General features: G+C 46.0%; 3 protein-coding genes and 1 long non-coding RNA gene across 6 annotated transcripts; 3 read left to right on the forward strand and 1 right to left on the reverse strand.

Annotated features, from left to right (window-relative positions):
* The first annotated feature begins 5,728 nt into the window (after positions 1-5,728).
* RDH14 (retinol dehydrogenase 14) lies at positions 5,729-9,492 on the forward strand. Its single transcript, XM_044287595.1, has 2 exons — positions 5,729-6,149; positions 7,301-9,492. Exons 1-2 carry the CDS (start codon positions 5,793-5,795, stop codon positions 7,916-7,918), a joined length of 975 nt encoding a protein of 324 aa, XP_044143530.1. The 5' UTR covers positions 5,729-5,792; the 3' UTR covers positions 7,919-9,492.
* Positions 9,493-16,679: 7,187 nt separating this feature from the next.
* GABPA (GA binding protein transcription factor subunit alpha) lies at positions 16,680-47,290 on the forward strand. 2 transcript variants are annotated; one of them, XM_044284335.1, is made up of 10 exons: positions 16,680-16,835; positions 20,671-20,772; positions 22,419-22,563; positions 24,227-24,311; positions 26,246-26,488; positions 27,583-27,777; positions 40,519-40,575; positions 42,198-42,341; positions 44,069-44,261; positions 45,305-47,290. In XM_044284335.1, the coding sequence occupies exons 2-10, from the start codon at positions 20,696-20,698 to the stop codon at positions 45,528-45,530; spliced, it is 1,365 nt and encodes a 454-aa protein (XP_044140270.1). In that variant the 5' UTR covers positions 16,680-16,835; positions 20,671-20,695; the 3' UTR covers positions 45,531-47,290. The 2 variants fall into 2 exon arrangements, with proteins under 2 accessions (XP_044140270.1, XP_044140271.1); XM_044284336.1 differs by having other exon boundaries at positions 16,682-16,829.
* A 4,041-nt stretch (positions 47,291-51,331) lies between these two features.
* LOC122933318 lies at positions 51,332-58,570 on the reverse strand. Its single transcript, XR_006388417.1, has 3 exons — positions 58,531-58,570; positions 58,032-58,127; positions 51,332-51,640 (listed from the first exon to the last, which is right to left on the reverse strand). It is a non-coding gene; the product is annotated as an uncharacterized LOC122933318 (long non-coding RNA).
* A 10,855-nt stretch (positions 58,571-69,425) lies between these two features.
* Positions 69,426-74,219, forward strand: LOC122932919. 2 transcript variants are annotated; one of them, XM_044287598.1, is made up of 3 exons: positions 69,426-70,107; positions 72,539-72,658; positions 73,561-74,219. In XM_044287598.1, exons 1-3 carry the CDS (start codon positions 69,447-69,449, stop codon positions 74,154-74,156), a joined length of 1,377 nt encoding a protein of 458 aa, XP_044143533.1. In that variant the 5' UTR covers positions 69,426-69,446; the 3' UTR covers positions 74,157-74,219. The 2 variants fall into 2 exon arrangements, with proteins under 2 accessions (XP_044143533.1, XP_044143532.1); XM_044287597.1 differs by lacking the exon at positions 69,426-70,107 and having other exon boundaries at positions 70,280-72,658.
* Positions 74,220-144,179: the final 69,960 nt, after the last annotated feature.

Raw genomic sequence — 144,179 nt, forward strand, 5'->3', positions numbered from 1 at the left:
TCAGAATTTCACTTTTTTGTCAGATTCTCCATTTTAATCAATTTTGTTCCACTAACAACGCAAGGCTTAACAGCCAAACAAAACTCAATATTTACGGCTCTGATTCTGTAGTTTACAGTAACACCCCATATGTGGTCGTAAACCGCTGTATGGGCCCACGGCAGGACACAGAAGGAAAGGAACGCCATATGGTTTTTGGAGGGCAGATTTCACTGTGATAATTTTAAGTTGCCATGTCACATTTGAAGACCCTCTGATGCACCCCTAAAAAATCATCCCATTTTGGAAAATAAGGGATAAGGTGGCAGTTTTGTTGGTACTATTTTAGGGTACATATGATTTTTGGTTGCTCTATGTTACACTTTTTGTAAGGCAAGGTAACAAGAAATAGTTGTTTTGGCACCGTTTTTATTTTTTGTTATTTACAACATTCATCTGACAGGTTAGATCATGTGCTATTTTTATAGAGCAGGTTGTTACGGACGTGAAAATACCAAAATATGACTAAACATGTTTGTTTGTTTCAGTTTTATATAATAAAGAATTTTTGAAAAAAAATATTTTTTAGTGTCTCCATATTCTGAAAGCCATAGTTTTTTTTTTTTTTGGGAGACTGTCTTATGTAGGGGCTCATTTTTTCGGAATGTGATGACAGTTTGAGTGGTACTATTTTAGGGTGCATATGACTTTTTGATTGCTTGGTATTACACTTTTTGTGATGTAAGGTAAGGTGACAAAAAATAGCTTTTTTGACACACTTTATTTTTTTTTTTTTACTGTGTTCACCTGAGGGGTTACGTCATGTGATATTTTCAAAGAAAAGGTTGTTACGGAAGTAGCGATACCTAATATGTCTACTTTTTTTTATTTTATTTAAGTTTTACACAATGATATAATTTTTTAAACAAAACAAAATTATGTTTTAGTGTCTCCATAGTCTGAGAGCCATAGTTTTTTTTTTTTTTTGGGCGATTATCTTAGGTAGGGTATAATTTTTGTGGGATGAGATGACGGTTTTATTGGCACTATTTTGGGGTGCGTATGACTTTTTGATCGCTTGCTATTACATTTTTTATGATGTAAGGTGACAAAAAATTGCTTTTTTGACACTGTTGTTTTTTTTATGGTGTTCACCTGAGGGGTTAGGTCATGTGGTATTTTTATAGAGCCGGTCGATATGGACGTGGCGATACCTAATACAGGTCCTTCTAAAAAAAATTGCATATTGTGATAAAGTTCATTATTTTCTGTAATGTACTGATAAACATTAGACTTTCATATATTTTAGATTCATTACACACAACTGAAGTAGTTCAAGCCTTTTATTGTTTTAATATTGATGATTTTGGCATACAGCTCATGAAAACCCAAAATTCCTATCTAAAAAAATTGGCATATCATGAAAAGGTTCTCTAAACGAGCTATTAACCTAATCATCTGAATCAACTAATTAACTCTAAACACCTGCAAAAGATTCCTGAGGCTTTTAAAAACTCCCAGCCTGGTTCATTACTCAAAACCGCAATCATGGGTAAGACTGCCGACCTGACTGCTGTCCAGAAGGTCATCATTGACACCCTCAAGCAAGAGGGTAAGACACAGAAAGAAATTTCTGAACGAATAGGCTGTTCCCAGAGTGCTGTATCAAGGCACCTCAGCGGGAAGTCTGTGGGAAGGAAAAAGTGTGGCAGAAAACGCTGCACAACGAGAAGAGGTGACCGGACCCTGAGAACGATTGTGGAGAAGGACCGATTCCAGACCTTGGGGGACCTGCAGAAGCAGTAGACTGAGTCTGGAGTAGAAACATCCAGAGCCACCGTGTACAGGCGTGTGCAGGAAATGGGCTACAGGTGCCGCATTCCCCAGAAACAGCGGCAGAAGCGCCTGACCTGGGCTACAGAGAAGCAGCACTGGACTGTTGCATGTCATTCGGAAATCAAGGTGCCAGAGTCTGGAGGAAGACTGGGGAGAGGGAAATGCCAAAATGCCTGAAGTCCAGTGTCAAGTACCCACAGTCAGTGATGGTCTGGGGTGCCATGTCAGCTGCTGGTGTTGGTCCACTGTGTTTTATCAAGGGCAGGGTCAATGCAGCCGCTATCAGGAGATTTTGGAGCACTTCATGCTTCCATCTAATGAAAAGCTTTATGGAGATGAAGATTTCATTTTTCAGCACGACCTGGCACCTGCTCACAGTGCCAAAACCACTGGTAAATGGTTTACTGACCATGGTATTACTGTGCTCAATTGGCCTGCCAACTCTCCTGACCTGAACCCCATAGAGAATCTGTGGGATATTGGGAAGAGAAAGTTGAGAGACGCAAGACCCAACTCTCTGGATGAGCTTAAGGCCGCTATCGAAGCATCCTGGGCCTCCATAACACCTCAGCAGTGCCACAGGCTGATTGCCTCCATGCCACGCCGCTATCGAAGCATCCTGGGCCTCCATAACACCTCAGCAGTGCCACAGGCTGATTGCCTCCATGCCACGCCGCATTGAAGCAGTCATTTCTGCAAAAGGATTCCCGACCAAGTATTGAGTGCAGAACTGAACATAATTATTTGAAGGTTGACTTTTTTGTATTAAAAACACTTTTCTTTTATTGGTCGGATGAAATATGCAAATTTTTTGAGATAGGAATTTTGGGTTTTCATGAGCTGTATGCCAAAATCATCAATATTAAAACAATGAAAGGCTTGAACTACTTCAGTTGTGTGTAATGAATCTAAAATATATGAAAGTCTAATGTTTATCAGTACATTACAGAAAATAATGAACTTTATCACAATATGCTAATTTTTTTAGAAGGACCTGTAATATCTACTTTTCTTTTTTTCCCTATTTAAAAAAAATAATATGTACTTTCTTTTGGGAAAAGGGCTTTTTTTTATTTTTTTTACTTGAAACTTTACATTTTTTTGTAAAAAACTTTTTAACTTCTTTTTCCCTTTATTTTTTGTCCCACTATGGGACTTCAACATTTCAGGATCTGATCCCTGTTTCAATAAAGCACAATATATTTGTATTGTGCTATACTGAACTATCGGTGTTTTAGGCCTCTTTCACACGAACGTGTGCGCCCCATTGCCGTATTGCAGATTGCATTTGCGGATCCGCAATACGCGGGTCCGCAAATCCGGAGATGCGGAATGTTGCGGAACGGAACCCTACAGAAGGACTATGGAGTGCTTCCGTGGGGTTTCGTCCCGTACTTCCGTTCAGCAAAAAGATAGAACATGTCCTATCTTTTTGCGGAACGGCCGATTCGCAGACCTATTAAAGTGAATTGGTCCGCGATCCGCTGCAGCTGCCCCACGGATGGTGTTTGTGCATTGTGGCCCACAGCACGACCACATGGTGCACATGTTCGTGTGCAGGAGGCCTTAGGGTCCATTCACACATCCGTGTGTGTTTTGTGGATCCACGGAGCAGCAAAACACGGACACCGGTAATGTGCGTTCCGCTTTTTGCGGAGCGCACATCGATGGCACTTAATAGAAAATTTTCTATTTTTTTCGGGATCGGAATTGCAGACCCGGAAGTGTGGCCCCATAGAAATTAATTGGTCCGCAAAATGCGGAACAGAATTGTGGACGTGTGAATGGAGCCTTAGGCCTAATTCACACGACCGTATGGCTTTTATTGTTTTTTGCGGTCCGTTTTTAAGTTCCGTTGTGTTTCCGTTTCCTTTCCGTTTTTCCGTATGGCATATACAGTATACAGTAATTACATAGAAAAAATTGGGCTGGGCATAACATTTTCAATAGATGATTCAGAAAAAACGGAACGGAAACGGAAGACATATGGATGCATTTCCGTTTTTTTTCCGTTGACTTGAATGGAGCCACGATCCGTGATTTACGGCCAAATATAGGACAAGCTCTATCTTTCAACGGAACGGAAAAATGGAAATACGGAAACGGAATGCATACGGAACACATTCCGTTTTTTTTTGCGGAACCATTAAAATGAATGGTTCCGTATACGGCCCGTATACGGAACGCAAAAAAACGGCCCGTACACCCGCAAAAAAAACGTTTGTGTGAACTAGGCCTCACACTGTAAGACGCTGACAGTTGCCTAGGAGACCCAGCCCTGGGGCTGGATCTCCGTCCCCGTCACCGCAGCACGGGGACCCAATGGGGTTATACAAGCTGCCGCCAACCCCCTGTATGCCGCGGGCACGCTGACAGGGGGTTAATCTGCTGTCATCTGTGTTTTCACTGATGCTGGCAGATACAGCAGGGGCCCGGGTTCTGATTGCGGCAGCGCATTAACCCTAGGACGAGAATGCTTGTCCTAGTGCCTGAAGTACCGGCCAGTTAGGACGACCATTCTCGTCCAAGCTCCTTAACGTGTTAATGTCCTCAGCACTTTTCTGAAATGCCTAGAAAAGGGGGTGTGGCTTAGCTAAAGGGGCGGGGCACACTATGCCTTTAGTTGGCACAGACTTCAGTATCTGGCGCACAGCAGGTTAGAGGTGCATGTGCCTCTTAATAAATTAGGCGCATCTCACACCAATGCAGGGAGATCAAGACTGGCTTATAGGTACACTAGTTTATATAAATGTCCCTCGCTGTGCGCAAAAATGGCAGGGAAAATACCACAGAAAACATGATTTTTTAGCACAGCGTCATTGGTTGCTATGACGCCGTGCACTTCCTGCTGTCGCCGCCACTTCTGCAAGCTCTTGGGCAGCAGGGGGCGCTTCATGCCGACCAGGAGCTACGCCATTTTATGGGCCGCCCCCAACATACAGTACAATTCTGCACAAAATCCCTACCCTCCAACCTACATGTAACTAACATCACTCCTCTCCCTCCAACATACAGTCCCATGTAAATAACATCACTCCTCTCCCTCCAACATACAGTCCCATGTAAATAACATCACTCCTCTCCCTCCAACATACAGTCCCATGTAAATAACATCACTCCTCTCCCTCCAACATACATGTAACTAACATCACTCCTCTCCCTCCAACATACAGTCCCATGTAAATAACATCACTCCTCTCTCTCCAACATACAGTCCCATGTAAATAACATCACTCCTCTCCCTCCAACATACAGTCCCATGTAAATAACATCACTCCTCTCCCTCCAACATACAGTCCCATGTAAATAACATCACTCCTCTCCCTCCAACATACAGTCCCATGTAAATAGCATCACTCCTCTCCCTCCCAACCTACATGTAACTAACATCACTCCTCTCCCTCCAACATACAGTCCCATGTAAATAACATCACTCCTCTCCCTCCAACATACATGTAACTAACATCACTCCTCTCCCTCCAACATACAGTCCCATGTAAATAACATCACTCCTCTCCCTCCAACATACAGTCCCATGTAAATAACATCACTCCTCTCCCTCCAACCTACAGTCCCATGTAAATAACATCCCTCCTCTCCCTCCAACCTACAGTCCCATGTAAATAACATCCCTCCTCTCCCTCCAACCTACAGTCCCATGTAAATAACATCCCTCCTCTCCCTCCAACCTACAGTCCCATGTAAATAACATCCCTCCTCTCCCTCCAACCTACAGTCCCATGTAAATAACATCACTCCTCCCAGTGAAATGACCCGCTCCCTCCACACAGCCCTGGCTGCTACATCCAGATTGTGACGGATGTTTCTCATGTCACCGGTGGCCCCGCCCATTAGATCACGAGTCTCCGCCTCTTCATACCTACCAGGAGGTCCTCCATTTTAGTCAGGGCCACGCCCCCAGTTCCCCTCTGCAGTGCAGGTGACTTTCGCTCCGCCAGGACCTGCCCACAACCAGTATGGCGACCGGCTCCTCGGCGCTGATGGTAGCGGCGGCCGTGGCGTTGGGCGGGGGGCTTATCTTAGTGGCTCGCCGGCTGATGACCGGCGGCAGTGTCCAGGCCGCGGCCTCCGCTCTCATGCGGGGCAAGACGGTAATTATCACCGGGGCTAACTGCGGCATAGGCCGGGCGACCGCGGCGGAGCTGCTCCGGCTGCAGGCCCGGGTCATCCTGGCGTGCCGGGACCCGGAGCGGGCGGAGGAGGCGGCCCGGGAGCTGCGGGAGGAGACCGGGGACAGCGGGGAGGTGGTGGTGAAGCAGCTGGACCTGAGCTCCCTGAAGTCCGTGCGGCGCTTCTGCCAGGAGGTAGTGAGGGTGAGTCTTCTGTAGTGTGAACAGCGCCCTGCGTGTGCGTGCGGTATATCTGCGCGTGTGTGTGTGCGGTATATCTGCGCGTGTGTGTGCGGTATATCTGCGCGTGTGTGTGCGGTATATCTGCGCGTGTGTGTGCTGTATATCTGCGCGTGTGTGTGCTGTATATCTGCGCGTGTGTGTGCTGTATATCTGCGCGTGTGTGTGCGGTATATCTGCGCGTGTGTGTGCGGTATATCTGCGCGTGTGTGTGCGGTATATCTGCGCGTGTGTGTGCGGTATATCTGCGCGTGTGTGTGCGGTATATCTGCGCGTGTGTGTGCGGTATATCTGCGCGTGTGTGTGCGGTATATCTGCGCGTGTGTGTGCGGTATATCTGCGCGTGTGTGTGCGGTATATCTGCGCGTGTGTGTGCGGTATATCTGCGCGTGTGTGTGCGGTATATCTGCGCGTGTGTGTGCGATATATCTGCGCGCGCGTGTGTGTGTGCGGTATATCTGCGTGCGGTATATCTGCGCGCGTGTGTGTGCGCGGTATATCTGCGCGCGGTATATCTGCGCGCGGTATATCTGCGCACGCGTGTGTGCGCGGTATATCTGCGCGCGGTATATCTGCGCACGCGTGTGTGCGCGCGGTATATCTGCGCACGCGCGCGTGTGCGCGGTATAGCTGCACGTGTCCAGTGCCCTGCGTGCGTGTGCGGTATGTGTGCGCGCGCGTCATGTCTTCACCGGACATGTATATTGTACTGTACGTACTAAGGGTCCATTCGCACGTCCATGTTTTGCGGACCACACAGTGCCGGCACTATAACAGAAATGCCTTTTTCTTGTCCGTGTCTGTGGACAGGAATAGGACATGTTCTATTTTTTGCGGATGCGGACAGCGCACTGTGTGCTGTCCGCATTTTTTTCCTGCCCCGTTGAAAATGAATGGGTCCGGGCTGTTCCACAACGTTGCAGAACTGATCCGGATCCGTTTTGCGGCCGTGTGAATGGACCCTCAATCTACTGCTGTGAATCCCCCAGTACATACAGGTTAGACGGAGGCTGGACCCTCAGCCAGGTTCTAGAAGAAGCGGCCACCAAACCGTAGGATTCTCTAATTCTAGAACCACTGGTTTAATCTTTCTCTTTTTGCCATTTGCTCTCCAGGAAGAACCTAAACTTGACGTCCTCATCAACAACGCGGGGGTCTTCCAGTGCCCCTACACGAAGACTGAAGATGGCTTTGAGATGCAGTTTGGGGTCAACCACTTGGGCCACTTCCTGCTCACCCATCTGCTGCTCGGCCTCCTGAAGAGTTCTGCTCCCAGCAGGGTTGTGGTCGTCTCCTCCAAACTTTACAAATACGGGGAGATCAATTTCGACGACTTAAACAGTGAGAAGAGCTACAGCCGAGGTTCCGCCTACAGCCGCAGCAAGCTGGCCAACATCCTGTTCACCAGAGAGCTGGCCAGGCGCCTGGACGGTACCGGGGTGACCGTCAACGCGCTGCACCCCGGCATAGTCCGAACCAATCTAGGAAGACACATTAATATTCCTGTCCTGGTAAAACCTCTCTTCAACGTGGTCTCTTGGGCTTTCTTTAAATCCCCAGTTGAAGGAGCTCAGACGTCCATCTACTTGGCCTCCTCTCCAGAAGTGGAAGGGGTGTCCGGCAAATACTTTGGGGACTGCAAAGAGGAAGACCTTTTACCTAAAGCTATGGATGACTTGGTTGCCAGGAAACTCTGGGACATAAGTGAAGTTATGGTGGGACTTATTAAATGAAGTTCAACTTCAGCCATCAGTTCACCGGAAATAGATGGAAATGCTGATTGTCTCCTTATCACAAACTCACTTGGTCGCCGTGTCCTCCTCCGCTCACCGGACGACAATTCTGGTCAGAAGTTACCAGGTTGTATCCGTCTCTCCGCAAGCTGGGTGTCTAAATGATGGACGCCTTGGAGGAACCTGCCGGATACTCAGTGCCGCATTTCCTTCCGGTGATACATGACCGATCCTTCACTGCATCGTGATTTCCATTATCAACAGAACCTACGGCACTTTCCCTATAGATTCAGTGTTTGTGCCAGAAAGCGCTCTCCGACAGGTAGACACTCGCCCGATGTGTCCTCCATTGGGCTTTTATACAACATCTGAAGTCGATTCACATTGTTCTAATACTGTACAGAGCAGGAGCGCCGTACAGTATTAGAATGTATTGGCTCCGATGAGCCGAAGTTAATATTTTGCAAGACTTTGGGTAATAACTTCATAAATTGATTTCTATTGTAAAAGCCCATTTCCCGAACTCTGGTTCGGTTCCAAGATACCACCCGGTACCGCTTTATGCAAATTTGCTCATCCCTAATTGTTAAAATGGATCGTATGTAACACGGGCGTAGACTTAGACCGGCGCTGGATGCGCCGCAGTTATGTAGAGGTCGCTGCCTGTACATAACTTTGGCAGATCCACCTACAGAGCAGGGATTATAAAGACCAGCATCTTAATAAATGACCCCCCACACGGCAGGAGATTGCCCTGGTGTATACGCCAAACGTACAGAGAGCACAGTGTGAACAGGACATCACCCACAGGGATTGCCATTCAGTTGCTGGAGTCCTACGAGACGGGGCATGTCCCCAATTCTGAAGTGGCTTCGGAGCTGTAAAGGGTATGGGCGCACGGCGACCAGGCAAGCCGCAACGGTGTTGTATATAAGGGCGTAGTGAACCTAGAGGGGGAACGGATTCATATATTACGTAAAGCTAGAGGGGCAACTACCTCACTGGCAGATCAGCCTCCTGCTATCTGTGATGGGTCTGTTTTTTACCTGTCCGTGTGTCATCCGTGCTTCGCTGACACTGCAGCTGAAAAATTTATTTTTAAAGCATGTCTTCCTAATGATCCATGAAACATGGATGGCATCTGTGTTACATACGGAACCATAGACTATAATGGGTGCAATGGATGTGACCACGGACAAACACAAACCTGCGGAACGCGCTAAAACACGGATGTGTGGGTACGTTTGCTGTCCATGTAGAACACGTACAGCAAACGTCCGTGGAACACGGACTTGTGAACGAGGCTTTGACGCAATTAAAACCATATAATTGGATCTGTAAAGGGAATTAAGAACATGTTACACGTCAGAAAGAGCTGCATGTTAGACGCTAGAAAGAGCGGTATTCGCGAGCGCGTTCTAATGTCCGGCTGGCTTTCTGTCATCGCTGATATTACTTAAGGTAAGGCCGAGTTCACACGAACGTGTGTGACCCGTGCTGCAGCCCGCAAATTGCAGGCCGCAATGCACGATCGCCGGCCGTGGGTCAGCCGCATCGGATCGCGGACCCATTCACTTTAATGGGTCCGCGATCCGCCCGTTCCGCAAAAAGATAGGACATCTTCTATCTTTTTGCGGAACAGAAGTACGGGACGCAACCCCACGGAGGCACTCCGCAGTGCTTCCAAGGGGTCCCGTTCCGTGCGGCCGTTCCGCAATTCCGGATTTGCGGACCCATTGAAGTGAATGGGTCCGCATCCGTGATGTGGAATGCACACGGAACTGTGGCCGTGTATTTGCGGGCCGCAATACAGCCACGGATCACACACACGTTCGTGTGAACTAGCCCTAAGACGTGTCCTCAGGTTATATGTCCAGGACTACTTCTTTATTCTCTTTATGGACCCAAATAGAAGGTTTTAAAAGTGTGTCAATAAAGGCTATGTTTTAGTAGCGTATTAGGCCACCTGCAGGAAAACCGCAGTGTACTACAGTACCAGCAAAGTGCGCGTATACAGCTGTGAAGGGGTTAAAGGGGTTGTCTCACTTCGGCAACTGGCATTTATCATGTAGAGAAAGTTAAGACAAGGCACTTACTAATGTATTGTGTATGTCCATATTGCTTCCTTTGCTGGCTGGATTCGTTTCTCCATCACATTATACACTGCTTGTTTCCATGGTTACGACCACCTTGCAATTCATCAATGGTGGTCGTGCTTGCACACTATGTGAAAAAGTGGTGGCTGGGACCATGCAGGGAGCGCACATGGGCCGGTGCTTTTTCCTATAGTGTACCAGCACGGCCACCACTGCTGGATTGCAGGATGGTCATAACCATGGAAACGAGCAGTGAATAATGTGATGGAAAAATGAACCCAGCCAGCAAAGGAGACAATATGGAGAATCACAATACATTAGTAGGTGCCTTGTGTTAACTTTCTCTACATGATTAATGCCATTTTCTGACATGAGACAACCGCTTTAGGCTACATGCACACGAACCTTGTTTGTTTTTTGTTTTTTTTGCGGATAGGATGCGGACCCATTCATTTCAATGGGTCCGCAAACAAATGTGAACAGCACACCGTGTGCTATCCGCATCAGTAGGTCCGTTCCGTAGCCCCGCAAAAATAATAGAACATGTCCTATTGTCCGTTTTAGCCATTGTTACAATGGATCCGCAAAAAAAAAAAATTGGGATCTGTTTTTGTTTTTTTGCGGACCGCAGCACACATACCGTCGTGTACATGTAGTCTTAAAGGGAACCCGCCAGCACCACCTTCAAGTAGCCGGCAGTGAGTTTTGAATTATGATTTTCTTACTGCATTCTGATGAGGTAAAAGTATGAAAAACGATCTTTTATCATCCGTCCGCGCTATTTTCCAGTCTTGCTTGAAGTCACGAAGGCAGCGGCCTCTTTGCTTCAAGTCAAGGTAACCGCGCACTCTTCGCTGTGACTGACAGCGCTTATGCCCGACAGCCGGCTGTCAGTCACCGGGAAGGGGGCGCGGTTACCTTGACTTCAAGCCTGACTGGAAAATAGCGCGGACGGAGGATAAAAGGTCGTTTTTCATACTTCTGCCTCAGAATGCAGTAAGAAAATCATCATTCGACACTCACTGCCGGCTACTTGAAGGTACTGCCGGCGGATTGGGGTGGGTTTTGCCGCTGACAGGTTCCCTTAAGCTTCATGGACGCGACTGTAAGGCCCCTTTCACACAAGTGAGTTTTCCGCGCGGGTACAATGCGTGACCTGAACACATCGCACCCGCCCTGAATCCTGACCCATTTATTTCAATGGGTCTGTGTACAGGAGCGTTGTTTTTCACGTATCAGTTCTGCGTTGCGTGAAAATCGCAGCATGTTCTATATTCTGTGTTTTTCACGCAGCCCTGGCCCCATAGAAGTGAATGGGGCTTCAGTGAAAAACCGCATCGTATCCGGAAGAAAGTGCGGATGCAATGTGTTTTTCACTGATGGCTGTAAGAGATGTTTGTTAACCTACAGTTTTTTTTTTTATCACGGGTGTGAAAAACGCATTTTACCTGCGGGAAAAACTGAACGCAATCACAGACAAAACTGACTGAACTTGCTTGCAAAATGGTGCGAGTTTCACTGAACGTATCCGGACCTAATCCGTCACACTTGTGTGAAAGAGGCCCAAGTGTTTTCCAGCCTGCAGATCCCAGACAAGTGCGTGCTGCGTTATGACGTGGACCCATTGACTTCGATGGGCTGTGGTCCGCACGTTGCAGTGAAGTATAGGACGTATCCCATCTCTTGCGGTGCAGTCACACTGATGGGGAAGGCATGAGGCCGATCAGCTGCTGAGACCCCGCTACCTCTACGTGGTGGTTGTGCGGTTCTGGTTACCGCCCGGCCATTAACAATGCACATTGACTAAACCAGCGGTTCCTAGCAAGCTAACAGAATGAGGCAGCGGCTTGACGTGTGGCGGTACCGTAATGGTGACCATATCGGGGTGTCTTCACACACTACGGAATTTTCTGCAAATAAAAAAATAAAAAAATCTGTAGTTGCGGATTTTTCCAAAGTTGCAGGTTGGTCCGCGACAAAATAGGATGGGTATTTATTTGTGAATCATTTTGCACATTTCCGTGCGCATTACACGTCCATTCTGGTAAAACTACAACTCCCAGGATGCACACTTGCTTGGCTTTTTTCAGAACTCCATAGAAATGAATAGAGCATGCTGGGAGTTGTAGTTTCACCATAGCTGGAGTGCCGGAGGTTAGCCATCACCGCTATTGGGTAACAGGGGATGTCTGTGCTGCGGACACCCTTAGGTCTTACATGTGCCCATTACTGTGTTGCATCTTCCACCGTTTCCCCCCCAAAAAGCACCCCCCCCCCCCCCTATATATTAAGGTGATTGGTGCATGAGTTTGTAGTTGCAGGCAGATGTGCACTGGACTCTACATGATGATTGTATGTGTATAGACATGTAGCGTGTTACATGATAGGACGTGTGCTGTGCTTCCTGAGGCCTGCCGTGTATTAGACTAGTAGGAAAGTGACAAGGGGTCAGTCAGTGACCGCCATCTTCTTCCAGCACTTTAGAACTTTTATTAAACGGATCATGAAACCATCAGCATTGACTCTGAGTCCAGTTTGTTGTTTGCTGGGAGTGGGGAAGGGTTTGGTTGGCCATCAGTGCGGCTGAGGGTCGGTACTGAAGCCAGTGTGTGGCCTCCAGACACATGACAGTATTTTTCACGCGTGTGCCGCCTGCATTATTTTAGCTGATGGCGCACTGATCCGGTTCTCTGAGGCCATGCACCCATCCGTGCAGAGCACACATTGTGCAGACACGGTCCCGGGCGCGAGGTCGGAGGCGCACAGGACTACTTCCCCACTGGAGACTCCCTGCCGGACTCGTTCTGCAGCCCTGCACCGAAATGAGGAACGAACATGAGGTAAATGGCCAAATGTCTGGCTTTAGAAGTCGTATGAAAAAAATAAGTCAGCATGGGCCCAGCGACTACACCGCCAGCTGCGACCGGAGCAGACAGGACAGCCATCACTCCACATGCTTCACGGGGTGTCCTTCCTGGGACCACTTTTGGTAGGTACTGACCACTGCATACCAGGGACCTGCAGCCTCGGAGACGCTTCGCCATCAGTCACTCGTGCCTTACGTTGCCCATTTGCTTCCAGACCTGACTAATCTATCGCACCCCCTGCCAGGAGCCATCGTCACCAGACTTATCGCCGTTATTCCCTTCTCAGGTCAATGGCTTTTTACTAGGCTCACATGTTGCGGGTGAAGCCGCGCTGCTGTGTGCATTGCCACAAGCAGTTTGATAACGGTCATGTGGTAAAGTGCCGCTAAGCTGCAATTAAAAGGGCTGTGCCACGTTTTTAGGTTATAACCTATTCACAGGACAAGGGATAACTAGCTGATCCCTGGGGGCCCTACCACTGGGACCCTTACTGATTATGAGAGCGGGGGTCCCATTCTGATGGAGCAGCAGGTTGGGAGTGCTGGAGATGGGCAAGCGCCGTACTCCCGCAGAAAATTAATAGATTGGTATCCTTGTGATCAGTGAGGGTCCAATCGGGCGGACCCCCAGCCATCAGCTAGTGAGTCCGATGAGGGCTTACAGTGCTGGCTGCCAGAGCGCTGAGATCAGCAGGATCGTCCCTATACTCTGTGGCCCTCAGTGAGGACACTACAGGCGACAGGTTTGCTGATTTACTGCCCCGGGGTGTGATCTCCGCCAAAGGGGCTCATGCACGTGGCTGTTGCCCGGCCGTGCATGTATTGCATCCCGCAAACAGCGGCTCCACAGTACACAGGCGCCGGCCGTGTGAATCACGGATGTGGACTCGTTCACTGCAATCCAGAAGGTCCGGGGCAGAATGGGAGCGCTATGGAGGGCTTCCGTGGGGGTTCTCTCCGTGCCGCCGCACCGCAAAAAAAATAAAAATTTAACATGTTCTATTTTTTACGCGGTGCGGACAAATCGCAGAACCATTCACGTTGAACGGGTCTGGATCTGTCTGCAGAATCTGCACGGAACGGCGGTGTGCACGAGTCCTTAAAGGGGATTTTCCAATTATAATGCCGGTGTAACGTTATACTTCCCTACTTCGTGAGATTCCCCTACCCTCGTCACTTCCGGTCGCATCGGACATGACGTGAGGAGGTGGTAAGGGAAATTTCACAGCAGAGTGCTCCTGTGTCGGCAGGGCTGGTGCAAGGATTTTTGCCACCCTAGGCAAGAGGTAATTTTGCCGCCCCTTGACTCCGCCCATTGACCCCGCCCTCTTTTTCGGCCACCTATCGCCACCACATACAGTGCCATTATGTAATTTGCCCCCACTAAGTAATACTGCCCCCACATACAGTGCCCTCCATTATGTAATTTGCCCCCACATACAGTAATATTGCCCCCACATACAGTGCCCTCCATTATGTAATTTGCCCCCCCAGTGCCCCCACATACAGTAATATTGCCCCCACATACAGTAATTTTGCCCCCACATACAGTAATACTGCAACTGCCCCCACATACAGTAATACTGTCCCCACATACAGTAATATTGCCCCCACATACAGTAATACTGCAACTGCCCCCACATACAGTAATACTGCCCCCACATACAGTAATACTGCCCCCACATACAGTAATACTGTCCCCCACATACAGTAATACTGTCCCCCACATACAGTAATACTGTCCCCCACACACAGTAATACTGTCCCCCACACACAGTAATACTGTCCCCCACACACAGTAATACTGCCCCACATACAGTAATACTGCCCCCACATACAGTAATACTGTCCCCCACATACAGTAATACTGTCCCCCACATACAGTAATACTGTCCCCCACACACAGTAATACTGTCCCCCACACACAGTAATACTGTCCCCCCACACACAGTAATACTGTCCCCCACACACAGTAATACTGTCCCCACACACAGTAATACTGCCCCCACATACAGTAATACTGCCCCCACATACAGTAATACTGTCCCCCAGTGCCCCCACATACAGTAATATTGCCCCCACATTGCCCCCAATACTGAACTGCCCCCACAGACAGTGCACAGAGTCAGACTCCATTATGTAATTTGAAATTGCCGCCAAAAAAAAAAAACACCCCCACCCCCGTACATACTTGTGTCGCTCGATGTATGCCGGCGGCGGCAAAGGAACAGCCGAACAGGAGGAGGAGTCAAGAAGCCGGGCGGCGCAGGTCATTATTGCAGAGCAGGCGCAGCAGTCAGATGATGTCAGACATGGATCACAGGTAGGGGGCGTGGCGCGGGCGGCGGCTAGTAGGAAATTAGATGGATCTCACAAGTAGGGGGCGTGGCATGGCGGCGGCTAATAGAACTCGGGATTCGGACTCCAGAGCGCCGGCGCCCCCAGGCAGAGTGCGCTCTACGCGGTGGCCTACTCTGCTTATGGGTGGCGCCGGCCCTGTGTGTCGGGAGCCTCGCCGGTGGTTAGGGTAGGGAAAAATGATGGGCAAGTGTGCAGGCGCGGTGATCGGATGGACACCGGCCGGAAGCCTCACCAGTGGTTAGGGAAGGGAAAAATTACATACGGCCAGTGCTTTTTCCTTACCCTAACCGCTGATGAGGCTCCCAGCACATGCGCAGTGTCGGCCGGTGTCCAGCTGAGAACATCCATCCGATCACCGCGCCTGCGCACTGGCCCATAATTTTTCCCTTCCCTAACCGCCGGCGAGGCTCCCGGCGCATGAGCACTCTGCTGTGAAATTTCCTTAACCCGTCGTTGTGTGCTCCACACCTCCTCACGTCATGTCCGGTGCGACAGGAAGTGACGAGGGTAGGGAAATCTCACGAAGTAGGGAAGTATAACGTTACCCCGGCCTGCTGACGCGGAAGACTCGCACTTACCTGCCCCCTGGCTCTGCTCTCAGCGGTCTTTACATCCGGCTATGGACGTGGTCACATGCTCCGCTCCAGCCAATTACTGGCTTTAGCAGTGAGGTGGCCACAACCAAGCAGCTCGTCTGAAGCCAGTCATTGGCTGGAGCTGTGCATGTGACCACGTCCATAGCCAGAGTCTTCGGGGCTCTTACTTAAGAATCATTATAGCCGGAATACTCCTTTAAAGGGGTTGTCTGAAATAATTAAGACTCTTGGACCTGCTCCAACAGATCCCGTCCGTGCGGCGTATGTTTTGCAGACCTGTTGACTTTGATGAGCCAGTGGTCCGCATTTTGCAGATAGGTAGAGGACCTGTTCTATCTGGATGCAGAAAACGCTGAAATCACCCTTGTGCTTTCCACGGAAACCATAGATCAGGCATCCTCAAACTGCGGCCCTCCAGCTGTTGCAAAACTACAACTCCCAGCATGCCCAAACAGCTATCAGCCTACAGCAGGGCATTGTGGGAGTTGGAGTTTTACAACAGCTGGAGGGCCGCAGTTTGAGGATGCCTGCCACAGACCGTGTCCGCAAAATGTGGAAGTCCACGGGCCGGCATTGTGGGGGCAGGGCTGAGACAGGCGTGCGTCTGTAAAGATATCTATAGCACTGCGCTCTCACAGCTGGGATTACGGCGCAGTGTTGCAGCTCTGCTCTCTCATGACACACACAACCTCCTCCTGTTGAACCCGGCCCCTGCAGCGCATCAGCCACGCCCACTGCCCCGCCCCGTCCATGGAGGCGGATATTCTCGGGCCACGCCCCTCGTGGCCTTCCCGCTACTGCTCGCCCCTCCCAGCTGTGGAGGTCGAGCGGAAGTGCGTCATTCGATTTCCGGTAACGCATAGCCAGTCTCTCCTTTTCCGCCCGGGCTGTGTTTTGTTTCCGTTGGCCGCGCTGCGTGTTGACGCCACGGTTCATTTCCGTGACTGGGGGTGGGAGAACCGGGAAAAAAAGGGCGCAAAATAAAAGAGAAGGTGCGGGTAAGTAGAGGACGGCGGCGCGCGGCCTGCTATTAACCCTGTCAGTGCCTGTTGGCTTCCTACGATACTAATTGTGTAGTGTGTCTGCTGTGTGGGACTACGAGTCTCAGCAGTCCCTGGTGCAAGACCCCCTGAGCCCTAGGGCGCCATTCTTTCTGCACAGACATGGCGCATCACTATGGTAACCGACACATGTTTCCATCTGAGGGCCACAGTGGCAGGGCCCCGGGATTGTGTGTATGTTGCATGCCTTCAGTCTGCCGAAGAAACCTGTTACAGTGAATTCACACATGGCAGAAAAGCTCAGCCATACAATGCAGCAGAGGGCCCCCTGTGTTATCCTATGGGGTAAAGCGTCCGTACCTGCGCCGTGTTCTGCTGCGTTCTAATGGGCGAGTAACAATCCTCGCCTCTGTTTTCTAGCGTTTGACGTCGCCCTAAAAGCCCCCGTTATAAACCATCGTCCCCGATCAGAGCCGCAGTGAATCCAGAAAAGTCATGAATGATGCGTTTGAGTCGTGAGTGTTTCCAGATGTTTTTTGAGATGTTATCTGACCGATGGGGGTCTGACACCCAGGACCCCTGCTGATCTTCTGCCGGATCTCAATACCGAAATTAACAGCGCAAGTGTGAAAGTAGCCTTAGGCGCAGTTCAGCCGCATATAAGTGAATGGGGCCCAGCACGATGCCAAGTACAGCTGCTTGGAGAAGGCAGGAAACAGGAGAAACGGGGGTCTTCTCAAAACAGCTGATCGGCGGGGGTCCCGGGTGTCGGACCTCCACCAATCAGATACTGATGACCTATTCTGAGGATCTCAGAAAACCCTTCTAATGCTGGTGACCCGTCCTGAGGATAGATGATCAGCGGGGGTCGGATGCCCGTCACCCCTGACAATCGACTGCTTGAAGGGGTTGTAGCTCATCGGTGAGCGCCACGGCGTCCTTCAGCTTACTAAGTACAGCACGGTCCACTGGACAGCGGCCATGGTTTGTATTGCAGCTCTGCCACATTCTCTTGAATGTCACTGAGCTGCACATAGGCCTGGACAGGTTGTCGGTGATGCCCCACCAAGCAGATGGGTTAGGTCAGCAGTAATAAAGGGGTTGTCCACTTTCTTTATATTCATGACCTATCCTCAGGATAGTTCATCAATATCAGACTGGCGGGGGCATACACCCGGCATCCCTACCGATCGGCTGTTTGAAGAGAAAGCAGCACATGTGCGGGCGCCACCGCAGTTCTACATGGCACAGGTAAGAGCTCTCCGAGTACATCACTGCTCCTGCTTGCATTTGCTCCACTAAAGCCAGGCTCAGCACACTGGAGGTTACCCCATGGGGCTGAAAGTGTCGGTACCAGAATATTGACTCTGCAACAGAACAGAAGGCAAATTATGTTTCCGTCATTACCTTACCTTATTCAGATGAAAGTTCATTTAAATAATAATAAAAAAAAAAAAGCAGTGGCGCTATCTTGGCAGTTTGTACACCATTGTGGGTGAAGCCGGCACAGGAAGAACAGCGAGCCATCAGGAAACGGATAGAAGAAAGGAAAGACTCCTGAGGAAATCGTTCTCGGGCTGTGCAGAGCACATGCTGACTGTTGAAGGGCATGTCCACCATCGCTGTGTTTTTTTTACTGTATTAGTGGTTCTAATTTTTTTTTTTTTTACAAAAACAAAACTGCTTCTGTGCAGTTCATGCATCTCCATGGAAATCATATATAGTCCGCCATCTTATCCCTTTTATATTTCCAGATGTATCTTAAAGGGGTTGTGCAGTTTGTTTAAACTGATGATCTATCCTCTGGATAGATCATCAGCATCTGATCGGCGGGGGTCCGACACCTGGGACCCCCGCTGATTAGCTGTTTGAGAAGGCAGCGGCGCTCCAGCAGTGCCGCGGCCTTCTCACTGTTTACCGCAGGCCCAGTGACGTCACGACTAGTATCACTGGGCGTGGCTAAGCTCCTTTCAAGTGAACAGAGCTCAGTCCCGCCCAGGCTAGTGATACTAATCGTGACGTCACTGGGCCAGCGGTAAACAGTGAGAAGGCCACAGCACTGCTGGAGCACCGCTGCCTTCTCAAACAGTATGGGACAGATGGAAAGCCTGCATGATCAGACTACAGTTTGCAGTGTGTTTCCATGGAAACATATAGGCCTGCATAGGAGGTGAAGGAACAAAACAAATGGCCATTTTTTTAAAGATTTACCGCAGTTGCTTCAGTTTAAATTTTTTATGCATTAGGGCAGTAAAAATGTTTGGCTAGTTTAGCTTTTAACCCCTTAAAGACGAGCGCCACACAGGTACCGAGTAAGCTTGCCCCTCTAGAAACTGAGGGGACACCATGGCCGCTGGGTGCCTACTGTTTTGCTCAGCTAGACACCCGGAGGCATTGTCTGTGATCAGCAGTTATGCCAATAACAGACCTTTTAACTCCATACGATGCCATGGTCAATTGCGACCATGGAGAGGGCTCTCCCACTCGCTCAGATCAGGGGAGCCATTCACTTGCTGAGTCTGGGGCTGTTCAGGGAAAAACTGCCGGGTTTGCACAGAAGTTGAATCAGTTTTGTCTGCCATTGTATTCAGTGTTTTTAGTTTTTTCTGTTTTGCACAAGTACTGAAGAAAAACATTCAACATCTCCCAGCAACCATCAGTGTAAGGCTACTTTCACACGGGCGTTTTGGTTTCCGTTTGTGAGATCCGTTCAGGGCTCTCACAAGCGGTCCCAAACGGGTCAGTTTTGCCCTAATGCATTTTGGATGGAAAAGGATCCGCTCAGAATGCATCAGTTTGCCTCCGTTCCGTTCTGGAGGGGGAAACCTGCAGCATTTTGCAGTCCGCTTGACGAAACTGAGCCAAACGTTTTCTCTGGCACAATAGAAAACTGATCTGTCTTGGCTATGTTACATATAATACAAATGGATCCATTCATGACGGATGAATGCGGTTGTATTATTGTAACGGATCAGTTTTTGTAGATCCATGATGGATCCAGCCCAAAACGCGAGTGTGAAAGTAGCCTAAAACGCATTGCATCTGGATGCCTTCCGTTTTTCGCACAACCCCATTCACCTCTATAGGGACAGGGCTGTGTGAAAAACCTGACATTATAGAACATGCTGCGATTTTTCCTGAACGCAGAGATCAGTGATGAATAACACTCATGTGCACAGACCGATTGAAATGACTGCGTCAGGATCCAGTCTGTTTGCAAAATGGAATGTATCCGGACGGAAAAGTCGTTTGTGTGAAATAAGTCTAACACCAGTCATAGTCTCGGCTCGTGGCTGCTATAGTAATTGCTGAAAAACGTGCGATCACTGCGGCTGCACACTCTTCTATCTTGGTAATTTCACTTACAAGTTAATTAAGCTCATTGTTAGGCTGTGTTCACATTTCCTTATCCGTTTGACATCCGTGTTTCTTCTGTGAAGGATCAGTGTTTGGGCAGTGTGTCCGATTTTTGCCCTCTGTGTGTCATCCATATTCCACAGACACTGCTCAGCTGGAAATGGATTTCAAAAGGATTTCCTATCAGTGGTCAGTGAAAAACTGACCAAACATGGATGCAACACGGCGGCCATACACTATAATGGGCATCACGAACCAGAGCAGTGCATGTCTCCGTGTCTTTTTTCACGGTCAGTAAAAAATACTGATGTGTGAACAGAGACCTTAAAAGTAATGGGTACATGTGCTGTCCGCGGAAAATGCAGATAGCACATGTCTGTGAAAAACAAAAATGTGAACGAGGCCTTATTTTGTTTGGTTTATGTGTGGAGTAAAGGAGTTGGAATAATCTTTCTAATTTTCTCTGACCCCATAGGTTTGCATCTGAAAAAAATTCAGCCATGACAAAGAGGGATGCTGAGGAACTGATAGAGATAGAAATCGACGGAACAGAAAAAGCAGAATGTACAGAAGAAAGGTGTGTGCGGTGTGAATAGGAGTCTTAATATTGCTTTTTGTAGGCTACTGTCACATCAGCGTTTTGGCTTTCTGGTTTTGAGATCCGGCAGAGGATCCAAAACGGTTCAGTTTTGTCCCCATCACTGTCGATGGTGACGGACTGATACACACTGATCAGTTCTATCTGCGAAACGGAACAAACCGAATCCGTAATCAAAATCACTGTAAGTTATTAGTGCCAGATCTCAAAACCTGAACAAAGAACGCAGAAGTGAAAGTAGCCTCAGCCTGAGATTTGATCTTGCGCAGTAAAGTTGCTGCAGGCTGATAAGACTGCCCCCTGGTGATTACTGTAGGCGGCTCACACATTTTATTCTTTAGCTGGATTTACACGGGCAGATTGAGTGGCCGATTGTCGGGAAGGAAGCGTTCCTTCCCAACAGTCAGCTGCTCGTTCAATGGAGAAGACACATTTACCTGCAGCGATCTCCTTCCGTGTATGAGGACGAGGGATCGCTATTGCAATCCCTCCTACAGAAGCGCGATCTGCTGCCCAGAAGCCATGATCGGTGGTACCTGCATGAACGACAGGCTCACCCGATGAATGAGTGTTTCGGTGGCACATTTACATGGCCAGACTGTTTGCAGGAAGAGTCATTCCAGATAATCTGTCCGATTTGTGGCCCGTGCACCTTTTGTCTGTTGCAGTGCTATTCCATATTCAAGAGAGAGGTCCCTAAGGCTGGTGCTTCTTGGAGGCATGAGAGGGTGCACATATCCTAGTGAACTCACAGCTGCTTTATTTCTGCCTGTGGTGGACAAAATGCAAGCAGATGGAGATTCTGCAGTAGTTACAGGGTCGCCTGCGTCTTCCCAACTCTTCTAGGGAACAATGGAAGTTTTGTTGCAGGCACAATTTTAACCATGATTCATTCAAGACTTTGTTGCTGTGAAGTCTAAGCTAAGGGTTCATGGTCTCCAGAGACACGTGTTTCCGAATTTTCCTGCACGTCACCACTTTGCTTACTGTAAGGGTACGCCCCCACGACTGAGTCACAACCACGTGTCTGTATAGGCCACGGTGGCCTATAAATTAAACTTACTAGGACTGCACTGACCTTGCGGTATGGTGGGTGCCACAACTAAACAGTTTGGTCCTTATTAGATTAACGGGAATGTACTGCGGCTTTTGTGGCCATGCGACATGACCCTGCCACATAGTCATACCCTAAAGCGTTAACACACCAGTCCACACAAAATCTATTTTTCGCCTTTTTTTTTTTCTGTTGCGGTTCTTGGTTTGGATTTTCAGTTTATTTTAATGATGCCATTGAAGTCTATTGGGGGGGGGGGGGGGGGAACGCTATACATAAGGTGCTGAATTGCATAAACTGGCATGCAGCAGGTTTTAAAATCCATACAGCGGGTCAATTGTCAGTGTTTTATATGAGATTTGGCAAATCTCTCTCACTGCTGGTACTGTATTATGCTGCGGTGTTTCTACATGTTATTTGCAGCGTGCTGTTACCATTTAGTGATTCGCACGTTCAGTTTGGTAGCCATTTCCTAGATACTTGGGGGTAGGAAATTTGGGACAATAAGCACAGTCAACTCCTCCTGGTACTAACTGTTTTTACATGTTTTTCCTGTGTGTTTACATTTCAGCATCATAGAGCAGACCTATACCACGGCAGAGTTTGTCAGCCAGTCTATTGACATAAATGAGCCAATTGGAAATCTTAAGAAGCTGCTAGAGCCCCGACTTCAGTGCTCACTGGACGCCCATGAAATCTGTTTACAAGACATCCAGGTACGAGGCTGTGTGCGCGCGCGCGTAATGCAGTGCATTGGAAAGACTTCAGGCTCTTTCACATTTTCCACATTTTCTGGTTGCGACCTTGTGCTAAAATAATCAAAATAAATCAAGTTTTCCCCATCAATCTGGGGGGGCGCGCGCCTTGGTAAAAGAGGCAACTAAGAACCCAGTTGTCATTCTGGCTGAGTCCCAGAGATCCTGTGTGCAGATGACACTGCAGCACTCCACCAATCTGGGCTTTAATGAAGAGTAGCCAGAAAGAAGCCTCTCAGTAAAAGACAAATGAAAGTTTGCAAAAAAGCACCTAAAGGACTCTCAGACTGTGCGAACAAAGATTCTCTGGTCTGATGAAACCAAGATTGAGCTTTTTGGCCTCAGTTCTAATCTATTGCTCATCACCTACCGAATACTGTCCCTACAGTGAAGCATGGTGGAGGAAGCATCATACTGTGGGGGTGTTTTTTTAGTGCCTGGGACAAGGAGACTGGTCAGGGCTGAGGGAAAGGTGAATGGAGCACGGTGCAGAGATATTCTTAATGAAAACCCTGACCCAGAGCACTTTGGACCTCAGACTGGGCCGAAGGTTCACCTTCCAACAAGACAATGATCCTAAGCACACAGCCATGACAACACAGGATTGGCTTAGGGACGATGTCCTTGTGAATGACCTTGAGTTTCCCAGCTATAGCCTGAACATATCTGGAGAAGCCTGAAAATTGCTGTCCACTGACGGCCCTGATCCAACCTGCCAGAGGTTGAGTGGATCTGCAGAGAAGAATGACCGAAAATCCCAAATCCAGGTGTGTATCATACCAAGAAGACTGGAGGCTGTAATCGCTGCCAAAGGAGCTTCAACTAAGTGCAGAATGATAGGGGAAAACTTGAATTTTATCTCCGCACAAGGCCGCAACATAACAGAATGTGAAAGTGTCGAAGACGTTTCCAGATGCATTAAGGGAAGTAAATTGTAACCAGTTCTAACACCTAAATACATCACTCAATAGCATTCAGTTTTCTGCATTTGCTTTAGGCTGGTGTAACACACAATTTGTAGTTTTTGTTGCATTTTTTTAGGTGTTTTGCTGTTTTTGGTGCATTTTTTTAAATATATATAATTTTTTTTACTGGAGTTTCTTGCAGTTTTAGCCGGCAACACAACTCCTGGTAATGGCAAAGCTCTCCTGACATGGCTGTTTTTGTTAAGCACTTGCACGTCCCATAAAATAGAAATGTCGAAGCCCCTATATTTAGAGCTCTGCATTGTCATTCCGCAGTTGTTACTCCTGGAAATGCTTGAATAGATTGATTATTGGTGTTACCGCCCCCTTATTGTTCTTTACTCAGTCTCACAATATTAAAATGTATTTTGATGGCGACACTTTTATGCACTAAACCTTTCCTTAGGGCTTCTAGGCTCTTATTTACTGACATATCTACTGTGTACTGCGGCTATATTTGTAGGTGAAGGTTGCAGCTCTCTGGAGGAGGTAGGAGTCACCGGTGGTGTCCACATTTGTTGCAGCTGTTGAGAATGGGTCATAGTAGTAGCCAGCCCTGTGCAGGGTCTCTTTTAGTCGTCACTTGCATTATGATGATCCTTCTTTTCTCTGTCGTTGAAATAGTTTTACAACAGTAATTTTGTTTTAAATCTCTTTAGCTTGATCCAGAAAGAAGTTTATTCGACCAAGGAGTTAAAACCGATGGATCAGTACAATTGAGCGTACAAGTTATTTCTCAGCAAGGTGAGCAGCATGCACTGCATGGGCATATATCCGTTTTTTTTCTTTTATATGAATGGGCTTTGCCAACTGGAAGCCCCTTCTCTAAATGAGTATTGAGTCCAGCAGCTGAAACCATAAAGTTCCACACATTTCTTTAGCATGTGCTGCAGAAGTGTGACTTCATATGAATAGGCGGCCTTATAACCCATGACGTGGCACTTAACATTATACATCCACACTGAAGCGGGGATTTTCCTAAGTATCAAGCCAAATAATTCAATCAATACTACACATAATCAAGTTATAAGTTACCAGAGAATGCAGATGATATGCAGAGTCTAAGGGAAGTCATCTCGGAAGTATGTTCTGATCATTGGGATTTTTCTCCTGGGGTCTCTCCTTTCTCTCTGTTTCTCTTCTGTTGCTCCCTGTTGTTGTCCTTTTCCCCTTCATGTGTGTGTGGTTTATGATCATAAATTTATCAGTTAGACACACCTTCCTAACTTGGAGTTTTCCAATTAGTCGGTTAGGCGTGTACATATGATAATGACTGTGATGTCACTGTATCACCCATAATGCATTTCAGCTGTTGGTGCAATGTTACCTATTCATACCTAGGTGGCACTATTGCATAAACTACTAGCATAATCACTATTAAGTATTAAGGGTTAACTGTCCATGTCTGATTTCTCTTACATTCTATACACATAATATATGGAATCCTAAATCGGAGCTAAGGGATTATTTTTGGCACATAAACCAGGCACAGACTTTGTGGTACCATTTAGACCTTTCCCATACTCTCAAATTTTGTACCGATAAGCATATAATGGACCTTGTACTCTCACAGACATGTGTGTCTCCTCTGTTACTCCAACTGTTGATTGATTGTTAGTTAAAATAACACTATCTTACTAACAAAGTTTACACTTAAAATTCTTATGCTTTAGGAGTGTAGGCGTTCCTAGTGAGAAATATAAAATATAATAGATGCATTGACGTCCTTCATTATATCCAACAATATAGTACAATACATACGTCCTATTGATTATCTTATACTGAAACGTAATGTTCATTATACATATACATCACAGATTTTCTGCTTCATCCATAGACATTAAACCGTAGGGATAATTAGCACCAGATGCGTCTAGAAAATATCCTTATCCCAGTCGTAAATCTATAAGGAGACAAGAATGACTCTTCTCAGACTGGTACATCTACAGAGAAGAAATTATATGAATTGTCCTTTCCATTAACCTCTTTCGGCCTATTTTAAAATACATACACAATGGTGAATATAACACAATATTCACAATATTTCACATCCACAATTTATCAAGTCCACTATAATTAGGATATTTTGATATAAATTTTATACACCTATGAAAAGGCACATGAGGAGCAGCATTGATCGTGCGCACGGGAGGTGCACGTCGGGCCTCCTGCGGTGCTATTGTCCAGCACTCTTATGAGTGCGGTGCTCATAACCCCTGGAAACAAGCAGTGTATAATGTGATGGGAAAATTAATCAGGTCCGCAAAGAAGCCAATACGGACAGTCGCAATACATTAGTAAGTGCCTGGCATTAGCTTTCTCTATATTATAAATGCTCTTTACTGAAGAGAGACAACCCCTTTAATATCTTACTGTGTTTCTGTTATTTTATATTAATGTGGCCAAGTGGACACAAACATTAACAGTGGAGTCCATTTCTACATACTTTTTTTTTTAAACTCCTATATATTTATATATTGCAGTTTTTTTTGTTACTTATAGAACGCCAGCACCTTCTGCAGCTTTCAGACATTCTTTCCTGCATACCATACCTGTTCCAGTTCTTACATACTTTTAGTTATTCATCGGTATTCATGGCAGAGTTCTTCTTACCTTGCCCTAGAAGCAAATAATGTATGTACTTTATGTTGTGCTTTGTCTTGTCGTTATGTACATAGGTCTTGAGCCAAAGTTGAACATCCTTGAGATAGTAAAACCTGTAGAGACTGTCGAGGTGGTGATTGACCCAGACGCCCATCATGGGGCAGTGGAAGCCCAGCTGGTGGAGGAGGCCCAGGTGATAACGCTAGACGACACAAAGCATGTCACCATCTCTGATGAAACCTCGGAACAAGTGACACGGTGGGCCGCAGCACTAGAGGGTTACAGGAAAGAGCAGGAGCGCCTGGTCATCCCATATGGTGAGTAAAGTCAGATGTGATGTCTGCGCGCGTTATGTTTCGTCTGCTGAGTGTACACTTTCTCATGCTTTTCATACACAGATAAAACCCGACTGCTCATATTAAAGGGTTTCTACCACCAGAAATACTGTTATGTAGCTGACTGACATGAGCGATGCGCTAATGTCAGCACTACATAACAGTATGTTTCTAACAGTAGTTCCTGCAGCCGTTTTTTTTAAAAACATACTTTTATAGATATGCTAATGAGACTCTAGGTGCTATGTGGGTGTCATTAGCACCTAGAGGGCTCCGTTCACTAACCATTTCAGCCGCCCATCGCGTCCCTCCAGCCCGCCCCACTCCTGTTGATTGATGTGAAACTTCTCAGTATCGAGTACCAATGCCGCGCTCCTGGTGCCGGCTTCCTCATTGTAACGTAGTTGACGCAGGCGCAGTGAGGAAGTCTGCGCTGGGAGAATACTGTAGCGCACGGCGCAGGCGCTGGAATTGGTACTCGATACTGAGAAGTTTCACGTCAATCAACAGGAGCGGGGCGCGCTGGAGGGCCCCGATGGGCGGCTGAAATGGTTAGTGAACGGAGCCCTCTAGGTGCTAATGACACCCACATAGCACCTAGAGGCTCATTAGCATATCTATAAAAGTAAGTTTTTAACAAAAATGGCTGCAGGAACTACTGTTAGAAACATACTGTTATGTAGTGCTGACATTAGCGCATCGCTCATGTCAGTCAGCTACAGAACAGTTTTCTGGTGGTAGAAACCCTTTAAACCGGTTATATACATCCATGACACACGGCGCTTTATAAAAATGCATATGAATAACCTTTTTATAAATGATTCCTCAAATGTGATATTTTTCACGTTCATGCTGATTGCAGTAGTAGTGATACGCCGAACATTTCCTAGAATTGCTTATTTTGTCAAATCTGCCCCGGATTTCAGACACAGACCGTAAACCATTTCCTGATGATCGTGGTGTACAATTTATTTGCCCTGTTGGCAATATTCACATACAGGGCAGGATGCAAAATGATAAATGGTTCATGACAAAGGCCGATAGTTTTCTGTTGTTAAATACCTCTTCGTTTCCAGATCCACTTCAGTGGTCCACTGATCAAGTGTTACACTGGGTGTTATGGGTGATGAAGGAGTTTGGTATGACAGATATCAATGTGAATGCCCTCAGTGTCCCCGGAAGAGAGCTTTGCCAGATCAGTCAAGAAGATTTCTTTCAGAGAGTCCCCAGAGGAGAGATTCTATGGAGTCACCTAGAGCTGCTCAGGAAATGTAAGAAAAAAGTCTTATTACGTGCATCAAAAATGATTTTTGTCTCCATGTGTTAGGTAATGGTCTTCTATGTGTCGGCTAATTCCATGCTCTGGACCACACATAGAAACCCTTCTGGCCCCACTGCATGTAAATAGTTGTCGCATTTTCTTTTTCCATGTACACCTTCGGGGCCAATTCATTTTTTATGATTGCATTTTACTCATTTGGGGCTTAAAACATTTTTTCATTTGGTCTTTACTAAAAATATTGAGCCGTTCTGTCACAAAGCGTTAACTTTTTGTCTAGCTGTGTGTCTGGTACTTTCACTTCCACTTTGTGACTTAACTCTAAATTACTTAAAGGTCATAAACACTTATTTTAGCCACTTTCTTATCAGCAAGATAAGAACTAAGCTAAAATGAGTGTTTATAAGGTGAGAGATCAGAGGTGTATGGGCTCTGATGAGCCGAAGTTAGGCTGAGTTCACACGAGCGTGACAGATTTGGTCCGGATGCGTTCAGGGTGCGTTCAGTTAAACTCGCACCATTTTGCAAGCAAGTTCAGTCAGTTTTGGCTGCAATTGCGTTTAGTTGTTCAGTTTTTTCCGCGCGGATGCAATGCGTTTTGATGCATTTTTCACGCGCGTGATAAAAAACTGAATGTTTACAAACAACATCTCCTAGCAACCATCAGTGAAAAACGCATTGCATCCGCACTTGCTTGCAGATGCAATGCGTTATTAACGCAGCCCCATTCACTTCTATGGAGCCAGGGCTGCGTTAAAAACGCAGAATATAGAACATGCTGCGATTTTAAAGCATTGCAGAAGTGATGCATGAAAAAAAATGCTCATGTGCACAGACCCATTGAAATGAATGGGTCAGGATTCAGTGCAGGTGCAATGCGTTCACCTACTGCATTGCACCCGCGCGGAAATCTCGCCCGTGTGAACTCAGCCTTAGTCGTGAAGTTGCACGTGACATCATTGAATAACTTCGGTAATTGATTTTTAAAGTGGAAAACCACTTCGAGGGTCCATTCACACGTCCGTATAAATGGTCCGGTGTCGGAAAAGATGCGGACAGCACACTATGTGCTGTCCGGATCTGCAATTCCACTCCCAAAAAACGGAGTGCAAAGGAAAAAAAATGGGGTCAGTCAGCACATCCCAGTGCGCAGGTGCACGTTGCTATGGCTGGAAACACGACATAAAACAAAACCTACAATGCAACAGCACTCTGCAAACCAAATAAAGTACAAAATTGAATTGTATTGCTAATGCTATGCTTATAAATTAGAGATTCTTGGCAAATACATTTTGTACAAAATTATTTGAGCCCGTCTGCCACACGTCAAGGCGATCTCTGTAAGACGGGAACCTAACTCTCTAAGTTTAACCTGTTATGTGCCATGACAGCGACCATGAAGTTCAGGGGGTGTAGGTTCCGCATGCATGCTGGGCTCCCTTTGGTTTTTATCATTTTTGGTGCCAAAATGGCCTCCTTTTAAACCTAGGGACTACAAGTACAAACATGCATGCAGAGCAAACTAAGCTTTATACTCATGCTAATTAAAATCAGCCTATGAGGCAAACAGGCTTATCAGGAGTGCACAACCAAATAGGAGAGTCAGCCACACCTCCCGCACAAACTGCAAAGAAAAAAAAAAGGGGGTCAGTCAGCACATCCCAATGCGCAGGTGCAAGTTGCTATGGCTGGAAACACAACCTAAAAACATACAATGCAACAGCACTCTGCAAACCAAATAAAGTACAAAAAAAACTGCGGACAAAAAAAGGCATTTTCTATTATAGTGCCGGCGATGTGTGGTCCGCGAAATTCGGAACGGATCTTTGAATGGACCCTAAAACTTGAAAACGAACTCTGTTTCGGTTTTAACTAGTAGTTCAGAACTGAAGCAGAGTTCGGTTTCAAGTGGTTTTCCACTTTAATAATCAACTACCGAAGTTATTAAACTTACTTCGCCTCATTGGAGCCCATACATTCTAATACTGTACGAAGACATATCTTCGTACAGCATTATTCGGAAGATTTGAACGAAGCAATTTCGGATAAAGCACCCGAAGCTCTCTTCGTTCAACACTAATAAGGAGCCATCAGCTGAGCTGCCCGACGGCGCAGAGAGAAAATTCAGATTCTGCTAGTAGAGCATCTTGGCTCTGTAAAGAGAAAAGGACTCCATATTTTTAAAAATTTATTTTTAGCTCATAATTGCTACAATCAAAAATTTTTAAAAAATGACCCCAAAGGTGTACATAGCCTTTAATTACCAGGCGGGGGCCTGAGTCCCGGACACAGATGTAAAATTTGATTGTGTACATGAGCTCTAAATGAAATGTAAGGTTTGTTCAATTATAGGCATTTTGAAAATTAAGCTATGGCAGCATTCATCTGATCACCGCCAGTGTTCTGCCAGAACTCTATACCGGAAGTGACGTGGCCGCACAGGAATCGGCTAGAGGAGGGTGTGCGCTGCGCAAGCGCACATACACCGGCTCAGCAAAGAATTATTGCAGCACCGCGATAGAAGTACTTCGTACAACGCGTGTGCGCACTTAGGGGTATAGAGATTTTGCAGCACAAAATGTTTCATCAGATCTCCCTACCCCTGAGTGCGCATGCGCGCACAAATCATCAGTTGCAGTTCATCCTTACTGCAGAGCTGAGTGCTGGATACCGAGGTCACCACATAGTAGAGCTGAACTGCAACTGATGATTTGTGGGCGCCTGCGCACTCGGGTAGGGCGATCTGATGAAACATTTTGCGCTGCAAAATCTCTCTCTATACCCCTATGTGCGCACGCGCGGTGTACGAAGTACTTCTATTGCGGAGCTGCAATAATTCTTTGCTAAGCCGGTGGATGTGTGCTTGCGCAGCGCTGCACACACCCTCCTCCAGCTGATTCCGGTGCGGCCGCGTCACTTCCGGTATAGAGATCCGGCAGAACACCGGTCCAGCTTCTCCCAGTGATCCGCTGTTCTCAGCAAGTAAATCTGCAGCGGCTGACTAAGTTAAGTCATGCAAGCTGTTGTCACAAAACTGCTCTCAGGTCTCACTCATAAAGAGCTGGGGGACTTTCCTCTGTGACATCTATGGGAGCCGTCACCTCCCCTAACAGATCTGTTTTAGTAACTACTTGCATTCCCCATGTAGTAGTTAAGCATGTATTCTCGTGAGACTGATGTGCCATCCCTTTACAATTCCTGCTAGAAGTTAGGAATGAATTACTAACAGTTTACTGTGTAGGTCTAGATGGTGTTAGCAGTTGGGGGGCAGTGTCCCTGCATCGTCTTACACTATGCATTGCTGCCAGTGTCAGACTGCAGGGATACAGCCCCAACTGGTAACACCTAGCTGGACCTTCACAGTAAGCTGTTAGAAATGTAATTCATAACTTCTCAAAGGAATAATAAAGGTACATAAGTCATGGAAATAGATGTTCCAGGATTGTTATTACATAGAGAATGCAAGTTACTAAAAGACATGTCAGGAGAGAAGACAGGTCTTCTAAGTCTCTGCATAAAACAAAGTTCTGGAATTAGAGATATTTGATTGTATGGCTGTTATCTGCACGTGTGTGGTTGACAGCGTAACATGCAGTGATCCGTTCACCTTGAATTTGATATTCCACAAGCTTGATTCCAGCGTAAAACTGTAAAATCTACAGTCAAAAAGATGGGATAACCGAAATGACGCCAACATATTGAAGCTCTCGATATTCTATCTGCTTATGCGACTACAGTGGCGCTTGAAAGTTTGTGAACCCTTCAGAATTCTCTATATTACTGCATAAATTCAACCTAAAACCACATTAGATTTTTACAAGTCATGAAGGGTAGATAAAGATAACCAAATCAAGTAGGGCTGCAGCAAGCGATTATTTTAGCAATCGAGTATTCTACCGATTATTTTTACAATTAATCGACTACTCTAATAAGAAAAACCTTCTTAAAATAACGTATTGCTTTATAAAAACAATATTTTTATTTGCCCCACGCCTCCACATCGGCACTTCCTGGAGGGTATCCGCCTCTTCCCAGACAGGAAAACAACGAAGATCAAGGTATAAAAGCCCCCTCCCCTTTACCTTCACCAGTTGTTTTCCTGTCCCTCAAAAGGCAGGTGGAGATCGACGGTGCGCAGGGCCTTTGGTAAGTTGTCCGGAGGGCTAGCGCCCTGATCCCACTGTTGGAACGCAGTGCTTGAGTGACGTCATCACACCTACCCGGAAGTCTTCAGGCGGCATATTTAAAGTGAATATCGGCGTCCTATCGGGCAACATCGTGCTGAGAAGGCAGAAACAACACGACAATGTCTGCCCCTGGGGAAACTGAGTCTGTGAAAAAGACCACTGATGCCCCCAGGCCCTCCAGCCCGGTAAACCCCCTCCCTGAGGACATTTAAAAAAAAACATCCACTGCCACGAAAAAATCTTTTTGCCCAAAGTGTAGAAATAGTAGTAGCCGAGGAATCTGTCTATTGTGGACAATCTGAGATCCTTAATTAAGGAAGAGATTGGGGCAGCTATCGACACGAGACTAGCGGCAGTCTCTCCTAAGCCATCCACCTCCAGAACGGTTCCTTCTGTGACTGAAGAACAGGGATCCGATCTGGATGAACAAGAGGCTTCTTCAGATACACTAGAATCCGTATCTGAGGGCTCTTCAGGTCGCCCTTTGTGTTCCATTGAGGAGATTGAAAGCTTACTTAAGAACATCAGGGCGACAATAAATTTGGAAGAATCGAAAGAACCTTTGACCGTCCAGGATCAGATGTTCCTAGGACTAGGGGAAAAAAAGAAACGAGTCTTCCCTGTTCACTCCAATATAATTTTTTTTATCTTTAACAAATAGAAGGTTTCAAAAAAGAGACAGGCTGCATCTAGAATGTTCAAAAGGAAGTATCCCTTTGCTGAGGAGGATTTCAGCTCTTGGGATAAATCCCCAAGAGTAGATGGATGCGCCAGTTGCTAAAATTTCTAAAAAGTCCGCATTACTCTTTGAAGACTTGGGAATCCTTAAAGGGAACCTGTCACCGGGATTTTTTGTATAGAGCTGAGGACATGGGTTGCTAGATGGCCGCTAGCACATCCACAATACCCAGTCCCCATAGCTCTGTGCGCTTTTACTGTGTAAAAAAAAAAAAAAAAACACGATTTGCTACATATGCAAATTACCCTGAGATAAGTCCTGTCCCTGACTCATCTCACGTACAGGACTCCTCTCAGGATAATTTGCATATGTATCAAATCTTTTTTTTTTTTTTACACAATAAAAGCACACAGAGCTATGGGGACTGGGTATTGCGGATGTGCTAGCGGCCATCTAGCAACCCATGTGCTCAGCTCTATACACAAAATCCCTGTGACAGGTTCCCTTTAAGGATCCTATGGATAAAAAGTGTGAATCCCTGCTTTAAGAAGTCTTGGGAATCTTCTATGGCTACATTACGTCCAGGCATCTCAGCTACTTATACAGCGAGAACTCTGTCATTATGGCTGACGCAATTAGAAGAGCATATTCAGTCGGACACTCTAGCCTCCATCCTGGTCCTGAAACAAGCTTCCAACTTCCTGGCTGATGCTTCAGCAGATGTCGTGAAATTATCTGCAAAGACCGCAGCTTTATCAAATGCCTCTCGTAGGGAAATTTGTTCAAGATCATGGAATGGAGATGCGGCATCAAAAAATAGACTTTGTGCCATCCCTTGTGAAGGGGATCGTTTATTTGGGAAGACCCTGGATGATATCCTAGAGAAGGCCTCCGATAAGAAAAAGGGCTTCCCTTCCGAATCGAGATTCTTCCATCAAAGACGTAATTTTCGCTCCCAGAGACGTCCTGGATTTGATCAGAAAAAGAAGAATCGGGAATCCTCATGGCTATCGTCGAAAGGCAAGAATAGGGGATTCCTCTAATCCAATAAGTCCTCTCGTGCAAATACTACACAATGACGCCAGAAGTTCATTCGGGGGAAGATTTAAAAAATTCAATCAGGCCTGGTTACAAATTCATGCATCACCTTGGGTGCTGTCTGTAATAGCATCAGGATAGAGGCTGGAGCTCTCAAATGTTCCCCCCAGAGAGGTACCTGTAAAATTTAAGGTTAAGAGGAGAAACGAGAAGCTCTAGAGGCGCAAATTGCACTTCTACTTCCGAAAGAGGCAATAGTCCAAGTTCCTCCAGAGGAAGAAAAAAGGGGCTGACATGGAAAAGGATCTAGGGATTATAATAAACAGCAAACTAAGCTGCAAAAAACCAGTGTCAGGCAGCTGCTGCCAAGGCCAATAAGATAATGGATTGCATCAAAAGGGGCATAGATGCCCGTGATAAGAACATAGTCCTACCACTTTACAAATCGCTAGTCAGACCACACCTGGAGTACTGTGTACAGTTCTGGGCTCCTGTGAACAAGGCAGACATAGCAGAGCTGGAGAGGGTCCAGAAGAGGGCAACTAAAGTAATAACTGGAATAGGGCAACTACAGTACCCTGAAAGATTATCAAAATTAGGGTTATTCACTTTAGAAAAAAGACTGAGGGGAGATCTAATTACTATGTATAAATATACAGTACAGAGATCTCTCCCATCATCTATTTCTCCCCAGGACTGTGACGAGGGGACATCCTCTGCGTCTGGAGTAAAGAAGGTTTGTACACAAACATAGAGGATTCTTTATGGTAAGAGCAGTGAGACTATGGAACTCTCTGCCTGAGGAGGTGGTGAGGGTGAGTACAATAAAGGAATTCAAGAGGGGCCCCCATATGTATTTTTGGAGTGTAATAATATTACAGGCTATGGCTACTAGTGGGGTCGTTGATCCAGGGAGTTATTCTGATTGGAGTCAGGAAGGAATTTTTTATTCCTCTAAAGTGGGGAAAATTGGCTTCTACCTCAGTTTTTTTTTTTTGCCTTCCTCTGGATCAACTTGCAGGAAGACAGGCCGAACTGGATGGACAAATGTCTTTTTTTCGGCCTTATGTACTATGTTTCTATGTTATTCTTCAGTCTTTTTGGTAAAGAAACAAGACGAGTCATTCAGACTGGTAATAAATGTGTAAGATACAAAAAGTTTAAGATAAAAACAGTCAGGTCCACAATCAACCTAATATCTAAAGACTGGGTAATGGCAACAATAGATCTCTCCGATGCTTATTACCACGTTCCAATCCATCGACATTACCAGAAATTTTTTAGAATGGCAGTCTGGATTCGGGGGAGAATCGATCATTTCCAGTTCCAGGTGCTTTCCTTTTTGGCCTATCCTCTGCCCCAAGGGCATTTGCAAAAGTTATGGCAGAAATATCGAGCTTCTTCCACCTATCAGAGTCTTGATTCCATACCTGGATGACTTGTTGATCGCAGCCCCTATGACAGAATCTCTCTTCTCTCGCACATACAGACTGTAGTCCAGACATTGTCAAATTTAGGATGGATCATCAATATGAAAGTCAGACCTGGTTCTGGAATCGGAATATATTCTTAGGTGTACTTCTAGAGTCTCATCTAATGTCCTCTTTTCTTCCGGATAGAAAGTCATGACAGATGCAAGCAGCCAAGGCTGGGCAGCTCACCTGAACGGCAGGACAGGTCAGGGTCTATGGCAGAAAAGCCCTATCCGGCCATCTTTTTCAACATGCGAGGGCTTCAGGCAGTCTGGCAAGCGCTAACATTTTTCGCTCCATCCCTGGTCCAGAGTCATGTATAGATACTTTCCGACAACTCGACCACGGTTGCTTACGTGAACAAACCGGGGGAAAAGAAATAGTCTCCTCTCGGAGGTGGCAGAAAAGATAATTGTTTGGCCCGAAGCAAACCTAAAATCTTTGACGGCGGTCCATATAAAGGAAAAAAAAATCATCCTGCGGACTTCCTGAGCAGTGAAAAGCTGAGACAGGGAGAATGGAGCTTGAACCAGACAGTATTCGACCAGATTTCGGCAAGATGGGGGGATGCCGTTAATCGACTTTGTTTGCTTCAAGAAAAAACAAGAAAGTCAGCAAACCTCTACAAGTGGATGCTTTAGCGCACAGGTGGCCAAAGGGTCTCCTGTACGCCTTCCCACCCTTCTTTAATTTCAAAAGTCCTGACAAAAACGATAGAAGAGAAGTCCAAGATAATACTAATAGCCCCATACTGGCCGATAAGGGCATGGTTTCTGGTACTCAAGTCTCTGGCAGGGGAGAATTATTGGATCCTTGCCCTTCTTCCGGACCTTCTACTCTAGGGTCCGGTTCCCCATCCCAGCATCCCTCATCTCCATCTGACAGCCTGGAGATTGAGCATAACATCTTGAAACAGAAGGGACTCTCCGAAAAGGTAATAGATACTTTAATGCACAGCAGAAAACCAGTTACTTCAAAAATATATCTAAAGTCCTGGAAAAGCCTTCCTGGCTTTTTCTAAGACTTCCTGGGACCCGTTCAGACCCCTAGACCTGGGACTAGTTCTAGATTTTTCTCTGATCAGGACTAGACCGAGGTTTTAGAATAAGCACCTTAAAGGTACAAGTGTCAGCATAAAGTGCTTTTATGGGAGAGAAACTGGCTGAAACAGACCTAGTTAGAAGGTTTTTTTTAAGGGCGCTAGTAGATTACACCCAAATTTCAGATCCTCCGTCCCTCCATGGGATTTAAATCTAGTTCTTTCCTTCCTCTCGGATTCTTCCTTTGAACCCATTCGAGATTTATCTGAGGCTTTTGACCTTTAAAACGGTCTTTCTACTAGCAATTACGACAGCTAGAAGGGTTGGGGAGATTCAGCCCTTCTCTATTCAGCCACCCTGCCTTACAATACTGGAAGATAGGATTGTTTTAAGACATTCTCCTGAATTTCTTCCTAAAGTGGTATCTAAATTTCATTGCCGTTAAGAAATTTCTTTCCTTTCATACTGTCATCAGGCTACCTCTGAAGGGGAAAAGAGATTCAGTAACCTTGCATTAACTGGGGTAGAGCAGCTAGCAAGGCTTCTATAACACGTTGGATTAAGTCCTGTATATCTCTGTTACAATCAGAAAGAGATTACTTGGGCAGAGCGGTCGTGCAACCACGGGCAAGGGGTGGTTAGGCCCATTGGTCGCCCGACCTCAAAGCCAATAGGTAGCTTGCCTTGACGGTTGCTCTACATTTGTTCATCATACCCATTGACACTGTAACACCCTGATACTTTTGTGACTATGTATCGTATATCTTAAGTGTTTATACGTTTTCCTTATTTCTGCAATTGTAACGGATTAAATTATAAAATCAATAAAAAGAAAATAGAAAAGAAAGAGATTACTTCCCCGTCTGGACTGAAAGCCCATTCTACGCGAGCTATGGCTGCCTCTTGGGCAGAGGGGGCCTCTGCCTCTCTTGAAGATATTTGCAGAGCAGCGATTTTGGTCGAACCCTTCTACTTTTTATAAACATTATAAACTGGATGTGCTATCCAATAGAGATCTTTCTTTTGGCAGGAAAGTTTTATTTGCCGTGGTCCCCCCCTTGAGTGGATTTCTTTGTTATTCCTCCAGGAAGTGCCATTGTGGAGGCGTGGGGAAAATATAAAAATTACTCTTACCGGTAATTGGATTTTCCCTTTAGCCTCCACAACGGCACGGGGAATTCCCACCCATTTTTTGGTTTGAGTTGATCTTTGGTCGGCAGTTGACCCCTTTTTCATTTGTATTATGTTACTTAACCTTATTAACTGATGCATCTACTTTGGAGTCCTAGATTATTAACTGGTGAAGGTAAAGGGTAGGGGGCTTTTATACGTTGATCTTCGTTGTTTTCCTGTCCCGGAAGAGGCGGGTACCCTCCAGGAAGTGTTGTTGTGGAGGCTAAGGGAAAATCCAATTACCGATGAGAGTAATTTTCATCTTTCTTACAGTGGTATAGCAAATAATTGCACACACATAAGACTTCTTTCACAGCTGCAATATACATTCCGTCAGAAGAACAGCCAGCCAGAATGTACCATATCGGGTATAGCTGGATACTGCCGGCTGCTGCAGCGACAGACTGTAATGGGGTCCAGCCTTGTTACAGCATTCAAGCTGGGTTTTGGCTGGACAAAAAAAAAATAAAAGCTTTGGGCGATACCCAGCATGTAAGCCGGAACATGGCCAGATGGCCTTGGACCACATTATAGTCAATGAGAGCATATAGCTGGTTGTATCCAGCTATACCCAATACGGTATACTCCAGCAGGCTGTTCTTCCATGCCATCCATTGCCATGCCCCCCTCCCCCAGTGCCTCCATGCCATCAGCCCTTCTATGCCATCCATGTCCTGTCCCCCAGTGCCATCAGACCCTTTAAATCACATGCATTGTGTCCCCCCCCACCATGCTTCCATGCCATCCATTGCCATGTCCCCATCCCCCAGTGCTTCCATGCCATCCACCACTCTACCAGTGCCTCTGTGCCATCCTCCATGTCCCCCACCAGCGCCATCAGTCCTTCTATGCCATCCATGTCATGTCCCCCAGTGCCATCACCCTCTTCAAATCTTTATACTTACTTTTCCTGGTAGTGCGGTGACATGGAGTCCGCAGGAAACGAACCGCGTCTTCTTCCCAGCATGCGTTGGGAGGGACCTAATGTCACACAGTGTCAGCCAGCGTGCTGACTGTGTGCACGCAAGGCCCTGGCCAGTGCAGCGCGGTGCCAAGTCGAGAGGCTTCACTTCACTCACGCTCCGTGGTCATGTGATTTAAACGGATTTTTTTTTTGCCTCAATTACATTGATGAATCGTTTCAGCCCTAAAAACAAGCAAACAAGTAAAAAATATTAGACCTGGTCATTTATTTGATTTTAATATCACATGTCTGAGTTGCAAAAGTATGTGAATCTATAGAATTAGCAGATAATTTGAAGGTGAAATTAGGTGTTTTCTATCAATGAGATGACAATCGGGTGTGAGTGGGCGATCTGTTTCATTTAAAGAACAGGATCTATCAAAGTCTGATCTTCAGACACTGGAATTCCATCATGACACAAACAAAGGAGATTTCTGAGGAACTCGGAAGAAGAGTTGTTGATGCTCATCAGGATGGAAAGGGTTACTAAACCATCTCTAAAGAGTTTGGGCTACACCAATCCACAGTCTTTGTACAAATGGAGGAAGTTCAAGACCATTATTACCCACCCAGGAGTGGTCGACCAACAAAGATCAAGTCAAGAACAAGGCCTGTAACAGTCTGCAAAGTCACAAAGGAACACGAGGTAACAACTAAGCAACTAAATACCTTTCTCGCTTTAGCTAATGTTCATGCATCCACTATCAGTAAGACACTGAACAACAGTGATGTGCGTGGGAGGATTGCAAGGAGAAAGCCGCTGCCCGTCTCTGCAGTTTGCTAAAGATCACCTGGACAATCCAGAAGGCTATCAGAACAATGTTTTGTAGATGGATGAAACTAAAATAGAACTTTTTGGTTTAAATGAGACGTTCTGTTTGGAGAAAGGGAAACCCCTCCAATCCAGCATAAAAACATAATTTTATCTGTGAAACGCAGTGGTTTGGGCTTGTGTTGCTGCATCATGGATGGAACAATGAATTCTAAATTATACTAGCAAATTGTAAAGGAAAATATCAGGACGTCGGTCTGTGAGCTGAATCTCAAGAGAACGCGAGTCATGCAGCAAGACAAGGATCCTGAGCACACAAGTCGTCCTACCAAAGAATGGTTATATAATAAAGTAACATTTTTGGAATGGCCACGTCAAAGTCCTGACCTTAATCCTATAGAAATGTTGCATAAGGACCTGAAGCAAGCAGTTCATGGATGGAAACCCACCAGCATAACAGAGCTGAAGCAGTTTTTTATGGAGGAATGAGCTAAAATTCCTCCAAACCGATGTGCAGGACTAATCAACAATTGCCACAGACATTTAGTTGGTTATTGCAGCACAAGGAGTTCACACCGGATACTGTAGGCAAAGGTTCACATACTTTTACCACTTGCAGACGTGTTATTGAATTATTTTCCTCAATAAATAAATGATTAAGTCTAATTTTTGATTAATTTGATTTGGTTATTTTTATCTAGTTTTAGGTAAAATTTATGCAGAAATATAGAAAATATCTCCTGCATGTCATATGATACTTGTCAGTTTACATTAAAGGAGTTTTCCGATCCACACAGCAATTTTAGTTATAGCCCTCACAGTGCTTGGGTTAAAGAAAACAAAGCCACTTGCCTATTCACTGGCACTCTGTCACTTCCAAGGGCCCTGTCCCCACTGCTTTTGGTCCCCTGTGGACCAGAGGTGTGATGTCCCATCTGTCATCATTTGCGTGTCTGCAGTCATTCACTAGCCATATTGGTCACATGCCACTTGAGGATATGTCACTGAGGCCAGTGAATGGCACGGGGACTAGAAGCAGCAGGGATGAGCCCATTGTTGCTGAAACAAAGTACCCTTGAATGTGAGGGTTTTTTTTTTTTTTTTTTTTTTTTTTTTTTTGCCTGACCTCTATGGTGGCCATAACTAACATGGCTGTGGGGGTCAGACAACCCATTTAATTCTGCATGAAGGGAATTTTACATATGTCGTCTTATTCCTTATAATTAGAGTTTATGATGAATATGCAAGTAGTTGTCACTAGAAATTCGGCCCTTCTAAATGACTTACTGGGGGAAGTCGTGCTGGTCTTACTGCCATACCTTCTGACGTTACTTTCCCTGTGTTATCTGACTGGTGTCCTTCATAAGATTGCTGCTGATGACTTGCCTTTTTGTTTCTTTCCCTCCAGATGTACTGGCCAGCCAAGAACAAGGAGGAGAAATTGCAACAGTAACCATAGATCAACGTAAGTGGTATACGAGGCTGGGTGCAAGGGTTAAAAAAAACTCTGTGCTGTGTGTGCAAAAGACTCAGTGGCCTCAGTGCTGTGTGTGCAGGCACAGCACGTGACCGCTGCCACTGACTGGCCGGCAGTGTTGATTGATATGCATGTAGATGGCACATTACACCTCTGGTGTGACGGGGACTGGAAGCGGAGGAGAAGGTAACTGTTCACTGGTGACAGCTGAGTTATTTTTTTTTTTAAGTTTTTTTTTAACCCTTGCACATGTACTGCAGTTATGAAAATGGGTTCCTGATCTCAGAGAACCTCTAAGTCCACACCAACTCGAGCGAGTTCAATGGGAGGAGCTCGCAGCTGTGTGTTAGTGTAAGGTCCCTTTCTGAACTCCCGTCCTCTGGCAGGATCGCACAGCATTATACTGATTTATAATGCTGCATGACGCTGAGAGTTCTGAAATGTATTGTATTACACTGACGGCATTATGTCAGTTCCTTAACATTGACCTCTCTCCTGTGTGTCTGGCCTGAAGACATATATTGATAAAGCCTCATGCACACGACCATATGTATTTTGTGGTTTGCAAAAAACGATCCGCAAAAAATACAGATGTCGTCCATGTGCATTCTGTATTTAACAGAACAGTACTATCCTTGTCTGTAATGCAGACAATAATAGGACATACGGATTGCACACGGAGTAACTTCAGTTTTTTTTTTTCCTTACCCATTTAATTGAATGGTTCTGTTTCTTTTACGGATCGTATACAGAACGGACACGGAAAGAAAATACGTTTGTGTGCATGAGGCCTGAGCTGCCAATTCAAAGTTGACAGCCATTATGGGTGTTCTCAGTGTTGTCGCTTTGTGTAGTAAGTCTTTTTTTTATTAATGCACTGAAAACCTGTGAAAAAAATACAAATTCTAGTTAAAAAAACACAAGAATGGGATTTTTAGAATCCATTGCGTGTAGCCAACTTTTCTGCTGCAGATATTGAGAACGGCAGCCCGCCTATTCTGTCACATTAACACTTTGTGAGCAAACTCTGCATGTGGCAAACAGCAGCAGAATCCCCAGTGGACATCTTCCAAGACATCGGAACACATCCTTACATACCGAAAGGAAGAATTGGGGCTGGATTGATATTTTTAATGCACATTTTATTCCCAATCATTTTTTATTAGTGTAGTATTTCTAACACATTTCTGGTCACTTTCAAGCATTGCAGATTCTGCACCACAATATTGTCTGACACTATTCACAGCCAGCAAAGTATTAGGGATTTTCAGCGTGCACCATCTGACACATTTCTGACACGAGCTAATTTTGCCATTGATCTGATCTTTCCGCTTTGGACAATCCCTACTGTTTAGGAGGCTTTCTTCACAATCGACTGATCACAAAGTACCAGGAGCGATCAGACCTGGCAGAAAGTGTTTGCTTTGAGCCTGTTTAAACCAGAGGATTATCTTTGTAATGCAGGACAGGAAGGTCCTCCAGAACTAGAGGCTCTGTGTGACTGCTCTCTCATCTGGACAATCCCTTTAAAGTCTTCATACTTGATATTCCATTTAAAATCTCCTTTTTCCATGTGATATCCCAAGAAATTGTCCTTTGTTTCCTTGCAGCCGTTCAGATCATCCCAGGAACATTGGGAAATACAGCTCCGACAACAACCATAAAAGTTATCAACACTCAAACCAAAGTAGCAAAAGTACAGCGGGCGCCTCGTATATCCGGGGAAGACAGAAGTTCTCCCGGGAACAGAACAGGTAAGTGTCCCCTCATTAGCGGGCACTGCGTGGATCATTCGCAGTTATGCAGGAAACAGCCAGGACTTGTTCGCACTTTTGCTGACAGATACATATTTAGGGTCTCAGAAGTAAAACCTTTGTTTTTGTCTTCATCAGATCACTCTGAATTGTGCACTCACCAGAATGCACGAGAGCCTGAGCCTAACTCCCCCGTAACACTTCACCTCTGGCAGTAGTTTATTTTCCACATTAACAAAAGATTGAGCATGTTGACATCCAGCATTCCCAATCCCACTTTCCATGAGATCTACCTATGGGGAACAGTCAGTGTGCCCTGCGTATATATTAATCAGCTGATCCTGGCTTATGGCTAGCTTAAAAGGGTTGGACTCTTTCTGCCTAAATATCAGTAATACCATACACTAGTATGTAATGGCATAAGCAGCTGCTAAATGGTCTCCAGCTTTCCTAAGCCCTCATGGAGCTGCCCCCTCCTGGTGCCAATGGGTATCGGCGTAAACGGGCAATGGTGTGCATAGCCTTACTAACATGAGGCTGCTGCCTTCTCCTGCATATGCACTGCATGTAGTCAGGGCAGGCGCAGATAAAGGCCGGGTGTCCTGTATCTGCATCGGTGCTGGCTGCTTTCAGAGGATGTGCAGTATAAAACAGAAGTGCTATCCTGGAAAGACTATGGATGTTGGTGCTACTCATGGACACTGGGCGGGGGGTAGCACCAACATCATGTCGAGAGAAGCCCGGACACCATATTGCAGTTTAAGTGGTCAAACCCTTAAAAACTTTGCTTAACTATTTAAGACGAATGTTCGTTCTTTTGATAACTATTAGGGTCATTTATCAAACTGGTGTAAAGTAAAACTGGCTTAGTTGCCCATAACAGCCAATCGGATTCCACCAGAGTGTCTTTGGAAAATGAAAGGTGGAAGCTGATTTGTTGCTATGGGCAACTGAGCCAGTTCTACTTTACCCCAGTTTGATAAATCTCCCCGCTTTACAAATGCGCACTCAGCAGTATGTTTGTGTACTCGATGGGGTGGACGATGGGCTACGCTCAGACAAGTCTGGTGGCAACTTGCCTCCCGTGAAAATAAAGGTTCCGGCCTGTTGAAATCCAGCATGGCCGAAACCTCTTTCCCCCTGAACCTGCCATCTGGTTACAGCCAGGACACTGCCGTACACATTAAGTGATTAGCAGATGCAGCTGACATCCATCCAGTATGTATGGGCGACTTTGGCTGCTGACATGAAAATGCTCATATCCAATGGCTTTCATTACGTGAAGATGTGCAGTAGCATCCCAATGCTGTGGTCTAAGTGGGAATGGATTTCCTAGCTGGACTGAGCTGTAAGGTGGCTTCACAAAGGTGGTTATTTTATATATGGGGGAGCCGATGCCGTTTGTCAAAGCCAGAAATGGACCCGGTAGGAAAAAGAAGTACAAGACCTTCTTTGATGTTTCCCCATTCTTTTTAATTCCATTCTCGCTTTGGCAAAAAATAAAAATAAAAATAAATATTGGCACAAAAACTTCAAAATTTTTCCAAATAAGCGGCATGTGGAACCAGCCTCAGGTCATTCACAGTCGTGTCCAGGTATATCTGTGTATCTTTGGTCGTGTTCAGGGGATCTTGCTTGTATATGACTCTTCCTTCTGTAGACGCTTGCAGCCTTGCACTGATGCGGTGTAAATGTACGATGTATAATTCTGCCCCTTCCTCTTGCAGGCAATAATGGACAGATCCAGTTGTGGCAGTTCCTCTTAGAGCTGCTCACAGATAAAGATTCCAGGGACTGTATCTCTTGGGTGGGAGATGAAGGAGAATTTAAATTAAACCAGCCAGAGCTTGTAGCCCAGAAATGGGGGCAACGTAAAAATAAACCCACCATGAACTACGAGAAACTCAGCCGTGCACTTCGGTAAGAGAGAGACTAACAATCTTTTTGCTTTTCTATATTTTAATTTTGTGTTGTTTTAAATAAATTGCAGCTTGCTCTGGGTGGGGCATTTTGCCTTAGACTTCTCTATAGGAAAAAAAAAAAACCTGAGTAAAAAAAAAATAAAAAAATAAAAAAAAAGACCACCCCAAAATACTCCACCATTATGTCATTTTTCGTTTACAAGCCAAAAAAGCCAAGACTGAGACATGGTGTGGCAGGGAGCAAATTTAATGTCAGTAATACGTGAGATGTAATAAAAAAAAATTGCAACCATTAACATAATTTTAATTGTTTAACTTTTTATATTTACCATTTACGTGACATTTAGTTATAGTATGGCGCCTCCCGGTGTCCAGAGTGTATAGCAATGTGCACGTCCACCTAATGAGCTGAATGCTGGTGGTTACACGTGCTCAGTCATTGCCACACAGCCAGATGTCTGCAGAGCAGCCACTGCAATTAGCTTACTGTCCTGCTTGTTAGGCAAGAGCCGAGCTTCTGCAGCAGCATGGCTGAGAACAGGCAACGTGAGAAAGGGATTACATTGTCAGCTACCAGAGGGGGAAGAAGACTGATTTTGTCCAGAGGAAGCGAAAAATTATGAAAAACACTGCAAATGCTCCAGATGATTTTAAAACGGCTAATAGACTTCTGCTGTGAAAGTGATGCATGGGAATAACCCATTTAATATATGTTCTGTTCATAATGGTAAAGTTTAGAGGGGCTGTGCAAAGTGTGAAAGTGGAGATAAGTAACTGGTGGTGGTGGTCTGGCTGATGGTATCCCGACACATCCCCAGAACAGGGATCCCATGTTCTTATGCTGCACTCTATCTCCGGCAGTCCCATAGAGAATGTAGGCCTGCCACTGCCTCAGGATGGGAAGATGGGATCCCCGTTATCCGGACCGGTGCGGGTCCCAGTGGCCGGACCCCCTCCCAACTACTTGGCGCAAGCCCTTTGAAACACTGTAGTTGTAGATTAACAAGTCGACTCCCCCCCCCCCCCCCCTTCTGCCGACAGATATTACTACGACGGGGACATGATCTGTAAAGTTCAAGGCAAAAGGTTTGTCTACAAGTTTGTTTGCGACCTGAAGACATTAATTGGATATAGCGCAGCGGAGCTGAGCCGCCTCGTGTCTGAATGTGAGCAGAAGAAGATGGCCAAGCTGCAGTTACATGGTATCGGACAGCCAGTCACAGCGGTAACCCTGGCCACAGCATCACTGCAGTCAGATAAAGACTAGGCGCTGGGGAATAGAGACTACACACACATGGCCGCCTACCACCATGCAAGTTCCTCGCCTCCCAGAGCCCCAGGCGCTTTTATTTTCAGAGACTGTACAGTGTTTGGCATGGTTTTCTACAGAGGACTTTAATAAATTTGGAACTTGTTATTTTTTGTATTACAAGTTTCTTTGCAGCAGCCTTCGTGGAAGGGCGCATGATATATTTTATATATTTTGGATATGAAATGATAATTTACACTTTTTAGTAAGATTCCAGTTCTGTCCCTCGTGGAGGATATATTATTCATCCATCATTTCATTTAGAACCTAAAACTGGTCCTTTTTGTTGTTTCCATTTTTTTTATATATATATAAATTAATCTGCCGATCTTCATTGTGCTGAGGATCTCAAGTTGCATTTTGTTTCTGCTTTAATAACACTATACAGTACAGTTTTCTTGATGGTAAAGCTTTTATGTAGAAAATATATGAATCCATCCTCTGCTCCGTGTCGTCCGCAGGAGGCTTCTAGTTCTAGTCTGGAACGTGACCTCAGTAAACCAATCCGCCGCAGGTATCTGTCAGAATGTGAGGTCCGGCTCTTAGAAAGTAAATGAACTTTAAAGATATTGTCATTTAAAAGACATAAAATGGGTGTCATGTAGCGGACTTAGTAGAGGTCCACTGTATAAGGGCTCATTCACACGGCCGTCTGCCTTCGTGCCCGTGTTGTGGACTGCAGAACAGGGCACCGGCCGTGTGAATTCTGCATCGCGGATACGGACCCACGGGTCCGCCATCGGCAAGATACAGCAAAAAAACATGTCCTATCTTTTGTGGAGCGGAGATGCGGATCGGAAGCGCACGGAAACACTGACGCCCTTCCGTGGGCTTTCTGGTCCATGCCTCCGCACTGCAAAAAATAAGACTTGTCCTATCTTTGGCTATATCTTGCGGATCACTGACTTATTCCAGTCAGTTAGTCCGCAGCACGGAGTTCACACATCCGCTGCCCCGTGTTTTGCGGACCGCTATTTGCAGTATACAACACAGGCACAGCACCCATGCGTTCATCTGAATGAGCCCTAAGGGGTTGTCCAACTTTTTACAGTTTAAATTTCAATCCCAGCCTGCTGTTCTTGTTGAAAAAAAACCTACCTGCTTCCAACTCCCTTCCCTTCTGGTCCCTGTCTGTAAACTTCCGGATGGATGGGGTCATGGGTGCCGCTGCAGCCAATGACTAGCCTTAAATGGGTCGATCCATCTCGCACTTTGGTAGCATTTCTAGGATATGTTACTCCTCTGGGACCCACATCTATATCTACAACAGGCACCTAAAGTGAACGAGGGTGCACCACGCAAGTGCAGCCACCCTCCGTTCACTTCCCATAGAGGTGAATGTGGAGCATGCGTGGGCTTTGGGGACCCGTTCTAGAAATAGATGCAGGTCCCATCGAAGTCCAAAGTGGTCAACCACTTTGCTTGGTGACACGTGAAGCCAGTCATCAGGCACATGACCCCATCCATCTTGAAGTTTACAGACTGGGACTGGAAGGCCAGGGACCTGGAGGGAGCAGCTGAGTATTATTTTTTTTCATAGGTATGGCAGGCTGGGGTTGAAATTAAACAAAAAACAAGATGGACAACCCCTTTAGAGACTTTGTGCTGGGTTCCCCCACAGTTTACAGATCGATGGCAAAGCAATATCCTGCTATTAGCTTGGCATTAGGGGATCCTCCTAGAAAACAGATGCATACACCTTGCCACCGCTGCTCTATTGTCACTGTAAGGGCTCATTTCAGACAACCGTGTGAAGCCCGTGCTGTGGACCGAAAATTGCGGTACGCAGCGCACGGGCGCTGACCATGGCCCAGCCGCATCGGGATCGTGGATCCATTGACTTGTATGGGTCCGCGATCCGTCCGTTCTGCAAAAAGATAGAGCATGTTCTCTCTTATGCGGTACGGAGGCACGGAACCCCAGGAAGCACTCCATAGTGTTCCGTTCCGTGCTTCCATTCCACATCTCCGGATTTGCGGACCCATTGAAGTGAATGGGTCCGCATCCGTGATGCGGAATGCACACGGAACGGTGCTCATGTATTGCGGATCCACAATGCGGCAACGGGCAGCACACGTTCTTGTGAACAAGCCCTAACAATGAGAAGCGGAGGCTCAGAAATCCATAAGATCTGATTGTAATGCATATGATTACAGCACTTGTATCATTCCCTGTTTTTCATACCTCTGTAACATGACTGTATATTCAGAGCCAAATACAGGATCATATGACATTTGAAGGAGAAAAGGTTTTCCCAAAGTTTTTTCTTTAAAGGGGTAACGGGGGTTGAGAAGGCTTTTTCTTATATACGGGGTGGTGTGAAGATCAACACATAAGTTGCAACCATGATTTAAAGGGAATGTGTCCTCAGAAAATCACCTATTGTTTAAAGTTTTTTATGTTGAACATATTCTATAGAAATATTTTATTTTTCACATCACAATATTTTAAATAAAAACCTAAAATCCTGCATTTTTAGCACTGGGCCTTATAATATGCCAAGACGTCCAGTTTGAGGGATACGGTTTACAGCAGCCGCTTGGGCTATAAAAGTCAAAGACTGGAAAGAACTCATTGGCTTCGATGGGGGAGTTTCTAGACATACTGTGTGACATTGCCTATTGTATATGGTGGATCATGTGTTATCTTTATATAGGTGTTATCTACCATTGCAATCATGTCTGTGATGATAGTGAGAAGACTGCTGAGACAGGATCTCCACAGTACAGGAATTCTCAACATGCTATGAGGCTGACTGGTCAGTGTGAAAACTGCACATTTTAGAAATGAATATAAATGTGTATATATAATGCCATGGAAAATGTTTAGAGAAAAAAAAATGTGGTGATTTCCTGATGACACGTTTCCTTTCAGGCGCCTGCACACCTTGCAGATTGCACGTGGAAAAACTGAGTAAGGGCGTGTTCGAATTGGCGTTATGGAATTCCATTAAAGGCTTCCATCCTAAGGGCTCATTCACACGAACATGTGAAGCCTGTGCTGTGGACCGCAAATTGCACATGGGAATCGCAGACCCATTCACTTGAATGGGTCCACGATACTTCCGTTCCGCAAAAAGATAGAGCAACTTCTATCTTTTTGCGGTGCGGAAGCACGGGACAGAACCCCAGAAAGTATTTCGTAGTGCTTCTGTAGTGTTCCGCATCCGTGATGTATGGTTCTGCATCCGTGATGCAGAATGGCCACGGAACGGTGCCCGTGTATTGCGGATCCGCAAAACGTGAACGGGCATCACACGTTCGTGTGAGCGAACCCTAAAAATAAACCTATAAGAGGCATTCTGTTTTACTGCGTCCTAATACATGTTTATGGGGACAAATAACGGTTCGGTTTGGCTCTGTTATATACATGACGGAAAAAAATAGTCCTGTCGACCTATAACGGAATTCCATAACGCAAATGTGAACCCATCCTAATACAGTATCTGCCAAGTAAATAAGCTTAAATCTCATGTATACTTTACCTTATTTCTTTATAGTGCAGAAATTGACCTGCTGTGCGGATTTTGAAACCATCAGTGTTAATTGTTTGTGATTTTATTTTTTGTGTGCAGATTTCAACCTTTTCAATGTAAAGGGGTTTTTGATGCAGAAAGCACAGGTAATTTTAGTGGAAAAAAACGCACATAAAAAAATGTAGCCTAATGGTGGCTTGACACGCTCTGAGAAGCGTCCCCACACAGCAGCGTTGTTTCTGGGCAGTTTAGACAGGACGATCTGCTGCTCAGAAACAAAAATTTGCTCATCTGTACAAACAACTGTGTCACCCGGGTGATCGGCTGCCCCTTCAGACAAGGAGATTGTCGGGAATGAGTGTTCGTAGGAACATTCTTCCTCGATAATCTGCCTGACAGTCGGGCCGTGTAGACTCGCCATTAGAGCAGTCGTCTCATTGGAGACAGCCTCTTTCAGAAGGCAAACCCCGGATCGCCCCGAGTCCTGTTCCCTTCACATTTAGGCTTCTTGCACATGAACATATTTTCTTTTTGTGCCCGTTCCGTTTTTTTTTTTTTTTTTTTTTGTGGACCGTATGCGGAACCATTCACTTCAACAGGTCCGCAAAGAAAACGGAAGTTATTCTGTGTGCATTCCATTTCCGTATTTCCCTTCCGCAAAAAAATAGAACATGTCCTATTTTAGTCTGCATTACAGACAAGGCTAGTACTGTTCTATCAAGGGCCAGCTGTTTTGTTCCGCAAAATACGAAATGCACGCGCATGTTATCTGTATTTTTTGCGGACCGCTAAATACATACGGTCGTGTGCATGAGCCCTTAGCCAGGGAAAGCTGCAGCCATTCCACCTGCATCAGACCCCGGAGGAGATGTGTAATTAATAATACATATTAGCCTAGTTCTGTCTGTGTAATACAAGTACGGTTTGAATTGGAAGGAGAGCTGCTCTCCACTCTCTCCGTAGAGGAGGACTCCAGTCTCTGCTATTATAATAGTCGGTCTTAGGCCTCTTTCACGTGAATGATACGGAGTGTGTCGGGCTGCGTTCAGTGAAACTATCACCATTTCACAAGCAAGTTCAGTCAGCTTTGTCCTCAATTGTGATCAGTTTGTTTTTTCCACGCGGGTGCAATCCGTTTCGATACATTTTGCACATGCGAGAAAAAAAAAAGTCTGTGAAAAACGCACTGCTTCCGGATTGCAATGGGTTTTTCACTGAAGCCCCATTCACTTCTAAGGGACCAGGGCTGTGTGAAAAACGCTGAATATAGAACATGCTGCGATTTTCACTCAACGCAGAACTGATGCATGAAAAAAAAATGCTCATGTGCACAGACCTATTGAAAGGAATGGGTCAGGGTTCAGTGCGGGTGCTATGCGTTCACTTCACGCCTTGCATCCGTGCGGGAAAACTCGCTCATTTGAAAGGGAGCCTTAAATCATCGTTGTATCATCATGGACAATAGGGGCAGATAGCTAGGATATGACCCCATTGCCTTATAGGTGTGGGTTGCACCTATATTGAGAACGGAGCCCCGCAAGGTGGTGGCTGGAGGACTCCGGGCCGGCCACGACCAAGCCGGCTCCCCATAGAAGTGACTGGGAGCGTACCTCGCGTGCGCAGCCCCAGCTCCCATTCATTTCTATGGGGCCAAAGGAAATGGACAAGCCAGCACTTGGCTATTTTCGCAGTGGGCCCTCCTTCACTTGCAGGGCTCCGTTCTCGATATAGGTACAGGTCCCAGCGGTGGGACCCGCACCTATAAGACAATGGGGGCATATCCTAGCAATATGCCCCCATTGTCCATGATGAGACAACCCCTTTAAACTCTCTATACCCTTAGTAGGCGTCTCTTCTCCCACTCCTTGAAGTGTATTCTCATCAGGGTTGCCACATGACAGCACAGTATGGCGGGGGGATTATATTAATCTAATTGTAATGTAGCTGTGGTATAACTACAGCTCCCAGCATGTCCTGACATACTCATTGGATTTATTTCCTCATCCCTGCAGTTTTGTACTAAGCATAGAAGTCGATCCAAAAAGAAGGGAAAGGTGTAAAGGAAAGAGGATGCTTCTCTTTTGGCCTCATGCACACAGCCGTTGTTTGGGTCAGCATCTGAGCCGCCGTTTTGGCGGCTCTGATGCGGACCCATTCACTTCAGTGGGGCTACAAAAATGTGTGCTGTCCGCATCCGTTGCTCCGTAAAAACAATAGAACATGTTCTATTCTTGTCCATTTTGCGAACAAGAATAGGCATTTCTACAATGGGCTGCCCATTCCGTAAATTGCAGAAGGCACACGGGCAGCTTCCATTTTTTTTGCAGTCCGCAAACTGCGGATAAGCAAAAAACGGAACGGTCGTCTGCATGAGGCCTTTAGGTCTGCTCCAGTGTTTGGGTCAGAAGACCTGCTTGTGTGATTCCTGTCTTAGAGAAGCAGGCTGTCAGTGGTGTCTCCTGTCTTCTTTGGAGATCAGATGTTCTGTAGCTTTTCAGGCATCGTCCGTCGTCTGTTCTTTTATATTAAAGGATTTTCTTTATTTCATGACCTTTTATTCCTTGTACTTGCCTCAGATTTTCTCTTCCCTTCACTGGAAAACAAGAAACTGATGTACGAGTCTGATTTACAGAATCCTCATATTACATTGTCAAGTGTTCGGACCATGGAAAAGCCAAACCAGGGTCTTCAAGAGACCCTCCGCGGTGGCCTTATTATTTGTGACGATTTGCCACTTCTTCATGAATGCTGTACATTCAGACACTGGGGGTCATTTATCAAACTGGTGTAGAGTGGAACTGGCTTAGTTGCCCATAGCAACCAATCAGATTCCACCTTTCATTTTCCAAAGGAGCTATGAAAGGTGGAATCTGATTGGTTGCTATGGGCAAGTAAGCCAGTTCTACTCTACACCAGTTTGATAAATCTTCCCCTATGAGTCAAAAAGTACGTGTCTCCTGCCGCCTCCACTGGGATGCGCGGTATGTCTGTGGACCCAGACCAATGAAATAAGAGGGCATATTCCAGTTTCCAGATAAATGCAGTCTTTATTTCATCCAGTAAAAACTATCCAAACAGCAGAGGACACAGTACAAAACCTACGCGTTTTGGGCATAGAGCGCGCCCTTGCTGATGGTTGGATTGTTTTATCTGCCTGCAGGAATATACCCTCTTTCATACAGGACACTATACACTGGGAGAGGCAAACTTGTCAAAAGTGAGAGAGAGGTGGAGCACTCAAAAAATAAGGACCTGGAAAACGAGCTGGAATCATATATTATTACATAGATTTTGCTGTAAATTTGCATGTGTTTGCGGATTGTGTCGCACCTTTAGCGTTGCGCCGAAAATCAACACCATAGTTCGATTTCCGCAGCGTGTAGATGAGATTTTGAAAGTCTCATCTACTGACGCTGTGGATTTTCTTTATGAAAAACTGTGTGTACTACACACCATGTGCATATTTCACATTGTTTTCATTAGATCTGTATCCTCTGGAAACATTAGGTAATGTTTTCCATTCCTTAACCTTTACACGCACCACGATGTACAGTTGTGTCATGGTGCGCTGGAAGGAGCATGAGACTGCTCCATATGTGGCAGGGCTGGACTGTGCAATGCAACCGGCACCTGGCCCCCGGGGTCAATTGACCCCCTCATCTGAGGCTGCACTTCCGGGTGGCTACTACAGGAATACATTCCTATAGAGCAGTGTTTCCCAACCAGTGTGCCACCAGCTGTTGCAAAACTACAACTCCCAGCATGCCCGGACAGCATTTGTCTGTGCGGGCATGCTGGGAGTTGTAGTTTTGCAACAGCTGGAGGCACACTGGTTGGGAAACACTGCTATAGAGCCCTGCCTCTGGCCATAGGAAAATAGCGAATCTCGCTATGGGAGAAGAGATAGAACAGGGATTGGCAACCTTAATCACGCCAGCTGCTTTGAAACTACAACTCTCAGGATGCACACTTTCTTTGCTGTTCTTATAACTCCCATAGAAGTGACAGGAGGATTATAGGAGTTGTAGTTTCAGAACAGCTGAAGTGCCGGATGGTTTTGATCTGTCTGATAGAGGATTGCATGCTAAAAAAATTCTAATCACCTTTTCTTCCTTAGGTTACATATAAAAATAATAAATAAAAAAATATCATAATGGGTATTGCTACATCCCAAAATGCACACACTATTAAAATATTAAAATATTTTTCATGCATAGTGAACACTAGTGGGGAAAAAAAAACAAAAACTTGCAATTTGTAATTTTTTGGTCACCATATCCCCAAAAATACAATGAATAAAGGCTCATGCACACGAACATATTTTCTTTATGCTTTTTTTTTTTTTTTTTGCGGACCGTATGCGGAACCATTAACTTCAATATGGCTGTAGAAAATGCAGAAGTTACTCCATGTGCATTCCATTTCCGTTTTTCCACATGGCCATTCTGGAAAAAAGTAGCGCATTTCCTATTATTGTCCACAAATCACGGTCCGAGGCCCCATTCAAGTCAATGGGTTCGCAAAAAATATGGAACATCTGTTTTTTATCCGTATTTTCCAGATCCATACTGTAGAAATGCTATGCCCAGCCCATATTGCTCATGTGTTTGGTGATTAATAAGTTACTGTATGCGATCCACAAAAAAAAGGATCAGATACGGAAACCATACGGATATGTTTTGTGCAATAACGGAAATGTTAATTTTTAACGTAAATTTGTTTTCCCTTAGTCCTAACCGCAGCACAAGTGGGGATTCTTCCCCTGTGAAGCTGGTCAGGACAGGCAGAATTTTTGTTGAAAGAAAATTACTGCCAAGTATCAATAATAAACTAATTAAACCCACCCTTATATAGGATTCCCTGCCCCGGCAGGAGGTGCTTTTTTTTATTTTTTTATTTTTAGCAAGTAGAACTAATAACTGAGACGGGGTGGGAAATTTGTGTGCTGCTGTTAGGACTAAGGGAAAACAAATTTACGTTAAAAAAATGTTTCCCTGTCGTCCTAACCAGCAGCACAAGTGGGGACTTGGCAAGGAGTATTACACACAAATTGGGAGGGACCACCTTACTCTTATTTTTTTTATATATAAGAGACAGCGGCACTTAGAATAGACTGTCCAAAGGCCACTCCTTCAGACAGTCTAGAATCTAGACGATAATGTCTAATAAAGGTGCTCTGGGAGCTCCAGGAAGCGACAGCACAGATCTGGTCTAGCGGAATCAGCTTCTTCTCGGCATAGGAAGTGGAGACTGCCTGAGATAGGAAAGCTACCCGGATAGCCTCTTTTACCCACCTGCTCAAGGAAGGTTTAGAGCAGGCATGCTCAACCTGGGGCCCTCCAGCTGTTGCAAAACTACAACTCCCAGCATGCCCAAACAGCCTACAGCAGGGCATTGTGGGAGTTGTAGTTTTACAACAGCTGGAGGGCCTCAGGTTAAGCATGCCTGGTTTAGAGGCTTTCAGACCTTTGTTTTTACCGGCGTAAGACGAGGAGATTTTTGGACCTTCTGAAGCCGACAGTTCTGTCCAAATAAATTCTTAGGACTCTAGGGATGTCCAAGGTATGTAACATTTCTTCTTCTGGAGATGATGGAGAAGGACAGAGAACTGGTAAAGATATTGTCTGATTGGTAATCCTGAAAGACGGGACTTTTGGTACAAAGGTCGGAAGGAATCTTAGCAGGACCTTGTCCTGAAGAAACAATATGTATAGCTCAGAGGCCCCCAGGGCCTGGAGTTCTCCAATGCTTTTCGCAGAGGTAATGGCCAACAAAAAGGCGACCTTTAGGGACAAAAACCTAAGGTCAACACTTTTCAAAGGTTCAAATGGGGAAGAACATAACCCCTTTAGAACAATAGATAAATCCCAGTCTGGGATTATTCTCAGGATGTTAGGTTTAAGCCTCTCAGCTCCTTTAAGGAACCTCCCGATTAGGGGGTCTTGAGAAAAAGAGATCTGCCAAGACAGGCTGATAAAGCAGAAATATGGACTGAGTGTACATGGGCTTAGACCCTTGTCCAGACCATCTTGAATAAACTGCAAAATAGCTGAAAGAGGAGGATCTGAGGCGACTACCTCTTTATCAGCACACCATTGAAGGAAGACCTTGTTTATCCTGGAATACTTCTTATTTGTAGACTCCGCTCTGGAGTGTGAAATTGTTCTCAAGACCTCCGCTGAAAACCCTCTAGCTTCTAGTAGGGACCTGTCAATCTCCAGGCTGTTAGACTGAGTCTCCTCAGATCTCGGCAGGGACCTGTGTCCTGATACACTAGGTCCTGCGTTAGGGGAAGTCTCCAATATACACCGTGACTCCTCTGCATGAGCTGGGTGAACCAAGACCTCTTTGGTCAGAATGGAATGATGGCAATCACTGGGGTCTCATCTATCGCTACAGGATTGTCCTCTTTGTAAGGGGAGCAGAACCTGTTCTCCTTGGCGTTTAGTCGAGTTGCCATCAAATCGATCTCTGGAGTCCCCCAGCGCTGGCTTCTCCTGGTGAAGATGTCCTTGTTCAGCGACCACTCGCCTAGAACTGGAAGGCCTCGACTCAGGCGATCTGCTACTATGTTGAGATCTCCCCTGATATGAACCGCTGTTAGGTGGGATAGGTTGGTCTCTGCCCAGGAAAGAATTAAACGCACTTCCCTGAGAAGTAGTTGGGATCTTGTGCCTCCCTGTCTGTTGATGTAGGCGACCACAGTCGTATTGTCGGTACGAAAGCTCACCGCCCTGTTGCGGATAAGAGGAGCAAAGTGATTGAGAGCTAGACAGACTGCTCTCAACTCTCTCATATTGGATGAGAGAAGTTTCTCTTGAGGACTCCAAGTACCTTGTACTGGATTCTCCTCCAGGCTCCCCCACCTAGAAGGGAGGCGTCCGTTGTCAACGTGATCCAACAAGGTTGGATCAAGGACCTCCCATCTGATAGGTGGTGGAGGAACCTGAGTGAGGAACGGACTTCGGTGGACAGGGAGTGCGTCTTGCTCAAACCCCTGGGATTGCGATTCCAAACCGCTAACACTTCCTCTTGGAGGGGATGTAGATGCCACAAGGCCCAAGGAACTGCCTCTGCAGATGCTGACATGTGGCCTAACATCTTCATAAGAGTTCTGATGGAAACTCGCCTGGGTACCAGAAGGAACTCCGCTGCTCTTATTACACGATCTTTCCTTTCCGGAGAAAGAGAGTCATGTGATTGATCACAAACCCCAGAAATTTCCTTATGGTGGAAGGAAGAATTTCTGACTTGTCACAATTTATAAGCCAGCCTAGGTGTTGCAGAGTTTGAAGGGCCAGCTGAAGATGAGATTGCAAGATGACTAAAGTGGCGGCTTTTAAAAGCCAGTCGTCTAAGTATGGGGCGATCTCTAGACCCTGAAGCCTGAGCTGGGCGACAACCGGAGCCACAACCTTGGTGAAGGTGTGGGAGGCAGAAGAGATCCCAAAAGGCAGCACAGCAAACTGGTAGTGCTTCACCACACCTTTTATGGATACAGCAACTCTCAGATACTTCTTGTGTGTTGGATGGATGGGAACATGAAGGTACGCGTCCTTCAGATCTATGGTGACCATAAGGTCTCCGGGATTCAGAATATTGATCACCGAGTGTATGGTCTCCATCCGGAAGAGCTTTTGCTTGATAAAGCGATTTAGATAGCGTAGGTCGATAATCATCCGCCACTCGCCCGACGGCTTTGGGACAACGGGGAATAGACCCCTTGACCCTGTTCGCGAGGAAGGGGGGGGACCTCCTCTAGAGCATTCTTTTGGATGTACTGGAGAACAGAGTTTTCTAAGACTAGCTGCTTGTCGTGGGCAAGGGGTTTTGGTCAGGATAAATTTCTCCTGAGGCAGGGAAATAAACTCGATTTTGTAATCGGATGTCACTACATCCAAAACCCAGGGATCCGGAATCCTTACTCCTGCCACACTGAGCTAGGCAGACTGGATTAAATAGCCAGAGGGCGGAGATAACCTCCTACCCGGAAGTGAGGTCAGAATGCAAGGCCTCACTCAGCTGGGGCGGCCTTTTAGAAACGTATTACTACGTAAAAGTAAAAAATAATACATCTAGACGGCCCCCGTCTCCTGTCCTCAGACACACAGGAGGTGAAGAAAAAACTCTAGCGGCAAAAAACGCTGTGCGCCCGACCGGAAGTCGTCAGAAGACGCACTTTCGGGACTCCACTAGAGCCCTGGCCGCCTGAAGTATTAGAACTCCGGAGCGGTCGGCAGAGGAACCAAATGCCCCTATCTCCTGTCCTAAGACATCGAGGACAGGAGTGAACCTACCTAGAAGCTCTGGAGGTTCCCCATAGAAGTAACAGCGGCCACAATCGCCGCACGTCCACCCGGAAGTCGTAAGATGACATACTTCCGGGACGCAGCAGGAGCGCCGGCCACGGAGAAAAAAAAGAAAATCCCAGATGCTGAATGGCACCACACGAACAGGGGCCTGGACCCAAGGGGCAGCCCAAGGGCATCTCAGCAGGTGTTTAAAAGGCAGTAACTTACCAAATTTAAGAGACTCCAGCTTGGGAGTCTCGCCTGTCCTAAGCTCACAGGACAGAAAAAAAGCGACTCCTGCCGGGGCGGGGGATCCTATATAGGGGTGGGTTTAATTAGTTAATTATTGATACTTGGCAGTAATTTTCTTTCAACAAAAATTCCGCCTGTTCTGACCGGCTTCACAGGGGAGGAATCCCCACTTGTGCTGCTGGTTAGGACGACAGGGAAAGGAAGAGGACTTGAATCAGAGGGAAAAAATAATAATCTCAGATACGGACAACGGATCAGTGAAAAACGGACAGCAAAACAACAACGTGTGCATGAGCCCTAAAAATGAGCAAAAAGTCATATGTTCTGACCATCATAAAATGGCGATGCAAAGACAATTTTTTTTAAAGGTTTTTATTTTTGTAAAAGTAGTAAAACCAAATAAAACCTATACAAATTTGGTATTACTGTAATCATACTGACCTGCATAATAAGGATGTCATGTTTCAGAGCAAAGTGAATATCAAAACCCCAAAAACCTTGGCAGAATATTTTTTTTTCCCGATTTTTAAATACAAGCTATGAAAAAAATAAAATAAATAAACAGTTAGGGGTAGTAAAGGAAAACAAGAAAATTACAAATAGGCCATGTCCCGAAATGCAGTGGCCAGGTGTTGACTATAGGAATAAATGTCGCCAAAAAATTGAACCATAATCTTCACAAAGTGAAAATCGATAAGCTTTATTGATAACACACAACAAATACATACATGATGGTAAAAGGCAGCACAAAGGTGGAACACAAAGATGAGGAACAGGACCCAAGGGGGGGGCCGAGAGGTCAGCACACCAACAAGCAGGGAAAAGAATACAAGATGGTAAACACCAAGAGACCTCAGAACAATAAGCCCCAAACAATGCTGCAATTTAGGCAAGTATGAGGATAAAAAGACTTGGTGATTGAACAGAATAATGAGCATACCCTGAATGGTGTGTCACTCTCAGTAAACTGGCTTCTTCCGGGGATATGGAACAATGGACAAACCCTCCCCTATTATAGTGCTCACACAGGGGTGTAGAGAGATAATTAAAAACCTAAATAACACCTCCACCAATGGATATAGAGCTTCAAGTATTGTGGACCAATCAGCAGTATCACATGCACAGGGTGGAGGCGGGGCCAGAATGATGCGGCGGTCACGTGACCAAACACATGACCGCAGCATCAGAGAGGCATCACAATCGCCGCCCCTGCTAAGGAGGAATAGCCAGTCTGCAGTCTATAAGGGCATGCCGAGGGAGGAGTCAGTGTGATACAGATGTCATGTGACGAACCACATGACCACGGCATCACAACCCGAAAAGGCCATACCTCACTACAAGCCATGTAAGAACACCAAGGGCGGAACAAGTATGATGCGGCGGTCATGTGACAGGGCACATGACCGCAGCACCAGATGCACATAACGGCCACCGCCTCCACCCGGCACAGGCGACCTATCAGCAGCACACCAGGGGGCGGTGTGTGGTTTGGGTCCTCATCTTTGTGTTCCACCCTTGTGCTGCCTTTTACCATAATGTATGTATTTGTTATGTGTTAGCAATAAAGCTTATCGATTTTCACTTTGTGAAGATTATGGTTCAATTTTTTGGCGACATTCATGGCTCCTTTTGGGTCTGTATTTTTTCGTTATTTATCTCTGTCCGGTAATATTGGGTGGCTACAGGAATAAATAAAGCGCAGTACAAACTGCACTACTGTTTTTATGGGGTACATGGTGTTTTTTTTATTTATTCAAATTGCTGTTCTCTTTGTTTTTTTTGTGGCGCAGACATTGTTATTATGCCCCTGCTTTAAAATTGCCTGTGACGGCTACAAGCAGGGGTACATACCGTACTATCCCGGTTAATAATGCATCGCTGGAAAAAAGATACCTGAGTGACATTAGAGGTGGTAAATACATTTCTGTTTAAAAATGCAAGTAATAAAAATATTTGTAAAAAAAAAGCCACCAAAAACATGCAACATTTAAAAAAAAAGTTTAAATTTTTTCAGGCATTTTAGAAAAAGTATGTGTAAATAAAGCCTTAAAGGGAATGTGTCATCAACCCTTCATTTAACCCCTTCCCGACCGCCTAATGTAAATTTACATCCGCAGTTGGGTATTTAAACATGGCGCCCATGGCTAATGTAGCGATCGACGATAATAGCGATTGCACACATTTAACCCCTCAGATGCCATAGTCAATTCTAATGCTACTGCATTGGAGTCTATGAGAGAAGCAATCTAATGGTTGCTTGCTCAAGTTCTCTAGCTAAGGGAACTATTAAAAAGAAAAATAACAGGCGGTGTGGTCTGGCTGCCTAGGCCGATGGGTGCATAGAGCCTGAGCTCCCTTGTTAGCAACGCATAAAGCGACAACACAACGCTCAGTGTGACTCTAAACTGCCCAGAACTCGAGGGGACCCTCTCAGGACATGACCAGGCGCAGGAAAAGGACGGTCAAGCAGCCGAAACATACGAAGTTCTACTTCTCCAGAGACGCGGGAGACGTCCAAGAGGAGGAGAGGCGGTCTTTCTACTTGAGTGCGCGACAACGCCGGACCTCCCGCATAGCTCCCCAACTCTGGCTCTGCGGCGCTCGCTTTCTCTCTGACCCGGCGCTTCTTGCCCAGCCGGAGCCGGGAGATCATCCTTTACCAGCCATCAAGACCGGGCGGACTCTGGGTCCGGAAGGAGCGCACTGATCAGTGAGTCGCAGCTCCCCCTCCTGCTCTACACCGCCGGAGCTTTCTACTGTTTCTCCCTCCTCCCCACGGGATCCCTTGCAACTTAGTGCCCGCCAAGCAGCTGGGGCTTCACCCTCATACAGGGTCGCACAGAGCTCCCCTGCAGCCCCAGTAGAAGACGGGGAGACAATGCTACTAGCGCTACCAGTGTCTAATACAGCCCTCACTGATACCGCCATGCGCGACATGCTGATCCTTCAGCGGCGATCCATGCTGCTGGACATAAAGTCCATTGTTGCACCTCTGTGCTCTGACATAGACGAGCTGGAGGCCAGAACAGATCATTTGGAAAATAAAGTTGGGGACTTCGCTTCCTCGCACAATACCCTCATTGATGCCCACACAGAGCTAGACGCAGAGGTGGAAGTTATTAAGGCCAAAATAGCCGACCTTGAAGATAGGAGCCGGCGCAACAATAGTAAGCTAAGATGGATTCCGGAATCGGTGTCTCCCAAAGACATTCCTGACTATGTGCGTTCTCTTCTCAAAGCAGCTCTGCCAGACTGTTCCGACCGAGACTTGGAAATTGACCGGGTGCATCGTGTGCCTCGTCCGCGGCATGTGCTTGCCAGAGTCCACTTCTTCAGGGTCAAGGACCAGCTACTGACCTCTGCTAGGAAAAATGGGGGTCTCCCTGCCCCTTTCCATAAGTTTCTCTTATTTGCTGATTCATCTGCAGCTACACTGCGTCTGCGGAGAGCTCTCTCACCTATCACCTCAGCCCTTCGAAGTGCCAATGTGCCTTACCACTGGGGATTTCCAGTCCGCCTGCTGATACACCACAAAGGAGACTTTTACGTGATCAAGACCCTAGAGGAGGGACACGCACTCCTGCAAATATGGGACATCTCCGTTTCCTCTACGGATGAAGCTCAACAGCACGCTCCAGCCAAAGTCCGCAAAGACTGGACAAGAGTACACTGACTCATGTTACACGGCGAGTATATCTCGCTTGCAGGTGCTTTACGTCATACGGGTTCTGTCTCCCTAACCTGCTCTATCCCTAGGTTGCAGACGGGACATTTGCCCTACTCCCTGTATTGAGCCTTTCTTAGGCCTATTATGTTCTACCTCCTGTGTTCTTGGGGGTTAAGTTCTCTAGGTGCTCATACAATGCCTGTTTTTTCTCGTGCTGCCTATGTCCTTGTGATGCAGACGTCCTCGCTGGGAGACGTTCCGTGTCTGGTTTCTCTCTTATTATCTGCTAGTAATATAATGCTGTTTATTTTAATCTATCATGGTAATTACATTTGCTAGCATAAATGCCAATGGCTTAAACAGTCCAATGTGCAGAGCGCACCTGTGGAAAGAATCGAAGGTATTACAGTGTGATGTTCTAGGGGTGCAGGAGACGCACTTGCTTCAGCGTGATGCTTTCAGGCTGAGGAATATACAGTTTCCGCATATTTTTTTTCAATCACATTTTCAGTCCAAATCTAGGGGGGGTCATGTTAGCTATTAAAAATACGGTAGCATTCTCCCACGTAGCTGATTATATAGACTCCCATGGCCAAATACACTTCTTTCGCAAGTTAATGAAACTGGTCCATAAGAGAAGACAGGGAAAACTAGTGATCTGTGGTGATTTTAATCTGACATCAGATCCATCTGTGGACACTTCCCCATTGCGGGCCGCCCCTTCCCTCGCTACTACTTTCTGGAAGGAGGAGCCTTATGACGTTTGGCGTATCCACCATGCGTCTGCTAGAGATTATACATTTCATTATGGGGTTTACAATGCGTACTCCAGAATTGACATGTTCCTTGTGGATAGAGCACTTCTCCCTTAGGCTCAAGACTCCTCCCTAGAAACGATCAAATGGTCCGACCATGCAGCTATTACCTTGGCGGTCTCTGAATCTATTAATTCTCCTCAAGTATATTTGTGGAGGAGTAGCCCCTTTTTGCTATCCAAGTGTTAGTCCCCTTGAAACAACTTTTCATTCACTACTGTGGCCAGAAAGAGTCCCTTTGGGTTTTAAAATTCGCCTGCCTATTGAAGTCTATGGCGGTTCGCCCGATTCGCCTGTTCGCGACATCTCTAATCTGGATGTGATGCTGCTGCAGTTGACTCTTAAGTCATCTTATGTAGGAAAATGATAGAATAGTTATTAACGGTGTTGTTATTTACGACTGGACATTTATGGCATGTTGATGGGATATGCCATAAATGTCCGATAGGTGTAGGTCCCATCTCTGGGACCCGCTCCTATCTCATAAAGGGGTTTTAACCTTGAATGGAGAATACGCAGCGCATGCGTGGCATCTCCTCCTTTGCTATAGAAATTTACATAGGAGCAAATGGAGAAATCTGTGCATCGTGCACTCCATTAACAGCGGGTTCTCGTTCTGAAGAGGTGGAACCCACACCTATTAGATATTCCATAAATGTCCAGATAGAATAACCCTATAAAAGTATTATACAGTTTTCAATCCAGCCCCTGGATCTTAATATTTTTGTAATTGCATGTAATTAAACATTTTGCATAGCCACTGAGTTATTAAATACAATCTATCTGTATAGCGCCACCTGCTGTTTGTTCTTTTTCTTATTTCTTTGTCCGGCTCAGTTTCATCCTTCAACTGCCTCCTGAGCTGTAATAGGGAGAGAGCTACAGCAGGAAGGACACATTCCTGAGGTGCAGCAGGAAGGACACTCCCCTGAGCTACAGCAGGAAGGACACTCCCCTGAGCTGGAGCAGGAAGGACACTCCCCTGAGCTGCAGCAGGAAGGACACTCCCCTGAGCTGCAGCAAGAAGGACACTCCCCTGAGCTGCAGCAAGAAGGACACTCCCCTGAGCTGCAGCAGGAAGGACACGTGCAGGACACTGAGACTACGTGCAGTGTAAGTAGCGCTCTTATAAAGCGCCATCTACTCTTCGAACAGCTGATCAGCGGGGGCCCCAGGTGTCAGACCCCTACCGATCAGATGACCTATCATGAGGATAAAAGTGGTTGTTTTAGAAAACCCATTTTCAAATCCTGTATTCTAGTTGATGGAGTTCTTAATGAGGGGTCAGTTATTTAGGATCTTCATCCATTCACTGGGGCAGAGGGCAGCTACAGTGACTTTCCTGCCGAAGGACCTGCACACTCTAAATTACAATGAGCTCCTTTGGGGCAGATATTCTATATATCTTGTGACCTGTATTCTAGGCTAAAATTGGTTTTATTCAAAATTCTGAACCGTTCGTCTCCTGCAGCCTGCACGTATTCCAATACAAAGCAGGCTGCAGAAACTCGTTAACTGTGAAATCAGTCAAGCATGCTGATTGACCACAGATCCTGAGATCTCTTGAAGACTAATCTAAGCTAAATTAGGATCAAACCAAAGTTGATCACTAGGATATGCAGAAAGAATGGTGGGGGGGTCAAGTGCTAGGAACTTTCAAGCTGCATAAATTTAGAAGAAGCCCCTTTGTTCTTAGCAATAGTTGGGGTGTAGAAGTTGCACCCCTAGTGATCATCACTTGTAATGTTCCAACAGCTGATTATTGGGAGTCGGACCCCCACCAATCTGATATCAATGACCTATCCTGAGGATAGGTCATATATATTACGCCATTGCACAACCCCTTTAAAGGGGTTATCCCATGAATAATGTAAAAAGTTAAATCAGACATCATATAGCACATGACAACCTCTTTCTAACAAAGCTAGAACCAGCCCTGTACCTCACATGTATCCAGAGATCTGCCCATTCATTACTCTGCTAGATTTATATCAAGCTGACAGCTCAGGGGAGGGTCTTTTCTGATTCAGCTCAGGGGCGTGTCTTTTCTGCTGGAGCTCTCTTCCTATCACAGCTCAGGGGCGTGTCTTTTCTGCTGGAGCTTTCTTCCTATCACAGCTCAGAGGGCGTGACTTTTCTGCTGGAGCTCTCTCCCTATTACAGCTCAGAGGGCGTGTCTCAGCTCTCCCTATCACAGCTCAGGAGGCAGTTGCAAGATGAAACTGAGCATGTGCGGCCATCTCAGTGAGCAGGACAAAGAAATAAGAAAAGAAAAACACAGCAGGTGGCGCTATACAGATACATTTTATTGAATAAAAGTGGCTATGCTAAATTTTTAATTACCTGCAATTACAAAGTATTCAGGACCAGAGGCTGGTTTGAAAACTAGAATATTTTCCGTGGGACAACTCTTTAATCATCAGACGTGCTCACAAAGTATTACACTGGGAATATTGTGCTGCACTGACTCATCTCCACTCCATAATTCTTCACTTCGTTATAGATCACCTTGCTGGCAGGGATGTGTCCCTCATGTCACTGCTGCCGTCCCCCAGGTGAAATATTCAGATAATTACTTGAATCGCCAAAGTCCTATTTTTCAGCGGTATGAAGGTGTTCGGCCATCAGTCATGTGTATGACGGCTCCGCGTCCCTAATTATAGATAAATGTCCCGATAGATCGTCTGACGCTCTAATAAATGGCTGTATAATTAGGAACATGCAGTAGGTGGCATCGCTCTTGGCGTCGCCACATAATTGGCAAGATGTGATGAAGTCACCGCAGTGAGCACAATGCAGGGTGATTCACATCTTGTGTTTGAAAGACCAGTGAATAATTTTAGGCAGATCTCTGCGGCGCTGGCTGCGGAGTTACCCTCTGCATCCTGCGCAATTTACTGACAGAGAATGTGTCAGGAGAAAATGAGCCGCGGTTTAAAAGTTTTTATGTTTAACAAACAGGCCCAGATCTACCAAAGCATAAGCGCCAAAAAGTGGCACAAAATGTCAGATTTTTTTTCTGACATGCTCGACAAGGTGCGGGGGGGTAGCAAAAAAGGGGAGGAGCTTCATGTTAAAAGTTGGTGGGGCCTAAGATAGCAATCTTGCGCCACAATTCCGGTGTAAAATTTTGTCTCAGTTAGGCCTCTTGCACACAAACTTATTTTCTTTCCGTGTCCGTTCTGTATACAGAACCATTCATTTCAATGGGTCCGCAAAAAAAACTGAAGGTACGCCGTGTCCATTCCGTTTCTGACTCTGACAATGTCCTATTCTTGTTCTTGTTTCATGGAAAAGGATAGGACTGTTCTGTAGAGGGCAGGACGTTCCCGGTATCCGTGTTTTGTGGATTTGTTTATTTTCTACATTTACTGTTCCTTCAAGAAAAAGTGAGAATATCTGCACCGTGCTGCAGAACATGTTGGCTCTACGTAAATTGCAGCTGATAAGGAAGTGATTAGGCGGGTTAGTATCCCCTTTAGGGCTCGTTCACACGACCGTGTGAAGCCCGTGCTGTGGAATGCAATTGCTTGGCACCGACCGTGGCCCAGCCGCATGGGGACCGTGGACCCATTCACTTGAATAGGTCCGCGATCCCTCCGTTCTGCAAAAAGATAGAGCATGTTCTATCTTTTTGCGGTGCGGAGGAACGGAACCCCAGAAAGCCCTCCGTAGTGCTTCCGTAGTGTTCCGTTCCGTGCTTCCGTTCTGCATCTCCGGATCTGCGGACCCATTGAAATGAATGGGTCCGCATCCGTGACGTGGAATGCAAACGGAACGGTGCCCGTGTATTGCGGATCCGCAATACGGCAACGGGCAGCACATGTGTGAACGAGCCCTTGGTTTTCAGAATCCATCCTTTTTTTTTAAAGACGGCAGTTCCCCTTCTGTCCACACGGTGTCTCTCTTGTAGCCTATAGCAAAGACTGAAAAAAAAAATGTATGAAAATGGGCAAATAAGATATGCAGTGATGTGTTCTGTCAGAGTAAAGCCCAGCGTCTGAGTAAGAGAAAATGGTATTAGAATTCAGGCGTGCACCCACCATTCAGTACGGGAGGAGAATGCAGAGGGCATTGGGTTTCTCTCTGTGCAGTCTGCGAGGCAGCGGTGTTCTTATGGCCATCACTGTGCTCTGGGGTACGGTGCATTTACAGGGGTTGTCTAGTGTGGACTCCCCCCTTCCATCCAATCAACTGGGGCGTTACACAATAGCTGATATGCTCATTTCTTACATGCCGCCTCATAGACACGCAATACCACCGCCCCTGCTCTACATAACATGGCCTCCTGCCTTGGAGCTGGCCGATGGAGTCACCCAGCTTTCCAGTCTCTCAGCGCTCTGCCCTATAACGAAAGGGGTTGTCTGGCAAATAAAACTTCTTTATATATTTTTTTTTAAAGGCCCAGTACGGCATAAAAATATAAGAAGTAAAGATCACCAAGACCCCCCTTACCATCCCACCCCCGGGGTCTCTACTTCCTGTTCCCTTTCCACTTACTCAGCCAATCACTGGGAGTCTGTCTGGTGATGCCTATTCCCCCCGATTGCTGTAGACCAGGCATGCTCAACCTGCGGCCCTACAACACCCACCATGCCCCGCTGTAGACTGATAGCTGTAGGCTGTTCGGGCATGCTGGGAGTTGTAGTTTTGCAATAGCTGGAGGGCCGCAGGGTGAGCATGCTTGCTGTAGACTATAAGGAACTCTGAGAGGTTTATTTGAAATTTAGATTGTGAGCCTCAGGGAACAGGAACAGAGGTAAGAGATGACAATATCTGTATGCAACCAGCGTCGGGCAGAAGTCCTTTGGGCCCATCAGAGGAAATGATTCTGAGGGCCCACCCTCTGTATATATAGGACCTTAAGGGCCCTGTTTGATTAGGGGTCCCTTATTGTCAGAGCTTGGGCCCACCAGAGGGTCCTCTGGTACTCTGGTGGGCCAGTCCGACCCTCTATGCAATGTCCCCGCTGTGCTTTTTATGTAATCTATTTTCATTTACTTTTGATGCACAAGGAGTTAATAGGCCTTAAAGGGGTTCTCCAGGCTTTTAATATTGATACCTATCATCAGGATGGGTCATCAATATCAAATCGGCGGGGGTCCGGCACCCCTGCTGATCATCTGCATGAAGGGAAGACGCGCGTGCACGTGCCATCTCCCTTCTCGCTGCTGCTGCTATGTCTATGGTAAAGCGAGCAGGAAGTGAGACGGCACATGCACACTGCGTGCGCCTACCCCTCATACAGCTCATCGGCGGGGGTGTCAGGTTGTCTGACCCCCACCGATCTGATATTGATGACCTATCCTGATGATAGGTATCAATAGTAAAAGCCTGGAGAACCCCTTTAATTACTATCATAAGGTAGGACTGTGTATAGGGAGGAGTTAGATCAGGGAGACAGCGCCTGGACAGTGATTGGAGCAGATGCAGCTGAGCACAGCCAAAAGTGAAAGGCCAGTCCAGATAAAACGCTGGGGCAGAGCGTTGCCCGTGCATTGGCGACTACAACTACCATAGTGAGCTGGTTTTACCGTTTTTATTTCTATGCAGCTGAACACAGCCCTGCAAGAAGAATACGACATCCCGCTGGGGCCATTGTGGAAAGCATGACTCTGACTACGACCATCTGTACAAAAAGTGTGGTACTTAGTCTGATGTTGGGGTCCGCCCTGTGGTTGCCTCCTGTGAAGTGTTACTCCCCTATTTCTGGATCCTTGTATCTATGTCTTCTAGAAAAGTGCAGTGCGAGGAAAATAGATTTTGAAGAGACATCCTGACCCATTAATTGCCTTTGCAGCCGTGTAACCTGTGAGATCTAGAGAAAGTGCAGAACATCTGCCAGTCCATGCGTGCCGAGAACCGTAACGGATGGGCCTAGACGTGAATCTCCAGTAAAGAACAGTTCTACTGCCTCATCGTTTCGGTGGCCAGCCCCACCCTCACTGCTTAGTCACTGTCTGGCCCTGTCAATCAAAGCAGCGAGGGAGGGGCTGGCTACAGAAATAGGCGGGGCTTGGGTGTAACCAGGGGTGGACACAGACAGCAGAGGGCCTCTGTGCAAAGAATGTGCCTGGGCCCCTTCCCCCCCCCCAAGCCAAATTCGCAACCTAACCTATTCCGTTCTAACATTACTTATAGCAATACAAAACATACAGGGTAAGGCTACTTTCACACCCGCGGCACTGCGCTCCGGCCACCTGATCCGGCTGAAAATACAAGGAATCGCCCGGACACAAACCGCAGCATGCGGTCCCGCTGATTCTCTGCATTTTCACCAGATTGTGCCTGGATCTCTGCTGTACCCCATTATAGTCAATGGGGCCGGTGGGCATTCTGTCTGCATCCAGCAGTGCCGGATCCAGTGAATTCCAACAGGCTGTTCTCTGCTAGAACAGCCTGCCAGAATCACTAACGCAGATGTGAAAGTAGCCTAATACAGGTCCACATACCTCTTCTATCCATCCAGTGATGTCTCCTTTGATGTAGATGTTCTCTGTCCTCATCTCCTTTCAGACCGGACCGCCATGATGATTTTTCAGCCATCTCTTCTCTCTGCAGAGTTTGAAAGACAGAAATCTGTTTTCCTACTTTTCCATCATCCTCCCACCTTCTGAACACCCTATCCTGCCCCCCCAATACTGTGCCCACTGTGCTCCCTATACAGATTACACACCGATAGTTCCCCTTTAATAATTATTGGCACACAGTGTCCTAAAAAATAACCAGTGTCCCTGACACTAATGGTGTAAACATAATGTGCCCAAAAACTAATTGTGCTAAGCTTATCTACCAGACAGCACATAGTAATAATAGTGCCCCTACAGTAATAATGTCCCCACTGTGTCCCAGAAGTAATAATGCTCCCATAGTGCTCATACTAGTATTCATGTTCCTCATACTCCCTCAACTGTAATAAAGCCCACCATAATGCCCCCGGTAGTTATAATTATCTTTATAATGTGTTACAGTAAAAATAAAAGTGCCGTTGTGTGGCAGTATTAAAAATACCTCCTCTTAGTGCCCCCTGTAGAGCCAATGTCCCCATAGTACCCTCATAATGTGTGCCCAAAAAACCTTTTAGTGCCCCCAGTTGAGACAAGGTCCCCATAGTGCCCTATAATTTGCGCCAGTATAAAATACTCCTATATCGTGCCCCAATAGAGTAAGGCCGAACAAGAAGCGCAGCGTTAAGGGGAGGCCGGCCATGAAGAGCGTTTGGCTGAGAGGGGACAGGTGAGTGAGGGGTTAAAGTGCAGGGAGGCTAGAAAGGGCGCGGGTAGTCAGGGGAACAGGGGGAGGGGCTGCCGGCCAGAGTGAGGAGGAGGCGGGGGGCAGAGGCATTCGGCCAGGGAAAGCAAACGGAGCGGCAGCATGTCGGAGCGGCCGTTATCAGTAGAGGAGATGTTGGAGTGGCTGCGCAGGGAGGCGGAGGTGCGGGGGCCTGGCTGGTTGCAGGAGCAGGTGGGTGCGTGCGTCATTGCCCCTGCTTCTGCAGCTACCCCCACTGTGAGGGCTGTCCGGCCGCGGCGGGGTGTCCCACCGGCGCGCCTTAGTCCTGACTGCACCCCCAGGGTCCGGCGCCGAGTGGGGAGCCCCTCCAGGGACCCTCCGCGGCGGAGAGGGTCTGCTCAGCCTTCAGCAGGGCGCTCTCGTCGCGGGAGGAATCCCGGTACACGGCGGGGCCCGGAGCGGAGTGGGACGCCCCTTCCCCCACTCTCACCTGCTAGTCCTGAGGATGCGGGACCAGGAACGGTGGACCGGCCCAGTCCAGGTCCCAGCGGGCGGTCTACTCAGCGGGGTGAGGAGATCCATGTGCGGCGGGTTGCGCAGTCGGAGCAGGAAGAGCTGTGCAGGCCCAGTGCAGGAGCGGGAGCGGCGGCAGAGGACCGGAGGCCAGTCAGCATCATCCAGCGGGCAGTTCGAGACGTCCGGGAGGAGTCGCCTTCTACGTCCAGGAGGAGTGCCGAAGTAGAGGATGTGCGGCGGGAGTCAGGATCTGCGGCAGCGAGAATCACAGCGCCCGTGGTGCCTGGTGAGACTAATTGGGGTCCCTTATTAGCGCAGGGTTTCCCGGTGGGTAGTGTTGGGGGGGGGGTGGCCATGGGCGATTTAGGTAAGGGTTTGGGGCAGTTGCTGGGGGGTTTGGCGGGGTGGTTGGCTAGTTTGGGGTCTGCGGGCGGGTCGCCATTGCCGGCGTGGGGGGTGGTGCCGGGACCGGTGGCGGGGTCGAGTGGGGGAGTGGTGTCGGTGGAGACGCAAGTTGGGGGTGAGGAAGAGGGCCAGAGGTTAGATGATAGAGCGCGTGGGGAGGTGTATGTGTGCTTTGAGGGCCCGTTGGGGGCCCATTTGAAGCAGGAGGTAAAGGAAAAGATCTGGAAAGGGGAATATGTGGAGATTTTTTCCCTTGCTTCCTTTGGAACGGTTTAATTTGGATAGGGGGAAGAAAGATGAGGGAAAGAAAGAGGATGAGGAGAAGCGGCGGCATAGGTTAATTCCCCGCACATTTGCTAATTGGCTGCAAGCGTTTGCCATATTAGCAAGTGTCATTGGGGAGAAGGCTCCGGAATGTTGTTCGGCGTTGTTCTGTTACCAGGATGCGATAGGGGAGGCGTATCGGGTGTACGGCGGTGTGGGGTGGCTCCGTTATGACGAGCAGTTTCGGCAACGGAAGGCGGTTAGGTCAGATATACGGTGGGACCACAAAGACATTGGGTTGTGGTTGAAGGTGACGGCTCCGCCTAGGGCTGGGCAGTCCTTTCGGTCAGAGCCTGGGGGATCATCCCCGGGGGCATTGGCGGCAGCATCTGCGAAAGGGTTATGTTTCCTCTTTAATGAGGGGAACTGCAGATTTGGAGCTAAGTGCAAATTCAAGCATGAATGCTCAGGGTGTGGAGGGGCACATGGGGTTAGCCGTTGCTTTAGGGGCGGAAGGCAGAAGGGGGGGGATGGTGTTGGAAAGGGGTCGGACGCCGGTGCGGGTGGAAAGGATGCAGGAATTTCTAGATAGGTACCCGGACCGGGCGGCGGCCAGGCTATTGGGGGAGGGTTTTAGGTGGGGTTTTCGCATCCCGGCAGAGGTAACGGCGGGGCCTGTGGTTCATAAGAATCTTAGGTCCGCGCTTGAGCATGCGGATGTGGTGACCGAGAAGTTGAATAGGGAGGTTGCGTTGGGGCGGATGGCGGGCCCGTTTAAGGTGCCGCCGCTTCCGAGCCTGAGGGTGTCTCCTTTGGGGGTGGTGCCCAAGAAGGAGCCGAATAAGTTTCGGCTCATTCATCATTTGTCTTTTCCGAAGGGTGCGTCGGTCAATGATGGTATAGATCCTGAATTGTGTTCGGTGGTGTATACGTCATTTGATGCGGCTGTTGGATGGGTGAGACGGTGTGGGCAGGGGGCGCTGTTGGCGAAAGTTGATGTTGAAGCGGCGTTTCGGTTGCTTCCGGTGCATGTGGAGAGCATGGGTTTGTTGGGATGTTATTGGGGGGGGGAGTATTTTGTGGATAGATGTTTGCCTATGGGGTGCTCTCTCTCGTGTGCGTATTTTGAGGCGTTCAGTTCATTTTTGGAGTGGGTGGTGGTGGAGGTTTCGGGTTGTGCGTCGGTTATCCACTATCTAGATGACTTTTTGTGTTTGGGCCCGGCGAATTCTCGGGTATGTTCTTTGTTGTTACACACGGTTCAGTCGGTTTTTGCACGTTTTGGGGTGCCGCTAGCGGTGGAGAAGACGGTGGGCCCTGTTACCGAGTTGTGTTTTCTGGGGATTGTTATAGACACGGTCAGGATGGAGTGTCGGCTTCCGGCGGACAAGTTGCTGGATTTGAGGCGTGAGATCAGTCAGGCCATAGGGAGGGAGAAGATTAGGTTGCGGGAGCTGCAGTCATTGTTGGGGAAGCTTAATTTTGCGTGTCAAATTATGCCGATGGGGAGGATTTTTTGTAGACGGCTGGCTGCCGCTACAGCCGGGGTGTCAGCGCCGTATCACTTTATTAGGTTGCGGAAAGAGTTGAAGGGCGATTTAAGGGTGTGGGCAGAGTTTTTGGAACGTTATAATGGTAGAACGTTGATTATGGGGGAGGTTTGCGATTGTGCAGATTTTGAGTTGTATACGGATGCGTCTGGGGGGGTGGGTTTTGGTGCTTACTGTCAGGGGCAGTGGTGTGCGGGCGGATGGCCGGAGTCGTGGGTGGAGCGCGGTTGGGTGTCAAATATTGCGCTGTTGGAGTTGTTTCCTATTGTGATGGCGGTTGTATTGTGGGGGGATAGGTTTGCGAATAGGAAGGTGCGCTTTAATTGTGACAATTTGGGGGTTGTTCAGGCTATTAACAGCCTGTCAGCGTCCTCCCCTCCGGTGGTTAGGCTGTTACAGTTTTTGGTGTTGCAGTGTTTGTCAATTAATGTTTGGGTGGTGGCGAGGCATGTGGCGGGTGTGACTAATTCTGTGGCGGACTCTCTTTCTCGTTTACAGTGGGACCGGTTCCGGCTTCTTGTTCCAGAAGCGGAGTTGGAGGGTCTGGAGTGTCCGTCGTGGCTGTGGGGGATCTTGGAGGAGAGGTGATGGGGTTGCTTAGGGATTCGCTGAGCCCTGGTACGTGGAAGGAGTATGGGAAGGCGTGGGACATCTGGGAGAGGTGGATTGGTGACTGGGGTTCGGGTGGGGAAGATGGGGGGGTCAAGCTGGTGATGTTGTTAGGGCATTTGAAAGGGGAGGGGTGGTCGGTGTCAAGGGTCAGTCGTTTAGTTGCGGGTATAGCTTTTGGTTTTCGGCTGCGGGGGTTGGAGGATTTAACTAAATGTTTCTTAGTGCGGCAGGTTTTGAAAGGCTGGCGCAGGGGGGCGGGGAGGGTGACAGATAGTAGGAGACCGGTTTCGTTTGATTTGTTGGTTCGGATGGGGGAGAAGTTGCGTATGGTGTGTAGCTTGGGAGGGGAGTTGGAGTTGTTTAAGGCGGCATTTGCGTTGGCATTTTTTGGGGCGTTCAGGTTGGGTGAGTTGGTGAGCGGCAGTGTTTGTCGTGCGGGGGGGTTGCTTGGTGAGGACGTGGAGCTTAGGGAGGATAGGGTCGTTGTGCGGATTCGCAGGTCTAAGACGGATCAGGAGGGCAGGGGTCGACAGGTTACGTTGTTTTCTGTTACGGGTTGTGGTATGTGCCCGGTTCAGTGTGTAGGGAGGTACTGGTCAGGCAGGGTGGCGGAGGGGTTGCCGTTTTTTCGTCATGCGGATGGTTCGTTTCTGTCGAGATTTCAGTTCTTAGCGGTGTTTAGGAAATGTTTGCGGAGTTTGGGGGTGAATGATAAGGATTATTCTGGGCATTCGTTCCGGATTGGGGCCGCGACTGAGGCGGCGAGATTAGGGGTCAGTGACGAAGTTATTATGAGGATTGGGCGTTGGGAGTCGGCGCGATTCAGGTCTTATGTTAGGCTGGGTCTTTTGTAATTGTGGATATGTAGTTGGGGGGGCTGAGTTAATTTTGTTTTTGTTTGATTGCAGGTTTTCCGGTGGCCTTGGTCTGGATTTTAGGACATTCCTATGTGTTCTGGGGGGCGATTAGAGCCGATGTTAGGCCGAATGGCCGCCAGCTGGGGCTGAGCTCGGCGGTGGCTACGGTCAGGTGGTTAGGGGTTAGAGGAATGTTGTGGGGTGGGGTTTTGCGGGAGGTGCAGCGTTTTTCACGGTTGGACAGGCCTCCGGATGTGTTGGTGCTTCATGTGGGGGGCAACGATTTAGGGAGGCGGCCGTTTAGGGAGTTGGTGCGAGATGTGAAGTTCGACCTGCTGAGGATTTGGGCGTTATTTCCGGGTGTTGTTACGGTGTGGTCTGACATAGTGCCGCGTAAGTCGTGGAGGGAGGCCAGGTCGGTCGAGAGCATTAATAAAGCCCGGATCAAGGTGAATAGGGCGGTGGGCAGGTTTATGGCGCGGAATGGGGCTGTGGCGGTACGTCATGAGGAGTTGGGAAAAGGAGTCGGTGCATTTTGGAGGGCGGATGGAGTGCATTTGAATGCGGTAGGGACTGATCTGTGGTCTTTGGGGATCCAAAATGGAGTGGAGATAGCGTTACGTATGTGGAGGGACGCGCAGGCTTGAGGAGGTCAAGCTGCGCGTTCTTGGAGGCGGGGGAGGTCCTGGAAGTAAAAAATATGGTGGTATCTGAGGATGGGAGGGCCCCGCGGTAGGGGCTGGACTCTCATGGAGGAGCCGGTACTAACGACCTAGGCGTCCATCAGTTGCTGCCTCCGAGCTGGGTTCAACGGCTGGGGGCAAGATGGAGTCGTAGGTTTGTTACGGTGTTGATGAGGTCATTGGGGCTTCTAGGACCTCCCTCGTCATTGGTTAATTTATTAAGTTATGTTATGTATTTAATTAATAAACGGCTGCTGTGGCCGATTAAATCCAAGCAGTTGTGTCGTGTGGTTATTTATATGGGGGCTGGGAGGGAGTTACGTATTATGTGGGGATGAGGGACTGACCATATAGCCAATACACTCTTCAAGTAAGGCCGGACAAGAAGCGCAGCGTTAAGGGGAGGCCGGCCATGAAGAGCGTTTGGCTGAGAGGGGACAGGTGAGTGAGGGGTTAAGGTGCAGGGAGGCTAGAAAGGGCGCGGGTAGTCAGGGGAACAGGGGGAGGGGCTGCCGGCCAGAGTGAGGAGGAGGCGGGGGGCAGAGGCATTCGGCCAGGGAAAGCAAACGCCCACCCTCCCGTCCCTATGTAGGGCAGTAAAAAAAAAAAAAAAAAAAGAGAAAGGGGGTATGGAATGGGGTGTTGAGGAATGGGGGGGGGAAGTGTTGGTGATGGTTGGGGGGGTTGGAACTGGCGACCGTGGTAGGATAGGGTGATTGGGCTGGAGTGTTTGTCATTGCAGTCGTGGAGGCGGGGGAGGTCCTGGAAGTAAAAAATATGGTGGTATCTGAGGATGGGAGGGCCCCGCGGTAGGGGCTGGACTCTCATGGAGGAGCCGGTACTAACGACCTAGGCGTCCATCAGTTGCTGCCTCCGAGCTGGGTTCAACGGCTGGGGGCAAGATGGAGTCGTAGGTTTGTTACGGTGTTGATGAGGTCATTGGGGCTTCTAGGACCTCCCTCGTCATTGGTTAATTTATTAAGTTATGTTATGTATTTAATTAATAAACGGCTGCTGTGGCCGATTAAATCCAAGCAGTTGTGTCGTGTGGTTATTTATATGGGGGCTGGGAGGGAGTTACGTATTATGTGGGGATGAGGGACTGACCATATAGCCAATACACTCTTCATGCGGCTTCCCTTATCCCCATGGTGCCTGACAATGTATAAAATGCCCACATAATGTGTGCCAGTATAATTCCCCTATATAATGACCCCAATAGTACTCCTCTCCTCCCTTCTCCATAGTGCCCCCCATGTGTGCCAGTATATAAGATAGGGTCCCCAGTAGATGCCCCCATAGTGCTCCCCCTTCTCCATAGTGCCCCCCATGTGTGCTAGTATATAAGATAGGGCCCTCAAAGTGCTCCTCCCCTCCATTGTGCCCCCCATGTATGCCAGTCTATAAGATAGGGCCCCAGAAGATGCCCCCATAGTGCTTCTTTCCCCCCTTCTCCATAGTGCCCCCCACGTATGCCAGTATATAAGATAGGGTCCCCATAGTGCTCCTCCCTCTTCATAGTCCCCCCCCATGTGTTCCAGTATATAAGATAGGGCCCCCATATTGCCCCCCCCCTCCATAGTGCCCCCCATGTGTGCAAGTATACAAAATAGGGCCCCCATAGTGCTCCTCCCCCGCCATGTCTGCCAGTAAATAAAACTGTTATTTTGCATATTACAGTATATAAAATAGGCAGCGCCCCCCCCCCCCCCATGTCACTTGCTCAGATAGGCCCCCATATCTGTTGCTCAGGACCCCCCTATCAGATGCCCATTCACACCCCCATATCAGTTGCTCAGACCCACCCCCCCCCCATATGCCAGTTGCCCAGGACCCCCCCCCCCCATATCAGTTACTCAGGAGGACCCCCCCAATATCAGTTGTTTATTTATTCAGTCCACCATATGTCAGTTGCTCATCCCCCCAATATCAGTTATTTATTTATTAAGCCCCCCCATATGTCAGTAGCTCAGCCCCCCCATGTGTCAGTTGCTCAGCCCCCCATATGCTCATTCAGGCCCCCCTCCCCCCCTTGCTCAGTCAGGAGTTGGACCCCCAGAATCAGGCCCCCCATGATGTGACAGACCCCAGGGCCCCCATGATATCAGACCTCAGATCAGACTAAAATAAATAATTAAAACTTAGCTCTCCTGCTCTCCCTGTCCTGTCTCCAACAGCCCGCGCTGCACACGTGACCTGACTGTGTACAGCGTCGGGTCATAGTGCGCGCTGTACGCAGTCAGGCTGGAGGAGACCAGCGCCGCAGGGGTAAGTAAGCAAGCGCCGATCTCTTGCATACTAGTGAGCGCTTCTGGATGCTCTTACTAGTATGATACTAGTGAGCGCTTCCAGAAGCGCTCACTAGTATGAATGGGGCCCCTCACACGCCGGGCCCCTGTGCAGCTGAACCGGCTGCATCGGCGATATGTCCGCCCCTGGGTGTAACAAGAGCAACGGCAACACCCTCATTGTCCCAAAGCCCTAGTTTGCATATTAAGAAAAAGTATCATAACTTGGGAACGGAGCCTCCGACCAACGAAAGAAAAACTGCGTTTTGATCAGGTGGACCACAGCTATGTGTCTATGTAGGGAGGTCGCTGGTGACAGACTTCCTTTAAGGGCTCATGCACACGAACATATTTTCTTTCCGCGTATGTTCCGTTTTTTTTTGTAAACCGTATGCGGAACCATTCATTTAAATGGGTCTGCAAAAAAAAACGGAAGTTACTCTGTGTGCATTTCGTTTCCGTAAGTCCGTATTTCCGGTTCCGCTAAAAAATAGAACATGTCCTATTATTGTCCGCATTACGGACAAGGATAGGACTGTTCTATTAGGGCCCAGCTGTTCCGTTCCGCAAAATACGGAATGCACACGGACGTCATCTGTATTTTTTGAGGATCTGTTTTTTGCGGACCTGCAAAATACATACCGTCATGTGCATGAGGCCTAGGAGGCTCCGCGGAGGGTAGACACGTATGATGAAATATGATTGGAGTAAAGTTATATTGTAAAGACTACAATCTAGTACATTCCTAATATCACAGGATATCAGTTCCAAAAAGAGATGTCGCTAAACATTTTAACTCTTTCCTGCCACAATCATAAGTGTGTGATTTTTATCCCATTACGTTGCGGGTCTCTCTTCCCAGAGATCTGTTCGGTTACATCTTTTGGATTCTTTATGAACGACTCAGCGGTGAAAGAGATTAGGAAACGACTTATTCTGCTTTATTGCCAGCACCTATATATTTCACTGTACGGCATGGCCGGGTTACCACGGCAACGCCTGCGCTTCCAAGCGTTCTGTATGGCAATTATTTTCCTTTATTACATTTACATTCCTCTCGTGACAGCTTAGGGTCAATTCACACATCTGCAATTTAGTTACCCATTTTGCGGAGCGGAATTGCGGACCTATTCATTTCTATGGGGCCCGCAATTCCGTTCCCGATTTATTTATTTTTTTAACATGTCCTATTCTTGTCCGCAATTGCGGACAAGATTAGGCTGTTTCTATTAAGTGCTAGCAATGTGCGGTCCGCAAAATGCGGAACGCACATCGCCGATGTCCGTGTTTTGCGGATCCGTGGATCCGCAAGACACACACAGACGTTTGAATGGACCCTTAAAGTTGAATTCAGGCAATATGATGGGTGACCTTGTGTCCCGAGGAACGTTTAGACTGCGGCTACCTGAGTAAACGGAGGGCAGAGCATAATGAAAAGATTTGTACACCTGCATCAATAGATTTCAATGGACTGATGGGTAGTAAACCCGGTCAGTATTTGGTCAGTATTTTGCATCAGTATTTGGCCAAAGGGCTCATGCACACGAACGTATTATTTTTTTTGTGTCAGTTCCGTTTTTTTTTTTTGTGGCCCGTATGCGGAACCATTCACTTCAATGGGTCTGCAAAAAAACGGAAATGCTCTATGCATTACATTTGCGTATATCCACTTTGCCGTCCTGCAAAAAAGATAGAACATGTCCTATTCTTGTCAGTTTTATGGACAAGGACAGGCATTGTTACAATGGATCCGCAAAAAAAACTGATGCAATACAGCTGTCTCATGGACGCTATCCGTATATTTTGCGTATCCGAGTTTTGCGGACCGCAAAATACATACGGTCGTGTGCATGAGCCCGGAAACCAGAAGTGAAACCTACAGAGAAAAGGTATAATAGAAATGTTTGTGCCTCTTCTGTATTTTGGAGCCACTCCTGGTTTGGGCTTTTAAATACTGATGCAAAATACTGACCAAATACTGACTGTGTCAAGGAGGCCTTTGTAAGGCCCCTTTCACATGAGCGAGTTTTCCGCGCGGGTCCGATGCGTGACGTGAACGCATAGCACCTGCACTTAATCCTGACCCATTCATTTCAATGGGTCTGTGTACATGAGACACAGAGTGTTTTTTTTTTTTTCCACGCATCAGTTCTGCGTTGCGTGAAAAACGCAGCATGTTCTATGTTCTGCATTTTTCACACAGCCCTGGCTCCATAGAAGTGAATGGGGCTTCAGTGAAAAATGCATCGCATCCGCAAGCAGGTGCGGATTCAATGCGTTTTTCACTGATGGTTGCTGAGAGATGTTTGTAAACGCATCAAAACACATTTCACCCGCACGGAAAAAACTGAACAACTGAACGCAATCGCAGACAAAACTGAAAACGAAAAACCCCTCTAACCCCTTCCCTCCCAGCATCGTACATGTAAGGCGCAAAGCCGGGTCTTTAAAAATGACGCCCACTTGCTAGTGCATCGGGTGCCATAGCCACCAGGTGCCTACTGTTTTAAACAGCAGACACCCGGGACTAATGTATGTGATCGGCGATAACATCAATCGCACACATTTAACCCCAAAGCATCTGGAAGAGCAAAAACCTGGACACACATGCTCCTGGGAATGCACCAGCTCCCCCTAGCGGGGATCAGCGGAGCTTGATGGTCAGTGCGGCAGCCTCCTGAATGATCCAAGGCTGCTACACATAGGGTCCTGTGGAGAGCTGGCCTGTGGCAGGGCTCCATAGGAACAAGGCCCATACCCGGGCAAGTGCCGAGACCCACAGCTCCTACTGCACAGCTAATTATAATTGTGAAGCACTAGAAGCAGGGCAGTGGCGTTGGGGGGAGGGGGGGTCGGTCCGACCCAGGTACCCGCTCTCAGTGAGTGCCAGAAAACAAAAGCAATGAGCATTTTCATCAATACAGATGGAAGCGCTCATTGCTTGAGTGCTGGAAGCTGGGTCCTGTCACTCATCGCTCAGCTCCCCGCGCTCCTCCCCTTCTTCAGGCCGCGGCGCACAGAATGTTGAAGCAGGAAGACTTCTCCCCGCTCCACCATTCAGCCTGCAGGCACAGATCGCGCTACCTTCCTGTGTGGGTGGAGCCTGTAGCTCAGAAATCTGCATAAGCTCCGCCCACACAGTGCTGCAGAGCGATCTGTTGCTGCAGGGAAGAGAGGACTGTGAGCTTCAGGAACGGGACAAGGTGAGTAGTTACTGTGTTTTTTTTTTGTTTTTTTTAATACAGAGGACTCTATTTCTATGGAGGGGGCACAGAGGACTCTATTTCTATGGAGGGGGCACAGAGGACTCTATTTCTATGGAGGGGGCACAGAGGACTTTATTACTATGGAGGGGCAGGGCCGGCGTTAGGGGGGCAAACTGGGCAATTGCCCAGGGCCCTGATTGTCTAAGGGGCCCCCTGCTTCAGTGCTGCTGTTCAGCTGGCCGTCTGAGGAAGCAAACGGGTGGACAGCTGCATGTTACAATGCAGTGTACGGTCTCCTCCCTCACATATAAAAGAAATCATTACCACAGTGCTGACAGGACCTGCGATAATGTCAGATGCAGAAGGCGGAGCTCAGCAGAGAAAAGGGGATGAAGGACCAGCAATGACCTCACCATCATGTGACCAGAACAGGAGGCGGAGCTCAGCAGTGCAATAAAGTAATGAAGAAGTCCAGCCATGTATGTGAAGAAGTATGGATTCAATGTAAGTGCAAGGGAAATGCTGGGAGTTGTAGTCCTCTCCTCTTATACCTCCTGTTATGTAATATCAGAGTACATTACAAGAGGAGGTATGAGGAGAGGACTACAACTCCCAGCATGTGAAGCTTGTTATGTAATATCAGAGTACATTACAAGAGGAGGTTTCAGAGGAGAGGACTACAACTCTAAGCATGTCCAGGCCATTATTATATAATATCAGGGTACATTACAAAACCCTGGATATGCTGGGAGTTGTATACCTCCTCTTATAATGTACTCTGATATTACATAATAACGGTTTGGACATGCTGGGAGTTGTAGTCTTCTCTTATACCTCCTCTTTTATACTCTGATATTACATAATAATAGCTTAGACATGCTGGGAGTTATAGTCCTCTCCTGTTATACCTCCTGCAGTAATGTGCTCTGAATTAGGGCCGGGACGATGGATAGGGGAGGGTAGTCGTCCACCTAGGTCTCCACTTCGCCCTATAAAGGGGGGCGCACTCATGGCCGTCCAACTTCACAAGCCTCAGGTCGCTAGGCCTTAAAGGGGTATTCTCATCTTAATGATCACTGTTAAATCTGTTAATGATTTGACAGTGATCATTTTTCTAAATACATTTTATTACCCAATTCCCACCCTTTTTTAGAAAATAAGTCTTACCTTATGTTGTCTTTGGTCTCCCCTGGTTACGGCCACCTCTTCCGTTGAATCCCGCCGGGCCGCGCTTGCGCAGAAGACTGAAGATTCTCTCTCGGCCGGGCCGCGCAATGTCCTGAACGCGCACGCCGCCGCATGTGCGCCATTATGACTTCTTCCTGGCCAGTATAGTACAGAGCCGCGAACGCGCATGCCGGCTCTGTACTATACAGGCCAGGAATAAGTCACCATGGCGCATGCGCGGCGGCGTGCGCGTTCAGGACATTGCGCGGCCCAGCCGGGAGAAAATCTTCAGTCTTCTGCTCAAGCGCAGCCCGGCCGGGAGAAGAATCCAGGAAGTGAACGTCGCGCTCAAGGAAGGTAAGTATGAAAAGGGAAGATGAGAATACCCCTTTAAGCCTGTGAGGCATTAGAACGGAGCAAGAAGCCGCAATGACATCACTGCAACCTCCTGCTCTGGGTCTCGCATGATGGCGTCATCACATGAGACCCGGAGCAGGAGTGGTGATGTCATTGGGACCGCATGCATCAGGACGCAGCAACACAAGCTACAGATAAAACTGAGGTCTGCATCGCAGACAGTGGCGGGGGACGAGGCAGTTTTTTTTTAATACTAATAAGCTAGATTTATCATTAGCTCAAGACTTTTATTGGCTCTGCGCTATGCTCGCCAGTTTTCTGAAAGTGACTGTGTTTTCTTATGTAAATGAATCTCTAGACAGATTTACTATAGTGACAATTTAAAAAGTTGCAAAAAATTGCGCAATTTTACTCCAGTGAGGACCATGCTTATCTTATGCAACTTTTTAATAGAACATGCGACTTTTTCGTAAAGCCGCTTACTGAAGGATAAACTGCTACCGTCAAACCACATTTATCACAGTATTAAAGAACCATTAATAAATCTGAGGGTACTTTCATATTAGTGGCAGGGGAATCCGGCAGGCTGTTTTGGCGAGTGAACAGCCTGTTGGATCCGTCCTGCCGCTAGTTCACGTGTGCCCCTGGACTGCCGCTAGTTCACGTGTGCCCCTGGACTGCCGCTAGTTCACGTGTGCCCCTGGACTGCCGCCCCGTCCCCATTGACTATAATGGGGGGTGGGCCGGAGTTCCGTTGGCAGCATGGCGAGAGGCAGCCGGACTAAAACTACGACATGCAGTACTTTTAGTCCGGCCGCCTCTCGCCTGCCTGCTGGACTCCCCTGCCGCTAGTGTAAAACTAGCCTGACTTAGCCAAAAGTGACTTTGGACATATGTAAAAGTGGAGTAAGATGTAAGTGTAATGATAAATCTGGCCCTAAGTGTCCACACTGCTGGGGGCACCAGGGATGGGGAAAGGAGATCATTATACAGTATATGCTTGGCACTACTGGGGAGGAATGGAGGAGCATTATATACATACTAGCACTACGGTGGAACATTATAGATATATATATTGACACTATGGGGGGAAGCATTATATATTGGAACTAGTGGGGGCACTTCAGGGGTACATTAGAGCCACTGGGAGCATTATGGTTATATTATTACTACTAGAGTACTGTAGGGGCGTTATTATTATTTGACACAATATGGAGGGCATTGCTACTAATGGGGGCTATCTTGGGGAGTATTATCACCTTTACTAATGAGTGCAGTCTGGGTGTATAGTATAGTTACTATAGTATAGTGTTTGTGGACATGAGGGGGAGCACAATAGGCACAGTACTGGGGGTAGCTTCAAGAGGTTCTCTGTTTTTTTTTAATATTGATGACCTATCAAATAACCCCCTTTCCCTAAAATAAAAATAAAAAATAAACATCATGGGCATCAACGCGTACAAAAATGCAGTACTATTAAAATATTTAAATATTTATCCTATATGGCAAACAGCGAAACAAGTCAAAAAAGTCAAACTGCCAGATTTGCCATTTTTGGTTGCTTCATTGCCCAAAAAACTTGAATAAAAAGATGATCAAAAAGTCAAACACACCCCAAAATGGTATCAATGAAAAGTACAGATAGCCCCACAAAAAGTGAGCACTCACACAGCTCCGTACACATAACTACCAAAAAGTTATAGGGGTCAGAATATGGCGACAAAAAGAAAAAAATTATTCAAGGTTTTTATTTTTTTCAGTACTATAATCTGTAATCGTACCGACCTGGAGAATAAAGGGAACAGGTCAGTTTTACTGCATAGGGAACGCCGTAAAAACAAAACCAGTGAAACTGTGGCGGAATTGCATTTTTTTACAGTTCCACCCCAATTGGAATTTTTTTCCAGCTCCCCACTGCATCATATGCCCACTTAGTGGCAATGCTTCATGAGAAAATAATACGCAAAGAGGTATCTCCTAGAGAAAGAGAACCGACTCACTACTGCCACCTTCTGGAAGTGGCTCTATGACATTTCTGACTTTTTAACTAGCCTTGGAACATAACAAGAAAAAATATCCTTCGGCAGACAGCTGTTTTGGGGCATTTGACCCTCAATAAATATGGACTATTTTTCCTTGTCATGTTCCAAGGCTTGTTACGGACATTCACTCATTCACCCTAGACCACCAGGTATCCTGACATAAACCTCTTCCCTACATAATCTAGTACATGACAACCTCTTTCCATGGATCCAGAGATCTCCCCATTCTTTGCTCGAATTGTTCTTCTAGATGTATTACAAGCTGGCAGCTCAGGGGGCATGTCCTCTCAGTGGGCGTGCCCACTCTGCTGCAGATAGTGGCATTTAACCCTTTCTACCCCAGAGGTTTTTTCTTTTTGCGTTTTAGTTTTTCACTCCCTGCCTTCCCAGAGCCATAACTTTTTTTATTTTCTGTTCACATACCCTTATAAGGGCTTGTTTTTTTGCGGGACAAGTTATACAGTTTTTTTGCGGGACAAGTAATACTTTCCAACGCCACCATTTATTATTGCATATGATGTAGTGGGAAGCGGGAAAAAAAATTGAGCAAAATTGCAACAAAAAAAAGCAATTTTGCCATACTTTTACGTTTTTTTTACATTTATGGCGTTCGATGTGCGATAAAACTGACCAGTAACTTTCATTCTACAGGTCTATACGAATCCGGCGATACCTTATATGTATAGTTTTTCTTGCGTTTTGATAGTGATCAAATAATAAAAAAGTTGGAAAAAATCGTTTTTATTTTTTCATTGCCATATTTTGACCCTTATAACTTTTTGGTAATTATGTGTATGAAGCTGTATGGGGGCTCATTTTTCATTGATACCATTCTGGGGTGTGTATGACTTTTTCATCACTGTTTATTAAAATTTTTTGTAGAAATTGAAGCGACCAAAAACGGCGAATCGTCCTTTTTGTCGTTTTCTTTCCGTTTCGCTGTTTGCTGTATGGGGAAGATTTTTTAATATTTTTATACTATGGAAGTTTTTCACACATGGCAATGTGTATTTTTTTATTTTTATAGTTCTTTTATTTTTATTTTGGGGAAAGGGGGTGATTTGAATACCTCACATACCGCCGCTAAAATCAATGGAGATTAGAAGGCCGTCAAACTTTGAAAACTTTACAGCTGCTCCGTTATTATCTGGTCTTTAAAGTCGTGTTGCATTTTATAGCGTTTTCTGCCTTTTCTTCTTATCGATTTCTTCGCCCCCCTGTTGTGCCAGACAGCGGACTGAAAAGACAGTGAGTCAGCAAGCCACAGACTTACTATACAATTACTGTGAGAGCTTTGATGACTTCTGGGACTTAAAGAGCTAATGAGGAATTTCTCATTTTTGGGGGGAAAAAATGAAACACAACACTTACACGGTGACCTCCTTTTCATCTTTTCGGCTGCGGATCTGTCAATTCTCAGGCTCCTCTTCTATCATCGACTTCTCAGACTACCTGGTGCATCCTGAGCATTCGGTGGTCCAAGACACTTCCTGCTGCCCACGGATTGGCCATGTGAGCAATGCTGGCCAATCCAAGAGCAGAGCTGGCCAAGCAGAAAGTGCTAGGACAACAGGGGCAGCTCCTGGGAGCTGTTAGGTAAGTACTGCTCAGTTCTTTATTTTAGACTATTCCTCAGTGTTGTCCAGTTTCTTGCTAAAACCAGGCAACCCCTTTAATGGTAGGAGTACTCTCTTCAGGATCTACATATCTTGGCCAATGGTTACAAAGAGTGTCCCTCTCCTTGGAGGACTTGTCCTGTCCTTCACTAAACAGACAACTCATTGGTATGAATGGGCTCTGTGTAATGCTTCATTTCCCCTGGCTGCAGGTAAGATTGAATACTTACTGCTAGGTTTTCCTGTAGATTACAGAGTTGTCTAAGATTTTGATATTAATGCCCTATCCTCGGGATAGGTCATCATTACCACATTGTGGGGGCCTGACGCCCAGCACCCCTGTTTGAAGAGACCATGGCTTACCGTTGAGCACCACAGCCTCTTCCTAGGCTTATGATGTCCCATTTATCGGGCACGTGGGCTTGGCGCAGCTCAGTCTCCTTGGAGTGAATGGGGCCGAGCTGCAATACCAAGCACAGCCACTATACAACGTATGGCGAGGAGGCTGTGACTCTTACAGGAGCTCCGTTGCCTCCTGGAACAGCTGATTGATGGGGATGTCAAGAGTTGGACCTCCGCTGATTTGATATTGATGACCTGTGCTGAGGATAGGTCATCAATATTAAACACTCGGACAACCCGTCTAAGCCCTGCCATGTTCTACCATTAGCACTTTCTACTGACCATTTTATGAGACAGTCGCACTATAATCAGGGTTGTTGACCATCTCCATAAATAATCTTCGTATAATATTCACAGTCTGATGATTATACAGAGATGAGCGGCACTACGTAGGCACCACTTATCTCTTCCTGCAGGCAGTCTGGTACAGGCCACTTTTGTAGGAAGTTCAGCAGTGAAGAGTATATTATATATGATTGTGCCCCAGCACCTGCAGAACGTAATAATGCAGCTGCTGCAGATCTTCTTTATGGAAAGGATGAGGGTGTTTCATATAATTCAGTTAATGCATATATGCATCATATACATGACAATCTCATTCTAACAAAGCTAGAGCCAGAAATGTACCTGACATTGATCCAGGCTGTTCCAACCTGCTGGGGCTCTCTCCCTATCACAGCTCAGGGGGTGTGTCCATGCTCTCCCTATCACAGCTCAGGAGGCAGTTGAAGGATGGAACTGAGCAAGGTGTACAGAGCAATAATAAAAAGAATAAACAGCAGGTGGCGCTATACAGATGCATTTTATTCAATAACTCAGTAGCTATGCTAAATTTTTAATTACATTCAATTACAAAAGTGTTCTGATCCAGGCTCTGGTTTGAAAACTGCTGAATATATTTTGTGGGACAACCCCTTTAAGGGGGACAATATACCATATATTAATACTACTCCATGATATCACTTGTGACAAGTGTGATGGCACGTCTAGATATAAGAAGGTGAGATAAAGCCTGTAATAAATTCCTAATAAAAGGGAGATTAATTATAATGTGACAGAGTGACTGAACGTGTTCCAAGAAGTAGAAAAAATTCTAAATCTATAAATGGATGTTCGCATTTAAGGCTAAAACTGGAGCTGGAGAAGTACAAGTGTGATTCACCATTCAGTGGTATTCGCAGCAGTCTCCAGAAATAACTATTTGGATGACCATATTGTCCCACTGATCACTATGGCTGCTGCCAGACAACACATTCTCTGTAAAAAGCGAAACAATAATGATGATAATAATGATGATGATGATAACAATAATAAAGCAATCCTGTGTCACTCTCTAACTGGTGGCAGCGTTGTGCACTCTGACAATATAGATGTCATGATGTCACACACTGGCTGAGTGTAAGGGAGTGTCAGGCCGTACATAAGGTACCTGAGTTTTCCAAAAAGTTTGCATAATGGCTGTGCTTTTTTGTACAATCATAACTGTGAAGGAACAGGTCTTTTTGGGGCTTCCCTAATGTCTTTTTCAGCCTAATTCTTCCCCTCTAGAGCTGCATAACTAAATGCATTTCTCTCACAAGCAGTGGACTTCTCCCTTCTGTGGATTATGCCAGCACTGTACTGCTATGATGTCCTTTCCCTTACTTCCAGAAAGGCAGCACGCTCCAGCGATGTTCTTTTATCAGGCTCAGGATCTCATTTAGCTCTGACCCCCCGCCCATTTCCTGTGAACCGTCTTCTGAGTCTCTATTACCAGGGACAGATCTTGCCTGACAGCTGGCAGTGGACTGCAAACAAAGTGGAAGTGAGATCCCTAGTGGCCATGACTTTCCAGCTATTTTTTCAGGCGGATGCAGGCAGATTTTTTGGAATGAATTGATTTATATATTTGCTAGTTACACCATTCTATATTAAATGAAATTTTGTGAAAGTACAGTGAGGGAGGAAGGAAACAAGCAGACAAAGATGTTACAGGAACAATGGCTGTTACTAATCACAAGCAGGGCAACAAGCTTGATGGTTAGAGTTCTCACATGAGGCAACTGGCTTGATGGTTACAGTATACTCAGAAGATTATGAATAAAAGAGTCTCTCAATGTGCCCACATGCTAGGAAGGTCTCTTTAGCTGGCTACAGACTACCACTCTCTGTCTCTGCAGATATTACACCCAACCTCTGCTCTACAACTCTAGGTCTGGGAGTCTCCCTCTAGCTGATAGCATTGTAGATGGCTTGGAGGTTTGACAGGCCACAGCAACTCTCTATTCGTGGGGGACTGACGCACATTGTGCACAAGATAGAGGATCTGAAATTTAAACATTGTCACATGCGCAGTAAAACACTGTGTCCCAGCCCAGCAGTGAAGATCTCTACTGCTCATGCAACAATGTTCTAACATGACAGTACTTCAGAGCCAAGCGAGATGACAATGCAAGGGCCTGGCCCTGTCAATCAAGAAGTAGAGGGAGGACCGGCAGAAGAAAATGGCAGAACGCAATCCTGCGCCCGGTGCACGTAACAGCTCATTAGCACATCAAAATGAAAAAGTTATGGCTTTGGGAGGGCAGGTAGTAAAAAAAAAGGAAAATCACCCAGTCTTGAAAGGGTTAAGTTCCTAGTCTACCCCGGTTGACACGAGAGCTTAGCCTTACTGCGGCTGGACGCCGTGTGTACTGAGATGTGGGAAGCCTCTGTGACAGAGCTTGTCACTAGAGAGATCCAAAGATTATTACCAGGACTGAATGAGATGTGTTCCAGTTCCACATCCCCCTCCTCGTTTCGTCTGAGTTCCCGTTAACCTACTTTATCTGAACATAAAATACAGCCAATGCGGCATTTTCTCCTGAAATACAACAAAGGGGATGTAGGGCGACCTGAATATTGTCATGTATCCTGACACTGGGAGGGGAGAAGCTGATTCAGCATTGAGAAACGTCCCCTCCGAGCGCATAGAGAGAAATATGATTTTATGCGAGTGCCGAGTGTGAATACCATACAAACTCACATACTGGGATCAGGCAACAGGACTGTATTTGAATCAGGGACCTTAATGATGAGAGGCATTTTATGCTAGCTAGGTGCTGCTGACTAATTTTGAATTTTTTATTACATCCCTTGGCTTATTCACAGCAAACAGATGCACATTACAAAAATAACAGATCTGTCAACAGCAACTTGTTGATGGTTTCCATTAAGCAACAAAGGCTCTAAAATGTACTTGTCTATGACATCTATATGACTTAATAGGTCATATGGAAAGATGGTGACCTGATGGGACAGAAGTACTATCGGGTGAAGGATTTTTACTAAGACACAGGTTTACAGTCTCCCTCCTGCTAGAGACCTGCTTTAGCTGTCCCGTTATACACTACTCACAAAAAGTTAGGGATATTTGGCTTGTGGGTGAAATTTCAGGATGAACCTAAACTGCACTCTAACCTTTACAGGTGAACTTAATGTGACCTTCTCTAAACTTCTGAATGCACATGTCCAGCTGTTCAATGTCTCAGTACTTTTTGCACAACTTGCTGTTCTCTAACAAGGAGCTTAACAGCAAAATGTGTATTTGATCCATGAATCGCCCAATAAATTTCCTCGTTCAATTAGAATTGGTATTTAAACAGTTCTCCTCATCATGCTGTTCACATCTCAGACCGAAGTGGCCACTGAGCTTAGAATGTCACATAGTGTCATCAGCAGGTTGTATCAGAGATATAGAGAGACTGAGACATATAGAGAGCCGTGTAAAAGCTCGTAACTGTATCCCAGAATCTCAATGACCTGAGGGCCACCCTTCAAGAAGAGTGGGATGCTATGCCTCAGCAAACAATAAGTCAACTTGTGAACTGCATGAGACGTCGTTGTCAAGCTGTAATTGATGCTCAAGGCCTCATGACAAGTTATTGAGACACTGACGATTTTGTGGGGGTATACCCACCACTGCTGTAGGCTTTTGTTTCAATAAATTGTTTGAGATGAGGAAATCACCATTGCATGCTTATATTTACAGCCAGGTCCATAAATATTGGGACATCGACACAATTCTAACATTTTTGGCTCTATACACCACCACAATGGATTTGAAATGAAACAAACAAGATGTGCTTTATCTGCAGCCTGTCAGCTTTAATTTGAGGGTATTTACATCCAAATCAGGTGAACGGTGTAGGAATTACAACAGTTTGCATATGTGCCTCCCACTTGTTAAGGGACCAAAAGTAATGGGACAGAGTAATAATCATACATCAAACGTTCACTTTTTAATACTTGGTTGCAAATCCTTTGCAGTCAATTACAGCCTGAAGTCTGGAACGCATAGACATCACCAGATGCTGGGTTTCATCCCTGGTGATCTGCCAGGTCTTCAGTTCCTGCATGTTCTTGGGGCATTTTCCCTTCAGTTTTGTCTTCAGCAAGTGAAATGCATGCTCAATCGGATTCAGGTCGGGTGATTGACTTGGCCATTGCATAACATTCCACTTCTTTCTCGTAAAAAACTCTTTGGTTGCTTTTGCAGTATGCTTTGGGTCATTGTCCATCTGCACTGTGAAGCGCCGTTCTGAAGCATTTGGCTGAATATGAGCAGATAGTATTGCCCGAAACACTTCAGAATTCATCCTGCTGCTTTTGTCAGCAGTCACATTAACAATAAATACAAGAGAACCAGTTCCATTGGCAGCCATACATGCTCACGCCATGACACTACCACCACCATGCTTCACTGATGAGGTGGTATGCTTAGGATCATGAGCAGTTCCTTTCCTTCTCCATACTCTTCTCTTCCCATCACTCTGGTACAAGTTGATCTTGGTCTCATCTGTCCATAGGATGTTGTCCCAGAACTATGAAGGCTTTTTTAGATGTCGTTTGGCAAACTCAAATCTGGCCTTCCTGTTTTTGAGGCTCACTAATGGTTTACATCTTGTGGTGAACCCTCTGTATTCACTGTGGTGAAGTCTTCTCTTGATTGTTGACTTTGACACACATACACCTACCTCCTGGAGAGTGTTCTTAATCTGGCCAACTGTTGTGAAGGGTGTTTTCTTAACCAGGGAAAGAATTCTTCGGTCATCCACCACAGTTGTTTTCCGTGGTCTTCCGGGTCTTTTGGTGTTGCTGAGCTCACCGGTGCGTTCCTTCTTTTTAAGAACGTTCCAAGCAGTTGTTTTGGCCAGGCCTAATGTTTTTTCTATCTATCTAATGAGTTTGTTTTGTTTTTTCAGCCTAATGATGGCTTGCTTCACTGATAGTGACAGATCTTTGATCTCATCTTGAGAGTTGACAGCAACAGATTCCAAATGCAAATCGCACACTTGAAATGAACTCTGGACCTTTTATCTGCTCATTGTAATTGGGATAATGAGGGAATAACACACACCTGGCCATGGAACAGCTGAGAAGCCAATTATCCCATTACTTTTGGCCCCATAACAAGTGGAAGGCACATATGCAAACTGTTGTAATTCCTACACTGTTCACCTGATTTGGATGTAAATACCCTCAAATTAAAGCTGACAGTCTGCAGGTAAAGCACATCTTGTTGGTTTCATTTCAAATCCATTGTGGTGGTGTATAGAGCCAAAAATGTTACAATTGTGTCGATGTCCCAATATTTATGGACCTGACTGTAAATGCCCTACTGTCATGATATAATATCAGTGTAGAGTGAAGTTTTTACGTTTTCCAAAAATTTCACCCGAAAGCGAAATATCCCTAACTTTTTGTAAGTAGTGTATGTCGAACTGATGAGGACAAAAAGAAAATGGTCACCAATGATTTGCTTTAGGACCTGTTACTGCACTTATAACAACAGTTTCCTGTAACGACATTGCCTTTCCGATGCTTTGGCAGTGTTGTCATAGGGACACAGTGAAAATCCAAATCACCACCAATTATCAACGGCAACCTTGCACTTCCATGATTGCAAAACTATTGTGCATTATGCTTGTTCATCCAAAACTGTCTCTCCCAACGCCCTGCCGTAAACATGCATGCTCAGCTCGTCCGAGTGTGCAAGTTTTTCTGAACGATGAAACAGGAGTAAGGGTCCATTCACACGTCCGTTTTTTCTTTCCTGATCTGTTCCGTTTTTTGCTGAACAGATCTGGACCAGATCTGGACCCATTCATTTTCAATGGGTCCTGAAAAAAAATCTGACATTGTGCTGTCCGTTTTTTTTCAGGACCCATTGAAAATGAATGGGTCCAGATCTGGTCCAGATCTGTTCAGCAAAAAACGGAACAGATCAGGAAACAAACAACGGACGTGTGAATGGACCCTAAGCGCTCATTTACATGTGCTGATAGATACTTGTGCATGACTTAGCCACCCCAGACCACAATGAAACGTATCTGCTACTTTTCTGTGATTTGACTGCAATTTTCAGGTCCCACCAAATTTTTGGTTGCACAACTTTTTTGAGACTTGCTGTTATGCAACATATGTAGCCCCACAGCCTGAAGAAAGCAAAAAATGAGAGAAATGCGTTCCTTACTGGTAATAGGCCTGAGTCTGCACAAGGCTTCAAGGCCTATTACTGGTATATTCCAATGCAGGCCAGCAGGTGGCATTACTGCATTGGAATATACTAAATTTGCTGTTCAGTAATGGATTGAATTCCATTACTGAATAGAAATGTTGTTATGCCATTGGGGGCCCAAAAAAAAAAAAGTAAAAATTAATTTAAAAAATATAAAAATAATTTAAAAATTTAAAGCACCCCCTTTTCCTAAAATTAAACTATAAAAAAAAGAAACATCATAGGCATCATCGTGTGTGAAAACGCATGTATTATTAAAATATAAAAATAATTATCCCGTACGGAGAGTAGCTTAACGGAAAAAAAATCTAAATAGCTGATTCACTGTTTAATAAAAAATTTTATAAAAAAAAGTGCTCAAAAAGTCACACACACTCCAACATGGTATCAATAAAAACTACAAATCATCCAATAACAAATAAGCCCCCACACAGCCTCGTAAAAGTAACTGTAAAAAGTTATGTAGGGTCAGAATATGGTTATGCAAAGAAAAATTTTTTTTCCCCAAAGTTGACTTTTTTTTTCAGTGTTAAAACATAAGAAAAAATATACAAATGGAGTATTGCTGTAATCGTACTGCCGCAGAGAATAAAGGGCAGTGAATCAGTTTTAACACACAGAGAATGCCCTAAAAATGCTATTCATAAAACTATGGTGGAATATTTTATTTTTTTTCCAATTCAACCCCATTTGAAATTTTTTACCAGCTTCCCACTATATCAGGGATCAGCAACCTTCGGCACTCCAGCTGTTGTGAAACTACAATTCCCAGCATGCTCCATTCATTTCTTAGAAGAACAGAGCAAGGTATGCCTGCTGGGAGTTGTAGTTTCACAACAGCTGGAGTGCCGGAGGTTGCCTACCCCTGCACTATATCATATATCTCTAGAAAGTACAACTTGTTCTGCAAAAAAACAAACCTTCATATTGCTATATGAACGTAAAAATTAAAAAAGTTATGGCTCCGGGAAGGTAGGGAGTGAAAAGCAAAACCGCAAAAATGGAAAATCCCAGGATGCTGAAGAGGTTAATATTTTTTTTATTATGGGTTTTTCTGTGTGTGTGTGTATATATATATATATATACACAAGATTAGGCATTTTCTATCAAGCGCCGGCGATGTGCAGTCCGCAAAATGCGGAACGCACATTGCCGGTGTCCGTGTTTTGCGGATTCGTGGATCCGCAAAACACACACGGATGTGTGACTGGACCCAAAGATAAATCATTTCAGAACTTTTTCTACCTTTAATGTGACCTATAAACTGTACAACTCAATAGAAAAACAAACTGAAATCTTTTAGGTAGAGGGAAGAAAAAATATAAAAAAATAATAATATGGTTGCATAAGTGTGCACACCCTTAAACTAATACTTTGTTGAAGCACCTTTTGATTTTATTACAGCACTCAGTATTTTGGGGTATGAGTCTATCAGCATGGCACATTTTGACTTGGCAAGATTTGCCCAATCTTCTTTGCAAAAACACTCCAAATCTGTCAGATTGCGAGGGCATCTCCTGTGCACAGCCCTCTTCAGATGACCCCACAGATTTTCAATTGGATTCAGGTCTGGGCTCTGGCTGGGCCATTTCAAAACTTTAATCTTCTTCTGGTGAAGCCGTTCCTTTGTTGATTTGGATGTATGCTTTGGGTCGTTGTCATGATGAAAGATGAAGTTCCTCTTCATGTTCAGCTTTTTAGCAGAAGCCTGAAGGTTTTGTGCCAATATTGACTGGTATTTGGAACTGTTTATAATTCCCTCTAGCTTAACTAAGGCCCCAGTTCCAGCTGAAGAAAAACAGCCCCATTGGCATGATGCTGCCACCACCATGCTTTACGGTGTTGTATGGTGTTCTTTTGGTGTTGTTTTTGCGCCAAACATATCTTTTGGAATTATAGCCAAAAAGTTCAACCTTGGTTTCATCAGACCATAACACCTTTTCCTACATGCTTTTGGGAGATTTCAGATGTGTTTTTGCAAAATGTAGCCTGGCTTGGATGTTTTTCTTCGTAAGAAAAGGCTTTCGTCTTGCCACTCTACCCCATAGCCCAGACATATGAAGAATACGGGTGATTGTTGTCACATGTACCACACAGCCAGTGCTTGCCAGATATTCCTGCAGCTCCTTTAATGTTGCTGTAGGCCTCTTGGTAGCCTCCAAGAACAGTTTTCTTCTCGTCTTTTCATCAATTTTGGAGGGACAGTCCGTTCTTGGTAATGTCACTGTTGTGCCATATTTTCTCCACTTGATGGTGACTATCTTCACTGTGTTCCATGGTATAGCTAATGCCTTGGAAATTCTTTTGTACCCTTCTCCTGACTGATACTTTTTTAACAATGAGATCCCTCTGATGCTTTGGAAGCTCTCCGTGGACCATGGCTTTTGCTGTGGGATACGACTACGAAAATTTCAGGAAAGACCAACTAGAGCAGCCGAACTTTATTTGGGGTTAATCAGAGGCACTTTAAATGATGGCAGGTGTATGCTGACTCCTATTTAACATGATTTTGAATGTGATTGCTTAATTCTGAACACAGCTACATCCCCAGTTATCAGACACTTATGCAACCACATTATTTTATTTTTATATTATTTCTTCCCTCCACCTAAAAGATTTCAGTTTGTTTTTCAATTGAGTTGTACAGTTTATAGGTAACATTAAAGGTGGAAAAAGTTCTGAAATGATTTATTTTTGTCAAATTTTTTTACAGCACAGAAATCTGACATTTTAACAGGGGTGTGTAGACTTTTTATATCCGCTGTATATGTGGTCAATTGATTGATATTTCTTTTTTTGTGTTTTTATTGTAATTATACATTATCTGGGGAAATATGTAGGTGTTCTTAATATGACACTAATCATCCTTAGATTGCGATGCACATTGAGAGCTGGAGAATCAGGGTAGAAAATCACTCGCTCTAATCAGAATTAAGATCACGTCAATGATTTAAATTGTTCAATTATGTTTCCTTCTGAATAACATTTTTAAATGATGTTCTATTATAGTTTTCTTTGACTTTATTAAAGACACTTTAACCTTAGAAATGTTTTTCAATTATCTCTGCCGTAGAGGAATAAATGTGCTAAATGCTGTTTTTACCTTTCTTTATACAGACTAGGACGTGTGACAGCTGTTAATAGTCCTTCCCTTGGTGACACTTAAAGGGCATTTGTCAGCAAGTTTGGGGTTACATGGGGACCCAGAGACTGGTGGGGTTATCATTCTCTCAGCACCTATCTGCATTGGTTTTTAATTGTCATTTCTGATATTTATGTACTGTATGTCCTTGAATGTGACACAATAAAGCTGTTTTTGTATTACATGTGTGGTATTTGTAATTTGGGTTTATAACTTTACATAGACCTACTGTGCCCATTGGAAGAGGATTATTTCGCTGTCGGGTAATGAGGCTCACAAGGTTAGAATCTGGGGCTCAGAAAACCCAAGAGCCCTTATCAAGCACATGAGGGACTAACCAGAAGTAAATGTGTTCTATACCATGAGTATCGTATAGAAGAATCCCAGCAACGATGTCACTTCAAAATATGTTCATTTATTTTATATTCTCGCAATATATATCAATGATTATTGACGCATTTCGGCAAACAGCCTTTCTCAGTCAATTACTAATTGACTGAGAAAGGTTGTTTGCCGAAACGTGTCAATAATCATTGATATATATTGTGAGACTATGAAATAAATGAACATATTTTGAAGTGACATCATTGCTGGGATTCTTCTATACGATTGTTGTGGAGCACGCTCCTTCCTGGTGCAACGTGCGAGGTGAATCGAGTGCCGGTTGGACTTGATTTGACTATGCAATGAGTAGACGCAAAGCCTATGGTCCCTTCTTTTTTGTCAAGGATACTGTCACTGGCCTCTCCTACCTGGAAATGTCAAGAGAATGTCTTTTGTCACAGATAGAGGAAGATTTGCCAAACGTGGTCTATTACCCTGATGTTCTCCTCCTCATTTCCAGCTGGAAGCTTGCCGATACCTGAATGGAACTGTACCAGAACGTTGGATCAGCCATGCTGGAATAAATAATTCACCAATGTTGTGCTGGCCTCCACAATCACCAGATCTAACACCCTGTGGGACTACATCAAAAACTCAATGTGTGGTATTCACATCATTTTTGTGGAATCGAAAGAAACCCTGCATAGCTTACCATAGATTAGTATTGAGTAAGAAACAAAGTGGTTTTGTCCTCCCTGATATACTTACGTATTATAGAGCAATTCATCTAAAAAGGTGGCTTCAGCTTACTGTTCCATCCTATCATGTACTGGGCACTGAACTAGAGATGGCCTCATGAACATTTGGTTGGTCTTTGGTGCATGGTCAAATTGTCAAACATACACAGTGTTTCTACAAAAAGCATTATGTCTGTCATTCAGACTCTTAACTTGGATTGCTCTCTAATCTCTAAACACTCCCCAGTGATGCTATTGGACTTAATTCCATCTCTATTAAGACCCACCAGCGTAAATATTTCCCCCACCTGGTCTAAGTTTAAAGGTCGCACTTTAGGGACCTTTCCAGCTGAGGTGGGTGACTTGGACAGAGTGCCTAGTTTTCGCTTTTCCGTCTTGCCATCAAGTAGCTTCTTGGAGTCTATGGAGCTAATGTCCTCTTGTAAGATGCTACTAAAGGGAAAATTGAATATCTAGGACAAAACTTGGTTGGAAAAGCTCTTACATAATGACCATCACTCTTCAAAACTGATCTCCATTATTATACAACACCCTGTTAACTGCTAGAAGTAAATGTGTTCCAGCTTATAAGAACATTTGGTCCAAGTAACTTATAGGGGTTGTCCAGTTGCTGGCTACTTTTGACCAATGCGTATGTAAGATGACTGTATGGCACTTACTAATATAGTCTTTTTTTATTTTCTGTCCCATTTGCTATATTTCATAAGTCAGGTCCCCTTGTTGGACAAATCTTCACAGGAGACCTGTCCATAAGATGGCCACCAATGGGGGGTCATGTGACTGAGCAAAAATACTCCACACACATCACTCAGCCTTATTCCCTTAAATACACCACCTCTGCCCTCTGCACTTGCAATGTTGAGAGTATAGTGCAGGTGTGGTCTATTTTAATGGAGGAGACTGACTGATTTTCCTGGTCACATGACCCTCCATTAGCCATTTTATGGACAGGACCTCTGTGTGTACAGCACAAAAGACTTGGCCAACAACGGAGTATACCTTATGAAATATAGCAAATAACACAGAATATTAGACTACATTAGTAAGTGCCATCTTACATATATTGTACATTGGTCATCAGTAGCCAGAAAGTGGCCAACCCCTTAAATACATCTCTGAAACAGACATTCTAAGGCTCTATTTACAATCATATGGTTTTTCTAAGTGTGTAAAAGTCCAAGAACACTCATAAGTAATGACATGTTGGTACAAAACACCTCAACAATTATTTTATTTAGGGCTTCAATCTTCAGACCTGTGTTGGAGATGTGAAACTAAACCCACCTAAAGTGGGTTGCTTGGGCCATATCTTTTGATCTTGTCCCAAAGTATAGAATTACTGGAGGGTGATAGAGAAGAGAATAAGTGTTATCTGTTCCTCAAACACCCCCCAGAATCAGTAATATTATGGCTTCTATGTGCTACCTGGACCCCTTCAAGGTCAGATCTTCCTACACATCTGATCCAGGCTACCAGTCTCTTAATCCCATTAAAATGGTTAATTAAAGACCCATCTACCATAGATCAGTGGATAGACAAGGTGGATCAGATGTGTAGGCTTAAAGGCTTTATACACCTTTTTTATTATTGCATTTTATTCATTTTGGGCTAAAAATAGTTTTTTCAATTTATTAAAAATATTCTGGCACAAAGGGTTACTATATAGCTATGTGAATGGTACTTTCACTTTCACTTTGTGCTGGTCATCTTATAAACATTATGTCTCTAAAAGGTCATAAACAGTTATTTAAGCCACATTCTTATCAGTAAGATAATAACTGTACTATTATATGTGTTTAGGAGATCCGAGATAACGAGCCATCAGCTGAGCTGCCTGACAGAACAGAACAAAAATTCTGCTACTGGAGAAACTCAGCCCCATACAGAGAAAAGGACTCCACATTTTTAAGATGAATTAAAGTGAATTGAGTACAATGCAACATAAAAAAAAAAATTCACCCAAAGGTGTGCATATCCTTTAAGGAATTAGCTGGGTGGGAGGAGTGGAAACATCATAAGTTCTGGAAAGTGTGACAACCCTGGAAAATATAGCAACAGTTTCATCCTATTTAAAGACATTGCATGCCCCGGTACATAAGATATTTCGAGGTATTGAGCTAATATTAGTGTCCTAATAGAAATGTATGTATGTTGCAATGCGCACCCAGGAGAAGTTAAAACCTCGTCCATCCTTCTTCATCATCCCCCCCTTCTCTGCTTCTTTTTCATCTATTTTACCCTTCATTGCTGTTTTTTTTTTTTTTGTCTTTATTGGACATTACCGGCTTCATTGTTTTGTCTGAAACTCTCTATTGCCAATTATATCTTGTGTTGGAGCCATGCTTGTACTTAAATGCTAATAAACAGAGTTATGACAAATAATTCTGTTCAAAACATAGCAGTGCCAGCTTTTTCCTTTAAAAACTCAAAACTATAATGTATAAACTGAAAAAAATTGAGATTTTTACTTTACTTTGAATTACTGAGCTAATACAGTCCTGATCAAAAGTTTAAGACCACTTGAAAAATGGCAAAAAATCATATTTTACATTGTTGCATCTTAACAAGGTTCCAAGTAGAGCTTCAACATGCAACTAGAAGAAATGAGAGTGAGACAAAACATTTTTTGAGCATTCAATTAATTGAAAATAACAATTAAACTGAAACAAGCTGTTTTTTAACTGATCCAAATTTTAGGACCACATGCCTTTAAAAGGCCAAATCTGTGCAAAGATGTGGATTCATTGTCATTTTCTGTCAGGTAGTCACACGTTGTGATGGCAAAGGCAAAAAAACTCTCCCTTTTTTAATGTAGTCGGGTTGTTGAACTGCATAAGCAGGGTCTCTCACAGCGCGCCATCGCTGCTGAGGTGGGACGCAGTAAGACAGTCATTTGGAATTTCTTAAATGATCCTGAGGGTTATGGAACAAAAAAGTCAGGTGGAAGACCCAAAAAAAAATCATCAGCACTGAGCCGGAGGATCCAATTGGCTGTCCGTCAAGACACTGGACGATCCTCGACCCAAATAAAGGCCCTTACTGGTGCTGACTGCAGCCCCATAACCATCAGACGGCATCTGAGACTGAAGGGCTTCAAAAACAAAAAACGTCTTCGAAGACCTCGTCTCCTTGAACGCCACAGAACTGCTCGTTTGGACTTTGCAAGAGAGCACCAAACATGGGAGATTTAAAGGTGGAAGAAAGTTTTATTCTCTGATGAGAAAAAATTTAACCTTGATGGTCCTGATGGTTTCCTGGCATGACAAGCAGATCCCACCTTAGCTGTTTTCTACGCGCCACAGTGGAGGGGGCGCCATAATGGTCTGGTGTTCTTTTTTCTTCAGTGGAACAATGGAGCTTCAGGAAGTGCAGGGGCATCAAACGGGTGCTGGCTATGTCCAGATGTTGCAGAGAGCATTTCTCATGACTGAGGGCCCTCGTCTGTGTGGTAACAACTGGGTTTTTCAACAGGACAACGCTACAGTACATAATGCCCGCAGGACAAGGGACTTCTTCCAGGAGAATAACATCACTCTTTTGGCCCATCCTGTGTGTTCCCCTGATCTAAATCTGTAGTGTCCCACTAGGTAGGGCTGGGCACTACACAAGGGTCAATTGGGTCACGTGTTACTCCTGCTCGCAAGGGACAGTGATGTTATATTCCTATATGCATTTAATGTGTTTTCACATGTGTTGTTTCCCCTGTTATATGCTCAGCAGGGTGTAGTTAGACATCCTAGACACTAGAGGGAGATAGGGAGCCCCTAGTATAAATGTCCAGGCCCAGACAGGGAGGAGTCGGGTCATAGTCAGAGTCTGTGGAGACAGAAGTGAGAAGGCACCAGCCAGAGATATGCTGAGGGCCTCCTCCTGACATGCAGCGGGATAGTCTGGGCTTCTAGTTGCCACCAGGAGGCTAGAAAGAGTACAGCCTGCCTGGAGACCATTCATCCATCAACCGCAGAAGAAGTAACCCCAGTAGTAGGAATGAACCTTCTGGGAGCAACCTGCAGTTACCCACACAGCAGATCCAGTACAACCAGCTCAGATAAGTAAGCTGATGGGCAGAGGTACTACAGAATAAGAGCAAGGGTCAATACGGGAGGAAGATTTTATTACCAAGGATTAAAGCCAGGATTTAGGCATCCGGGCCTTGGGATCCAGCCAGCCAGAATATCTGTGGGGATAGAGCAGCCTTGTTCTGCGAAGCATTAACTGTTTACGCTCCAAGTATCTTGCAAGATTATACCTGCCATATTGAGAAATAAGCCTGCTTGTGAATTATATGATTCAAGGGACTGCATAATCAACTGTCTGTACAAAGTTGGACTGTTACCAAGTAAAGCAATGTTTGGTTCATCATACTATCTGTGTACCTCACTTATTGCTGCTGGAAACCGGTGTGCCACCGTTACAGGCACTGGCGTCACGATCCTTAAAGGGACCTTGCCCCAGGCACTCAAAACACCTGCAACAACCAGGGCACCTCATCCACCATCAGGTCTGGTCCCTCCATACAGAGTGTGCCCCAGAGGAATTTTGTGTCAGCCTCTCCTTCACTGCCGCATGCCTGCCCAGGGTCCTCCTTCAAACAGTGAGTAACCCTCGATTGCCCATAACCGTGACCTCACTTCGCAATACCCTGCAGGTCTGGCGTGCTGCATAAATTGGTGTCACGAACAGGATACGATCATTCCTGCGCCATTGCGGACTATAAACTGTGTGCCATTATTTGCTCTTAAAGTGACAAGCCCTAATTGTTTATTTAAAAATTGCTGGGCCAAAGAGAACTGTAATAATTTGCGGTGTGAAGATTATATTGCATGGACTGTTTGCCGTTTTTTAAGCCACCGCTTGCTGTCAGTGAATAGACAGCGTATTTGCTCAAAGATGGCCGCTTAACCTGACTGGATTTAATTGCTGCGTCATCTTCATACTTTATTGGCGGTAAAAATTGGCGCCTTCTGCTAAAAAGTGTGGGAAAGGCTATATGTCCGCGCCACCGCCCTGTCTGGACATTTGCATGTCTGCTGTGATGGACTCCGCCTCCCCTATGCTGGAGTACCTGGGGGGCGGCCTCCCAGAGCAATGGGAGGATCTGTCTGCGATTGTTGGTGCCGCCCTGTCGCTCTCCGGAGAAGGATCGAGCATGTTGACCAGTGAAGACTGCTCTGCAGGGATGTCGGCACCTGAGGATTTAAACCTGAACTTTACTGAAGAGGAGCAAGAGGACACTCCACCGGCCTACTCTCCGGGACCGGAGAGACCCACCTGCCCGCTGCCGAGGACGCAGCCTGAGACCTATTATGGCTCATGGAGAGACTTTTTCCAACCCTCATTTAAATGGTCGGCGTTGATGGCGGAGATACGGGAGGCCGCGATTAAGAAGACGACTAAAACAAAAATTTATTTAGAGGAACTTGCAAAGACTGTTTGCAACACGCCAGACCTGCAGGGTATAGCGAAGTGAGGTCACGGTTATGGGCAATCGAGGGTTGCTCACTGTATTGGAGAACCCTGGGCAGGCATGTGGCAGTGAAGGAGAGGTAGACACGGTTCCTCTGGGGCACACTCTGTATGTAGGGACCAGGCCTGATGGTGGATGAGGTGCCCTAGATGTTACGGGTCTTTTGAGTGCCTGGGGCAAGGTCCCTTTGGGATTTGTGACGCCAGTGCCTTTGACGGTGGCACACCGGTTGATAGTTGGAATAAGTGAGGGACACAGGTGGTATAGTGAACCAAACGTTGCTTTACTTAACAGTCCAACTTTGTACATACAGGTGGTAACACAGTCTTTTAGATCACAGCTTTACAAGCAGGCTTATTCCACAAGATGGCAGGTATTGATTATGCAAGATACTCAGAGGGTAAATCCGCAATGCACTCAGAATCAAGTTGTACCTTTCCTCAGAAATAGCGTACACTGTTCTTTCTAGAACTCCTGTCTGGCTTTCTATCCCAAGGCCCGGATGCCTAAATGGTGGCTTAAATCCTTGGTAAATATATATATCTTCCTCTGGTATTAGATCCTTGCTTTACTTTCTAAAGCATTTGCCCATCAGGGTTACTTATCTTTACTTGTGGTATCCTGACTTGTCTGGTGAAGGGCTGTGGGTTTCTCCCAGGAGGTTCTGTCCTGCTACTGGGGTATCTCAACTGAGCTAAGCTTAGCCTCAGGAGCTTCAGGCTGACGAGGTAACTCCTCTAGTCCCCTGGAATGAACTAACTCTCCCCTGTCTGGGCCTTCCTATATATATCTAGGGCTCTCTAGCTCCCTCTAACGTCTGGGAGGCTAAATTACACCCTGACAGGCCTGACACCCAGATAACACAGGGAAAAACATGCACATGACATTCAATGCAATGAAACACATTAACCTGTGTAGTGCCCACCTTTACCTAGTGGGACACTACATACCCCCACACTATGACGTTGCCCGTCCTCGGCGCAACATGGAGGGTCCGCCCATCTGGAAGCGGCAACCTGAAAGACAGATGAAAACATGCATATACAGCAATCACCACATTTAACAATATAACAGTTGATCAATACACTGAAAGGAGTGGTGACAAGGGGCGTCGTTCTCTTCTCTCAGGATAACATAAGGGAACAGGGGCGCTGACCTGGCACAGCGTATCAATAAACCAGGATAGTCCGTATAAAGGTAAATAAACAAGTCCTTGGAGGCTCAAAGAATAACATGAGTCCGTACCCAGGCTTGCAAAGGGTTAAACGGGGGTTTCCCGTGAGGGGCTACCTGGGCCCATAATGTAGTCCCCGAACCTCACAGGTGGGTGCCCCCTGGTAGAACGAGTGGACCTCCTTACTGGCAGGGATTCTTCCTGCCTGGCTTCAGGAATGTCAGAGGAGCTCTCTGGGGTAAGGTGTCCTGAGGCTGAGGGCTAACAGGAACAGGAGCAGGAACCAATAAATTCAACCAAGGCGTGAGGGCCCAGTGGAGCGGCTCTTTATCATGGATTAAGTTCTCCACAGCCTGCATAGGGTCCATAGGTAGAGCCGGCAATTCCTCTTCAGAAGGCTCAGGTTCCATCTCCTCTGCCGCTGGTTCTCCTTCCATACAAGGCTTGAGGCGGTTCCTGTGGATGACTTGGGAACCTTTTCCGTCTCTGGAGACTTGATAGATGTGGGCTGCAGCATTGGGGATGGCAGTAATGATATAGGGAATCCTTTCCCATTTGCTGTCCAACTTGCTGGTCCGGTGGTTGTTTTTTAACCACACCTTGTCTCCGAGGGCCAGAGGTTCCGCATGGGCAGCCTGATCATAGTCCTTTTGCTGCCTCTCCCGAACAATCTCCATTCGTCCCTGGACGATCTCCTTAGCATCGAGGAGACGCCTTTGGTGCTCCACCACCCAATCAGTCCTGGGCAGTGGGTTGATCACATCCGGCACTTGTACCCCTAGGGAGTGATCCGCAGGTAATCTCCCTTGTCGGCCGAACATCAAATAGAACGGGGTGTAACCGGTGGAGCAATGGATGGTGTTGTTGTAAGTGTACATAAGCTGCGGCAACATAGTAGGCCAATCACCCCTCGTCTCAGGGGGTACTGCTCTCAGCATTTCAATGAGAGTCTTATTCATTTTCTCACAGAGTCCGTTACCTTGCGGATGATAAGCGGTGGTCCGGACCTTCTGGCAGTTGTGTAGCAGGCACATCTCATGAAACAGCTGTGACTCAAACGCAGACCCTTGGTCGGTGAGGATCCTTTCTGGGCAGCCGTAGGGCAGCAGGAAATGCTTCCAGAACGCTTCCGCCGTAGTCTTGGCTGTCAGGTCTTTCACAGGCACTGCTACAACAAACTTGGTGAAGTGATCAATTATAGTCATGGCATACGTGTACCCTGAGCGACTCGGCTCCAACTCTACATGATCAATGGCAACAAGTTCTAAAGGAGTCTTACTTACAATAGGATGGAGAGGCGCCCTCTGGTCATGGCGTTCAGTCCGCCCCACAGCACAGGCAGTGCATTCTCGGCACCATTTCTCAATATCTTCTCTCATCCCGATCCAATAGAATCTTCTGCGAATGGTAGCCTCAGTCTTTTGCACACCGAAGTGTCCGGACTGGTTGTGATACATATCCAGCACCAGGCTGGCATCCCGACGTGGCAGGAGAATTTGGTACACTCTATCATAGGACACTGGATCCAGACTCCTTCTGAGCAACAGGCCTCTTTGAAGGAATAGTTGGTGGCGATGTCTCCACAGTCTCGCTAGCTCTGGGTCTGCACTCTTCCTGCGGATCCTCTCAGGGATTCTCCCGCTGGTAAGGAAGTCAAGTAGTTCACCGAGGACTCTACTTTCGGACTGGAGCTTAATCCATCTTTCTTGATCGCCTCTGGACTCAGGACCATCTGATGAGGAAGGATCAGCAGCAGGGGAATCTTCAGTACGTATATTATCCTGCTGGGTAAATTTATTATAGAACGCTGGCATCTCCACCTCTTCCCAGGCATCTTTTGGTTCATCTGGGGCTTCTGTAGTGGGGAGTAGTGACAGAGCATCAGCGTTATCATTGGAGCGGCCTGCTCCAATAGTAAAGTCATAGTTGGCCAGGCGGGAGGCCCATCTTTGCTCCAGTGCCCCTAATTTGGCTGTATTCAGATGCGCCAGGGGATTATTATCTGTGAAGGCAACAAACGGTGTGGCAGCGAGATAGTCCTTAAACTTTTCGGTCACAGCCCACACTAAGGCAAGAAACTCCAGCTTGAAAGAACTATAATTCTGGTCGTTCTTCTCAGCTCCCTTCAGGGATCTGCTGGCGTAGGCAATTACCCTTTCTCTGTTATCTTGCACTTGAGCCAACACGGCCCCCAGGCCTCTTTTACTGGCATCTGTGTAGAGGTGGAATGGCTTCTGATAATCTGGGTAACCCAGAACAGGGGGTTCAGTCAACTTCTTCTTTAGGAGTTGGAAGGCAATTTCCCACTCTTCATTCCATTCAACAGGAATAGGAGTCTTTTGGCTCTTCTTCGGATGCCCCCTCAAGAGTTCCTGGATGGGATCTGCAATTTGTGCGAAATGCGGGATGAAACGCCTATAATACCCTGCAAAACTGAGAAAGCTTCTCACCTCTTTCACGGTCGTAGGAGTAGGCCAGTTACGGACAGCAGCAAGTTTATCAGGATCAGGCTGTACTCCTTCGGCGCTGACAACGTGCCCGAGATATTTGACGGCTGGTTTCAGCAGGTGGCACTTGGATGGCTTGATTTTGAGGCCATATTTAGTAAGAACTTGAAACACCTCACCCAAGTGCTCTAGATGGTCCTCATACGTCTTGGAGTATATAATGACGTCATCCAGGTATAATAGTACCGTCTCGAAATTCCTATGGCCTAAACAATGTTCCATCAGCCTCTGGAACGTTCCTGGAGCATTACACAGTCCAAATGGCATATAATTGAATTCGAACAGGCCCATAGGTGTAGTGAAAGCAGTCTTTTCTCGATCTTCTGGGGCCATGGGTACCTGCCAGTACCCACTGGTTAAGTCCAAGGTGGAGAAATAGGCTGATGACCCTAGGGCAGTCAAGGATTCCTTAATGCGTGGCAAGGGGTACGCATCTTTGTGTGTGATTTGATTAATTTTCCTGTAATCCACGCAGAATCTTATGCTGCCATCTTTTTTTCGGACAAGTACTAGGGGCGCAGCCCAGGGACTATGACTGTCCCGGATTATATTAGAGTCTTTCATCTCTTGTATCATCTCCTTCACAGACTGATAGGTAGTAGGTTGTATGGGTCTGTGCCTCTCCTTAATAGGAGGGTGAGAGCCAGTGGGTATGGTGTGTTTGATTACACTGACCTCGCCATAGTCCGTGAAGTGTTTGCTGAAAGCCTGGTGGTGCTCCTTCACCAGCTTCAGGACTCCCTCTATTTGCTCCTTTGGGGTGGATTCGTCCCCCACATGTAGTTCTTCCCACCAGGATGCCGTTGGGGTGCTGCTGCTCTGTGTGGTCTGGAACGCCTCCGCGGCAGGCAGACGGATCACATCCTGGAAGGACACCTGGAAAAGCTGAGCAACGGGGCAGTGTTTAAAGAGAGTAACGGGATGATCACCAAAGTTGATTAAACGAACAGGCACTTTACCTTGAGACACGGTCACCAGACTCTTGGCTGTCCGTATGAAGGGATGATCTTTAATGGGAATAGGTTCCACTAGTGCTTGATAGTCCTGGCCCTGGATCCCTAATACAGCACGGCACCACAGGATGATCTGGGAATTTGGAGGCAAAATTACCGGCCGGTTATCCCGGATCCGGACAGTGCAAATTTCTCCTTTCTTGTTGGCAAACCTTTGTTGAGCACACAGCACGCTAATAGTCTTTTGAATAACTCTTCTGGAAGCAGGCGAGGCTGACGATATGGTTTGATTCAATGCTTCAAGCACTTCGGAGTAACAATTTTTAAGAACATTAGTCCCTAAGATCACAGGGTGTCCTCCTTTATCTCCTGCTTGTACCACAATCATGCCTTGCTGTGGCATGGTGGCTTCTCCCACCTGAAGGGTAGGTTCCCAATACCCATGCACTTTCACTGGCTTACCGTTGCTAGCGATGATATCTAGCCAGGACTCTGGTGGCTGGGTGAGGAGACTTGGATCCCAGAACTTGTCAAAGGCAGGCCGTTGAATGGTGGTGACCTGTGACCCAGTGTCCAACAGGGCTTCAAAGGGTATCACGTTGATACATATATAAATTTTCGGACGGGATCCTACATACTTAGGCATCCAGCTTGGATCTTTTGGACCTACTGTTCTACCTCCCGAGGGGCGGTCCTCTGCCTCAGGGGTTACCCGTTTAACTGCCAGCACATTGATTCAGTATGTCCATATTTCTTGCAGTGGTGGCAGACAGGCTGTTTTCTGCTTCTGGGCCGGTACTTCGGTCGCCCATCAGGCTCTTTTGGATATACATCTACATATGCAGGTGGGAGTCTTCGAGGAAAAGGGCCTTCATCTTCTAGTAACAATGGTCTCTCCCACTCCTCTATTTTCTTGCACACCTTCTCTAGACTTAGAGTAAGATAGTTTACTTGCTCCATTAGTGCTGCCACTACATCCGTGACTGGAGCTTGGGTGGCTTGACCGACTCCTGCAGACCCCACATTAACAGTCTTTGGCTGGGAAGCCTGGGGTTCAGGGAAGGTTGCTGGCCCTGGAGCAGGGTTCTGGCCTAGTATACTAATGGCCAATTCCTTAAAATCCAAAAATGTACAGTGAGGGTGTTAAGCTGACAACATGCGTAGCTGGCCCTTTAAGTGTTCAGTACCGATGCCCGCAATGAATTGCTCTCTAAGAGTCCGGTCCTGGTCCTCAGCTTCTTTAGGATCCACTTGGACTACAGCTCTCAGCGTCTCTTGTAAGGACAGGGCAAAATCGCGGAGCGACTCTGCAGGCTGCTGCTTTCTGCTGAAGAAACGCATTTAACTTCTGACACCGTTCTGGCTTCAAATGTGGTGCCCAAGCGTTCAAAGATCTGTTCCAGGCTACTCTTCTCAGAACGGGGCCATGACATTACTTCCCTGCGGGCGGCCCCTTCTAACTGAGCTAAGAGGATCTCCATTTGTTGCTCAGCAGTTATGGGATAAAGCCGGAACAAAGCCAGTATCTGCTCCCTAAAGTCTTTTAACTTGTGGGCTTCCCCTGAATAACGTGGGAACCAAGGGGCCCCGAAATAGTACGGCATGGTTAGCGGCATCAGACTTGGCGGTGCCGCGGCGGCAGGGGCCCTAGAATCGGCTGCGGGTACTTCGGCAGGCACAACTGGGGCTGCCTGTCCGATTTCCTCAGCTGCGGACATGACGTTGCTAGGTGGGTATGGCCCTTTAAATGTAGCGGAGTGGACCGGAGCGGCAATGGCAGTAACTTTAACTTTTTTTTTTTCAGACAAGTCTTTGATTACTAGCGGGGGTCTCTCCGGTGCCCTGGCAGGGGTCGGGAAGCTTCCGGTAAGGTAAGCGGAGAAGCCGGCAAAAGTTTTCAAAGTCTGTACTTACTCCGGTGGTGCTCGCTCCAGGTCTCGCGAGATGCGCAGCTACGGGTGTCGGACGTCCTGCGTACCGCGTCAGCAGATGGGCGCGGCCTCTCGTAACTCCTGGACTCAGGTAGGCGGCACCTTTTCTTCCAGACAGGGCGGCGTTCTTCTTCCTTGTTGGCTGGGCGATGGCTCCGCCTGGTTCTTTTCGCGCCAAAGTCCTCTTTTTCACGCCACTGTAGGTTTGGTGGACCAAGAAGGTCCAAGAGAAAGCGGACAGAATAATGGGCGCAAATCCACAACCAGAGATCGAGAACAAATTGGTTTATTCAGGACAACGCGTTTCGGGGTGCATGACCCCTTTATCAAGTCTACAGAAAGAAATGTATTGATCACATACATGGAATTTTCTGAATAATAGATAAGTGTGAATGATAAAATGTGCATACACATGTATAAAAATGTATAAAAGAGTAGATGCGTGGATCCATACTTAAAAAAATGAATTCAATTAGATGGAGGGAATAATGATGTTAAAAAACATATTTCATTGAAGCACTTACTGATAAAAGAGGCATGGTAAAAAATATGATAATAAAAGTGCTGTGGTCACAAGAGGATTCGTTAGAGGTACCTTGGACGTTGGCATTGGAATGTGCGGCCATGGCTGGCTATCTAATAAAAACTTAATGTTTTGGTGTCACCGCCATGTTGCATAATTCTGGCCGTGTGTAAGGTGCATTTATGCCCTTGCGGAGGCGTGGGGGGTGTGTTTTTGTCCTTGGGGAGGCGTAGGTAAAGGGGGGGGGGGACACTTTATAAAAAGGGGGGGGGGGGAAGAGGGATGTGGTAGCATGTGGGGTGTGACAATGGAGTATGAAGAGAGTGACTGAGAGTGTTAAAAGTAAATGGGTGTGTCTGTATGTAGGTGTGGAATTGGCTGGGGGTAATGCAAGAAATCTGGGTGTATAAATGATGACTGGGTACCAGACGGTGGGGGCCAGGGGGTGTAGGTGTCTGGGGTGGGGAAGAAGAGTATAAGGGGTGATTATGTAGAGGTTACTGACCTGGTGGAGCCGCTCGTACCACAGCACGTGTGGTGTCTGGAGCAGTGGTTTCACAAAAAGGCGCGCATTGTCTGCGTTTTTGAATGGGCCGACGTTGACTAGCTGGACACGTGAGGTGGGCGGGACTGGGGTGATGACACTGGTCGGGGGGCGGAGAGGGGGCCGGGGATGGCTGGAGGCGCTGGGGGTGGGCGGGTGCAGTACTGGTGACGCGGGCCGGTGGGTGGGTCGGGGCCGGTGCTTGGTGCTGCCGGAGTTTGTGCGCTAATCGCATGGAGTGAGCGGAGGAGCTGGAGGTGGGCGGGTGCGGTAACGGTGACGCGGGCCGGTGGGTGGGTCTGGCTAGTTGTTTGGTGTAGCCAGGGGTTGAGCGCTCATCGCATGGAGTGAGCGGAGTGGCAGGAGGGAGGGGGATTGAGGGAAGCGAATGGCGGTGGGCGGGTGCTGGGTCAATGACGCTGTCTCGGGGGCGGAGCCGAGCGCTGCCGGAGACTCGGCTCAGAGGACGGTGGAGCGGCCCGAACGCCTTCATTTCTCATCTTAACACAAATACGTGGAATCTTAGTCTCACATCAAACAGCTCAATTACTTCGGTCGAATACTTAGATCTATTTCTCTACCACAACAATACCACAATAATGTCCAAAACCTTCTTCAAAAAAGTAGATAGCAACAGCTACCTTGATTACAAAAGTGCACACCACAAAAAATGGAAAGACAACATCCCCTTCAGCCAGTTCAAAAGACTGAGGAGAAACTGTACCACGACGGAGGACTTCGTCTCACAGAGTAAAGTCTTACGCTCAAGATTCACCAGTAAAAAATACCCCAAAGGGATTATTGATGGCGCGTTCAAACGAGCCAGCATACAAAGCCAGGAGGATTGCCTGAGGAAGAAGGACAAAACCAACGTACCTGAGACAACAACCAAATTCCAATCCACTTTCATCACCACGTTCAATCCAAATCATGATGTCCTGAGGAACATCCTCTCAAAACACTGGAACATCCTGAAAAACGACCCCTTCCTCAAAGAAACCATTCCAGCCAAACCCCAGATTATCTTCAGAAGGGCGAGGACACTAAAAAACATACTCGCACCCAGCAAACTGAAAAAGAAAAAACCCACAACAACCACCCCAACCTTTTTCCCAGATTTGATAGGAAGCTACAAATGCAGTCACGCTCAATGCAAATGTTGCACGAGTATCGGCAACCGAACAAAAAAATTCAGAAGCAATGTGACAGGAGAAGAGTTCCAAATAAAGACCTTCATGAACTGCTCCTCCTCATTTATAGTATATCTGGGGGAATGCGAATGTGGACTGCAATATGTGGGTAGAACCATACAGACACTCAGAGAACGTCTAAACAAACATCGGTGGAACATTGTGCACGGATTCCAGAAGCACAGTGTTTCCAGACATTTCTTATCACGTCACGACAAAGACCCCGCTAAACTCCAAATCACACCGATTGAATCCATTAACAAAACCTGCCCAGATAGATTCAGAACACTCCAAAAAAGAGAGATGTTCTGGATCTTCAAACTACAAACGCTGGAACCTTATGGTCTCAACGAGAGCCTAGAAAACAGATGTTTCTGACTCAAAAACCCGCTTTCCCCCCCTACTTTTGTTTTCGTTTACCAATTTCCTATTCCTTCTGTTCCCTCTTTCTCCCCCCTCCCCCCATCCTCTCGCCCCCACATCCCACTTTAGCCTATCACTCACATCCCACAGCCATACACCCCCCCCTTTTTTTTTTTTTTATTCCCCAGTCACTCAACCATCACCCCGGATTGAGTATACCATTTTTCCCATTCATTAACCATCACTCCCATCACCACCACACACACACACACCCTGTTTCCCTGCAGACACATACATAAAAATAAATATAAAAATACACCTTCATACACACATATATATCCCCCACCAACACCGCATGACCTGTCACCAATTTCCCACAAACTTTCATTTGCATGACCACAACCTTTAACTCTTAGTCCACTCCAGCAGGACACAAGTGACGGAATCCATTTATCTATTTGTTTATTTAATTTATTTATTTCATTATAAACTTTCACTTATTTGACTATAATCTTTAACTTTTAGTCCACTCCAGCAGGACACTAGTGACGGAATTCATTCATTTATGTATTTGTTCATTTATTCCATTCACTCCAGCAGGACTTTGATATGTCCCCCACTTCACACCTCACCAGTATAATCCCCCCTCCCCGTCACTCACTCTTTCCCTCTACACTCCCCGACCATACTCCGGGCCGCTCCACCGTCCTCTGAGCCGAGTCTCCGGCAGCGCTCGGCTCCGCCCCCGAGACAGCGTCATTGACCCAGCACCCGCCCACCGCCATTCGCTTCCCTCAATCCCCCTCCCTCCTGCCACTCCGCTCACTCCATGCGATGAGCGCTCAACCCCTGACAACACCAAGCAACCGGCCAGACCCACCCACCGGCCCGCGTCACCGTTACCGCACCCGCCCACCTCCAGCTCCTCTGCTCACTCCATGCGATTAGCGCACAAACTCCGGCAGCACCAAGCACCCGCCCCGACCCACCCACCGGCCCGCGTCACCATTACTGCACCCGCCCACCTCCAGCTCCTCCAGCCATCCCCGGCCCCCTCTCCGCCCCCCGACCAGTGTCATCACCCCAGTCCCGCCCACCTCACGTGCCCAGCTAGTCAACGTCGGCCCATTCAAAAACGCAGACAATGCGCGCCTTTTTGTGAAACCACTGCTCCAGACACCACACGTGCTGTGGTACGAGCGGCTCCACCAGGTCAGTAACCTCTACATAATCACCCCTCATACTCTTCTTCCCCACCCCAGACACCTATACCGCCCTGGCCCCCACCGTCTGGGACTCAGTCATCATTTATACACCCAGATTTCTTGCATTACCCCCAGCCAATTCCACACCTACATACAGACACACCCATTTACTTTTAATACTCTCAGTCACTCTCTTCATACTCCATTGTCACACCCCACATGCTACCACATCCCTCTTCCCCCCCCCTTTTTATAAAGTGTCCCCCCCCCCTTTACCTACGCCTCCCCAAGGACAAAAACACACCCCCCACGCCTCCGCAAGGGCATAAATGCACCTTACACACGGCCAGAATTATGCAACATGGCGGTGACACCAAAACATTAAGTTTTTATTAGATAGCCAGCTATGGGCGCACATTCCAATGCCAACGTCCAAGGTACCTCTAACGAATCCTCTTGTGACCACAGCACTTTTATTATCACATTTTTTACCATGCCTCTTTTATCAGTAAGTGCTTCAATGAAATATGTTTTTAACATCATTATTCCCTCCATCTAATTGAATTCATTTTTTAAGTATGGATCCACGCATCTACTCTTTTATACATTTTTATACATGTGTATGCATATTTTATCATTCACACTTATCTATTATTCAGAAAATTCCATGTATGTGATCAATACATTTCTTTCTGTAGACTTGATAAAGGGGTCATGCACCCCGAAACGCGTTGTCCTGAATAAACCAATTTGTTCTCGATCTCTGGTTGTGGATTTGCGCCCATTACTTCTGTCCGCTTTCTCTTGGACCTCCTTGGTCCACCAAACCTACAGTTCCCACACTCACCCTTTCGGCGGTTCGGCACCGACCAAAGGGTGTTTTTTAGGACAGAGCCGGCGGCACCAACCAACCCTAATATCTACTCAGCTCTCATTGTAGTTGCATCCAATAGGTGCAACTTTAACAGGTGAGCACATTACCTCTCGTCTGAAAAAAGGAAAATAATCCCTTACATATTCACCCTATGAGCGCCTTCTCTTTCTTTTTGTCTACAACCGCTTTTTCACGCCAAACAGCTCCACGAGGCGCACTTGTAATCCAATCAAGGTTAAGTGGGCAATATGGCTGTCTATTCACTGACAGCAAGCAGTGACTTAAATCGGCAGCAAACAGTCCAGATAGTACAATCTTCACACCGCAATTATCACAGATCACTTTGGCCCAGCAATTTTCAATAAAGCAATTAGGGCTTGTCACTTTAAGGCAATAAACAGCACACAGTTTTTGTATCCGCAATGGCGCAGGAATGTTCGTATCCTGTTCGTGACGCCAATTTATGCAACACGCCAGACCTGCAGTGTATAGCGAAGTGAGGTCATGGTTATGGGCAATCGAGGGTTGCTCACTGTATTGGAGAACCCTGGGCAGGCATGTGGCAGTGAAGGAGAGGTAGACACGGTTCCTCTGGGGTACACTCTGTATGTAGGGACCAGGCCTGATGGTGGATGAGGTGCCCTAGATGTTACGGGTCTTTTGAGTGCCTGGGGTAAGGTCCCTTTGGGATTTGTGACGCCAGTGCCTTTGACGGTGGCACACCGGTTGATAGTTGGAATAAGTGAGGTACACAGGTGGTATAGTGAACCAAACGTTGCTTTACTTAACAGTCCAACTTTGTACATACAGGTGGTAACACAGTCTTTTAGATCACAGCTTTACAAGCAGGCTTATTCCACAAGATGGCAGGTATTGATTATGCAAGATACTCAGAGGGTAAATCCGCAATGCACTCAGAATCAGGTTGTACCTTTCCTCAGAAATAGCGTACACTGTTCTTTCTAGAACTCCTGTCTGGCTTTCTATCCCAAGGCCCGGATGCCTAAATGGTGGCTTAAATCCTTGGTAAATATATATATCTTCCTCTGGTATTAGATCCTTGCTTTACTTTCTAAAGCATCTGCCCATCAGGGTTACTTATCTTTACTTGTGGTATCCTGACTTGTCTGGTGAAGGGCTGTGGGTTTCTCCCAGGAGGTTCTGTCCTGCTACTGGGGTATCTCAACTGAGCTAAGCTTAGCCTCAGGAGCTTCAGGCTGACGAGGTAACTCCTCTAGTCCCCTGGAATGAACTAACTCTCCCCTGTATGAGCCTTCCTATATATATCTAGGGCTCTCTAGCTCCCTCTAACGTCTGGGAGGCTAAATTACACCCTGACAGGCCTGACACCCAGATAACACAGGGAAAAACATGCACATGACATTCAATGCAATGAAACACATTAACCTGTGTAGTGCCCACCTTTACCGAGCGCCACACCGACACCCAACCCCGCCTGGAAAGGAGAATGGGGTTGGTTGTGGCCTTTGACAAGGACCGAGGCTTCGGTTTTATTAAAGACTATACTACCGGCAGGGATCTCTGTGAATCGCAGATCCGGCAAACGGAGCTACCTCCCAGAACATCTGCATAACCTCCGCGAGGGAGAGGAGGTAGAGTTTACCCCTGCTGAGGGCCTGTGAGGCCCCTATGCCACTGCTGTGACCCATCCAAAAAAGAAATCGGAGGACTGGGAAGAAGACGATGGCTACTCTGGCTGCGAGCGCGAACCTGAGCGCTCTCCAGAACCGGCTCATAATGCCTTTCAAGAGCGGGGCTCCTTCATTGGCCTGAATGTCTTCTGGCAACCTACAGTGGTGGAAAAGAGGGTGAGCCCGTGGCCCTCACCTGAGTTGCCTCGCCGGGAAAAGACCATCAAGGAATTAGAAGACTTGGAGCGATTCCATGCTGCCTTGGATAACATTCGCAAAGGGAAAAGAGCGGATGCCTCACCTGAACCTGCAGCGGCTGCGCAGGATGCGCCATCTACTTCGCATGTGCCGGCGGCGACATCGGAGGACAGCGATCCAGAATCCGAGAGCCTGGATGACCAGATCGTACGGCTGGAGCAACAGTTACGTGAACTGCGCCGGATTGCCTCCGCCAGGATCCAGACTCCACCTAAGAAGGAGGAAAGTAAAGTCCAGTGCTCAGACGTCTCTGAGCCAGAGGTAAGGGTGCCTGACCCTACCAGCCGGCCACCCATTGTAGCTGCAGCCGCTATCACAGCTCCTGGGAAACTTACTTATGCGAGGAGTCGCCGCGTACAGTCTGTGACTCCTGAGGCCACAGGCCCTTCTGTTGGGAATACGCCCAGAGCCAGCATTTCTCTTGAGGCATTGAGGCCTCCCGCGGCATATACCCCTAGGCCTATGGGGACCATACCTATAAGGGGACCCTTCATGTTACAATTTCCGCCGAATACAATTTTGTGGGCCCAGCCATATGTGGATCCTAGAATCAGGCCCAATATACAAGCAGAGCCAGGATGTGCCACTGATGCTCCAAGTGGGATTGATACACACCTGTGAGTAGGCCCGCTAGGCCATTGTGTGATTTACTTTTGCCAAGGGACCCTATTAAAGAGGATTTAACCGTTCCAGGAGTCCTTTGTTTTGGCCCTCTGTTGCTGCTGCCAGTTACCCACGGCTCAGTGGAGGTGGTGGGCCACTGAAAATACCAAATGCAAGGCCATATTATTTACAGGACCTCCTGCCTGCTTTTCTCAGAGCTAAAACCCAGTTGTGCCTATTTTTGTGTTGCACCTTTAACCCTTTAACCCCCTTTTCAGGTTGATTAAGGCCTCATGCACACGGACGTTTTTTTTCACGGTCCGCAAAACGGGTTCCGTTGGTCCGTGATCCGTGACCGTTTTTCCGTCCGTGGGTCTTCCTTGATTTTTGGAGGATCCACGGACATGAAAAAAAAGTCATTTTGGTGTCCGCCTGGCCGTGCGGAGCCAAACGGATCCGTCCTGAATTACAATGCAAGTCAATGGGGACGGATCCGTTTGATGTTGACACAATATGGTGCCATTTCAAACGGATCCGTCCCCATTGACTTTCAATGTAAAGTCTGGAGTTCTGTTATACCATCGGATTGGATTTTTCTCCAATCCGATGGTATATTTTAACTTGTAGCGTCCCCATCACCATGGGAACGCCTCTATGTTAGAATATACTGTCGGATATGAGCTACATCGTGAAACTCATTTCCGACAGTATATTCTAACACAGAGGCGTTCCCATGGTGATGGAGACGCTTCAGGTTAGAATATACAAAAAAACTGTGTACATGACTGTCCCCTGCTGCCTGGCAGGTGCTGCCAGGCAGCAGGGGGCAGACCCCCCCCCCCTGTTTTTAACTCATTGGTGGCCAGTGGGCCCCCCCTCCCCTGTTGTTAACTCGTTGGTGGCCAGTGTGCGCACCCCCCTCCCTCCCTCCCTCTATTGTAATAATAGCATTGGGGCCAGTGTGCGCGCCCCCCCCAACCCCCCCCCCTCCCTCCCTCTATTGTAATAATAGCATTGGGGCCAGTGTGCCCCCCCCGATCATCGGTGGCAGCGGAGTAGAAGATTCATACTTACCTGGCTGCTGGCTGCTGCGATCTCTGTGTCCGGCCGGGAGCTCCTCCTACTGGTAAGTGACAGGTCTGTGCGGCGCATTGCTGTCACTTACCAGTAGGAGGAGCTCCCGGCCGGACGCAGACATCGCAGCAGCCAGCAGCCAGGTAAGTATGAAAATCTTCTACTCCGCTGCCACCGATGATCGGGGGGGGGGGGGGGGGTGCGCACACTGGCCCCAATGCTATTATTACAATAGAGGGAGGGAGGGGGGGGGGTTGGGGGGGTGCGCACACTGGCCCCAATGCTATTATTACAATAGAGGGAGGGGGGGGGGGTTGGGGGGGTGCGCACACTGGCCCCAATGTATTAAAACAATAGAGGGAGGGAGGGGGGGGTTGGGGGGGCGCGCGCACACTGGCCCCAATGTATTAAAACAATAGAGGGAGGGAGGGAGGGGGGTGCGCACACTGGCCACCAACGAGTTAACAACAGGGGAGGGGGGGGCCGCACAATGATATTCAAACTGGGGAGGGGGGGGGGGTCTGCCCCCTGCTGCCTGGCAGCCCTGATCTCTTACAGGGGGATATGATAGTACAATTAACCCCTTCAGGTGCCGCACTATCATATCCCCCTGTAAGAGATCGGGTGCTGCCAGGCAGCAGGGGGCAGTCTTGTACACAGTTTGTAGTGTATTCTAACTAGAAGCGTCCCATCACCATGGGAACGCTTCTGTGTTAGAATATACTGTCGGATCTGAGTTTTCACGAAGTGAAAACTCAGCTCTGAAAAAGCTTTTATGCAGACGGATCTTCGGATCCGTCTGTATGAAACTAAAACCTACGGCCACGGATCACGGACACGGATGCCAATCTTGTGTGCATCCGTGTTCTTTCACGGACCCATTGACTTGAATGGGCCCGTGAACCGTTGGCCGTGAAAAAAATAGGACAGGTCATATTTTTTTCACGGCCAGGAAACACGGCTCACGGATGCGGCTGCCAAACGGTGCATTTTCCGATTTTTCCACGGACCCATTGAAAGTCAATGGGTCCGTGAAAAAAAACGGAAAACGGCACAACGGCCACGGATGCACACAACGGTCGTGTGCATGAGGCCTAAGGCAGTGTTTCCCAACCAGTGTGCCTCCAGCTGTTGCAAAACTACAAGTCCCAGCCTTTGGCTGTGCGGGCATGCTGGGAGTTGCAGTTTTTCAACAGCTGGAGGCACACTGGTTGGGAAACACTGGATTAAGGGATCTTGCAGCACTTGTTTTTATATGCCATTTTCAATGATGTGGACTACTTTTATGTGCTGTGACTTTTATTATGCAACTTAACTTTCAAAGAAATGCGCCCAGAGATGACTCTAATGTATGTGGGCCTCTGAGATTTAGCTCTACTGGCACTGCTTGGTTTGTAGGTAACTATATTTATCACTTGCACTAACTAATTATAAGAAGGAAACCTGGGTATGGACTCAATTCTTATTCTTTGAGCCTCCAAGAACTTATAATTGTTTTATATTTTTCTATGGACTACTACTGTTTTATTATGGACAATTGAATTTCTACTTTTATAATGGACTATCCTGGTATTATTGACACGCTGCACAAGGTCAGCGCCCCCTGTTCCCTTACATGATCCTGAGAGAAGAGAACGACGCCCCTTTTCACCGAACTTGTACCTAAGCCAGTGGAACTACCTGATATGCATATGTATTTTGCAAATGTAGATGTATTTTCCTGCTTTGCACTATCTTTCTCTTTCAGGTGCAGTATCCAGCTGGGCAAGGCCCCTTTTATGTTGCGCCGAGGACGGGCAACGTTGTAGCATGGGGGTATGTAGTGTCCCACTAGGTAGGGGTGGGCACTACACAAGGGTCAATTGGGTCACGTGTTACTCCTGCTCGCAAGGGACAGTGATGTTATATTTATATATGTATTTAATGTGTTTTCACATGTGTTGTTTTCCCTGTTAATGCTCAGCAGGCCTATTTGGGTGTAGTTAGACATCCTAGACACTAGAGGGAGATAGGGAGCCCCTAGTATAAATGTCCAGGCCCAGATAGGGAGGGGTTAGGTCATAGTCAGGAGTCTGTGAAGACAGAAGTGAGAAGGCACCAGCCAGAGATATGCTGAGGGCCTCCTCCTGACATGCAGCTAGATAGTCCAGGCTTCTAGTTGCCACCAGAAGGCTAGTGAAGGAGTACAGCCTGCCAGTAGTAGGAATGAACCTCCTGGGAGCAACCTGCAGTTACCCACACAGCAGAGCCAGTACAACCAGCTCAGATAAGTAAGCTGATGGGCAGAGGTACTACAGAATAAGAGCAAGGGTCAATACGGGAGGAAGATTTTATTACCAAGGATTAAAGCCAGCATTTAGGCATCCGGGCCTTGGGATCCAGCCAGCCTGAATATCTGTGGGGATAGAGCAGCCTTGTTCTGTGAAGCATTAACTGTTTACCCTCCAAGTATCTTGCAAGATTATACCTGCCATATTGAGAAATAAGCCTGCTTGTGAATTATATGATTCAAGGAACTGCATAAGCAAAGTTGGACTGTTACCAAGTAAAGCAACGTTTGGTTCACCATACTATCTGTGTACCTCACTTATTGCTTCTGGAAACTGGTGTGCCACCTTTACAGGCACTGGCGTCATGATCCTTAAAGGGACCTTGCCTCAGGCACTCAAAACACCTGCAACATCCAGGGCACCTCATCCACCATCAGGCCTGGTCCCTCCATACAGAGTGTGCCCCAGAGGAACTTTGTGCCAGCCTCTCCTTCACTGCCGCATGCCTGCCCAGGGTCCTCCTTCAAACAGTGAGTAACCCTCGATTGCCCATAAACGTGACCTCACTTCGCAATACCCTGCACGTCTGGCGTGCTGCAAATCCAATTGATAACCTTTGGGGATGGATGGCAAGGGAAGTTTACAAAAATAGACAACAGTTCCAGACAGTAGATGGCCTTCGTGCGGCCGTCTTCACCACTTGGAGAAATGTTCCCACTCACCTCATGGAAACGCTTGCATCAAGCATGCCGAAACGAATTTTTGAAGGGATAAACAATAACGGTGGAGCTACTCATTACTGAGTTCATGTTTGGAAGTTAGATTTCTGTTTTGGGGGGGTTTAGTTTTTTTTGGGAGGTGTGGTCCTAAACTGAAAAACAGCCTGTGCGCATATGATCACTTGCCGGAGGTTAAGGCTAGTTGCAGACTAGCTTTAGAGATCCGGCAGGCTTTTCTGGCAGGGAACAGCCTGCTGGACCTCCGCACACTCTGGCGGAGGTTTATAAGGCTCCGTCCGGCCCCATTCACTATAATAAGGGCTGGCGGAGATCCAGCCACATTCTGGCAAATATGTTGAGAATCGACTGGCGGAACAGCCTGTCGGGTCTCTGACGCTAGTCTGCAACTAGCCTAACTGTGATTGGCCTCAGCTGTCTAGAACTAACAGCTAGGATCAGAGAAAATGTTGATCCTGTCCATTTAAAATGTACCTGTTATTTCAAGTGACCAGAAAAATTTGCAGTATGTGTACAGGAGGAGTAACACTACTCCTGGCCACCTTGCTGTACCCTCAGATGCAGCAGCGTGGAGGACATTATATAGCAGTACAGAGCAGTGTATCTGTTAATCCAGCAATGAGGTGACATAGTATACTTAGTATAGCTCGTACCTGATAATTTGCCTATATAATCAAGCAGCCTATCAGCTGATGAACAAACAAATGCTTGTATGTGAGCTGATGGGCATCTTTCATCATAATGATATCATCATCATATCGCCCTGTGTAATGAGGGATGTGCAGCCAATAATGAATAGGACGGTAGCAATAGTTTCTTCCACATTCAGTTTGCTTCGGTCTGTGTACAAAGGGCAAAGCAGAATCCATGATCATCCTCCTCACCCAGACTAATGTGGCATCACTGGTACCTTTAGATTATTAGTTAGCATTGCAGAATTGTATATTCATGCACATTTATATGCTCTACTGTATGCAACTTGTATTCCATGCATGTTTATGTTTGCATTACTTTGTACTGTAATATGTTATAGCCCATTGCCACATGCTGATCAACATACTAAGCACATTCTCTTTCTGTTCCTCAGTTTCACCCTATCCTTGCAATAAAAGTTGAATTGGATGTTACTCTAGGAGGAAGCTTACCTGCCTGTCAACTTATGCCCCGCTCAAACATAAGGATGACAGAACACAATGAATTAAAAAGGACTGATCCGAGGGGAGAAGAAAATAAATCTGATAAGTGGAGAAAGAGGCATTTATCTGTAATAAGCTATATTACGCAGTTTATTTTCTTCACTTGTACTAATCATTTTTGAAAAAAATTAAACAGCAGTAACTTTTATCCCTTTCTGCACCTCAGTCAATGCTGATCACAATTCTGACAAAGGGAGAGAGTTCAGGGACGGGCAATAAAAGCAGTAACCCAGTAAGTGGCTCATTGGTTAACATTGTTGTCTTGCAGCACTGGGGTTCTGGATTCATAGCACACTGTCGCTTCTCTATGTAGGTTGTACATGGCAGATCATAGTGTAGATAGGGGGAAAAAACATCCCGTTTTTCAGAAAAAGTAGATCACACAGGCTGTGAACAAGAAGAAAAACACACACATGGCGGTCTGCAGGATGGGATTAGTTATACTGGTCGTGTATCAGTGTACAGAGAGACAGGGTTAAATGCCCCAAATTTACCAACACAAATTTTGGTTAGCGTCCATAGCCTTCAAGTGGTCACTTCCACACCGACACTTAACCCTTGATAATTATGTATTAAAAGGATTTTCAGAGACTTTACTACTGCTGACCTATTTTCTGGATAGGTCATAAAGTATCAGATCAATGGGAGTCCGAGACGGCACTCGCAGTAGCGTCACAGCCTCCTATCTGCTCACCGAGAACAGCGCCGACCATTTGATAGTGGCTGTGTTTGGTATTGCAGCTCAGCCCCATTCACTTCAATGAGGTCATATGACCGATGAACGTGACATTGCACGGCCTAGACTAAGCCCAGAGAAGGCCGAGGCATTACTGCGAGCGCCAGTGCCTTCTAAAACAGCGGACCCCCACTGGCCAGAGGATGGGTCATCAGAAGAAAAGTATTGGAAATACCCTTTAAAGAACTTCTGCTTATGTATTTCACGTGGGTTAACCAACAATTACACCATTTTACGAAGTTTATCTTCAGCTTCAGAATCACCATGACTCCCTCGCCATACTACAGTCATTCATTTTCCTTCACGGGATCTAAAACTAATTTGAAGAATGCATCAAATGTGCAAACAAATAGTACATATGAACACCAGATGGCGCCAGTGTTTTTGCAATTTTACTGGCACTGGTGGGTTAATAAAGGCAGCGAGTTATTCATATTTTACCTTTGTCTCAATCAAATAAACACTTGGATAAATCAGCAGCATGCGGCTACAGCACAGCTCCCATAAAACCATAAAATCTGGATTTATTGCCTATTATGCTGCTATAACAGCTCAGAAACTAACATTGTATAATATATCAAAAATTGCCGTCTGGTTGTGGAGACACCAGTGTGTACCCAGAAGAAGATTGGCGTGCCCGCTGAGCTCCCTCTTGTCTTTCTTTCAGCAGCCACAATTTTATATTGATATCATAATTGCTCTAATCAATATACGGGCGTCTTGCTGTTTTACCCTCTAATAGTGGAAGTGAGAACTTGAAAGGAGCATGCTTCTTATGTGTGGATATTATTTCAGAGGCGCCTGACTCCTGGGCCCGTTTAATAAGGATCAGCGACCGACTGCTCCTGCCAGACGCACCGCTGGATTTGTGCGTGATTCTAAGAAGTCTCCCCATTTTTGTGAGACCCAGGCAATCAGGGAGAGTCGGCAAGTAGGAATGGGGGTGAAGGCTCTCATCTCAGAAGGACCCTGATTCCATCGTATTTCACAATTTGCAGGCCCACATTTAACTCAACATGTCTGATCACAATGAGAGCGATAGGTCCACAAAACACAGACCCACAAAAAATACGGATGACATCCAGGTGCATTCCGTATTTTGCGGAAAAGAACAGCCGGCCCCTAAAAGAACAGTCAGACCCTTGTCCGTAATGCGGACAATAATAGGACATGTTCTATTTTTTTTGCGTAACGGACTTACATAAACGGAATGCACACGGAGTAACTTCCATGAATGGTCCAGCATATGGTCAGCAAAAAAACTGAATGGGCATGGAGAGAAAATACGTACGTATTTTTCTTCCATTTCCGTTCCATTTCTTTTAACGGTTTGCATACGGAACCATTCATTTCAATGGGGCTCGAAATAAAAAGGACATTACTCCGTGCGTGTACATTCCATGTTCATATGTCCGCATGTCTATTCCGCAAAAATAAATAAAAAATAGAACATGTCCGATTCTTGTCCGTTTTGCGGACAAGAAAAGGCATTGTTACAATGGATCCCCAACAAAAAACAGATGCAACACAGATCACACGGATGTCATCATGAGCCCTTATTGTGATGGACTGCCGGGGAGAACTCTCCTTAAAATGGTGTTCGCATCTGGGACCAAAGATAGGCAATAAAAGCCAGATATATGTGGGTTGCACTTCTGGGACCAACTCCTATCTAAAAAAACTCTGCCCCTCATGTGGCATACTCTCCGCTTGGTTATGCTCAGCTGTTTTTGATAGTCCCACTGCGGTGAATAGAGAGCGAGATGCACAGGGGCAGCCATCCGTTCCTTCACCACTCGCCTATTCTAGGCTGTTTTAGGAAGTCCCATTGCAACTCGCTCTCCGTTTAGTTTGGAACCCCGTTCTAGAGGTAGGATTAGTGTCCCGAACCTATGAGACATTTATGGCATAACCTATAGATGTAAAGTTATAAGGCGTTCCTGAGAGTGTTCATATTGGAGGCACAGACTATACTGACAGTGCAGCAGGTTGTGAGCACTCTATGGCAACTACAATGGATGAGAAGTGACAGTGAAAGGTCACAGACAATTACTGTCTCAAGAAAGTGTTGGAGTGGGGGAGGCCCAGAAATTAGTAAGTTCGAGGGTAACAGGACACAGGACCCTATCTGTGTGTATAGCTTTGCTATCCTGTCCTATCTAGGCCCCCAGCAGTACAACAAAACTGCCCTACACTGTGCAGAATGTGTCCCAGTCTACACAGCAAAGCTGACAAGTCAGCTGCAGAAAATAGAAAAGGTTATCTTGCGGTGTCTGCTCAATGGGCGCACATGAAAACTGAATTATTGTCCATATTGCATAAAAAAAGCACCAATATATGTAGAAAAACTCTCATAAAAATCTGATTTAAATAGAATGTCGGGACTTTAGGTGTACTGTTAATACAGTTAGCTCCATATATATTTGGACACTGACACAATTTTTGTTTTTATTACCTGTTTACTAAAACATATTCAAGGTATAGTTATATAATGGACATGGACATAAAGTCCAGACTTTTAGCTTTGATTTGAGGGTATCCGCATTAAAATTGGATGAAGGGTTTAGGAGTTTCAGCTCTTTTACATGGGGCACCCTGTTTTTAAAGGGACCAAAAGTAATTGGACAATTGACTTCCTGGCCAGGTGTGGGCAATTCCTTCATTATTTCATTCTCAATTAAGCACTTAAAAGGCCTGGAGTTGATTTGAGGTGTGGTGCTTGCATTTTGAAGATTTAGCTGAGAAGTAAACATGCGGTCAATGGAGCTCTCCATGCAGGTGAAACCAGCCACCCTTCACCTGCGAAAACAGAAAAAAAACATCCAAGAAATTGCTACAATATTAGGAGTACAGTTTGGCACATCCAGAGAAAGAAAGAAAGCTCTGGTGACCTCAACAATGCAAAAAGACCTGAACGCCCACAGAAGACAACAGTGGTGGACGATGGCAGAATAATTACCATAGTAAAGAGAAACCCCTTCACAACAGCCAACCAAGTGAACAACGCTCTCCAGGATATAGGTCTAAATCTACCATAAAGAGAAGACTGCATGAAAGGAAATACAGAGGGTTCACTGCACGGTGCAAACCATTTATAAGCCTCAAGAATAAGAAGGCGCGATTGGACTTTGCTAAAAAAAAAAAACATCTTAAAAAACAGCACACTTCTGGAAGAACATTCTTTGGGCGGACGAAACCAAGATCAACCTCTACCAGAATGGCGGAAAGAAAAACGTATGGCGAAGGCATGGTTCAGCTCATGATCCAAAGCATACCACATCATCTGTAAAACATGGTGGAGGCAGTGTGATGGCGTGGGCACGCATGGCTGCCAGTGGCACTGGGTCCCTAGTGTTCATTGATGATGTGACACAGGACAGAAGCAGCCGGATGAATTCTGGGGTTTTCAGAGACCTACTGTGCGCTCAAATCCAGCCAAATGCAGCCAAACTGATTGGTCGGAGTTTCATAATACAGGTGGACAATGACCCAAAACATAAAGCCAAAGCAACCCAGGAGTTTATTAAAGCAAAGAAGTGGAATATTCTTGAATGGCCGAGTCCGTCCCCCGATCTGAGCCCAATAGAGCATTTCACTTGGTAAAGACTAAACTTCAGACAGAACAAAAAAAAGGGGGGGGGGGGTGGTCAGCACATCCCAATATGCAGGTGCACGTTGCTATGGCTGAAAATACATATCAAACACATGGTGCAACAGCACTCTACAAACCAAATAAAGTACAAAGGTATATTATATTGCCAATGCTATGCTAATAACTTAGAGATGCTTTGCAAATACTTTTTGTACAAAATTATTTCATTATTAAACTTCAGACAGAAAGGCCACAAACAAACAGCAACTGAAAACCGCTGCAGTAAAGGCCGGCCGAGCATTAATAAGGAGGAAACAGCGTCTGGTGATGTCCATAAGGTGGTGATGTCCATAAGGTCAAGACTTCAGGTAGTCATTGCCAACAAAGGGCTTCCAACCAAGTAGAAATTAACATTTTATTTACAATTATTTAATGTCCAATTACTTTTGAGCCCCTGAAATGAAGGGATTGAGTTAAAAAAATGCTTTAGTTCCTTTTTATGCAATCATTTTTAATTAAAGCTGAAAGTCTGAACTTCAACTGCATCTGAATTGTTTTGTTTAAAATCCATTGTGGTAATGTGCAGAACAAAAATTAGAAAATGTTGTCTCTGTCCAAATATATATGGACCCAACTGTATATAGCGACATTGGCTGTGTGCAAGACTGCAGAACTTCATTTCATAGATTTTTTTCCCAAATCCTAATAAATGGCTCTTGGTACGCAGATACCTCCAGGACTCAAGTGGACGGTCAGAAATAAAGATAGACTGTATCAGGCAACAAATAAGGAATGATAACCTCACCGATGGCAAAGTGGATGAGGAGGGCAATGAATGGTGTAGAGATGGAGGGCAATGAATGTAGATAAGAGAGACTGACCTTGAACTGCTAGTCCAACAAGACAGTAAAAAACCACGAAACAGAAAAACAGAAAGCTGGACCTACAACAAACAAACATAACTATAAAACTGACAAAAATAGCAGAGTAGAACAACAAATGCCAGCATGCACAAAGCCAATGGATTAGGATTCAAGACTCTGGAAACAACTGCACATAATATTCGCCATAGCAGGTAAAGAGGCACAGAAACTAGAGGTATTTAAAGTTATAACAATAAAATAAAATAAAAAAACTCCAAGCAAACACCACACTAAACATGGCAACAAGGTTAGTGAGAAACAAGAGATCCCGGTGACTCCTAACAAAACAATATGAAGAACAATGGCAGAATTGCCTTTTTTCAGGCGTTCCTTGAGGTCTCCACCGCACCGCTCACCCTACAGACGGAAAACTAGCTAACTAGCTGAAATGCGGTGGACAGGTTTGTCAAGCATGCTCTATCTTTTTTGAGCTGTGTGGTGCCTGGATCCCAGAGGTGGGATGGTGGCTTCCACTAACCTTAGGCGTCGTTTCACCCATGAAGCTGTCCATGAAGGATCTGTGATTGGTCCGTGTGTCTGTTTTTACCATCCATGTGTCATCCGTAATTCACTGACGTTGATCTAAGTGGTGCATGTCCCCTATATTTTGTTACTGACCCACGGACAGTAAAAAAATACTGAAATGTGAACAAACACATTTAAATCAATGAGCACATGTGCTGTCCACAGAAAATGCGGACAGCACATGTCAGTGAAAAATGGAAATGTGAACGAAGCCTTAGTGTGGGTGGACCGTTTGGATAAGAGGTCCCACATTCTCATTTTTTTCTCAGTTTGGACTCTTCTGACCCATGTAAACTAATCCCTCTGGTTTATTTCCATCCTGTAGGTAGGACTTCCTGTTGCTGTATCCAACCAAACCCATGATGCACTTCTCCTTCCTTAGCCACAGCTCCAGCACCGCCCCCTAACAACGCCCAGCTAGTTAGTTACATAGACACTCCTCTATCACCCCTTTGACACGCCCATGGACATGACTCCACAGGAAACAAGAAAGATCTGCATGGACATAGTGTCACAGCTCAGATTGGGGGATAGGAGCTATAAAGCTAAAAGAAATACATTACAAAATTATAGCGACCTTCATAAATTATTATTTTAAAGGATGTTAAAGCGAAATGAAAAACCCCTTAAATTTCAACGGATTAAACCATTTCCTATCATTCCAAATTGAGAGATTTAGATAATCTATACTGAAATCTCAAACGAGGTATTAACTAAAAAGAAGAAAGTTCAATACTTTGCCTGGGAAAGTCTAAGAGGAACGAAGGGTAAAGGCCACAGAAGAGGAAGCGTCTATGGAACAGCTGATAATCAATACATTATGGAGGACATGTTAAGCAGCTGACTGATCAATAAACGTGAAGAAGGGCACAATCTATTTGCCCCCCGGGTGGTGTGGATGCAAAATCTCCCTGGCTGTCGTCTACAATTAATGTCTTAGTACATCAGCTCTCACTTTTGTATAACCTTTCCATGATTCAAGGCTTCTTCTCAGGCCAGACTGTGCTTTTAACAATCAGTCTGACATTATAAAGACTATAATCCGGAGCTTTAATAGCGATGAGGATGCCGTTATGGCAGAGTGATATTTTGTTAAAAATTTTACTGCACTATGGCTGATGAGATAAGAGTGGTGTTCAGATAAGTCACCGATGCCAAATGTCTGAAAGGATGTAAGGGGTTTGTCCCAGAATTTTTTTTTTTCATAAAAAAAAATAATCCCACTATCTTTTTAAAGACGACCTGTCACCAATCCTGACATGCCTACTTTAGTAAATACTTGTATTGATCGAGGAATAACAATTCTGGAGTATGTTTATTTTTTTTTAGAAACTCACATTATACTGTTCCTCTGTTCCTTCTAGAATTAATAAATTGGCAAGTTGAGGGTGTATCCCTACACAGTCCAAACATCACTGATGGTGCTGGTGCAGAGAATGGGAGTGGTAGTGACCCTGATGAAGTGTTTTGTCACGGTGTACTCCTTCAGGCTGTTGCTCCCTGGGGATCAGCAGTGGAAATGTTGTTTTTGAAGAACGAGGCCAGAAGTAAACATAGCAAAGTCTTTTTATTAAGTGCAATGTAGAACTTCAAATATATTCAGCAGCGGCAGAATTTAAGTGCAGATCTTCTGTTCTACCAGTAAGGCCTCATGCACACGACCGTTGTGTGCATCCGTGGCCGTTGTGCCGTTTTCCGTTTTTTTTCACGGACCCATTGACTTTCAATGGGTCCGTGGAAAAATCGGAAAATGCACCGTTTGGCAGCCGCATCCGTGATCCGTGTTTCCTGGCCGTGAAAAAAATAAGACCTGTCCTATTTTTTTCACGGCCAACGGTTCACGGACCCATTCAAGTCAATGGGTCCGTGAAAAATCACGGATGCACACAAGATTGTCATCCGTGTCCGTGAAACATGTCCGTGATCCGTGTCCGTTTTTTCCTATCATTTCAATGGCAAACTTGACTTAGATTTTTTTTTCATTTTTCATGTCCGTGGATCCTCCAAAAAACAAGGAAGACCCACGGACGAAAAAACGGTCACGGATCACGGACCTACGGACCCCGTTTTTGCGGACCTTAAAAAAAAACGGTCGTGTGCATGAGGCCTAAGGATGATGGAGGCAAGTTGGATGGTGGCAATTCAGCCCTTAGGTCGTACTGGCTTAGTAACGTTCTGGGTGATGGGTGTCTTTTTTTTTCTTTCTTTTTTTTCCTTTTTTTTTTTTATGACATTATAAAATCCATAAGTCCGTCAATTTCTAATTTGTAAGAATAATTAACAATAATTTCATACAATTATCCATGATTGTGAAGATAATAGAAATCAGGTGGAGATCTCACTTACTGGGGAAAAAGCGGGAATCGCCCAGCATCCACAGCCTGGTAAAGCCTGGGTGATGGGTGTCTTGACTGTAATCCCTCACCTTGCAGAAGAGTCTTTAATGCTGATCGTAGCAGTTCACTCTGCTCTCTAGCGTCTGAAGACTTCGCTCGAGGCAGATGAATGATACATCTCTCTGGAGAATCGAGAACAGGAGCAGGAGCTCTGACTTGAGCTTCCTCACCCCTTTCTGTATAAGAACTCCCCCTCCTGGTAGAAAGCAGGATCATCCCACTCCTACCAAGAGGGGAGGAGCAGGGTGACTAGACCTGTTCTTTGCCAACCATTCCTTGCTGGAACAAATGGCCAGAAGCATACAATAAAAACATAATATTATAATACAAAACTAGTCTGGGGTAATACAATAGTCCCATAACTATGTAGGGACACACCTCTTTGACAAAGGGAATGATAACACCAAATTGTAAATTTATTCATAAATATTTAGGAGGAATAACAGAGGAACGCACACTACAGAGTTCAGAGAAGAGATACTTCAGAATTGTTATTTTATGGGGAAAGCAAATATTTACTAAAACAGACATGTCAGAAGAGGTGACAGGTTCTCTTTGAGGCTAAATGCACACGATCAGGATTGCGTGCGGATTTTCTGCGCGGAAAATCTGCACCGTAGGTCATGTACATTGTGTTCTATGAGAATTTGAAATCTGCAGCATGTCAATTTATTTTATTTTTCCTGACCGGATTTTCTCCATTCACCTAGTAAAATCTGCACCAATTGATGTGGATTGACCGCACGGATTTGCCTGCTAACACCTGCGGATTTCAGTGCAGATTCTCCGCACATGAATCCTGAACATGTGCATGTACCCTAAAGGGGTTGTCCGGGTTCAGAGCCATACCCCCATTTTCACCCAGGCAGCTCCCCTGATTTCATGCTCCGATGTTCTCCTTTGCCCTGCGCTGGATCACTCATGGCAAGGGCTGTTTGTTTATGATTTTTAACACTACTAGGCGGAGGCTTCCACCTAGCAGTGTTCCGGTGACGTCACCAGCTCTGATGGGCGGGCTTTAGTGCTGCCCTAGCTGTTTTACAGGCTATGGCAGCGCTAAAGCCTGTCAATTAGTGCCGGTGATGTCACTGGGCTCACTGCTGGGCAGAAGCCTCTACCTAGCTTAACCACGGAGAGCACGGTACGTCACCGAATCTCCTAAAAAAGCCTTTGCCCTGCGTGATTCAGCGCCGGGCAAAGGAGAGCATCGAAGCATTTCATGTCATATCTCATATCAGCGAGGCTGCCTGGGTGCCTTCTTGGTGCCTTAAACAATTTTCATTTCTCTGTTTTCATTTTTTTTCTGCCTTCCAAGAGCCATAACTTATTATTATCATTTTTCAGTTCACATAGCCGTAGAAGGGCTTCTTTTTGTGGGACAAGTTGTACTTTTTAACGGCACCATGTAAGAATAGTCCAGATGTATTGGAAAGCTGGAAAAAATTTGTAGTGGGATGAACTGGAAATAATACTAATTTCTACCATTGCATTACAAGTTCCTTTTTTTCGCCATTCGCTTGGCAGTAAAAATGACATATTATCTTTATTCTACGGACCAAAACAATGACAGCGATATCAAATTTATGTAGCTCTTGTTACGTTTTAATACTTTTGAAAAATTAAAACAATGTTTTGGCATTTCTATATTCTGACATCAATAATTGTTTTTATATTTCTGTGTACAAAGCCATATAAGGGCTCTTTTTTATACCATTTTGGGGTATATATGACTTTTTGATAACTTTTTTTTTTTGGGAGGCAAAGCAACAAAAAGAAATGGCCATTTTGACTTTTTCCCAGTTACAGCTTTCCAATCAAGCCCTGTCTCTGGCAGGGTTTAATAAGAACTTTACAATGGCAGGCCTGGGAGCCTTCAAAGGGCTCCCAGCTTCCATAGTAACCAAACAGCTGACACAACCTCATGGTGGGATAAGAAAATTGGTGTATGGCTATTGGAGACATCCCCCCCCAAGACCCCTTATTCTGTAGTGGCAATTGACAGAGGCATCTAAGGGATTAAATGACCATGATTTGGGTTGTCTTCAACCATCGATGCTGTCAGTGGGTGCCATTTTACACTCTAAGGCAACAATGGTGACCTTTCAGCTCCTGAACCAGCACCGTTTTTAAAGACCTGACATCCTCCGGTGGATGTTGAAATGGGGTATAGATGAGTTTTCATGGACTTTAGCATAGGATAGACCAGTGGTGCCTAACCATTTTTCGTCTGAGGGCCGCACTAGACTTGGTATAAATTTCGCGGGCCAGAACCAGGTAGCTTTGCCAGAAAGAAATGCAAACAGTGAGGGGCACATGTGAGCATTACTGCTGTGAAGAGGGCACATATCTGGCCATTATTACTGTGAGGGGCACGTGATGTATACATGTGTATGATGTATGTAGTGCAGTATGTGATGATCACACACTGCTCTACATACATTACACACATCGATACATTACACCCTGCGCTGTCACCTTCTTTTGCAGTTCCACCTTAATGTCTGGGCTGTAGGCTTCATCTCCTTAGCCGCCATGCTTCTCGGGGTCCTTGGGCAGCGCACCCGCCACTCTTTGCTTCAGCCACCCCTGGGAGCCAGTCCCTCCTCCTTCCAGCTTCCGCCAGCTTCCCCTACTGCAGGGCACTGTATCGCTCCGGCGCCCGCCCAATCTAACCAATAGAAAAGCTCCTTGCTGTCCGGAGCTTTGCTATTGGTTATTGCAGGCACAGGCAGCATCGCTGCGCTGCCTGCGCCATTCACAGCACACCCTGCGCTAATAAAAAGCAGGGAAAAGTCTAAGGCCTCTTGTCACTGCGGGGGCCGCATGACACAGCTTCACGGGATTGGCCCGCGGGCTGTAGGTTGGGCATCACTGGGATAGACCATTACTATCTCATAAGTATGGTTTAGTCTCTTTGTAGCCAGCCTGATAGCAATTGTAGTGTCTTCTCCTTTGTTTACAACTTCACAGCTTTGCATTTGTACCTGTGTCTTCTACTGCAGCTCAGACCCGTTCATTTGAATTGAGAGTTGCAGCGAACCCCTGATGAGCTGTGGTGGCCCTGATGAGATGTTGAGTCACGGTGTACTCCCTCAGGCCATTGCTCACTGGGGATCGGTGCAGTGGAAGGGTAGTTTGAGGAATCAGACCAGAAGTAAAAGAACAAAAGTATCTCTTTATTCAGTGCAAAATATAGCTTATGACACATCCAGCAGTAGTTTGACAAAGTGTAATTTCAATCCCCAGATGATGAGGTATGATGGCTGGTGAAAAGGCAGTTAATGGCACCTCTGAAGTGCTATCTTGCTGATGACTCTCTGTTGAATGTCTGGCAAACGGAAAGGAGTACCTTGCAATAGTATGGGAACTCAAGTTGATTTGAGTGCTCAGATAACTTTGACCTTAAATAGTAGAGTTAAGCTTCACAATGTTCACAATCATCGTTAGGAAAGGGCAGGTGATGCAAATTTCAAAGCTTTATAAATAGCCAGACTCCTCAAACTTGTCCAAAAACAGCAACCACGGGTTCTACTAAGCAGCTGCCTAACGATCTGAAAATTAAAATGGTTGAGGCCCACAAAGCAGGAGAAGGCTATAAGAAGATAGCAAAGTGTTTTTAGGTTGCCATTTCTTCAGTTCGAAATGTAACTAAGAAATAACAGTTAACAGGAACAGTGGAGGTCAAGAGAAGGTCTGCAAGACCAAGAAAAAAATTCTGAGACAGCTGTTCATAGGATTGCTAGAAAGGCAAATTAGAACTCCCCTTGACTGAAAAAGACCTTCAGAGCTTCAGACCTAGCAGAATCTGAAGTGGTGGTACATGGTTCTACTGTTAAGTGACAGCTGCACAAATATGGCTTTCATGGTAGAGACATCAGAAGAAAACCTCTCCTATGTCCTCACTACAAGATTCAGCGTCAAAAGTTTGCAAAAGAATATCTTCAAGCCTGATGCATTTTGGAAACAAGTCCTGTGAACTGATAAGATAAAAATAGAGCTCTTTGGCCACAATGAGCAAATGTATGTTTGGAGAAAAAATGGCACAGAATTTTATGAAAAGAACATCTCTTCAACCGTTAAGCATGGGCCATTTTCCTTTTTAGTTATTTTAAAAATGTAAAAGATGAAAATAAAAACAATGTTTTTGTTTAAAATACAAAGGGAAGGTGTCATCTTTATCTTTATTTCTTTTGAAGATCATTTCATCTTCAACTTACTTAACTGTTCACAGTTACACTAATTTTCACCAGGGGTGCCCAAACTTGTGCATGCTACTGTAGGTGTCCACTGTTTAATGCAAGCTTTAAGTTGGTCTGGCCTGGATGTTTTCTAGGTGATGGCTGTCTGAGCCATAGTCCCTTAACTACAGCAGGGTCTGTAAACCTGTGGCTTGCTGTTCACCCTGCTGACTATAACTGAAGCTTTTCAGGTATCTGTATTTTTGATATTTTTGTAGTCTCTCTGGAGTAGTGGTCTAACAGAAGAGTTGGATCTAGAACTGGTCTTTAAGAGCCTTTGAGTAGGAGTTCAGGACTGTGCGTCCTCACACCACATTATCTAGACTAGAACTTCTCCTGGCAGGAAGCAGGACCAGCCCACTCCTAACAAGAGGGAAGGAACAGGGTGGTTAAACCGTTCCTGTCAACCATACCATGCTGCAAACCATACAATTGCAGATACCCCCAGGTCTGGGGCACTGTAAGTGCAGATGGCGATGTCTAGAACCTGCATATTTTGGGTCTTTTCCTTTCCTCTTGTGTCATTTCTCTTCATCTTATACATGTATTTCTCTCTCCATGCTTGTTAGGTAGGCAGGCTGTTAACTTCTTCCTGGTGTGATGTCAGAGCTGTGCTGTGTGCTTTCAGCCAATCAGATGCCTCCCTCTGCTGCTCCTTCTCCCCTCTCGCAGCATGTAGTAGAGATAGTACTGCAGCTTCCCCCACCTTCCTGTTTAGTATTTGCACTAGACAGATTTTTTTTACTTGCTGAGGTCTCTGAACATTTACAGACAGCAGGGTAAGGGCTCATTCAGAAGGCCGTATGCTATCCGCAAAAATGCATATCCGTTTTTTTGCGGATTAGATGTTCCGCAAGACAAGATGTTCCGCAAAACAAATGAAACATGTCCTATACTTGTCCGTGAAAATCAAGACATGGCCTCATTGAAGTCTATAGGTCCGCAAAAATACTGAAGGCTAACTGTTTTTTTTGCGGATCCGCAAAAAAACAGATAGCCTTCAGTATTTTTACGGACAGCATATGGATTGGCCGCCTGAATGAGCCCTAAGGCCTACAAGCTACTGGTGGGGAAGATGCCATTTTACCCTAATAAGATATACTGTACTTTATTTATTCAAATGCGCAACTGATTTATGTGAAAAAAGATCAATACGTTGGATAAAGTAATGTTTATTACAGTCTAATTAGATTCGACATTAGTTACTGTTTCTAATAGGTGGACATGGCCACCACATACCCTGGAGATCACAGGAAGGGTCTATAGGATACCGTACCGGTGTGACTGGAACGCAGGCATTTTGGTAGGGGTCAACTCAGACCAGTCCTGTATGGCAGCAAATGTGTCTGGCCTTCTAAGGAGGTTCGATGGTTGGCAATCTAGGAGGAATCTGTAGCAATTATGGTGTTGGGGCATCTGTCTTGGAAGCATGTGCAGTAAGCACTGTGTGGGAACATATGTGGATGGTACCCTATGGGTCACCTCTAGCATGCAATGTATGAGGGCATCTGCAGTATGCAGAGAAATGGAGCCTCTGGGCAGCATTTGTGGCTGGCATCTGGAGGGCATCTGAGGTTGGACTGTATGAGGGCTTTGCACTATGAAAGGAACCACAGCAGGAAATTTCGGGGCTAAAATAGGTACCAAGAAAAACAGTGCAGTGCACTGCGAGCATGGTAGACCACTGCATTCATTCCAAAGCGATGTGGGTGCTGTATCTGTGCGCCAGTGCCACAGGTTGGCACATTAATTGGTACGTTAACCACTTTTGAGCAATCAAGATACTGAAGGATATTTCTCCCAATACAAATATCCTTTCTGTGCACAACAAATCATGTGCCAGGCACTCGAGTCACCGATCACACAGCTGCTGCTGTGCTCATTCCTGTTAGATGTCAGCCATTATCTTTGACAGGACAGGAGAAAAGTCACATTTTAAGCACATCTTTGAAATTCCAGCAACCCCTTTATTTCAGTGTGTCATCATGAATATTCCTGCATCTGCAGAACAATGAGCTAACAGGACATGTAAGAGCAGCTTCACAATATGGTGTTTGAAGACGAGCGTATCTCGCTGTAAATATTCGCAGCCATAGACATTTCCTTGCAATCACAACCTGTGCTGTGGAAAGGAGGTAACATAACTCAAGACATAATTTCTGAGAACATTACCTTCCTTGCAAATCTTACCCTACCTCCACTCATCCTGGCACTTCACCAAGTACTTAGCATCAGATCTGCATCCCTCATTAACTAAAATATGTCAGAAAAGGTTGACTTTTTCAATATGCTACCTTCAACTCGGAGAGAGGAACTGCATTACTCATCTATGAGTTTCTAGGTCATAAAAAGTAGCTGTAATTTCACACAACTTCATTTCATTTAATAGAGAACGGTGTAACTAGCACATTTGCAAATCACTTCATTTAAAAAATCTACCTGCATCCACCTGAAAAAAAGTTGTAAAGTCACGGCCACTAGGGGTCCCACTTCCACCATCTGTTGTCAGACAAGATCCGTCCCTAGTAACAGAGACGTAGATAAAGGCTAGGAGGAAGTAGGGGGCGTAGCAGAGCTAGCTGAGATCCTGAGTCTGATTAAACAATTGCTTCTATGCAGCTTCTGAAGATAACGGGAGCTGCCTATGTGCCTGTAAGTGTGATTTCCCCCTCATTACCTGTTCTGGGAGCTCCAAAGATGGAAAAAAATTGTGGGAAGTAAGGGAAATGACTTCACAGCAGTGCAGTGCTGGCAGATTCCACAGAAGGGACATGTCCCCTGCTTCTGAGTGAAATGCATCTAGCTATGCAGCTGAAACAGGGAATAATATGGCTAAAAAAGACTTTAGGAAAGCCCAAAAAACACATGTCCCGTCATAGTTATGATGGTACAGAAGCACAGCCATTATGCAATTTTTTTTTTGAAAACTCAGGTATGCTGTAAGGTGGCCATTCACAATCAGTAGCTGCTGGACGAACGGTTGTTTGACTCTCTTCCTCCGGACTACTCTATACACATACAGGTTCAGTTCAGGTCAAGCTTCTGGCAGTGGCTTATCTAAAAGACTTGGGTTATGCATCGTGGGGGAGAGTCAGGATCTCCCTATACACATTAGATTGTTGACTGAACCTGCCATCCTCAGTGGGATCAGCCAAAAATACACTCATATGTATGAGGCCTTTAGTGTATCTTCCACAGGAGGGTATCTGCAGCTCTAGTTCATTTTGATGTGTGTTTTTTTTTTTCAGAAAGAAGAACCATCAGCTCGTCTGAAATGTTTGTTTTAGTAAATGCTTCAATTCCTGATTAATTAATAATTTGGGAGCATTTTTTCTTAGAACCCTATTATCCCTCCTGCGAATGTGTAAATGAAGTTACAATTGGGTATTACCATTCCCTTTACCAATTGGATGTACCTCATTGGTAAGGGGAATACTCAGTCGTCCATGTATTTAAATATTTATAGTAACAACATGAAGTGCTAAGAACAGGTGACCTCTCACATCAATGACATGTTTCTCAGTTTCTACGTCGCTTATTCAAAATGGTGCCGTTTATCCAATCATGATACACTTTCACCACAGCAGCACTCAAAACTGCTTTGTTTAAAAAATACCGCCACGCTTGGCCCAAGAACCAATAATCATCCCTTTTTGCAACTCTGATAAATCTCCCCTTTTACCCATGATTGCAACAAAGGATCTGTGTGCAGACAGCCTATCACCCACCTTATATAGGACGGGCACTACCATTCTACACCCTGCTACTGTCTCTCATAAGCTAACAATAATATCATCTGTGTATTTGTTCCAGATCCTTTGCTACTGTGCATTAATAATATTACTGTGAAACTGTTATGTTCATGTACTGTGCCTGGTTCACCAGCAGGTGGCAGTGTATCTGGCAGAGAGAGAGATCTTTAGATAGAATGGAACTTACCATTCTATTCTCCCCCTTTTGGGCAGAAGTGGGCCAGTCCTGTTTCCTACCAAGGGAGGGGTTGCAGGAAGTTATAGTCAGTCTAGTCTAGAAGTTGGAAGCAGACAAATCAAGTCATGGAATGGCCCCCCCTCCTGCAGGAGGAGTCTCTCAAGGGAAGCAGCTCATAGGGCACCATGACTCATTACAGTTTAAGAGACAGAGTATCACGAGGGGGCCAACAGCCAAAGGCACCCCTCTCCAAGGTACCAGAACTGCCAGCTATCAGACCAAAGCCAGAGTCTAGCACCGCAGAGAAAGAGAAAGTGAGGTATTCAAGTTTGCTGCCAGTTTACCCTAACACCTGCTGGAGCCAAGAGAATAGATGAAGTATTGTCTGTATGCAAGTTTATTTAAGTAAAGCTGTTGAACTTTTACCAAGCCTGGACTCTTACTCACCAACTATCACTCTCCCCTTTATTGCTACGGAGCTTAATCCTGGTCAGCGACAGTGTCCAGGAAGGAGCACCATGACACACACACAAAACTAATAAGGCCATATGACCACTTGGCATTCCTAAAAACCTGGGACACTATCGTCTCCGGAGGGCAACGCGTTGCATATACACACCGAGCCAGTTCTGCACACGTGACTGGTGAGCTGGGTGATGTAGACGTAGAAAGTAAGAAGTGGTCACAATAATGTGTCACAACCGCTTGTTACATACACACCTATTTATTTGAACCAGTTTCATGTCATATTACTACATTTCACTGGTATAACTGGTATAAGGTATACGTTCCACCTATCAAAATTAAATCACTGTCGATAGGAACGCTATATTTCTGTTAAAACTGTTACTTTATTAATCAGAAAACAAAAAGGGGAAGGGAGACTAACCTATATTAAAATTCTAGGACGCCATCCATTCAGTATAGGGTCGATAAATAGGACCTATAAACCGCACTGCGGTGGATACAGCTATGGATGGGGTCACTAGAAATACCGCAGGCTAGTGCTGTACTGCTGGTTGAAGCATAGGGCCATGGGGCCGTGCTAAATCAATACCACAGAAGTTAGGCACTATGGCGCGGTCGAGGTGTATCAGCCCCTTTGCGGATGTCATTTAGATGTTCTGCTACTCTTCTACGGAATTCTCTTGTGGTTTTACCCACATATTGCTTTCCGCAATGGGGCTGATACCCCGATTGCTAGACACATATCAACCATGCACAATGGTGATGTGGATGTCATCAAATTTCAGGCTGTGGAGGTGGTCAGAAGATCGCCAAGAGGAGGCGACTTCGACAGGCGCTTGTTACAAAAAGAGACACAGTGGATTTACCGCCTGTGTGCGCTCCAGCCCCAGGGATTGAATGAGTATAACTCCTTTGTGTGTTTTCTCTAGATCCCTGGAACTGGAGTGCAACAGGGGAACATTAGGGGTGATGATATACTGCCCACGATCCATGTGTCCTAGTAGGACTGACCACTAATGATCCCATGTTATTAGGTCAGCACAGCATGTGATCACCTAGGCCACTGATGGGGCCAGGAGACAGTGGGGGTATGGTAGTATAATCATGGGTTGTGGATTATTTATACCACATCATACCAAACACCGCCCCTGCAATCTATGAAGAGATCGCTGTGTACATCAGCCTGATCACAGTATCACCATCCAGTAACAATGCGGCAGGGTCCTCTGTGATCCTGTTGTGCTGTCTTTACAACTACCGATTGATGTCCTCAACAAAATAAAATTAAATATAATAACATAAAATAAAATATAATGTAGTCTATACCACTGTATGATCCGCGTCCCGATCGGTGCTGTACATACGTCACCGTTCTAATAAGTCGCCGTATACATCAACTCTAATTCCAATGTAGAATGTCATGACATTCATCTGGGCCGGTCTCATAGAGGGGGCGGCACAATGGGGGTGGGACGGATGATGCGGCGATGCCGCGCCTCCTGTATCCTCATTGGCCGTTCTGTAGGCGTGGCTCAGCAGAAGGGAGGAGGACTCTCCTCATATTCTGTGCACCTGAGCGGCCGCGTTCGGCCACCTCGTACTTACAGCTGTAGTCTCTGTAACGGAGTCTCAGCAGCTTTGAATATTTCTCCTGATAACCACAGATACACGCTCCTGACGAGCCTTATGGCGAAACGCGTCGAGTGTGGTGTGGGGATGAAATAATGTTCATATGTATCTGCATTGCGCTCACACTGCAGTTGAGGTCTGCGGCTCTCAGCCCTCTGCAGGTAGATGAGCAACGGCAATTCAGTTTTTTCCTGTTCCACCCAGCTGTAGCTTAGATCCATTGATTCGTGTTTGCAGGGCCGATTCTCAGACACCCGTTTTATATGAACGGATGGTTTCAATTGAGATCGGCTTCTGCAGGCAGATGTCTATCACTGGATTAGTCTATGAATAATTTTAGTCCAGGGATCCAACAGCTGGTAGTGGTTCAGAGCACCTCGACCGCGCCATAGTGCCTAACTTCTGTGGTATTGATTTAGCACGGCCCCATGGCCCTATGCTTCAACCAGCAGTACAGCACTAGCCTGCGGTATTTCTAGTGACCCCATCCATAGCTGTATCCACCGCAGTGCGGTTTATAGGTCCTATTTATCGACCCTATACTGAATGGATGGCGTCCTAGAATTTTAATATAGGTTAGTCTCCCTTCCCCTTTTTGTTTTCTGATTAATAAAGTAACAGTTTTATCATATTACTACATGTATGACCCCATGTGGTCTCCTCTACCAGTAACAGCTTATATCCTGGTTTCAGCAGCCAGACCTGTGTCAATCAGCTCCTCCCTGGGGCAGATTATGGAAGAGGATGTCAAGATGTGGTTTCAGAATACACTGTTTATTAACACATATAGATGCGATATTTAAATATTCACATATAGTGTTGAGCGAACTTGTGTTTTCAGTTCGGCGTCTAAAGTTCGAGTTCAGGTTATCGAAGTATCCCGTTATGGATTCTAAATTCCGTTATGGTCCATGGTAACGGAATCCATAACGGGATACTTCGATAACCCAAATCCGAACTTTAGACGCCGAACTTAAAACACAAGTTCGCTCAACACTATTCACATACTATCAGCCATATGGCCAATCTCGAAACCCTGTTCACACTAGGAGACACCGCAGAATGCCCTATCCCTGGTGTTTTTTGTGGGTTTTTTCCCTATTTGAATTTTTAACATAGAAGTCAATCTCGGAGCATTTCCTACAACAGCCTCTTTGCAAAATCCAACTCCCCTCCCTAGCAATAGTGGCAAAGAATAGTTAATCGTCGATGTACCTAGGCACAATTTTTTCTCTGCGGCAGCAGAAATCAGTGGAAATAATGTAAATTTACAATCGATATTCAAGCGGCCATCTTTTATTCCCAGATTAATATGATGCTTAGCTTGTAAACTTGGGCGCATGGCTGAGGAATGCACTGTGCATACTGCTCATGATGTATAACCTGCACGCCAACCATCCCTTTATTGCACAAAGGAAGGATTTTCCCTCCAGTATTGTTTCTCATTGTTAGACCTGTCGCACCCTGCAAGGTAATTAGATTTATTTGCTTATGCACCACACTTGACTGTTCAGATATTCCGCGCCGCGCGCCAAATCATATTACAAAAGGTTACACAACATATCATCGCCTCGGCTCGCAAATAGCTTCAGAGTAAATTTTAAGAAAGGAACAGAATTACAATTGAAATCTGTTGAATTGTGATATAAGTTTGGAACTGAGGAGAACATATAGTCTACATTAGGAAATTAGCATATTTCACACAGGGGAGGACGCTTAGATATTCCTTTATTGGGAACAAACTGTTTACCAGAGGGGATGGAAATGATTTTATTCATGAAAGGAGAGGAGAGTCTTTAAATAAAGCAGACTCGTGGATTTGCATTTTAACGGTGTTGTTTTCTCAACTGGAAATCATTTATTTTTGGGTACTGAAGACTACATTCCGTCTCCTCTTCCATCCCAGCTACAGGTTTTATATGTAGCAGTGTATGTAAAAGAGAGAGGGTTCCATAGCAAATATCAATATGGCCCCCCATCATGGAGCCGGCCGGGACAGTGGAGCTGGAGGTTTGTTTCTCTCTCCCTGCCTATTCCTTGAGACTTGGGTCAATTTACCTCTCCACTCCCAACCTCCACAATGATGTTTCTCTAGAGAGGGGAGTCCTGCACATGTTGTCATCACATCTGGGACAGTGGAACCGGATATTTGTCTTTCATTCCCTGTCCATTCCTTGAGACTTGGGTCAATTTTCAGGAGGAGGAGAGCAAAGGAGTGATAGTAGAAAGAATGGTGGTTGATGGGCACTTAGGCCATGCAGTGAGGGGAAGGGAGCACACCTGGACCTGGGGCTCTTGACTGATGTAGGTTGGGGTGCCCTTGGTGTTGGGCAGGCAGATTCCTATTCAGCGGTGAAGGAGGCAATGATGAGGTAGTTGAACAGCAGAACATTTCTTTACTGAAGATTCAAGTTTAAGCCCATCCCCTACAGTTCTCAGCGAGCATGGACTGACAGATGTTACACAAATACACTTTCTACATTTTGTACAGGTTACACAAATACACTTTCTACATTTTGTACAGGTTACACAAATACACACAAATACACTTTCTACATTTTGTACAGGTTACACAAATACACACAAATACACTTTCTACATTTCGTACAGGTTACATGGCTGCAAAAGTGGTTAATAGGCCAAGATATCTGTTTAAAGCAACTCTCCTCACACTACACTTCTCTATCTGAATCCTGCACAAGCATCCAGGAATGGGTACGCTTCCACAATGTCCTCTGTGGGGTGTGGATATATATATGCAGGTGATCAATGGCTTCTCAAGTGTGTCCAGGCACCGGAAGTCTTTAAACTCCTTAACATGTAGCAATAGAGACTCAGTGATCCTTTTCAGACAGCAATTCTCCAAAGAACTTCTGACTACAACTTTATAACTTTATTTTACAACTTTATTTTAATGTCCATGCATGTTTTTTTGTTTTTTACTGTCAGCGACTTTGCACAGGAGTCCTGGGAGTGGAAAGTGCTGCTAGGGCAGGAGAGGTAAGTTTTATTTATTTATTTGTCTGATCCAAGGTCTGATTTATGGAGGGGGCAATTGTTATAGGGGTCATTACTTTTGGGGCTGATCTGAGGTTTGGTATATGGAGGGGGCAAGTGTTATAGGGGCCATTATTGGGGACATTACTTTGGCCATTGCTACTCTGAGCCCTGATTGATGGAGGGGGGTGTTTTATAGGGACCATGACTTTGGGGTCTACTCTGAGATCCTATTGATGGAGTAGGAGATGGAGTTATAGGGGCCATGACTTTGGGGTCTTATTTGAATGATGGGGGAGGGGGGGTTATAGGGGCCATGACTTTGGGGTCTTATCTAAGGTCTGATTGATGGGTGTTATATAGGGGCCATTACTTTAGGGTCTGATTTAAGGGATGAAAGGGTGGGGGTTATAGGGGCAATGCATTTGGGGTCTGATTTGAGGTCTAAATTAAGGGTAGAGGTTTATAGGGAGCCACGTGAATTTGTGGCAAATCTGGGGTCTATATTAATATTGGGGTCTGGTCTAGGGTTTGATGCCTAAAGTCTGCAATGGGCCCCATCATTTTCTAGTTCTGCAGCTGCGCCCTTTTGGCACTTTTATTTTGATAGTACAGTATTATAGCAGCAGTGGGCACAGTATTGGTGAATGATACAAGATGGCAATGTTAAAGGGTCAGCTGGATAGGGGGGTGCACTTGTGACCTTGTTTTTCAAAACCAAGATATGGTCACCCTAAGTATAGTGCTTTATACCTCTTCCTGGATCTTTGTTCTGTTGTTATGCCATGAAATATCTGTGGGCTGTTTCAAATTATGTCACCAAGGCTTGCAATTTAAACCCAGCCAGGTCTCTCACTCATTATCAGTTTGTCTTATTTAGACAATATTTTTAGAGTGCTTGAATCCATATTGAAGCCCCGTGTTCTGACCTTGCTCTGTTCTTTAAGTCTGCATGTCACCTTGTGTAATGACCCAGAGGTGCATTACCACTTTTACACCTCTCCACTTCTCTCCTATGGTTAACCTAACGTTATTCCCTGTATTAATTTCCAGGGCATGAAAAATGTGTATACCATTCCCTTGCAATTGTTATGTTTACGTGTAATGTACCTGGTTCACCAGCAGATGGCGGCAAAAAGGCAGAGCTATTTTACCTAGAATAGAACCCTTCTTTCTATTATAGCTCTCTCTCTAGAGAGGGAGGAGTTTAGTTAGTTAGGAAGCAGTTCAGAGTACCCCCTCGTTGGGGAAAGAAGCAGGTCTTCATCTCTGCTGGACGAGCCCTGCAAAAAGCCAGCCAGAGCACCTTCAGCTCAGCTGGATCCAGAGGCCACATCTTAAATACTCAGAAGCCAGGAGTAAAGTTCCCTGGACAAAGTTAGAAACAGGCTCGACTGCAAAAGTAAAGTACAGCAGAAAGGAAAAGATTCTTATTTAATCCTGTTAGCACAGCAGAGCCAAAGAGAGCAACATATGTATCAAAGCAGTGTGTTTGCCTGCCAGAATTTATGCCAAAGCCTGCTGGTGACCAAGACAAAGTTGGAAGATTGTTTCCTGATGAACATTTATGCAAGTAAAGCTGTTATCAACTTCAACACAAGGTTTGGACTCAATTTATTTCATCATCCCCTTCATCAACTATTCCTTGCTCTGCTTCGGGCGACAAGGACTGGGGGTCCAGTGTATCCAGGAAGGAGCACCGTGACACGTGCACAAACCATTAAGGGACATTTTAGGCCACCCTACACCACTCTGGCTTTCCTACACTGGGTACCACCACCTACAGTATTACTAAAATGGGCTCTGTGCCCTTCTTGCTTTATTGCAACTGGCGTCACAACAAAACTATAAACCTTTTCCCTCTTAAAGGGACCCCTGCAGTTGTCGGACACTGCACTTGCTCCCCACATTGCAAACTCTGACGGTGCCTTTGCTTGTATCTTTTGGATTTTTGCATCTGGATGATCGTCTGGTTCTGTCATATGGCTCCACATGAGTATCCACCAGTTCCATCACTGCGTGTCTTTCTGCCAACTATTGAATACTTTGAGGAGTGCAACCTGGGGATCTGACTGGTTAGATCCAGTGCTCCTTCTGGAGGTCCTTACTAAAGAGTAGGAGAATCCCTTAGACCCTGCACCTCACATTAGTCAGTGCCAGACCGGTTTCAGCTTCCATGTTTCACTTTCTAG

The sequence above is a fragment of the Bufo gargarizans genome, chromosome 3 (assembly GCF_014858855.1).
Source record: "Bufo gargarizans isolate SCDJY-AF-19 chromosome 3, ASM1485885v1, whole genome shotgun sequence".
Taxonomy (NCBI): domain Eukaryota; kingdom Metazoa; phylum Chordata; class Amphibia; order Anura; family Bufonidae; genus Bufo; species Bufo gargarizans.

Coding starts and splice junctions, on each gene's coding strand:
- RDH14 (XM_044287595.1), top strand. CDS start 5,793: ATGGCGACCGGCTCCTCGGCGCTGATGGTAGCGGCGGCCGTGGCGTTG. Junction 6,150..7,300: donor TCTGCCAGGAGGTAGTGAGG/GTGAGTCTTCTG, acceptor TTTGCTCTCCAG/GAAGAACCTAAACTTGACGT.
- GABPA (XM_044284335.1), top strand. CDS start 20,696: ATGACAAAGAGGGATGCTGAGGAACTGATAGAGATAGAAATCGACGGA. Junction 24,312..26,245: donor ACAAGTTATTTCTCAGCAAG/GTGAGCAGCATG, acceptor TTATGTACATAG/GTCTTGAGCCAAAGTTGAAC. Junction 26,489..27,582: donor GCGCCTGGTCATCCCATATG/GTGAGTAAAGTC, acceptor CTTCGTTTCCAG/ATCCACTTCAGTGGTCCACT.
- LOC122932919 (XM_044287597.1), top strand. CDS start 70,907: ATGAGGGGAACTGCAGATTTGGAGCTAAGTGCAAATTCAAGCATGAAT.